The 117,334-nt window shown below is 39.2% G+C and overlaps 3 protein-coding genes, 1 non-coding gene and 1 pseudogene across 4 annotated transcripts; 2 read left to right on the top strand and 3 right to left on the bottom strand.

Annotated features, from left to right (window-relative positions):
* Window positions 1-26,997: 26,997 nt before the first annotated feature.
* Window positions 26,998-49,921, bottom strand: DNAAF10 (dynein axonemal assembly factor 10). The gene is made up of 8 exons (XM_016224223.2): window positions 49,664-49,921; window positions 40,952-41,052; window positions 38,828-38,958; window positions 36,483-36,584; window positions 33,409-33,524; window positions 32,687-32,821; window positions 30,154-30,251; window positions 26,998-27,953 (listed from the first exon to the last, which is right to left on the bottom strand). Exons 1-8 carry the CDS (start codon window positions 49,844-49,846, stop codon window positions 27,746-27,748), a joined length of 1,074 nt encoding a protein of 357 aa, XP_016079709.1. The 5' UTR covers window positions 49,847-49,921; the 3' UTR covers window positions 26,998-27,745.
* LOC148091650 (U6 spliceosomal RNA) lies at window positions 44,155-44,261 on the bottom strand. The gene has a single exon (XR_015715615.1). It is a non-coding gene; the product is annotated as a U6 spliceosomal RNA (small nuclear RNA).
* Window positions 49,922-50,358: 437 nt separating the features above from the next.
* On the top strand, window positions 50,359-58,255 carry PNO1 (partner of NOB1 homolog). The gene is made up of 7 exons (XM_016224238.2): window positions 50,359-50,565; window positions 50,803-50,952; window positions 53,296-53,379; window positions 53,573-53,633; window positions 53,857-53,974; window positions 57,129-57,199; window positions 57,861-58,255. Exons 1-7 carry the CDS (start codon window positions 50,359-50,361, stop codon window positions 57,926-57,928), a joined length of 759 nt encoding a protein of 252 aa, XP_016079724.1. The 3' UTR covers window positions 57,929-58,255.
* A 3,350-nt stretch (window positions 58,256-61,605) lies between these two features.
* Window positions 61,606-115,542, bottom strand: PPP3R1 (protein phosphatase 3 regulatory subunit B, alpha). The gene is made up of 6 exons (XM_087823604.1): window positions 115,492-115,542; window positions 86,404-86,443; window positions 71,418-71,594; window positions 70,330-70,389; window positions 69,164-69,348; window positions 61,606-63,746 (listed from the first exon to the last, which is right to left on the bottom strand). The coding sequence occupies exons 1-6, from the start codon at window positions 115,492-115,494 to the stop codon at window positions 63,699-63,701; spliced, it is 513 nt and encodes a 170-aa protein (XP_087679730.1). The 5' UTR covers window positions 115,495-115,542; the 3' UTR covers window positions 61,606-63,698.
* On the top strand, window positions 85,186-85,553 carry LOC148091651 (small ribosomal subunit protein uS10 pseudogene; annotated as a pseudogene).
* Window positions 115,543-117,334: the final 1,792 nt, after the last annotated feature.

Genomic DNA, 117,334 nt, shown 5'->3' on the forward strand with positions numbered 1-117,334 from the left:
AGGCTGGACGGAGCCAGAGGGAGCCGCGAGGGAGCCGGGCAGGCCTGGCCTGCGGGCAGCCCCAGGCCCAGCCAAGCGGGGGTCCCGCCACCTCGCCGGCGCCGGCTCACGGGCGGGCGAGCTCGCGTCCGCGGGAGGCCACGAGGCCCGACCTCGCTCCTCACAGCCGGCGGGAGGAGGAAGGGGAACCCCTGGACAAGAGAGGAGGACTTAGGCAGAGCAGGAGAGAGACGCAAACCCCAGCTTTTAATAATACCTCACTGGCCGTCCACTCCCGGCTCCCGGAACGCGGTCGGGCGGCGGTGACGTCAGCGCCGCGCCCGCTCGGCCTGGGCGCCAGCCGCGCGCTCTGATGACCTCACGCGGCTGGCCCCGCCCCCCGTTCCTTCCTCTGGGCTCTCAAGGGCCACGTTCTGGAGCGCTGCTGGCCTACGTCGTGGAGGGAGTTTGGGGCGAGGCGTTGGGCACCGTTTTCTAGATTTTTATTCAGCCAAAACCCCTAATTCAAGCTGAACGTATTTAACTAGGAGAAAAATGTTCGTTACGAAAGCTTTGTTCAGGTTTTTACTTTCACCCAAGCTCCTTCCAGGGCCCGGGTCCCTAGACGCTCCCCTTGTCGCCCTTAAACTGAGTCTCCAAAGAGCAGCTCCCCGGATTATCCGCGGTGAAGGACAAGTCCGTTGTTTTTCCAGGCCATCGCTAAGAGAGAGTTTCGTAACATACAGTAAAAACGAATTACGTGAACCCTCCAGTTTCCTTTCCAATCGGATCTGAACCCCGGTCTTGGTGGTCATTAAAAATAAATATATGAATTACTTGAAAGATGGGGGAAAGAAGCAAAACACAAGCCCAGATCTGTAATTATTAGCTTCAGAAAACATAAAATTGCATTTCAGTAAACACAATCGGAACAAAAGGAAAAAAAGTGATTCCAAATATTGCACATACTGTTCTTTGAAAGTGTAGTATCAGCTGTTAAGCATTCTTTTTACATTCCCAACTCTTTATTTCACAATTGTAATTTACCCCCTTTGCTCCACTTTACTCTCCCATTCTCTGTGGTCACCACACTTTTCCCCTATAATCCCTGACTTAAGCCTTCCTGGTTCATTCATGAGTATTGCTTAGGCCCCCTAATGAGCAATGGGGAAGGAAAAGTCATCCCGTGGAATCTAGAAAAACCAAACTCATAGATGCAGACAAAAGACTGGTGGTTGCGGGAGGTGGGTTAAGGGGGGGGGGGGGGGGGCTGAGGGGAGGCCAAAAAGGGTGTGGGTGCTCAAAAGGCACAAACTCCCAGTTATAAAATAAATAAGTCATGGGGATGTAATGCACAGCATGGTGACTATAGTTAAAAATTGTAGATTTGAAAGTTGCTGAGAGTAGATATCAAAAGCTCTCATCACAAGGGGAAAAAATGTAACTGTGAGAACTGATGGACATTAATTAAATTTTATTGTGGTACTCATTTTGTAATATATCATTATGTTGGTATGTTCTTAAGCCGATACTATGTTCTATGTGAATTATATCTCAATAAAACTAGAAGAAAAGAAGTTATCCAAAACTTCAGATCACAGGGAAAGAAAATGCCTTCCGAAAGCATTTCAGAACCACTGCGTTATGCTGCTTCACGGTTTCTGTTACTCCAGTTCACATCAAGAGGCTGAATTCACCTCAAAGTACTAATGAATACTCCAGCCCTTGGCTGCAGTGAAAGAGTGGGTATATAACGATATAGCTGTCCGTGGGAGTGGGAGATAAAGGCGCTGATCACATGACCAGTGCAGATTACTTCCTTCTCCTTGATTGTGTTATAGTACAAATGATGGTGGGAGATGCAACAGTAGCTCTTCAGAGCAAACTAGCTCTGTGACCCTAGGCAAGTTATTTAGCCTCTCTGATCCTCAGTTTTCTCACCTGGGAAATAGAGACAATAATAGGACCTATTTTGTAGGTACTGTGAGAACCAAATAAGTGCTTACCACAGTGACTGGAACAGAGTAAGCATTTAATAAACATTATTAGTAACAATAATGATTGCTATATAATATTATCACCAAAACAGGAGGAAATGAGACAATTCTGATGTTAATGAAAAAGAAAATCTGATGTTGAGTTTAGGGAGTCTCTTATATCTTAGTGTTCACACTATGTATAACAAAATTGGGCTTCCAATTAATATCAGAGTAAAATCTTAAGAATGTTTTTTCTGTCTTATGAATGATAGCATAAGAACATCACCATTTTATAGTCATCATAATTATCAACTTAGGTGAGATCCATAAATAAAAATAAGACATTTACACCACCTTAAACCATCTCATCACACATTATTTTTGAGCTAGGAAGGTAAAAACGGTAATCGTACAGTGGTACCTGTATGGTTGGTGAGGGCCCTCTTCTGATTGCAGACTGCAGACTTCTTGTATTCTCACTTGGGGAAGGCAGATGGGAGCTCTCTCAGACTTCTTCTATAAGGGCACTAATCTCATTATGAGGGCTCCACCCTCGTGATCTAATCACTTCCCAAAGCTCCTAACTCCATCACCTTCAAAGTTCCTAATTCCATCACCTTGAGATTTCAACTTATGAATTTTGGGGAGGGTGGAGGTCAAGCATTCAGACCATAACACTCGTCTTCACTTCGCTGTGCTTTGTTGTCCTAAATGATTTACATCAAAAAATGGAATAAAGACAGAATTTGAAAACCTCCCTAGAATTAGCCATTCGAAAAAATAATTGTGATAAAGCAATGCTTATTTAAGAAACTGATTCCTGGCATACTCCTTTCAAATCCTCTGAAATCTTGCCACATAATAATATCCTTTCAAAAATAAATCAATGTTTATAGGCATAATGAAAACAAATACATTTATTTATTACTCAGAATGAATCCTTCCTTTGAAGTGTGCTGTGATTTTAAAACTGCCAACTGCCATTCACAAGAATAGCCTGAGTTTTCTGGACTGATGCTCAAGGTGTAAAAAGAAGAGTCCTTGGTCCAAGATTCAGAGATCGGTCCTCATCAAAGGTGTAGTCGTATGTGATTCCGTTATGTGCTCTGACCCTAACCTGTAGAATCTGTAAAATTATAATTTTCAACATACTAATTATTTTCTAAATTCTATGACAGAAATTAGGTGCCATAATTTGCAGTTTAAGGCTTTGAGATTGGTCCTCTATGTATTCCTTAAAAGGCCAAAACTGGCTTAATCTTAACAAAATAATTCTCCACATTCAGAAACAAAGTAATGTGAAAGAAGGCTAGGGTATTGTATGGTTTTATTGGCTTGTTTTGCTGTGTTTTACAAAATAAGTAGTGGAAATTTCTCATTTTCATTAGCAACCATTCTGTGTTTCTTTAATTCCAAATGGGGGCAGAATATCTGTCTTTATGGCTTATGTCAATTGCATATTTGTTTCTTTCATATCAAATAATAAATGGTATCGTACTGCTTTATTAGTATTATTTTCACTACATTCCCCCAAGTGCCTGTTAGTCTTAGGAGCAAAAATCTTGACAAAGTCAAGTGGCACAGACTCTCTCCTTGGTACCCAACACATAGCTGGCCCAGGGGCCCAGCCCCGGGCTGACTCCTCTATTGTTTCCTTCTCACTCTCACTTTCCTCAGTGTCTTTGGCCCTTTCTGCAGCCATCTCATTACTGCAGCCATCTCACAGCAATTCAGAGCAGGTGGCATAAAAGTATAATGTGCAGATAAACACAGGAGGGAATTCGATCTGCGTACAGACCTGGCACCTCTTCTGTAAACTCTTCGCCTGGATTTCGTGTTCTTAAGGACAGTGACCTCTTTCTGCCTCTCTAATTTCTTTTTCAGTGCCTAATACATGATTATAATCCCCATCTAGTTGTTGATTGGTTAGTTTGATCATTAGATTCATCCCTTTAGCTATTATAAAAAGAAAAGGTAAAGAACTGTGTAAACTGGTTAGTATAAAAAAAGTCGACCCATGCACCAAGAGGTACTGGTTCGATTCTGAGTTTCGGGCTTGATCCTGGGTTTCAGGCTCGATCCCCAGGAGGGAGCATGCAGGAGGCAGCTGATCAATGTTTCTTTCTCATCAATGTTTCTATCTCTCTATTCCTTTCCCTCCCCTTCTCTCTAAAATCAATTAAACTTTTAAAAAAAAATAAAGAAAGAAACCTGGCATTGTTTTCCTCACCTTGACAAAAATAGAGTGGAAATGTTATACTAACAAAGTTGTCAGCTGGAAGAAGTACATCTATATTATGAAGAAAAAGAATATGTTTTGTGCAATAAGTACATCTAAATGTAATGTGCATAGAACTTCAGAAAAAAACATCTAGTCCTATAAGGTAGTGACATTTGGATAAATTTTTTATTCTATTTCCCAAATATTCTGTGAAAGTTTTATATTATGTTGAAATTAAGAAATACAAAGGAAGCCCTGGCCGGTGTGGCTCAGTTGGTTCAGCATCGTACTTTGCACCAAAAGGTCGCTGGTTCGATTCCTGATCAGGGCACATGCCTGGGCTGTGGGCTTTATCCCCAGTAAGGGGTGCGCAGGAGGCAGTTTCGCTCTCACGTCAATGTTTCTCTTTATCTCTCCCTGTCCCATCCTCTCTCTCTTAAAAAAAAAAAAAGAAAAAGAAAAAAGATTAATAAAAATATCTTGTTGAAAAAGGAAATACAAAGGAAGAAACAAGGCAGATGTAGTTTTGTCCATTAAAAATATTTTACCTCTTTTATTATTTTATTTTATTTTATTATTTTTTATTTTTTTTTTTAAATATATCTTTATTGATTCCAGAGAGAGGAAAGGAAAGGGAGAGAGAGATAGAAACATCAATGATGAGAGATTCATTGATCGAGCCCACAACCCGGGCATGTGCCCTAACTGGGAATCGAACCCTGATCGCCTGGATCCCAGGTCGATGCTCAACCGCTGAGCCACGCCCGGCCGGGCTAGATAATTTTAGAATAAATAAAGCATCCATTTAAAATAAATGCATGAAAAAAAATAAAGGTCAATGGGTGAAAGAGAAGTCAACCTTCAGAAACTTTTAACTATGAAAAGGGAAGTAAAGTTGTACCAATAAAAAAGTTTTACCATTGGTTTATTGGTAGGGCTCATGGCTATTACAGCTTCAGCGGCCTCAAAAATAGACTTGGTAAAGCCATACTATTTCAGATAAAGCAAGCTTTCTGAATAGGCAGTGTTTACTTTAAGCCCTTAAGGTAAATCAATCAATGAACGAACAGTATAATGGAACATTGAGTACATATGTTTGCCTTTTCTCTGTTTAAATGTTTGCCTCAAACTGAATCAATTCAATAATGCTAACACTGTAGAACTTGGCCTGGATCAAGATAGCGTAATAGGCAGGAAAGACAGTCAACGATTCCAAAGACTGTGGCTTAAAGAAGAGTGAACTAGTTGAGATGACTACCGTCATAAGGCCAAACCCTATATCTCTACATTAATTTGTAAACGGCTGTTATAGGTTGAATTGTGCCCCCCCAAAGGATGTTGAAGTCCTAACCCCCAGTGCTTGTGAATATGACCTTATTTGATAATAGGGTTTTTGCAGGTGATCAAGCGAAGATGAGATCATCAGGGTGGACCCTAATCCAATATGACCACTGTCCTTATAAAATGGGAAAAATTAGACACAGAAACAGACATACACAAGGGGAAGGCAGGAATCACAGTGATGCATCTCAAACCAAGGAACACTGAAGATTGCTAGAAACTCACCAGAGGGCAGGGGAGAAGATTCTCCCCACAGCCCCAGAAGGAACCAACCCTGCCAACATCTCGATCTTGGGCTTCTGGCCACCAGAAGAGTGAGACAGATTTCTGTTGTTTAAGCCACCCAGTTTGTGGTACTTTGTTAGGAAACTAATACAATAACATTGCTTTGTAGGCTACACAGGTGGCCTAAACAGGAAATTTAGGCTTAAAACCAGTGTATGCCTGCTCACACATAAAAATGTATCAAAAGCTGAGAACATATTATGAGGAACTAAGGGGAAAAGCATTATAGGTCACAAGATTTTTTTTTCCAAATTAACTTTATCGAAGTATAATTTAAATACAATAAAATGCATTCATTGTAATGGTACAATTCAATGAGTTCTGGCAAATGCTCACATTCCAATCAAGCTATAAAGCGTTTCTTGGAAAGTTCATTCATGTCCCTTTCCTGTCAATCTCCCCACTGGTGTCCTAGGCAACCATATTTAAGTTGCAGGTTCAGTCCCTGGTTGGGGCACATATGGGAGGCAACTGACCAATGTTTCTCTTTCACATTGATGTCTCTCCCTCTCTCTCTCTGTCTTCCTTCCCCTCTCTCTAAAGTCAATAAAAACATATCCTCAGGTGAGAAAAAAAATTTATACATGGATTTTTTACTGTGGGAGACACCACACTCCAAACACTACACACATACCCCCATATTGTTTAAGGGTCAATTGTAGTTTGAAGATTCTGTTTAAAATGTTGTGTGATATTCTCTTATCAGCAGTGATTAGCATGAACCACAGTAAGAAACACATTTTACTTTATGACCCATACTTGATGTATAACCAAGACCAAAGTTTGATAAAAGAATCCTCACTATTTGCAATGAACTCCAATTTATTCACTTGCTCCTTTATTTGTCTAGTCTATATTTATACGATTTTATAAAATGGTGGAGTAACATCTGTTTAGAGAAGAATATAGAAAAAAGAACAAACACCCCATTTGTCTCATTTGATCTTTCTGAAAATCTAACTAAAATTCTCCAGGGGTCATAGTTTCTTTTCTGCTACAGAACAGTAGGTAGCCCACAAACCTAATACTCACGTAGACAGTTTATTAGAGAGAAACCTTTAAGCATTTCCATCACCATTTTGTGAATAGGAAATCTTCAGCACGTATAATTTAGATTCTATGACCTGTCCTTGGTCAAAACACATCATCCTAAAGGGGCCACAGGATTCCTGCCCCAGGGCAACAATCTTTCCACTCAGTACTCTACACTGCCCTCTCCTGGTGCAATAAAGTGCAAATAAAGGCAGCTCAGAGTCACAAATCCTAGACAATTAAATGCATCCTTTGCTCAAGCAGTGACTGGGCGGACAGATGTACATGAACTTCAGTTCACCTCTGCATCAAGAAGAAAAAGGGAAATGAAAGGAAAATTAATAAGGGGGGAAAAAAGAAGAAAACATTTGGATATGTCTAGCTTTGGTAATTCAAATTAAATCAGAATTATTCTTCACCTACCCATCTACCAGCTGGCTCCTTAGCTCCTTTTTCTTTTCTTTCTTTTTTAAAGAAATAAACGCAAAATAGCTCATCAAAATAACAATAACTAAGTGGTTGGGAAGAGAGAGCCCAAGTTTGATGTTGCCCTGTTTCTAACAGAATGGAAAAAAAAAAATCCTAAACCCAGACCCTATAATTCAACCCAACTTGTCGCTACCCTCTGATTAAAGCATTTTTTAAAAATAACAGATAGAAAGCTGAGATCTGCATTGAGATAAAGATGGTTAGCATAGATCAAAAGGAATTGTCCATATGTCAGACTAAGTGACAGGATGTGGGGAAATGGTGGGTCCCATATCCAGTTACCTTAAGCACGAGCACATTTGCTGAATGCTCTAACAGGCTAGCTGCCCAGAGACGGAAACCAGGGAAATTCGTGGAGGGCGATCTATAGTGGCTAGAGTGTTTGCTCTGATATGGATCCAAGACCGCATTTCTCCTCATTAGTAATATTACCGTAATTTTTTATACCTGTCTATCTTGCCCAGCCCAGGATAGTAAATTACCTTGGAATCTTTCATCTGACATTTCTGAGAGGGTCAGCATTACGCTGTAAGTACTCTATATTCCACTTGCATAAAGCTAGTCATTAGACATAGACAGACAATTTCCCCAACCCTATGAGGAGAAAAAATATTTTAAATACCTCCCCAAAAAACTTCATTTAAGGCAAATGGGGCAAGTCATGTGGGTTAATGGCAATATCAGTGGAGCCCAGAAGAGAACGGTAAGTTATTTTTGAGATGAAATGGGACTAGTTTACTGGCTACGTGGAAAAGTCACACAGCGGTTCTTTATCTGGAAGTGTGAGTTACAGCAGAAGAGTGCTGTAAAGACCACAGTTAAAGCCGCATATTTCTTTGGGAAGCCATTCATATATTACCCTTCACAATGAAGATGATATTGGCTAATCAAGGCCAGCCTATAAATCAGAGAAGTTAAAAATCCATGTTAGGGAAATTCTATGCAGTTAACACGGGGGTTGCTTCCTTACTTAACACAGTCATAAAAATCTAAAATTCTAGAACTGGGAAAGATCTTCTCATTTGCCTTCACTAGATTTAATTACCCCCAGTTTAGTAATAATCAAATGAGATAACTTTTTAGCTAAAACCATTCCATACTTCATAATCCAACAGGCCAGGACTAGGGGGAGGGGACTGAGGCATTTGCCTCTGGCACAAAATTTAGAGGGGGAAAAGGTACCAAAACCTTAGTAATCCAGATAAATAATATTTTAACTTCCCCTACCCAGATCCCATCTCTGTCAGATGCTATCTTTATTTAAAATTTTGATGTATAGTTCATCAGGGATTTTTTGCACTGATTTTGATTTTTTTAAATATTATTTGTCTTGAATACTGAAGTTTTGGGCACCTTAAATTTTGCACCCTGAGGCAAGTGCTTCCCTCACCTCTCAGTAGTCCTGGACCTGTAAATCCATTTCAATATTTATATAACTTCAGATTCAGAAATTTCTTACTGAACTTCTAACCTGAGGTTTCTCAACCTTGGCACTATTGACATTTTGGATGCCAGATAGAATTTTTGTTGTGGGGGTTTGTCCTCTGTAAGATGTTTAGCAGCACCCCTCACCTCCACCCACGGGATGTCGGTAGCACTCCCCTCCATTCCCCCACCGTCATTGCCAAAGCACCCCTGGTTGAGAGCCACTGATCTAACTAAAATTTCTTATGCTGCAGACCACCCCATCCATTCCTTCTCACGGTGTCCTCAGCAGAGATAGAAAGCAGCTTTCATCATTTTCTAAGTAACAGCCTCATGAGATTCTTTGCTTTGTAGAGTGTGTGTTTACTCTATAATCTGATTAGAGTGATGCTAATCAGGTTAGCATGTCTAGACTTACCAAGGTCAAATCCCTGGCCTCTGTAAGGTTTATTCCTGTCTAATATCTGATATCTCAGTAGACCACTTGGCCATCTGAATCAGGAGCTTCTTCCAGAAGTTCAGATGCCTTGTAATTATAACCCTTTTGTCAAGCCGTAAACTTAATTCCCTCGTCTCATTAAGCCACAGAGATTAGTTACCCCCTTAACCACATTTCATTCTCTTCAAAGTGAATTTCATCTTGGAATTTATCAATAACTTTTATTTAAGCTATCGTATCTTTTTCCATCTCAAAAGCTAAGGCTCTAATGAGTCAGGTTATATTAAATAATTCAGCAATTCAACTTCCTCTGTGATCTTAGCTTTTTAAATACTACAGTTTTGGAAAGGCATTTTGCCTATAACAAGCAGGGAAGATTTAGTAAAGAAAAGTAACAGCCAAATTCGTTACAAAAATTTTAAAGCCCAGATTTAGACTTGAAAATCAAATTCTACTTGGAAGGTAAAAATCCATCTCTGGGTAGTAGTTTTGCAACATACTGCAAAGTCTCAGAGTGATCCATGCAAAGAGCATATAAATCATAAATAGGTAGTCAGGGAGATGAGCTAGAAAGTGTTCCCAGCGACACACAATCTTCCACCTTCACCCTCCACTCTATTGAACTTTTATAAAATCCTGAGTATACATATGTTTTCTCTTCTAGTAGAAATGATGTATGTGGGGGTCAACCTATAGTCAATATTATAGCAGTCAGGTTTGTTAGCTGCAAGCAACAGAAACTAACTCTGGTTGATTAAGCAGAAAAGCGTTTGTTGTTGACTTGTTGATAGTTCAACATGATTGGGACCAGACGAGGAAAGCTGGGCAGCAGGTGGAACCCAGCCCAAAACACACCACCTAACCCCTCTAGTGAGGAAACCACCACCGCGGCCCCTCCCACTGAACAGTGGATGTCGCAGTTTGCACAGCAGACACGGAACTTTGGGTGATGCTGTTCTTGTCGCCATCACCCTGGTGCCTCTGGATTCCCCACTGTCTCTGCCTCTTTATGTCACCAGCTCCCAAGTCAAAGTCACTAGCAGGTATATCTGTTTAGTCAAGCCTGAGTCATGTGCCGGCTCCCTAGCTGCAAGGGAGGCTGTGTCAGTGTCTGGACTTGCCAGCTTCTAAAGCGGGAGGCAGGCAACTAAGAAAATGACAGCTTTCCATCACAGGTATGATAAAGGGAGGTAATTAATTAATAATAACAGATGAAGTCTTGGGCTCTGGAGTCAGACTTTCTAAATTTGAATTTATGCTCTATCACTATGTAACCTTGGTCAAATTACTTAAATCCTTAATAGTTTCTATTTCCTCACCTCTAAAATAGAAGCAGTACCATTACCTGCCTTAGAGGCCCTTGTGAGCATTAAATAAAAATATCCTTGTAAAATTGCTTAGCACGTACATGGTACACAGTAAGTATCTCTATTAAGTGTATACACACATAAATATTTTTAAATGAGTATGTGTGTATGCCAGCATGCAACACTAATAGCAGAGATAGAGTTTCTCTACCCCCTTCTCTTCCCTCCTACCAAATACGGAAAGAGTACTTGCACATTTCAGACTGTTTATTTCACTTGAGGAAGAACAAGGCAACTCAGTTTAACTTTGGCCTCCCTGCTTAAAGCATTTGTGATCTAGCAGAGCAACAGCAATGAAGAAATAATTATAATTCTGCATATGCTAGAGTAGCATGAAAATGAAAGTTCAGAGAAGGATAGGATTAATTTTGCCTTGGGGAGTTAGAAATATGATAGAAGGAACTCGACAGAGAACATGAAGAATAGAAAATAGGAAATTTCCAGAGAGTAGCGTGAGAGGGACTTGCAGCGAGAACACCCTGCAGGTGTGCCTGGGAGCGGGGAAGAGTTTGAAGGACAAGGGCAAAGGGTTGATGGGAAGGTGGAAAAAGATGAACTGGGAAAGACAGACTGGAGCCAGATTGTCAAAACCTTTGGGCCACACCACAGTGGTATCCTTGCATCTGCCAACACACGTGCCAGTAAGACCACTAAGAACTGACCAATGGCCCTAGCAATGAGTCACACCATTGGCATCAATATCTGAGGTCGTTTATTTCTGGTAAGAGTTTTAATTCATGATGCAAAAGTTAATTCCAGGGTTTAAGGCTGGCTTTAGCAAAAGTGGAACAGGCACAGCTTGGCCCAGTTCTCCCTTTCACCGAGTCTCCCTTTCTCTCTTAGCCTCTGTCTCAGGTGCCAAGGACTCCTGGAAGCCTCGGCCTGCAAATCATCCCAACGCACCACTGCCGGAGGCTCTTGGCCTCGCTGGTGCTCCCAGCCTCGCATCCTGCCATGCTGCTTCCTCCCCCACTCACCGGAGCTCCAATTTCTGTTTAATTGGCAAGATTGAAAATGGGCCAACGAGATAAACCAGTCTCAAAGGCTGTCCTAGCCCGCGGCCCCTCTGAGTAACCCACTGACCTAGCAGTTGCAGTGGGCTCCCCAGAAACAGTATAAACAGCTCTCCCACCTCGACTGCTCTTAGCTCCCAGGCCTACGTCTTTCCCAGCCTCTGCACCCAGCCCCGGCCACAGCTAGAACACGTGCTCTCGGAAGGACAGAGCCTTTACAGGCCCAAAGCGAGAACGCTTGAAGCAGGATCGCTCCGAGAGCCTGAGATGGGAGGCTGCTTCCTCCGTACCTCTCAGGAAAGAGAGGCCACTTTGGGCTGGGGACTGAGTCTGCTCTTCCCTTCTGGTTATGAGAGTTGCGTCGAGTTCCCTGGGACCGTGAACTCAGGATTCTGAGCACACGGCTCCAGCAGCCACATGGCCAGAAATGAAGGGCTTTCGGCACACTGTTCAGAGCTAAGTGGATGTCTTTCAGGTTTGGCTTCAGCTGCCAGGAGCCCAGGGGCTGGGGCCGTGGGAGAACCCCAGGGATGCCAGGCAGTTGAGAAGAGACCCAGGGAGCCTGTACCTGGGAGCCTGGGGCCAGATCTGGGGCCCGGCCATCGGAGGAGCTGGGCTGGGGGGCTTCGTGCCGCAGGCAGCCCCGTCAGTAATCGCTCTGGGAAGACCCCCGAGGGGTGGATAGAAATGGGCGATTGCACCTGGACAGGTTCGCCCCTCCAGGGCACTGTGCTTTCCTCCCGTGCTTTTCTCTCCACAGCACGCAAATGCGTGGGGAGCCGGTGGCTGTGAAGACGGGCACAGTGAGCTTGCAGAGTCCTTCTCGAGCCCTCGAGTGTGAAGCGCTGCAAAGCTGCGTGTCCCCCGGGGAGAGAAAGGGAGGGAAGGAGCTCCGTGCACGGCTAAGGGGGGGCCGTGCAGAGAGGGGCCGGAGGGAGCCGCACACTCTCCAGCCCTCATCTCCTGCAATGCTGCCCCAGAGCCGCACCTCCACACCTGCAGGGCAGCCCTTCCAGGCTCCGTGTCAAATCGCGTTACCGCCGGCTTCTCGCCCGCGTGGTAGCTCTCAAGGGCCTGCGAAGCCCGCTCGCGCAGGAACGGTCACGGTCACGGTCATGGTCACGGTCACGGGGGACGCCCCCTGACTAAGCTCCCGCAGGGCTCTTTGTGCAGCGCCGGCCAGGGGAAGCCTGTTGTCCCTTCCAGAAGTAAATCAGGCAACTGCCAGGCCCCGGTCCCGAAGCCAGCCCGAGTCTCCCATCAGTCGGATCATCTACAAGACCATAACTTCATATTCCTCTCTCTGCTTCTGTCCAGTGAAACACATGGCAGGGAGGATGCCCTGCATTTTTTTCAACTAAAAACTAACAGGCCCCATCTGTGAGGGAGACCTTTTGGGTGCCCTCTCCTCCGTCACCCTCCTGGGGCACCCCTATCCCATCCCGGGAGTTCTGGACCCTGGCTGGCTGCTGGGGTGAGAACAGTGCCCGGGGCCTAGGGGAAAGCAGGGTCCCCGAGACCAGAACAGCTGTGGGGAGAGGGCCTCATCTGCCAGGGGAAGGGTGGGGACAACTCACTTTGTCTCCTCTGCCACCCTCCTGAGGCTCCCTGACTGGCCTGAGGCTTTAACAAGAAGGGGTCCCTGTGATCAGCTCTGAACAGCATCCTCAGGACCACGGTCACAAACACAAGCGTCACCTGGGGGGCCAGTCAGCCAACGTCAATGAGAGAAAGGGCCAGGTGTAAGGCAATACAGAGTTGGGGTCTAAGAAAAGAAAAGAGACCTGTAAAATAAAGATAGCTGTCTTTCTAAAAATAAAGACAGTGGTCTGAAAGAAAAACAAAATTTGTTCCTCTTGGCAAAGTAATATGCATTCTTGTATGAGACATGAGATCTATTGTTCCCTTTCTCCCTTGACTGTCAAGAGGCTCAAACCTGTAGTTTGTGCTTCCCTTGGATTTTGTTGACATAGCTGTCTTTCTCTCCTTCCCATCCTCTCCTCTCCCAACACACACACACACACTCACACACGCACAAACACTCACACACGCACAAACACTCACACACCACACACACACATCACACACACACACTCACACACACACATCACACTCACACACTCTTGCCTGATAGTCTGTAAAGACGTGACATAGGTAACATAACTGTAATACTGGTTAATATTTCAGAGTTCTTAATTTATTATTATTAAATATTATTATGTGCGCCCTGGCCAGTGTGGCTCAGTTGGTTGGAGTATTGTCCTGTGCACCAAAGGGTCTTGGGTTCTATTCCAGTTAGGGGCACACGCAAGGGTTGCAAGTTTGATCCCGGCTTGGGGCGTGAGCAAGAGGCAAACGATAGTTAGTTCTCTCTCACACTGATGTTTCTCTCTCTCCCTCTCCCTTCCTCTTTCTCTTAAAGAAATAAAAAATAAGAAATATATTACCATGTACAAGATCCTCTTTTTTACTTTCTTCTGTTTTACATCTTTTCACATAAAACTCTCTACAGAATGTCTAAACTCAATAGAAAGGACAGTTAGATGAATTCTAAATTCTAGCTTTATCAGTGAACTCCAAGGTACCCTAATTTTGAAAACATTTTTTTTATCCTTATTGTAAGGGCTTTAGTTTTGTTTTATTTATGGTCTTGTTTTTATTTTAATTCTTTCTTTTTTTTCCCTCACTATCATATCTTTCTGCAAGCCACGATTATGAATAGAGATAATATACTTTAGGAAGGTGCCATAGATCCAAAATTAATCTCTACCAAAGTTAATTCCTGCATAAATTAAGCTGAATGTGTGTTTCAACACTATAAATCATGTGCAATAGGTATAAATAAAACATGAACCCAGGTTTCCTCACTTATAACTTCATATCTGTGATATGTCATTGTAGAAAAGGCAAAGTTGTTTTTGTTTTTTTCTCCCTTTTTGGAGCTTTTGGGCTAGCTATCTCAAAGATTGTAGGGGGTATTGCAAAATCAAACAGATTTCCGCTCTATGGCTGAAACAACTAATAATCAGAAGACTACCCAAAAATTCCCCCTGTATACATGTGCAAAACTCACAACCCTCCTCTTGAGGCCCACAAACCAGGAGAAGAGTTGCCAGTGAAGATTTGAGAGTGGGGTGGGAGAGGAACCAACAGTCTGGGGGGGTGGTAAGGAAGCTTGTTCTCCTGCATGAGGCGCATGGCTTCGGGTCATTCTATGGTTAAAACTCGGTTCTTGGAGAAACCAATGAGGTGGGATGAAAAGAGGGTGACAAGACAGCCCAGGTGAGAACTAACCTGTAGGGGGCGCTGTGGTGCACTGCATTCCTTTTGGCCAGTGCACACACCCTTCCACTCTATGCATCTCTTCCATCTGGCTGTTCCTTAGTTATATCCTTTTATAATAAACCAGTAATCTACTAAGTAAATGGGTCTCCTGAGTTCCGTGAGCCACACTAGCAAATTAATTGAACCCAAGAATAGGGTCATGGGAACCTCTTATCTATAGGCCATCAATCCGAAGTACAGGTAATAACCTTGCGACTGGCATCTGAAGTGGGACAGTGGGGGGTGGGGGCAGTTTTGTAGGACTGAGCCCTTAATCTGAAGAACCTGAAGCTATCTCTGGATAGATAGTGTCAGAACTGAGATGAATTGTTAGGAGACTCAGCTGGTGTCCAGAGCATTGCTTGGTGGTGTGGGGGAAATCCCCTCCTCACATTGGAATTGGCTCCAAAACCCCTTTAGTACCTAACAGTACTTAAAAGTAAGTTTATCCTATAATTCCCGATTTTGCAGATATCCTATTGAACCACTGGGTTAAAAATGCAGGTGGCATGGCTTAGTGGTTGAGCGTCAACCTATGACCTGTCAGGGCACATGCAGGAGGCAGCTGATCAATGATTCTGCCTCATCATTGATGTTTCTCTCTCTCTCTCCCTCTCCCTCCCTCTCTTTGAAATCGATAAAAATGTATTTAAAAATAATAACAATAATTATCCTCTCATTAAACAAGTTAATAGGGGAATGCAAAGCTTAAAAAAAAAAAAAAAAAAGCAGACTCCTGAGCCCTACGCTAGACTTGCTGGGAGGGTAGAAATTTGCATCAGTAGCTGCCCATTGCCCCCAGGTGACTCTTGCCCCAGAGGAGCTGCCCAGGCTCCTGCGCAGTGTCAGCTGAGACACTCCCTGAGGCGGACAGCACTCCAGCACCGTTGATGGGCCTCACGGCAGAGTGGGTCAAGAGCAAGAATCTTGGCTCTCCCACTTCATAGCTGGGTGACCATGGGCAACCTACTTAGACCCTCAGCCTTTGTTTCCTCATCTGCAAAACAGGGTTAATGATTGCACCTAACTCGTAAGGTTGTAAGGATGTGTGATGGGTAATTCTACGTGTCAGCTTGACTGTGCCACAGGATGCCCAGGTAACTGGTAAAACATCACTTCTGGGAATGTCTGTGAGGGTGTTTCCAGAAAAGATTAGCATTTCCATAGGCAGAGGGAGTCACAAAGATGGCCCTCACCGACGCAGTTGGGCGTCATCCACGCTGCTGAGGGCCTGAATGGAACGAAGAGCTGGAAGAAGGGAAAACTTGATCTCGGCTTGAGCTGGGGCAACCATCTTCTCCTGTCCTCAGGTATCATTGCTCCTGGTTCTTGAGCCTTCAGGCTCTGTCTGGGACTTACACCATTGGCCCCTCTGGTTCTTAGGCCTTTGAGTTGGGACTGGAACTACATCACGGCCTTCCCTGGGCCTCCAGCTTGCTGACTGCAGACGGTGGGACTTCTCAGCCCCCATAACCACGTGAGCCAATCCCTTATCATTAACCTCCGCCTGTATATCTTATCTGTTCTGTTTTTTCTCTTTCCCTGACTAATACAGACTTTAACATATCTTTTTTTAAGGGGACACAAATCAACCGATTATATAATACAATGTCAGCAGCTGGGGAAGACAGGAGTCTGAGAAAGAGCTGGGAGCTGGCCTCTGTGGGCAGAAGAACCCCATGAGGCATCACGCCGTGGACTGCATTTGCTGGGAGCCAGGGATCTGGGGGAGCATGAAGGGAGCCTGATAAGAGCTCATCTTTCCATCTCTGTTTCCAGCCAAGGAAACCAACTGCAGTTCTGGGGAACGCAGGGGAAGCAGTCCAAAGCATGCTGTGGAACGCCTCGCTCCCGAGCCAGATGCCGGCAGCCTCCGCCGTCCTGGAGCTAAAAAAAAAAGAAAGTGGGGGAAGAGGGTGACTTTATATTTCTTTCTCTCCAGTCCCGAGGGCATGACAACAGACACTTTCAGCTTGAGGCTTCCGCTGCCAGCATTCTAGCAGGGTTTGTTAAAATGCCCTAACCAAACACAAATTCTTTATTCCTTGGGAGGCCTTCTCCTCGAGCCGTTCAGACGCCATCAGCATCCAAATCTTCCCAGAGGGATGATTCTTGATTACACTTACACATCACATATTCAGAGTTTCATAAAAGGCCAAAGACAGCCGTCCAAGCACATTTGGAAGCAACAGCCACACCTGCTGGGCCATAACACAAAGAAGATGCTGGCCCTTTATGTTTAGGATTCCCTTTATAGCATCCATGCATGTGCTTTGAAGTGCCCTGGACGCTGCTCGTGTTATATATGTGAGGTGTGAGTGGAGAGGGGAGGGCAAGGATTCAGGCGTAAAAGGTGAGATTTGCTGGGGAGGTGGAGGTGAGAATGAGAGGGCTACACCCTACATATGATAATCCAAGAACCTGGTTGCACACAGTGACCAGAGGGAGGGTAGATCCAGAAATAAAAGGAATGGTAATAAGTGCTCCTTGCATTTACTGAACGCTTACTTGATATATGTTAGTCTTCCTGTAGCTGTGGATCCAAGGCTTTCATCACAGTTGGAAAATTATTATCCATGATCATTTTCAATATTGTCTGTCCTCTGTTTTCTAATTCATCTCCCATATTGTTTAACTGATCGGTCAGTGTTTTCATCTCCCTGTCTCTGTTCAGTATTATGGATCATTTCTTTAGCTCTTTTCTGTCGTTTACCAATTCTCTTTTCAGCTGTTTCTAATCTGCAGTTTAACCCATCTTTTGTGTTATTAATATCAAGGTTATCATTTTTCATTTCTGAAGATGGATTCTGTTTCTCATTTCCAGGTCATCTTTTATGGTCTCTTCCATGTACATCTTTAAAATAAATATTTTTTTATCTTTAAATTTTCTTTTAAATGTTCAGCATCTGATCATTGCAACATATGAATTAGTTGCTGGGGCTATATTTGGTTTTTCGTTTCTGCTGATTCCTACTCTTTATTACAAATTGCCACAAAATGGGTGACTTGAAAAAACACAAACTTGTTCTCTTACTCTTCTGGAAGCCAGAAGTCCAAAAGCACTGGGTTAAAGCCACAGTCTTGGAAGAGCTGGTCCTTCTGGAGTCCACAGGGCAGAATTCACTTTCTTCCCTTCTCGAGTGCCTACAGGCTGCCCTCATTCCTTGGCTCATGGCCTCTTCCGTGCATGACTCCAATCTCTTGTTTCCATCACTGCATCTCCTACTTCTATAATCAAATCTCCGTTTCCTTCTCTCTTATAAGGATACTTGTGATTACATTTACTGTCCACCTGGCTAATCCAGGATAATTTCTCCATCTCAAGACCCTAATCACATCTGCAATGTCCCTGTTGCTGTATGGGGGCGCATTCTTCAGGGTACCTCACACTCAGTGTGTCAGAGACTGCTGGTTGCCAATACAGTATCCACTCTTCCATCCTTTCCTAGTAATGAAAATGCTAGCCAATTAAAACTGCTGGCCAGTAAAAACTCCCTAGTGTTTTCTGGGGTTTTATGACATCTAGGTGTGGCATTGGGATTAAAATTTTGCCAATGAATTATAAGTGGAGGGGCTGTGTGCAACTTCCAGAACATGTTTTTAAAGAGAAAAGGCAGCCCTAGCCGGTTTGGCTCAGTGGTTAGAGCATCTGCCCGTGGACTGAAGGATCCCAGGTTGGATTCTGGCCAAGGGCACGTACCTCAGTTACAGGCTCCATCTCTGGCTCCAGCCGGGGTGAGTGCGTGAGGCAACCAGCCGATGTGTCTCTCTCACATCTATGTTTCCCTCTCTCTCTCTCTTTCCCTTCCACTCTGAAAAAGCAATGGGAAAAAAATCCTCAGGTGAGGGTAAGATTAAAAAAAAGAAAAGAAAACCAAATAGCCTCTCACAGCATCCACAAAACTTCCTTACTTCAGTCTCAGGAATTTTCTAAAATAAGAGAAAGCCTATCTGATGAAAAAATGTAGCATCTCTAGGGAACAGAAAACCAGCAGAAATAATCATTCGAAACTGCTATTAAATCAATGTGCTTCCTGTTGGTTTGTCAATATGGACTTTTTCAATTGGACAATTTTATTACAGTGATAAATACCAACAGCACAATTTAGAGACTGCTGTTCCAAGTTATGGTCGGTTTGGCCTAACAATCCATACTCGCTATTGAATAAATGTGAATGCTGTGGCCTTCCAAAGATTAACAGGCCGTTATTGGCAGCTGAGCCTGTTCCTGTCCTGGTGAGAAGTGGCTTCCCTCACATTTCCCCACAGGACCCCTCCTGTCCATTGTAGTGGCCCATCACCTCCCTTGCCAGGGTCCTCACCTACTCCGTGTCAGGAACACCCACACTGCTGATGACGGGTGTCAGGTGTCAAGGACAGTGCCGAACAAAGTAGTTCTGACCCCCAACTAAATCCTGCTTTTCTTGGCAAATAAGGAGAGCAAATAAAATTCCTTTTTAATCTGCATGAGGTCCCGTAGAATTTGTCAAATGTCAATCAACTGTGGCAAAAATTCGGTCACCTCAGGGAAACCCAGGGGGTGTCTGTTGTGAGTAATGTGTCATTGATACCTGCGTTATTGAGACTAGTGCAGAACAGAGGGAAACGCTGGCTCTCCTACATTCTAGTAGGCAATTCTAGTAGAGTACCTTAGGCAGTTCACTTAAGGGTTCTGAGCCTTGCTTATCTCATCAGTATAATGGGGATGATTCTCTATTCTCTAGAGTTGGAATAATTACATAAGAAAAGTGTATGGTAATTCCTCGGGCACATAGCAGATATTCAGGGAAGTCAGTGGCTCTGAATCTATTGCATATGTTGACAGGACAAGCCCTGTGCCCCCAAGGAAGGTTGGGCCTAACGACCTGTATCTGTGGTCTTATCAGCCCCCACTCTCCTTCCATAACATCATTTTGTTATTGTTTTTCTTTCTCATCATGACGGAAGTCCCTGCTTTTTGGCCTGAGAATGACCGGGCCATCTTTGCTTCCCCTCTGAATTGCTGTCCCCTCGGAGGACACCCCTCCGAGCTTGCAAGTCTTCCACACTCGATGGCAAAGATGGATCACTGGCCTTGAAGCTCATGATGAGCTGCCAGAGGGCAGACAACTTGGTTTCGCTCCTTGATTTAAGGCCACCAAAGCATGAGCAGAAAGCGTCCGAACTGGCTCCACTTGTCCTCCCCTCACAGACCCTGTGGCCCATGCTGGTGGGCCCCTCAGAGGTCGGACGACAACTCAGGCGGGGTGACCAACTCCTCCCGGTGGACCTGGAGCTCTCCTGGTTTCCACATTAGAAGTCCAAGGCACGTGGACAGGTGGTCCCTCCAGGTGGGGCAGCCCGCATGGAGATTTGAAAGGCTTCTCTTGGGGCCCTTTGCCTGCCATGTGCCCAGCTTGTGTCTGCCTTCCTTCTTGACTCTAGGGATGGCTCTTCCCTGGGGACCAGCCCCAGCGTCACCTGAGTGCTCCTGCCTCGGGCCTCACCCGGTCTGGTAATAACAGCCCAGCCCGAGGGACCAGCCTCTAAGGTAGGGCCGCCTCCCCGGGGTGGCAGGCAGTTACACCGGAGCTACACTAATGAGCAGGTCCCCCTTTCTCCTTCTTCCCCAGGTTGGCCTGACAGAGCCGTGAGGAGAGGGAGGCCCCGGGCCCCAGAACTGCAGCCCTGTCTCCCTGCGGGTTACTCATGGGAGTCTCCGTGGGCTGAGGCCTGCAGCTGTAGCCGTGTTGACTCATCTGCAAGCTATTTATTATCCTTTGGTGATATACGCCCTGGTTGCCAACATCAGACAATTCCTCAGCACCCATGTGTGGCACCATGGGGGTGTGCCCCCCTCCGAGAGTTGTCATCTTTGTTTCTTTCCATGTCTTCCTCAGGGTTCTGCCCGCACCTACCCTGTGTCCCATATTCTCGCTCCAGACATCTTCTCTCTTATCTGAACAGGCTGGTTTCCTCTCAACCATAGCCCTGTAGGCTTGGGGGGAGCTGCCTCAGTTTCCAGAAAGTCTATGCATGCCTTATCCCACCGGATGGGTCCGTTTTGTAGGCTATAGGTGCCAACCTCGAGCTGGACCCAGGGCTCAGGAAGAGCAGGACTGGGACTGAGCCTCCTGAAAGCACCTGCTGCTTTGGCCCGCCTCCCTGCTGGCTTCTGACCAGATTCGGAAAATCCGTAGTGTGACCCAATGGCCCTTAGTGGGTGAGCAGACTGTGGTCACCAGGACTCTCCTGCTAAGATTTCTGGATCTGTTTTTTTTCAGGTTCTGTGATCTCCCCGGAGTTCAGGGACCCGTGGGTGTGTGGTGACAATTTCCCCGAGTCCCTTGTTGGAGCCCTGGCTCAGCCTGTGTGGGGGCCAGGCCAGCACTCAGAGGGTTCCAACCACACTCCAGACGCCCTCCCTCCGAGTGTGAATGTTATCTCTCACCAGATAAGGGACAAGCTCGGCCCAGATCAAACACTTGTTTATCTGCAGGGTGCTGAGAGCCAAACCTCTGCTTCTGTTCCTCCCTGGTTCTTTATTTGCTTACCCTTATCGCCTCTGACCTGTGGTGTTGTTTGCACACCTGATCTGTCTCTGGCTTGGTTAGACTGAGCGGTGCCCTGCTGGGGGGGCGGGGAGGTGGCCTCCTTGGGTGGTGCAGGGAGAAGAGCACTGGAGGAGGGGTTCAGGACATTCAGCATCGGAGTGAGTCCGTCTCACCCGAATCTGTCTCCAAGGGAGACTGGACTCCGTGAACTCCAAGGTCTCTCTCAGGGCTAACATTCTATTTGCTGCAAAAGGCCCAGTGTGAGCATTAATTCTTAAGGATAAGAGAAGCTGACTTAAAATGAGCAGAGAGCATGCATGTCTTCAGCCTCCTGGGTGAGGGAGAGCTGAGTCTCTGACCACACTGTTTATTCTGTGCTGCTTATTTTAGCCGTGTGGTCCACCCAGCCAGAGTGGGGTTAGACGGGAGGCCTCCTACTCACTGACTTGTTCGTGCAGAAACAGCTTGAAGAAGCAACGACCACATCCCATGCAAATTCGGAGCGAGGAACGTGGGGGGAAGTTCTAGAATGTTTGCTGGAAGTTAAGGGGCGATATAAAGAAGTCCTTCCTTTGAAAAAGGCTCCTTCGTATTACAATCCTAACCTATAGAATGAACTGGTGGTGGGAGGTGGAGGCATATTCTATTTTAGTTTACAAGCTAATTCCTCACTTTATAAAAAGCCGAATGTTTCCTCCTGGAAATCAGCTCTCACGGAGCACTAAAAATACAGTTGACTCTGTAATATCGGTAATCATACAACTTATCACACACAAAATGTTACTTTTCATGAACACTCCCATTGGGGGAAGACATTCCCCTAAGATAATGCCTCTCTTGAGGTCCAATTTGATGTGTGTTTCTACCGTAAACGGAGCAGGGAAGACTTTGTCCGCCGCATTTGGAAAGCAAAGTCCCTTTTCTTGTGATGAAAGGTCTGCAGTGCCCACACTTTCCCACAAGGCGTCAGTGCAGCGCAGAGCCGTCCACCTTAGGAGGCAGTGGCTCCTGCCCAGGGGCGACAATTCACTGGGAGTTGGAGGCAGATCTGACAGCGTCTCGGCATTGTTGAAAGCTCCAAGCATTTGCCAGAAACGAGGTGGCCGAAACAGGATGAACTCATTTTGTGTGATGGAGAATCCTTGGACGTTAACAGAAACAAATTGTCTTTCCTATATAAATGCAAAATGTATCCACCTAAATCACCAACGAAAGTGATTTTCGGTAGGCACCAAGAAACACTGAGTCGTAAACACTATCTTCCCTTCAAGTTTCTTTTGTGAGTTGATAGAAATGCATAAGGTAACGTGCTCCTTTCATTTCTACGGCTCGGGTCTTTGGTCTTTGGATGGAAATAGTGCTTAGGATTTGAAACAAATGATTAAGTAAAAATAAATTCCCCAAAAGAGACATTTAAGATAGAGCCATTTGAGTTTTTTAGGGGAAATTTCCCTTTTATATTTCTGTACTGGGCTGGGTTTCCACTGAATATAAGTGATCCAGCGGGCCCGGAAAACAAGTGATTCCACTGCCCCTTGCCGATGCCAGCTGGAGGAAAAGCCCAAAGTGCCTACTGGGTGCCAAGACCCAGGCTGCACCTAAAGAAGCATGAATTGGCCACTTCCTAGTGTTCACCTCATAGAACTTAGCCAGGGAGACCTGACGCTTGACTGCTCTGTCACATTGTGGCAGGATCCACTTGTGTCTCCCAATGTCCATCTTCCTGTCTTCCTCACTATCGGAACTCCGATGTGAGCCGAGGCTGTGACTGCACAGGAGAGTCTATTTCTCAGACTGACCGTGGAGTCACAGGAGCAGCCAGGGCTGATGGGGTGAAGGCAGAGGGGGTGTTTACAGTGGCAGGGGGTCCCTTTGCTTTTCCTGCTTTCCCGGCGGCTGAGATGCGGATGTGACGGTTGGAGTGGAGCTGCCACATTAGATGATGAGGTGACAGATACACGATGGCAGTAGAGAAAGAAAAGAGAGAGCCAGGCGTCTCATCCTCACAGGGCCCGCACAGCAGCCTGGACTGCTCGCCTTGGGTTTTTACAAGAGTGAAGTAAAAATGTTTTGGGGTTTTCGGTTAGCTGCAGCTGAAACTAGTCCTAATCAATAGATTCCTTGAGAAAACAGGCCAGAGGTAAGGTGGGATTTTTTTCGAATTATTCATTTTGTCGTCATTTCATAATTTTGATCACCAGTCAACACTTAACTGAATGTGTTTATATGATACTGCGGAGTGATCTGATTTTACACGGCTTAGGGACGGGGTTGGATCCTGACACCACAGCGAAGTTCAGTTGTTCGAGTCCTTCATGAAAACGGCTGCGGCCCCGCTGTATAAATGTAGCTGTTCGGTCACGGCCATAGCTGTTTCTCACACCTGTTTTTCCTGGGCCCGGAGGTTGTTTGTATCCAGAATTTCCCTTTATGACTGAGGAAGACAAAGTCGAAATCCTGTTCCTTCATTCAAGCTTCATGTTTGATGCAAAACATAGAAAACCACCCTAGCCGGTCTGGCTCAGTGGTTGGAGTGTCGGCCCAGGGACTGAAGCGTCCCGGGTTCGATTCCGGCCTAGGGCACGTACCTAGGTTGCAGCTTGGATCCCGGTCCTGGCCGGCTCACGAGAGGGAGGCAACCAATCCATGTGTCTCTCTCGCATCAATGTTTCTGTTTCTCTCTCCCTCCCGATCCTTCCACTGTTTCCGAAAAAACAATGGAAAAAATGTCCTCAGGTGAACAAAAAAACATACAAGACTGTGGACGACTGCATTAAAGGTCATGCGCTGAGGCCCACCTGCACCTGCTCACCGGGATGTTCTGATTCGGAACCACTTTCTGGCTCGAGGTCGAGGGCAGGCAGGTTCTTTTCCCTCTAGATCCCTGCAGACAGAGTCACAGGGTCCAGATGCAACGGAGCTGTGCTGCCACTGGTCCTCCCTAGCTCCGCAGGGAAAATGGAGGGGCGGGCCCACTGGCCCAACAATTCCCCACCCCTCCAGGAAGCACTGGGGGGCAGGTAGAGTGGGGTGGGGGACATTGTCCTGGCAGCCCCAAGTCTTCAGCGGGCTGGATGAGGGACAGGGCTCTGTCAGCAGGTCTCAACAGGTCTGAGCAGCACAGGCCCAGTGCCCCAGGCTCAGTAGGGGCCTGGCAGCCGAATGCCATCCAGAGCGATGAGGGGGCCACACAGCACAATGGGGGTGGCCAGACATTCAGGGATGGGGGCTTCCTGGCCAAAAATACCAACCAGTTCTTTACAGAAACACAGCTAAAAGTCAACTGCCCACTTATTTTCCAAACTAGCCATATTATACTCAAATTGCACAGGCCAGCTTTAGAGACAGCCTACCTGCTTCAACTACTTTAGGGGAGTCTGGTGACCAAAGCAAAGGTATTTCTCTACAAAGTAGCACTTGCCAGGAAGGGCCTAGGCCCCATGATGAGAATTATTCCAGGGATTCCCACCAAAACACTCTAATTTGCCACCACACCTAGCAAAGGGCCCTGCTAATGTAAACTAGCAATAAAAAATGTCCAGAATATAGAGCCTCACTGCTCTGAGATGTTTCAGGGTTCACTGAGGCCTGGAGGAATTATTTCTAAATGCTGCCAACCTGTGTCTAATTCTACCCTCACAGGAAGCCTTTGGAGCAATACAGCATCTCAGATAAGTTGACACGAAGAGATTGGCAAACCTAAGCATCGTGGTACCTGAGTCTCATCCTTCCTTGCATATGAATAAAGTGCCATTTTGGTTTTGCATGTTTTATATGGTCTAGTGCAGGTAAGTCCATCAGTTTTTGGAATATTGAAAAAACAAAACCAAGGATGTGGGGGTCCACAGTAAGGTAACGATGCCTGGCCCAGAGGGCTAGCTGGCCTCCATATGGCATTGCTCTTTAGACTCAGGATAGTAAGGTTGAGCTCCCCTGTCAACAGTGGCTCCTAGTAGAGTGTGATAAAACTTGTGAGGCTCTGAGAAGATGAGCACCATGATTGATCAGTAATGTCTGCAATAGATTAGGGGCAGGGAGGGGTCTGGGCTGTGAGGGGGACAGGGGCATCTGCATTCCAAGTCATGTATTTCATCAATTCTACCAAACATCCACCACCACCCCCGATTTTTATGTCTTTGAAATTGGGATGCTTCTTATAATCCTGCGCCAGATTGTATTTTCAAAAAATCAACACAGTAGTCCAAGCCTCACTTGTCTTCCAGAACCTAGCCAAGTCCCCATAAAGGAGTGGAATCTGTCCTGTCCCCTTTAACTGGGGTGTGGGGGAGTATGGTGACTGCTTCAATTAATGGAGTATGGCAAAAGGGATGCTAAGCGAGTTATGAAGCTAAGCCATTAATAACTGATATTGCTTCTCCTGGCCTTTTCTTTGGGATGCTCATCCTTGGAACCTAGTCACCATACTCTAAGGAAGCCCATGCCATGTGAAGAGTCCCTGTTTCCAGACCTGGCTGAGGTCCCAGATGACAGCCAGCATGACTTGCAGGCTGTGTGCCACCCTAGAAGTGGATCCCCCAGCCCAACTGATGCTGCGTGGAGCACAGATGAACCTTCCCTGCTGAGCCCTGCCCACATCGCAGATCCATGAGCACAGTAACGACTGCTACTGTTTCAAGACACCAACTTTTGCAGCAGTTTGTTACACAGCAACAGTTGTCATGGCCCAAATGTGTACACCAAAACTTGTAGAATAAGTGTCAGTTCACTGAAAGAAAACCCTGAAGACCACAGAGAAGCATGGTTTAAAGAAAGGCTGCATCATCAACTCAGAAAGTGACTTAGAAGGATCAGCTTCAGAATAGAAGAAATCTGAAGACCACCACACCAAACTTATTCTGTATATATCTTCCTTTGTAAGGACACACAAAAGTCCCAGCTGACAGCCAGCACTGACTTGCAGGCCGTGTGAGTGCCACCATTTCATGATGCATAATGAAAAAGCCTATATATTAATAAGTTTAACAGGACATTCAGAGAACATTAAAAACATGTTAAGTAATAAAGCATTGTGTCAGTTTCACTGGCAACATTTTCCTTTCTCAGTGGTATAAGATAATTTTACAATCAATGACATCTTAGATCTAGTGAAATACAAGTATTTATTGTTCTTGACTTTAACCTCTCTAATTATACCACTAAATACAAGTGTTGTAAGAGAATTTCAAAGATTTTTCATGTTTCCTTTGAAAATTAAAAACAAAAAGTCAGCAGGGATAGGCATTTTAAAAGTTCAATTTAATTTTTACTGACATAATTATGTCCATAGTATTATTCTATTCAAGATTTTGGGATTTTTTTTTTTAAAGTTAATTTTCTGAATTTAATGTTCCAAATAAGTGACTTCCCAAGAACCCTGAAATCACATGAATTTCACATTATTATGAATGTTTTAGGTGGCTCTCTCTTTTGAATGGAGTGGGGAGGGTAGGCTTAATGAAAGTGTGATACCATTAACAACTCTAAGCTTAGCCAAAGATACAGTGAACATTGAAGAAGTGATGGTGTTGGCTTTATTACTACTAAGTTCAAAGAATCAGATCTACCATTGATTTCAAAAACAAAAATTTATTCAGAAAATATATAAAAAAGTTTGACAAAAACTAAGGCTACAAACCCCCCCCACAAGCTTGAACATCTCAACATCACTTACCATAGTCAACAACCAAAAGTCTCACTAATTTAACTCATTTTTTTAGGTAAAGAAAAAAAACAAGAGGTCTCCATAAATCACAGTATTTCATTTTATGAGTTACACTGCTAAAAACAGTTACCCAAACCTAGTTTGACTGCACGCTTTGGTTATTTTATAAAGTAATATTTTGTACTGAAACTTAGTCACTGTGAAACCTCTCAAAGTGTATTTATGAAGGTTAATTCACAGTAGTTTCACAAAGGCAAACCACTCTAAATGAAATTAAGTGATCCCTACCGCAATAGTGTCAACATGGAAATGCAACTCAAGTGTTTATTATAAAACATGGAACTTTGGTGGGGATGCAGAACACATTTAAACATGTTGAAATACAGCCAAGTATCAACTTTCTCAGAAATGGAGGGAGAAGAGCTGGCTCTGGAGACCATGGTGCCCAGGGTGCAGCAGTGAACCAGCGACCAGCCAGGTGGCCAGAATGCCACCGGGCATTCCACACCCAGGGAGAGGCGAGCCTGGAGGTCCGCGTCTGGGCCTTTTTCATCAGTCAAATCAACTTTGTTCAGTGAGGGTCGCAGGGTCCAGAACATATTCTAAATTCCAGCGCAGTGTTCCGCTGGAAGGTTTCAAAGTCCAAAGTCTTCAGGTTAAATTTTTTGGAGTTTTGTAATAATCAGTACTCTTACCATCTGATCAAATGAACTACAGAGGCAGAGGCCCCTTTTATCTGGACTCCAATCCAAACTGGAAATGGGCTGGGTAGACAACGTGACATTCTGCAGAAGGCTGACGGAACCTGCAACTCCCATCTCTACTCCCTCGGAATCTCTCTTTGACCGCTGAACGGGGTATTCGCTGAGAGCAAGAGCAGAGAAGAGGTACAGTCAGTGAAAAGGCAAAAGCCGAAACTAACACTTGCAGAGCCCATCTAACCACGTCCAGAATGAGTGAGACGCCGGTCTCCACCCCCGGCTGCATTGCAGATCCCAGCCTGAGGGCCTTCTGCGTACCACTCTATGGGAAGGAGATTCTAGACCTAAACATCATGGCTTCAAAACAGAAAAAGCCATTCCGAAACGTGATTGTCTTTCAGCTGAAAACATAAATTTATAAAATAAGAAAAGTTGAAGGCGAGCAACTTATAAACACTATTTGGTCTAGATTCGAGAGAGGGGAAAAGAAACATCCCTCCTGGCACAGAGATGTGTTCCTGGTGAAATGCTGGGGTACCGCTCCTCCTTAGAAGGCCTTTTAAAGCCTGTTAGGTATCAACTATGATAGTACCTGTATTTTACAAATGCTAATAAATGCCAGCAGTTTCAGGATACAAAGCAACTGAGAAGCAGAGCAGAAACAGAAAACATGACAGGCTCATAACCTACTGTTCTTTCTTCCTCTCAGACCATACAATTCCTTCTGATTAAAAGGAATAAAACATTCAGATAAATAAATAGCAGATTCTTTTTCATATCTCTTGGCAAAGGCTGCAATAATTTAGTATTTAACAAATAACAAAGACTTTTAAAACTCTCCATACTGTCTATTAAAGTTTTGAGACTTTACGTGTTCCAAATATGCAAAAAAAATCAGCATGTTGGGGTTCATTCATTCAGAAAATAATTTCTGAATAACTAGATGAGTTTCCTTAGGAATTCTTGGTTATGTGCTCAAGAAATTTCTCCTTTGCTGGTGTTACCGTTACACTTGACAGCAAAGCTCCAAACCAACTTGAAGATTAGGCTAGTTATCTGTTATGGTAAGGGTTAACGTTTATTTTGAGGTAAACTACAAATTTCTAATTGCATACAGACCCAACTTCACTGATATTAACTGAATCCATGATAGTCAAAAATTCCAGCTGCAAATGTGTTTACACATCCCAGCGAAAACAATTCCATGTGTGGATTACAAAGAAAACTAGGACTCAGTACTTCAAGTAAGCAGCCTGAAGAGCTGGGTCCTCAGGTAGAACAGTGAGGTGCCGCTGCATGGCTCTTGGGGATCTGCGGGGTCTGTCCCAGAGTGCAGAGGGGCTGGAACAATCAGGGAAGAACAATGGACGAGGTGCTGGGAAAGGGAAATTACCAAATGGCCTATTCTCCCAGATCTCTCAAAACTTTCCCTCTGCTTTTTATGCACAGAAACTATATAGTTTTCATTTAAAGCATTCACTCCCAGTTTTTGGTCAGCTATATCCCTAAATGCTTTTCAGAACCCTTTCTAGCTTTTAAAAGGAGCTAATAAGTAGAAAAGTATTTTGTAATGTGAAAGTTCAAAAATATTAAAAATGGTGTTTTTCTTCTATTTATTTTTTTCAAATTTTATTTTTGAAATACTTCATTTATGGCTTATGTTTTTTTCTTTTTCTTTTTTCTTGGGTGATGTTTACAGAAAGAGATAACCAATAATGCAATTTTTATCAGGCCTTTTAAATGAGCAGCTAATCAAGTACCTGCCAACTTTGGCCCTTAGGATTAGGAGGGCAGTGTGGGGTAAGCTCTCCCGGTCACTCTCCCTGCCCGCAGAGGCAGAAAGCAAGCTCAAGACAAGGCTTTTCCCAGAGGTCAATCAAGGGCCTCAGCTCTGTTGTGCTTCTATCACAAGGATGTTACGTGAACTTGGGCAAGTGAATTATTAGGACATAAAACTAACAATTCCAACCCTCTCCCTACCTTCTAGAGGTAGTGTTCTAATGACCTGCTGAGAACATTTCACAAAAGCCTTTGGTAAAAGTTTTCCTATTAAAAAAAAAACACTAGCAAAACCCATGATTTCCAATCTATGAAAAGAATTGTTCCTGACTCACTATGATATACGAAAGACAAATAAACAACAAACATATTTAATGTGTCAAAAGGTTAATATTTACTAAGTGTAAAGTAAGTAGGCTTGTTTTAAAAATGCTTAGCAAATAATACTTGTTAATACCATAAAATCTAAAATCACAGCAAAATGAACCAAGTCAAAGAAGGAAAACAAGGCAAAAAAGGTCAACCTAGTCCCACTTTACGCCCACGAAAAAAACCAAAGGAGCCCGGGCCCGGCAGAGACTCACTACTTCCAGAGGTGGAGGCCGCCGGCGCCGCCCGCCGTCAGGAACAGCTCTCGGTTCTGGGGCAGGTGTCGGACCTGCCACACGGTAGATTTATGGGCCTAAACAGGGCGAGAGGCACACAACCAGCGTGTAAGTTTATGTGATAAACGCAGCCCTGGGAGAGAAAGCCTGAAAGAAAGAAATTTTACTTCTGTAGTTTCAACAACTGTGATAAAAGTAATTATTTTCTGGTCCTTCTCTTTATAATGGCTAGAGATTTACAGGAACCCTTGAGAGATCAGGAAAAACATCACTTTTCTTTATTGCTTTATGAAACAAGTTCTACTAGATTTTTTCTAAAAAAGATGCTATCAGTTGAAAAATCTAAGCTTATAGTACCATATAAAGTATGCAAATAGATTTTATACATTTATATCTGTAGCTCACTCTGAAGAGAATTAAAAACTCAAAATACAAAATCATATGCTTCTTCCTAAGGGAAAATATAGATTGAATTTTAAAAAAATAAGCTTTATTTTTTAGTGCAGTTTTAGGTTCACAGCAAAACTGAGTGGAGAGTACTGGGAGTTCCCATATACAGAATAAATTTTAACTTAAAGCTCCCAGAGCTTTACTTTAATCTACACCATGGGACTTGTCTGGTCTTCAAAATAAGGGCCATAAGGACTTACAGACAGTGTTTATGGTCATAATAAGCCAAGGCCTTATCAGTCATATTAAACTAAAAGATAAAAATGGCAACCAGATAAAGGTTAACAGCTTGTTAGCAGTTAACAGCCAGTAAATCTATCGTAGGAGTGCTCTATTCACTGTGGGGAGCAGAGAGGGGGGAAGGGAGAGGAAGGTGGAGACGAGGGGCGAGGACAGGAGGGATGAGACTTCTGCTTCGTAGAGGCAGTGCACTGCCTAATGTGATCTAAGCCACTTCGCATTTTAGTGAGTGATTAGTCTTGACATTTGATTTTAATAGTCTTTTAAGAGAATTACCAAGAGCAAATAAAAACACATCTCAGAATACACACTTTAAGTGTGTGAGTCCTCAAGTGATTAGGTTCAAGCTCTTAAAACTTATTTTAATTTGCTTTGTAGCTTAAACTTCTTGTTTTCTTCTGGAAGTCGATAAAAACCCAAAAGGCAAGAGGAGATATGACCTCTTAAAAGAAAAGTCATTTATTTTTCAGACATAGCAATTACTAGATTAACTAAATGTAAGAAAAAAATTTGAAGATAACACTAAAATGTACAGATAATAAGAAACAAGTTGCAGTTGTATATAAAACATTTAGTAAAGAGCTTTATGCTGATACTTAATATACTTTGAAACAACAAAGGCAAAACAATATTACAATGTAGTTCCCTTGTTAAGAGTTTAGTTCATCAGGCTGTGGTAGTAATTTCCACGCAATAATAATTATTGTAATAAGACAAAATAGGAAGTACTACTGAATCCATGGTGAGAAAAGAAGTGCATTTTTATTTCCTGAACAACTTACATATTTTAATCTTATGGAAACTACAAATCTGTAACTGGCCTTTGCTTTTATACTGGAGGAAGCTCAGAGGCACATTTCTAACCCATCTCTTGCAAATGACAGGATGTTTCAGCATGAATTTTATGCAATCCCCTTACTCCAGATATCATCTTATTTTTTTTAAACAAGTATTTTCCCTTTGCCCTGCTTTCTTCATCTACTTTTCTAATGTTGTAATACCACGTTTCCTTCTAAGCTACATCAAATACTATTCAGAATAAGGCAAAGTATGTATGTATGTAAGCATGAATAAATGAATAAATAAATTTTTGAGTGCCTACTATGTATCAATCACAGTGATTAACACTTTAATTTTACTTAATATAGCAAACTGGAATGTAAAATAAAATGTGATTAAATGACACTTTATATATATATATATATATATTTATATATTCAAAGTATACAATTAGTATTATATTAAGGTGTATATTGTTATACACCTAAAGTATGTAATTAGGTAGCCCAGCGGGTGTTGCTCAGTGGCTGAGTATCTACCCATGAGCCAAGAGGTCACGGTTCAATTCCAGATCAAGGCACATGCCCGGGATGTGGGCTCGATCCCCAGTAGGGGGCGTGCAGGAGGCAGCCGATCAATGACTCTCATCATTGATGTTTCTCTCTCTCTCTCAAATCAATAAAAACGTACATTTTTTTAAAAGTACATAATTAGGTATAAATACAAATATTTATTAGAAAACACAAGGCTAGATTTTGGTGAACAAATTCCTGTCATCAGCTAGTTTTCCTATGATTGCTCCTTAATTATAAATAGTATTCCTAGCCAACTGAGGCCTTTATTATAATCAAGAAGTCTAACACTGATAAACTTTGGGAAAGTACTCTGCACAGAAAACCTTGTCAAGATCTCACAAGAATATATTAAAAATAGCTCCCTTCCCATAAAGACCTGGGAGGCACCTTGGTGACTAAGTCTATTTATTAGTCTAAAAAAGCAAAGAACATTCCTCTTCATAGAAAGACATTCCCCGCAGACTCACCTTTTCTGAAACAGAAGCAAAGCCTTTGGTCGGATGCTGTGTTCTCATGTCAAAAACATGAAACTTGCCTTCCAGAGATGTAGCTACTAACTTATTCATACTTATATCTTTTCTGTCAAACTCCAAGCTACATACCTGAAAATAGAGACTATTTATTATTGATGTTCTAACGATTATTATTCAGGAGGTTCTTTCAAACGAAGTGAAACAACTTTGAAATTATTAGCTCATGTGAAAGCATTTAAACAATCATTTTGTGTTTTGAATCAATACATTAAAAACTTAAACCATAAAAAAATGTTTTCTTGGTTAATAAGATCAAACCATCTTGAGTTCACCAACTACTGTACACAGTCAGTCAAGGCACACAACTCAGGAACCAGAAGTCTGAAAGTACCTGGGGAGGCTGTTACTTTTTTCAGGCTCTCTACAGGCTCATTTTGATATCCCAATGCGAGACCCACAGATGTCCACAGTCAGGCGGCAGGGCTGGAGACTCACTGGGCACTGCGACACCACATCTGGGTGTGTGTTCATTTTATAAAAGAGGGCCCATGATTCTCACTAGATTCCCAAAGAGCCACACAGCCCCCGAAGGTTAAGAACCACTAGTAGAGGGGCTTTTCTGAGATGAGCTGTTGGAGTCACTTTCCCTTTATAATAGTTCAGAGGTGGAAGAAAACATGCTCAAAGAAATTGAAAAGGATCTTAAGGTACATTACCCCATTCTTAATGTTTGTCTCCCACCGCAACGACATGTTTCTGAGGTCAAAAAGTTTGATATCCCCGTTGTCATAGCCAGCACACACAACACGCTCCTCTTGATTATAAGCATTGCCTGCAAATCAAGGCACAACATTTCAGATCGTTATATATGCTAATCCAAAGGCTGCTAAAATAATTTTATGAAACTATGCACATAACTTGTACCGAATCAGGTTTTAAAAATCACGTTTGGTAGAATCTCATGTTACCAACCCTGACAGGCCATCAAGGTTATTAATTTGGTATCTTATGTAGTTTTTGTTTTGTTTTTTAAAGCTCATTCTGTACTGAAGGGATATGTGAAAATGTTTACTGCATTCTAAGTTGAAAGCAAATGTTCGCTCTACACTATATCTGCAGACTAAAAGACAACTACAGTCCAAACATAGTAGGGTTCGGTAGAATAAATACAGCTATGCTTCCACTGCTTTCTTTGGTAGTAAACTATATTTGAATGAAAACAGAAGCTACTTTAAAACTTATTTATTGCCTGGCTGGCGTGGCTCAGTAGTTGAGCATCGGCCTGTGACCCAGGAGATAGAGGTTCCAATCCTGGTCAGGGCACATGCAGGGTTGCGGGCTCGATCCCGAGCAGGGGGTGTGCAGGAGGCAGCCGATCAATGGCTCTCTCATCATTGATGTTTCTTTCTCTCTCCCCCTCTCCCTTCCTCTCTCTGAAATCAATAAATACATATTTTAAAATAATAATAAAAATAAATAAATAAAACTTATTTATTTTGCTAAAGTTTGCTCTGGGGTTACCTCATCTTTGTAAGGAAACCTGAAATAAGTTGTAGCACACTGTGACATATTTTTAGTTGTATGGTCACACCTGTAAACTTATAATCTGTAGTTAAATTCCTCCTGCTTGGTTCCAGGGATTTTTTTCTGGACTTCTCTTGCAGAGGAAACTGTGTGAAGTGAGAGGGGGGTCCATGTAACTGTGCTGGGCTATCTGGGCATCTTATCCCAAAGTCTTTGTTTTCTACCACCTCAACTCCTGCCTTCTCAGAAAACCCCGTCCTGCCTTTCTACCGTGGGCCCACCCAGGTGACACAACAGCCCTTACACGCAGGATGTCCAACACTGACCTCACCATGTTCCTTTATAAACCATCATCCCTCGTGAGACTTTTTCTTTCTTTCTTATTGTATTGTGTCTACCACCCAAAGTCAAGTCTCCTTCTGTCATTATCCCCCCTTTTACTCTCTTCTGCCTTTCCCACCCCTTTCCCTCTGGGAATCACCATACTGTTCTCGTGTCTACAAGTTTTGTTTTTTTCCTTAATCCCTTCACCTTTTTCACCCAGCCCCTCTATCCATGAGTCTGTTCCTATTTTGTTTGTTAGTTTATTTTGTTCGTTAGATTCCACATATGAGTGAAATCATATGGTACTTGTCTTTCCTTGACTGGCTTATTTTACTTAGACTAATGCTTTCCAGGTCCATCTACGCTGTTGCAAAAGGTAAGATTCTCTTCTATTTTTATGGCTGAGTAGTGTTCCATGGTGTAAATGTACCACAGCTTTTTAATTCACTCATCTACTGATGGGCACTTGGGCTGCTTCCAAATCTGGGCTATTGTGAATACTGCAATGAACATAGGGGTGCCTATATTCTTTATAGATATTTCTATTACTACAATATTTCCTTCTACATACTTTCTTCCAAGTATGAAGAAATTTCCTTCTTCCAAGTATGAAGAAAATTCTTGAAATTTCCTTCCAATTTCAGTGGTTCAAATTCTATATATTCTTGAGGTAAAAAATGCCCCCACTGCACCCTAGTCATCTCTCCCTTGGGATTCTTTCTGCATTTGTCCATGCCTCTTGTGACCTTTTACCACTCCTACCTTGTAACTATAATTAATGTAGATAGCATGTCCTCTTTACTAAACTATAAGCATCTTGGAGCTAGATAATGCATTGGTTTCACCTTTCTATGCCCAAAGCTTTGCACTTACTTGGCACTCATAAAAAATTGTCAAATCAATGGATTTTCTTTTTAAACTTAATGTCCTATATTTAAAATTGTACTTCTGTCCCTTAGATCAATGTTGAAAGGCTTTAATGAACACAAAGGTAATTACTTTTTAATTATTATATCAATTTTTGGATGATGATTCTAAATACTAAACCTGAAATTTCTCCCCAAGTGTATGTCTTAAGTTTATATATTATTGCTCATAATACACACACAAACAGTAATTCCCATACAATAACTTATTTTTAAAATGGATGTCTAAACCTTTTCTCTAAGTAATAGTCCAATTTTAAAATAACATAAAAAGCTGAACAGTTCACATATATTGTTAAATCCCACTTTTAATGTCTGTTATCCAGAAGATTATACTAAGAAAAAGAGGAAAGAAAATAGAGGTTTAAAACTAAATATGCCCTATATCTCTTACTAGCAAAAATTATTTTACTTTTGGTGCTCGGCAAGAGACACAAAGGTAAACATATTAGTCCTACAAAATCAACATTTGTTTTAAGTATATTAATAGAGGAAGACAGTTATTAAATTTACAAGAAATAATTTTGTAATGGTATAACTATTTTCTAGAAAATAAACATACTCTATGTAGAGTATAATGTAAGATTTGTTAGGTTACCATCTCCTCTTGAGGCTCTACTTAGCTCCATTATTGGCATTTGGTTGTAACTAGGTCAATATCTAGTAAACACAAGTACGTAGTAATGGCAAATTCTTTTTGAGCACTTAACCATCTAAGCACAATTCTAAGCACTTTACGTGTATTAAGTTACTGAATCCTCATAGCAACATTATTAAGTAAATTCTCTTATTACTTCCATTTTATAAATGAAGCAACCAAGAAACAGAGACCCTTAAGAACTCAGCCCCGGTCACACAGCCAATAAGTAGCACCAAGAGAATTCAAACCCGGGCCACAGAGGTTGACGTTAACCACCACGTCTATTTGCCTCAGTAAACTGTCAGAATAATCAACAAAACAGCCTATAGAGACTGAAGCGCTGTGCTTTTTACCACCTGATACTTCAGTAACTCACCAAACGCCACGGTCCAGCAGTCTCTCTTGTTTTCTCCTTGTACAGGTTCCATATTAGCGACAGGATCATCTTTCTGCCTTGGGTCCCACACCTTCACAGTTCCTGTCACAAACAAAAGTGAGTTGGCAAAATTCAGCAAATAATGGCATTTCTTTTCTGCATTCTTTTCCTGTGGCTTCCCATACACATGGCAATATTATAGACGTTATAACATCTGAAAAATAGTCACATTTTTCTGACTTCTAATTGGGTAAGTTGTGCTTAGTATCAATGTAACCCATATGATACTGTCTGACTTAAATTTCCAAATGGATATACAGAAAAACCAACAACTGTTCCTAAGTTATCAACAAGGTTGATTGACAAGGCAAACACAAATGTTATACAGTTCAAATCACGCTTTACTTTCTTTGCTTAAGCCTAAAACTAGTTATTAGTTATTTAGAATATCAGTGCCATTTTAATTATTTCCTTACCACCCAAATAATCACTGGCATTTATTCTTTATAGAAATGAATAAACTAATTTTACGTCTGTGATTTCTTACATGGGGTTTTAGAATATTATTTCATGTACAATTAAGTTTAATTTCCCTGTGGCAATAGAGAACAGGGAAATATTAAATAAAATTAACAAATAATTCTCCTCAATTTAATTTTAACTTTCTCATTTTAATGCAAATTACAGGACCACTAACTAAATGGTGTCACTGCCTATGAGAAATACAAATGCATGTTATAAAATGGCTGAAAGGAAAGTACCTGAGAGAGAACAGGAAAAGCATAAAAAAAAATCCTTAAAAGGGATAATAAATATAGAAAAAGGGGCACTATTCCACTAGATTTATCTCCAAGAATAAAATAAAATTGGTTATTAAAAAGGCTGTTATAAGGAGAAAAAAATTTCTGCAAATATGACAAGAGGTTTATATTACTCCACAGGGTTCATACAGATTGATAAAATTCATATGGAGTTTGCAATAGTTAAATGAGCGAAGAACATAAACAGGCACTTCACAAAGCAAAATTTACTAGTAAACAAATATAGAAAGAAGTTAACAAAAGTTGGAATGGAGTACACTTTTATCTATAAAATTAGGGAGAAAAGGAAAATCAGCACTGTGGCTAGACTGGAAAACTACCTCACCTATTGTAGCTGATAAGGTAAAAGATACTTTGCAAAGTTTGACAATAAATTTTAAAAAACATAAGATACATTTATTCCAAAAGAATTATATACATGATGATACTCATCTCTTCATTATTTTTAAGTCTCTCTCCCAAAACAATAAACAAAAAACTTATGGTAAACTGAATGCTTATTTTATTATTTATCTTTATTGATTTCAGAAAGAGGGAGAGGAAGAGGGAGAGATAGACACATCAATGATGGGTCATCACTGATCAGCTGCCTCCCACATGCCCCTTGCTGGGGATAGAGTCTGCAACCAGGAATCGAACTGCGATCTCCTGGATCCTAGGTCAACGCTCAACCGCTGAGCCACGCCCGGCCAGGCTAAATTAAATGCTTATTAACAGGGGCCTGGTGAGAACACTGTGACACGTCCATAGGATGGGATGTGACGCAGTCGTTAAAATAAACATGAAAACTATATGGAAACAGCAACATTTACATATTACAAAACATTAAATGGAAAAAGTAAGATACAAAATCACACACACACTGATAACTACACGTTGCTGCACATAAGACTGGAAAGGAAAACAAATCTAGTAGCTACGCTGGTATGGTAGGCTGCTATTTTTCCTTCTATATTCCATATTGTTTTTAGGACTGGAAAGAATATTTGATCTCAAAAACATAGCTGCCCTTGAGTAACTATTAGAAAATTCCACCAACTTTTCTTTAACACCTGTCCCTTTTCAGTCCCTGCAGAGCGGAAAAGCGAAGTTGGTGCCCTTGGAGCTTCCTACAGTGCTCAGCGGAAGGATCACAGAACTTCAGTGTTCAACCAGCTGTCAGCGTGACAATTTTCACAAGTACTAATCCTGCTTTTTAAAAAAAGAAAGTGAAATGCTGCCACCCACATTATATTGTCAGCTGCCTCAAAAGCCTATAAAGAAATTTTAAATCCTTCGAGGTTCATAGGAAACTATGGTTGTTAGTAGTTGAACTGGCTCAAAACTAAGAGTTAAGTGCTTTCCCTCTATCTCAAAATACTCAAGAATGAAACAATTTAGGGATATGCAATCAAACCTGCCTACTAAAAAAGTGCTAGATTTAGTGGGTCAAGGTTACGGATGATTTCCACATACAGAGGATATACTGTTGTATAAAGATTTATCTTTAAAAAAAATTAAAATACATAACATAGTTAGACTTACCATCTCGGCTGCCAGTCACAATTTCAGGTGCGCCTTCCCCAATTCCGAGTCCACCTACACCATCTATAGTATTTATAATTTCTTTATGGCCCTTTACAGAATAGACTGGGTTCTCTGGAGCTTCCAAATTCCTAAACAACAGAAGACAGCTTCTTTCTTACACCACATGTCCCAAACATTCAGTCCACTACTAAAATGTAAGAATGTATACCATATTTAGATTTTTGTTTAAAAATAAGGGTTTTGCTATGAATTTACACATATACTCCCATTTCTTCTCTCCACTTTAGCATCTTTTAAGCCTTCAATGAGAATGGTCATTATTCAACTTGGAATTCAAACCCCTGAGTCTACTTTACTTAAGATGATTTATGTAGGACCTCTGTACATGAATTACCAGGTCTGCTTATTAATAAGGGCAGATTCGCTGTCTCCTCCCCAGACATAATTAATAAGGACCTCTGGGATGGGGTCCCAAACCTGTGGACTCTTTGCTGACTGAAGTCTAATAATTACTGCTTTAAATACAGAGTAAATTCAAAGGATTTAGAATGTTTCCAAAGTAGGCCTTGGTAGTTTCATCTTGAGATCTTCTGAGGTTTATTTTATTATATGAGTAGTATGTACTCAGTACACATTTCTCCCTTTATAATGTATTATTTTTCACTGAATTCCACATTGATTTTCATCTAGTTATATATTTTTCAGTTTATCAACCCACTGGTCACAAATAATAGTCAAACTGGCTGAAGTCTGTCTGATTCTGGGGTTTTTTAAGAGACAGGAATGCAGGAAAGTACCTGCTACTGTGTGTGCCTGAGTCTGCGCGAGAGCTGGATGATGAACGGCCCAGGCGGGTTACGTTAACACATCCCTTTTCTCGCTCGCCACCCTTCTTTTGCTTTTCTACTGGAGCTCCTCTCCGTATTTCTCTTTAACAAGTCAGTTTTCAACAACTTACACTTTTTAAAAAAGGAATGTAGTTTTTCATGATGCAATCCCAACTTATTAATGGGCCAAGATTAGCAAATTTGAGATAGTTCAACCTAGTTTAGACATGATGTTTATCTTTGTAGCATTATTGTGAAAAAATCAAGAGACTAAATAGGATTGAGGTCCTACTTAAAAAACTATTTTACTATTTTTACAGATTTTTTAAAAACATTACTTTTTAAAACATAAAATTATAAGACTTATCAATGAAAATAAGTCAGTAATACCTGTTCTACTCTATTAGGAAGAAAGTCAACAGTTACATTTGTCTCATATTCTTGTGCTGAAATATATTTTTTTAAAAAGCAACACTCAGACTAGTCCCTCTCCCAATTTCTTTGAAAGTATACACCACAGCATGTAAGAACTAATGCACTGTAATAAACGCTAACTTAATTATTAAGCAGTTAAAGCAAAGGTAAGTTAAAATAGCTTCATTATGTTTTATATTAGGAGTCTAAGACAGATAAATAGGTCAAAGTAATTTAATTACAAAGTAGCAGATTCTAAGTGAGAAATCAAGAAAGGTCACATTAGAAAACATGAGGCAGGGAAGACACTTTCTCTTTACAACATTACTGTGTACTTCAGGTGATTAAGAGATATTCTTGAAAAGTAATTGCAGAGAAATTTGAATTCACTCAGCTCTAATTTAAATATAAGGAAATAACTCTAGGTAAAACATGAAAATTAAAAGCCTTTGGCACAATTGTAATTTTGCTAATTCAAAACAGGTTTATCTTGATTTGCTCAACAGATGTGTTCCTAAAAAGTTGTGCTTAGATGTTAGCTAACACATTAAAAAAAATTAAATGAATTAAAACAAGCAAAAACTCAGTATCATTCTGTAATGCCAAACGCATTGCTGAAATGCACACAATTACTATCTAATTTTTCCCCACCTTATACAAGTGCATTTTTATATATTGTATCCTTCAAGGTGGAGGGGAATAGCCCATTATTTACAAATACAAGGTATAAATGGTAGCACCAAACAGCATATGTAGAAATAAATATTGACATTATTTGAAATACCTAAAGAAAAATTAGAATTCTCTTTCACTGGAAGAGTAACAAGACTACTGAAGAAATTGCTTATCTCATGTCTTAATACTAATTTAATAATCTTACCATATATGAAGGTTTCCAGCAAAATCTCCAGTAGCTAAATATCTCTGCTGTAAAGATGTTGCACCAAATGTTCCACATTTAATGGGTTTGGCCTTTTCAATCTTGATAAAAGAGAGGGAGAGAGGATACATTATCTATGTAAGCAACTATTTATAACCCAAGATATTTACAGCTTTATTATGGGATTTAAGTAAGTCACATAATGTAAAAAGCTATTAAAAATGTTTTCTGATAAAAAATTGTCATGCTTTTTCTTTAGTCATTCTTCTGTAGTTTAAAACCTCATAACTGTCAAAAATAATGAGTTTTAATTTTGCCTTTCCTCTCATCTCGCTAATGAGACATTCAAATGCTGACAACTCTATCATCTCCATTGGTTTGCAAATATGAAAATTTCAGCATTTAATGTGATATTCTTCCTTAAGATCCTCTGCAGAAATGAGAACGTAATGAAGATACTGTTCTTTCCAGATGGCTACAGGAACAAAAATGCTTATGAGTCTCTCATAGTTTTCCCTGCAGAACCCTCTAAACTGAGAATGTTTATGTCCTGTTCTCTATCCATAGAAATTTGTATACCTGTGTGTACCAAAGGCACTGCTATTAGTGTGGATTAGCCAATCTTTTAGGGTTCCTTTCATTTAAAAGGCAACCGCTCCAAGTATTGTATATAATCATTAGTAAAATAACTATACGCCAATGCACTATTTAAGGCATGTGGCTTATGGAAGTCACCTGAAGACCATATCACAGAAAAGTTCCTTGGAAATGATCTAATACAATACCCCCCATCATAGATAAAGATAGCCAACCCTAGAGCTTTACAGATTTGCCCAACTCAAGCATTCAACATTCAGTGACCTACTATATGCAAGTCCATGAACTAGGCAGAGGACATAGAGATGAACAAGACTGGCCATGCCCTCGAGGAGTTTACAACCCAAATACAGGAGTGCCCCTATCCAGGGGGATATGTTCCAAACTCAGTGGACACCTGAAACAGAAGATAGTACTGAACCCTATATGCACTATGTTTTTCCCTATATATAACTATGATTAAGTCTAATTTATAAGTCAGGCACAGTAAGACATTAACAAGAACTAATAATAAAATAGAACAATTATAACAATGTACTGTAATAAAAGTTATGTGAATGGCTTTGGGCCATTACTAAGTAAAATAAGGGTTACTTAAACACAAACACTGCAATCCTGAGACCGTTGATCTGATAACCAAAGCGGCCACAAAGTGACTAACAGGCAGGGAGCGTATATACCGTGGATACCAGGGTGGGACAGAGTAAGATGGTCTGAGATTTCATCACACTACTCAGAGTCGTGTGTGATTTAAAACTTATGAATTGCTTATTTCTGGAATTTTCCATTTAATATTTTCAGACTGTGGGTAATGGAAACTGGAAAGGGAAACTGTGGATAAGGGGGGTGCTACTGTATCACTTCCTACCTGACTCCTCCTATATTTACACATGCATTATGACACTCCCACCGACTCCCACACCTCTGCGGGTCTTTGATGTTTCTGATTTCTCCAAAGTCCCCATTGACCTCAACTTCACCTGCTCAGGTCACTGACATCCCTCCAGGGGCCTGCTTTTCCTTCCGGCTCCGCCCCTGGAAACTCTGGACAATCTGGAATTAGATGAGGCCACTGCTTGATGCCTGTCCCACAATACACTCTAGCCTTATAATACCCATTTACTGTCAGCCTCAACAGGGCAAAACTATTCCTCTTATTTGGTCCCTACAATCTTTAATTTTTTTTATTCTTAATGTTTACATAATACATTTCCCTCTAAAAATTCCAACAAAATAAGACTAAAGGGAAAAAAGTGAGTCTCCCTTTGACCACAGAAGTAATGCCCACCCTTCTAAGCCTCTTTCTATACATTTACAAACACATATAAGGTTGTTTTAATATCAAAAGGCTCATCATATGTTGTCCTTTGACTTGATTTTTTTCACTTAACAATATATCCGTATGAACTTTTCCCCTACACCGAGTTCACCAGTTGCTAGGGCATCTCCCCTTGTAACCCTTCAGGTCCTGTGTCAAGCTTCATCCCTCCCATTAGGGCTGGCCTGTTTCATATAATTTAAAATATAATTTCCCTTGCACTTTCAATGTTTGGCCAGGCATTTCCATATAGGGTATACACAGCAACTTTCAAAGAAAAAGAAAATGAAATTCACTTCACACAAACTAAAACTAAAAATTTCTTCCATGATTCAAAAGAGATTGTTACGTGGTACAAAGCTTTGGAAACTCTCAGCTTGTTAAGGTTTCTCATGGTTTGGGACCTAGATAAATTGGCAGTTACTAAGTAGCCAGGTATAAAATAAAGCATTCACAGCCTCCTTGGAATTGTCCAGTAAACAAATCAGTCATCTACAATAACATGGTTGTAAAAGACCATATTGGTAAGAAGTGCAGAACCACAGAATGTTAATTTTTTTCTTTTTAATGCATAGGTGGACCAACATGACATGTTACTCACTATGGGTCCTCCCCACCTATTCCTTCCCTCAAATAAAAGTACCTAAAATAATATATTAATACTGATATAGCACCTAATCACAGTTAGGACACATTTCCCATGGTTGAACTAATTCAAAGTTCCAGCTTATACCAACTGAGAAACAGCCATCGACTCCCCCCGTCTGTTTCACAGTGGGCCTGGGTCTCCCCAGCTCTAAGTCATGGGTAATGGCGGCCCTCTCGGTAAGATGCAGGTGGGCCCTAATGGGCAAGAATGTGGTCCCAGGGACTCAGAGGATTAGGAGCCTTGGGCAGCTGCATCATAGACTGACAGAACTCTGGAAAACTCTTCTCAGAGAAGTACTGGGAAGACTGGTCACCCACTTCTTCTCTTCCCCCAGCTAAAAGCATTCTGCCTCTCGTAATTCCACTCCTCCCACCTGGAGCCTCTGGCGGGGTTTCTCTCCTTCTTCCAGGGCCATGGAAGAGGGAGCAGCTAACTCCTACCTGTCAGTGCCTACAGGGAGCACACAGTTCTTCTAGGATTTTATTGCTGGTAATAAAAACTTGGGAAGCACAAACTTAGCTCCTTATCTTATGCCTTTACCTAATGTTCCTTTGGGCCCTCTGGAATAGGGAATCTCAAACCATGCTCCTGGAACACACTGATCTTCTGGCACCAATGCAATTTTTCCCCTCTTTTTAAAAAAATATAGAATGCTTCATGAATTTGCACGTCATCCTTGCGCAGGGGCCATGCTAATCTTCTCTGTAATTTTCCAATTTTAGTATGTGTGCTGCCGAAGCAAGAACAGGTACCTACATAAAAATTTTTTTTAAAGCTGACTGTTTTTTTCTCAAATTTAACTTTTCTTCAATAATTTTTTTAGCTTGTTTGTTAGAAAATACTAGCAAATGAACGCCAACAAGAGACTCTGGAATTGAGGATAAGAAATTTCCTGTGATGTAAAGATCAGAATATATATATATTGTCAGATTTTCCTACTGGAAAAACCATTCCCTGTGCAGAGACAAAGCTGCCTATTCCAGTGCCTCACGGTATTCCAAAACCAGCAACACGATGTCCAGATGTTCTGCCACCTGAACATGTCGGAGGATTCCTACCTTAGAAGAAACGAGGCTTAGAACTATGTATGCCATGTATATCTATTTCATGATGGGCCATATACTAGTTTCACTTCATACCTGCATAGATTCTAAAAGTGGATATTATTGCAAATATAATGGAATAAAATAAAATGTATGTACATTTAGAGGTACAGACTCACAGGAGTGGCACCACAGCCTGTGGTGTACAAAGTGCAGGGAACCCTTTGAAATCTGGCCTTCGTCTCTCAGGCTTCTCCCCATCCCTCTACTACACTCTGGCCACACCTGTGGCTTTTTGTTCTTCAGACACACCAAAGTTATTTCTACCTCAGGACATTTGCATTCCTCTTCCCACTGCCTGGACTGCTCTTCCCTCACTCAGATCACATCTTCCTTCTCACAATTCAGATTTTAGTTTAAATGTCACCTCCTCTAAGAGGCCTTCCCTGCCCCTCCAATCGGAAGTGGAACTCCCAAATCACTATCAATCTTGCCCTGTTTAATCTTCTTTATGTCACTTACCAACTAAATTATTCAATGATCTATCTCCTCCCTTTCTAGAATGATTACCATGAGAATGGGGCCTTGTCCAATTTGTTCAGCTCCTAATAGGTGCTCAACATTTGTTGAATGAAAGTATAACTGGTCATCTATTAATCTCTGTTCTAGTGTTGGGAGGGAGAAACCACTGTAGACTGAATTCCCATTCCCATTTCTCCCACCATGTTTTCAAGTGACATACAGTTTCTGGTGTCATTTATATGCAATAATGAAAACAGTATCTGTATGCTGGACACCTATATATCAGATACTGTTCTAGATGTTTTCTAGACCAGACCACCCCTTCTCTTTCCAACACACACAACTGCACACTAAGCCCTGGGAAGACCCTTTCCAGAGAGGAAACAGGGTCAGAGGGCTAGACTTGCCCAAGGTCCCAGAACCAAACTAGGCTGACTCCAGGCCTACACATATAACAATTAAATATTTTATTATGTAGCCCCCATTCTGTAAACCTCAGAGTCACTAGAAATACCAAAGAAATGTTCCAATCCTGAAATGGATTGAGAGGTAAATGGTTCAGGCATGAATTAAACCTACTTTCAGATTTGTGTCCTTTGGTTTTTACCTTCATTCTTATCTTTACAAGACAGAAATATATATTTATGTTGTGCAAGAATCAAATTAAACTCAAAATATATAAACATCTTAACAAATAAACTCAGACATATAAACATCTTTTCTGCCCAAGGAGGACTGCACTTTGCTCAGAAAGGCTGAGCTATTCTGACAAATGGACTTATAAAAGCAGGGGTCTTTTCTCTTTCCTCAGTCATTCATGGAAATCATAATAGTAGCTAAGTTAAGAGAGGGTGCTGGAGTGAAGCTAATTTTTACAGTTCATAAAAAATGCCGTTAAATACTTCACCTTTACAAAAGAAAACACGAAAAGAATTCAGTGGTTACTTAAAATTCTTCTCACTTGAAAACCGTTATAAAATATATGTCTATTTTGTGAAATTTGTTCCATAATGATAATTAGTATATATGAACTTTTGCCATATGATAGTGAAAATGACCACCCATGATAGCTGCGTTTGACCCAGATGTCGGTTCTCTTTGCTACAATAAGTTACCATGGTTAAAGAAGCCCATGATGGATAATTCTAGTGAGAGCTATTTTTGTTCTGTCTGTGGGCAGGTCTAGTACAGCTTGTCAGTATTGCCTCCTCCACATCCTGGCACTACTTAATTAACATTAAAAGGTTTAGTCAACCAAATGCTAACAAGCAGTGAATTCAGTGCCACAGGGACTAAAAAAGCAGAACTATATTAGCTTATTACTAAATTTTAAAGTGTAAACATCTCCAACTATAATTCCATTTTTCAGGGCTACCCCTAGTCCTTCCTGCCAATTAGAAAAATGGTGCCTTTTACAGGCCGATGAAGTCTCACACGGGTAAGGCTTGATGAAAGAGATGCCAGACGCCCGAGGGTGACGCAGCAAACTGCGCAACTGTACCTGGCGGCCCCGCCTCATTCTCCATCTATCTCTAGTAACAGGATACGGAAGGCACCAACAAAGATTTTCTTCCTTCCTTTTCATCTTGGATGCACAGGCTTTGGAGTACATGACTTGAGGTGGTCCCACAATGATAGAATCAAGTATGTTTCCTAATGTTTTAATAAAATAATTCATCTAGCTCCATTGTGGTCAGTCCTGTACTCATTAGAACCACCTGGTGGAAGTTGAAAAAATACTGACGCCCAGACTTCACTATAGTGTAGATGCAAGAGTCTCAGTGCATCAGGACCTCTAGGGGTGGGACCAAGGCATGAGTATTTTAAGCCACACACACAAAACAGCAACAATACACATTCAGGTGACAATAATGTATGTTAAGAACTGAGATGCACTGAGCTTGAACTTAACTTTATTCTTTCCGAAGGCACCATCACAGCAAAATACCATGTTAAGTTCTTAAATGTTTTTGTATTTGTCTTATCCTCTCTTTATACAGCAGGCTCTTTAGGAGAAAAAAATCATTTTAGTACTTTGGTCTTTCTTCAGCGTAGTGCCTTGAAACAATAGTTTCTCAGCAGATAGTTGATGGTAGAAAAAAAGAAGACCCAAAAGATACAGGTAAAATATAAAAAGTAGTTACTCCTAGGGTTGAGATCATGGGTGATACTAATTTTCCTCTTTTCCTATTTATATTTCTAAAATATTCTATCATTAACACATTACTTTTGCTAAAAAGCAGATTTATTTCAAGAACTCCTTAGAATCCTCCAGAATCTCTAGAAGAGACAAAAAGCACTATTTCACTTTTTGGAACAAATATATTCCCAAAATATACACAAATCACAGTCTTATAAAAAAGAAATCACGCCCATCCGGGCAAGGCTCAGTGGTTGAGCATCAACCTAGGATCCAGGAGATGGAGGTTCGATTCTGGATCAGGGCACATGCAGGGGTTGTGGGCTCAATCCCCAGTAGGGGGAGTGCAGGAGGCAGCCGATCAATGATTCTCTCATCATTGATGTTTCTATCTCTCTCTCCCTCTCCCTTCCTCTCTCTCTGAAATCAATAAAGATATATTAAAAAAAAAAAAGTCACAAGTCTATAGATGCTCTCTGGTTGAGCTTTGATTGTTGTTTGTTCCTAATACTTCACCTTTAAACTTCTTTCTGCTATTCTAATGTTTCCCATTTGTTTAAACCCCTCACCCCAATCATATAATCAATAAATCAATAATTCAATTACCCATTACATTAAGTATATGATTGTCTAACCACTAAGCTGTACACCTGAAACCAATACAAAATAAAATTGCAAGAAAAATAATTAAATTACCCAAGTTATATCTTTTACATACATTTACTCATTCTTTTAACAAGTAATTTACTGAGACACTGCTCCTTATGTACCATATTAAAGAAAGACACTGTGCTAACCGGTGTGACTCAGTTGGTTGGGCAGCAGTCCTGTGCACTAGGTATGTGCCCTGCCTGGGAATGGAATCAGCAACCCGTAGGGGGCGGGCAGGAGGCAGCCAGTGGATGGCCCTCTTCCTCCCTCTCTAAAAATCAATAAAAAAAATCTTAAAAGAAAGAGAGAAGGGAAGGGAGGAAGGCAGGCAGCTTCTACAGATAAATGGGACAGGATGATATATTTCAGGCACATACAGTACCACAGGAATGCAATGTAAGAAAAGTTTCTTTGTGTGGGATCTGAACATAAATCAAATAATCTGAACTGGACCTTAGAACAGCAACAGATGACTGGGGGCTAAGTGGTGAACAACTTAAGGAGAGAGAGAAAAGAACAAGCCACGTTTACTGAGTAGAGTCCCTGACTAGAGAAGACAAACAAGAAAACTGGCACTTGTAGAAATTTAAAGCGGGATGGGGCCCAACTTACCTTCTAATCTAAGCTTTCCTATGGACACTATATTCATTCTTTACTTACCTGTTTAACCTCCAACTCCTCCAAGCAGATTCTCTCTATAGCTTTTGATCCCTGGAGTTGTCAACCTTCCCTGTAGTCTATCACACCCCTAAACACCTGAGTATGATCATTTCCCCCCCCAGGCAACCCAAATCAAGGCATTTTAAAAACTGTAAGCAGGTATAAAAATGTTAGCTAACAACATTACTCTTAAATCCTTTCACTAGTGATTTTTACAAAACTTGTAAACCTGACCATGCCACACACTGCTTAAAGCCCTTCAATGATGTCCTGTTTTTCTGGGGGGGGGGGGGGGGGGGGGGGAATACATTTTAAATGACTCATAGATTTTTGCAACTTTTGGTCCCTGCTTACCACTTCTGTTTCATACGAAGATCCTCTCTCTCCCACAGCTGAGTTTCCCCACAGGCCGTTTCCTCTGGAAACCTCTTCCTCCATTCCTAGGTTGGCCTAAATAGTTTCTGTTCATCCCAAATCTGTTTTCACTCTCACAGAACCCTGTCCTTGTATGCTTGAGAAATTCATCTTGGCTTGTATTTATGCATCGTTGGTTTGATTATTTAACTGATTCTCCCTCCCACCAGAGACCTCCCTGAGGTCGGGGACACTGTCATCCACACGCCTGGGAATACCAGGCGATAAACTAGTATGTGCTGGGTAAGTGTGTGTTGGGGGGGGGGGGGGAGGCGTCTCCTGCGATCACGCACGGCGGGCATACGGGCGCCGGCTTTGGCTCTGCTTGCCAGAAAAAGCATCTTACTAACAAGGGGCCTATTCACAGGCTCTCCGCAAACAAACTGCGCACTGCTCCACAGGGCCTCGAATTTTGACCCCAACTCGTAACTTCACTCCCAGACACCTGCGGGCCGCGAGGGCGCGGACGAACTAGCCCGCGGAGGGGAAGTCAAGTCTGGACCGAGAGCACTGTACGTGGGAAGGATTTCTCTAGGTGCGATCCCCTGCGCTGCGGCCGCGCAGCTCCGGCTGTGCTTTTAAGGGACACGGGGCGAAGGCACTGGACGAAAGGAATGCAGACACCCCCCCCCCCCCCGCAGGATCCGCACTCGCCTTGCCCCCCCCCCCCCCCGAACTCCCAGATCCTGGAACTGGGCAGTCGCGACCCGGCACCCACCTCCCGAAGCAGCTTTAGGTCCCCGTGCTGGATTTCGTACAGCTGAATGACGCCGGTGCCCCGTGCGAAGTTGCCCATGGTCACAAATTTGGCGCTGCAGGGCACCCACTTACAGTCAAACACCGTGTAGTTGAGGCCCTTCTGGATATGGGCAATGATCTGAGGCTTCTCGAAGGCCGACATGGCCTAGCCGCTCTCTCCTCCGCCAACCGGCACTTCTGGACGCTGACAAACCCCTAACCTGGAAACCAGACTCCAAACATTGACGACCGCTCGTCCCTCCCGCTTGCCGTACTCGCCTCCTCCCCCGGCTCCCTAGCAAGTTGGATTTAGTTGTCTCAGATAAAGCCAGATGCACTACTGAAATCACACAAGATTTTCCTTCGTCGGCGGCACAAACCTGTTTATCGCCTTTACCTACTGCCTTTAGTACATATGCAGATTACAGATCACAAAACTCTTTGGCTGTGAGAGGGGGCCAGAGGGCGACCATAAGAATACGGCATATTTTAGGACAGCCCCCTTTCCTCCCCGGAAGAATCCAGCTTCAGGTCCCCTAAGTGGGGAGTGCGTAGAAAGGGGGCGGAGCCCTGGGTCTGGTTGGCGAACGCCCGAGCCAGCGTGATGCGCCTGCGCAGTGGAGCAGCGCACGTGTTCCAGCCGGAAGCGTCTGCTGGGGCTGGAGATTCCTAGGGATGGCAACCGAAATGGAGGCGCAGAGCGCCGGGGCCGAGGACGGGTTCACCCAGGTCACCCGCAAGGGTGGCCGGCGGGCGAAGAAACGGCAGGCTGAGGCGCTGTCCGCGGCGGCGGAGGGCGGGGACGCGGGCCGCATGGACACGGAGGAGGCCCGGCCCGCGAAGAGGCCCGTGTTCCCGCCCCTCTCCAGGGACGGATTCCTGGTACTGGCGGGACCCCGGGAGAGGAGCCGGGGTAGGGGCCAGAGGGAGGTCAAGTCGGTGGTCTCTGGATGATGTTAAAGCTGCAGGAGCTCTTCTGGCGTGAAGTTCTTAGAGAAGTGACTCCGCTGGAGTTTGGTTCGTTCAGATACGGGAAGCTTTTTTGTGGATTAGTTGTCATTTTTACAACCCCACCCCCATTCCTTCAGACGTCTCCTCAATTATGTTCATTTATTGTAGGATGGGAAAGAAGAAACAAGGAAAATCCCGGTACCATCTAACAGATATACGCCATTAAAAGAGAACTGGATGAAGATATTTACTCCTATTGTAGAACATTTGGGACTTCAGATACGCTTTAACTTGAAATCGAGGAATGTAGAAATCAGGGTAAGGAGAATGTCAACCGTTTCCAAATATACTAGGGTTTCTCTTACAGGGATGAAAATTCGTGAATAGACTTTGCGCAGTGGGACTTATGTTGTCAAATGGTTTTCTTCCAGTTTTCTAATTTAGTGAATTTGAGCATCTCAAATGCCTTCAGGGCCTGCATTTAACACATATATAAGTTAAATTCGTAAGTTGAGCCTGAGATCATACCAAAATACCGGCTGTGTCTGTGCACATTATTTTTATCATGTTCTCTGTTGAACTGAGAAAAGGCCAAGTACAGAGGTTGTCGTAAACAGAAGTTTGTAAAAAATGAGCTGAAGTACTTGCTGCAGTGCAGGCACTGTATTTTAACAGTATTTTGTGAGGAAATGTATTATTTTAGGAATAAGTACAAATTTTATATACATATCTACATTATATACACATACACATGTATATGCGTGTGTGTGTATATGTGTATGGTGCTAGTGATGTTGAGCCTTTTTACAAATAGTCCAAATCACAGCTGTATCCCTTAGGTTCAGCGGTTCAGCTAAACAGGTTTATTGCATTTTTGTTTGTTTTTTTCATTCCATGGTGTCAGCCCAGTGGTAGACAGTCAAAATTAATTGACTTTGGGCTTCTTTTTCTGAGTGCCAATTTTGTATCAGAATCAAAGACCAAAATTAATTATGACCTTCATTTTTGAGGATTGTTATACTGTCATCAGGACTGGTATAGACTCATTGCCACTGAGGGACTAGAATAATGGATAAATTGAAATAATTGGTAAAGCTTAAAATAGAGAACTTGACAGTAGACTTCCTTGCCACTTTCATTCAGATTGTCATGGTTTCATGCCAAACTTTTTGTTTCCCTATAGGTTTCCCTTGCTTCATTGCTTTACATCATCCACCTCTCCATCCTTTATGCCAGAGCTGGATTAATTTTCCCACACCACACTGCTTTTATTATGATACCCTGGTATCTTCAGTGTCTGAAGGATTAAGAGTTAAATTTTTGACTGAACTTGCCTTTCAAGTAGGAGTCACAGTCCCAAGTTTGTTTCACCGTGTTTTTGAACATTTTTATGTCCATACATACGGGTGGCTTTCCTCTCTGACCCTGTCCTCCCTACATCCTTTGTCTTTCTATCTCAGTTTCATTCATCTCTCAAGTTCTTTCTCTTTTATGATCAGTCCATTTTTCAGTCATGCCTCAGTGCCTACATGTTTATTGTGCTTAGCTGTCATGTGTATTGCAACATCATCAGTTTGGGTTCCACTAACATTTGTTGATGCCTTTATATGTCAGACACATAGTGGTGCTGTAGCATGCACTACATCATTTTAGTCTTCGGGACAGCCCTGCGAGGTAGATGACATCTTATTTGAAATGGGGGGAAACTGTGGGTGAAACGAGTCATCTTGACCAGTCATCAAGCTGATAAGTGAACCTTGATGCTAGTAGGGATCTCTCAGGATCTTTTGCTCTGACCTCCTTATTTTACAGATGAGAAAACTTAAGACCTAGAGTATCTGTGGGACTTCCCTAAGGGCACATCTAGGATTGGGACTGGGATCTGGTTTTAAATGTCCCTCTATACAATCCTGTATGGTTTCATATTTGTCAAATACGTGGTATCCTCAATTAGATTGTGAGTCTGTGTGGGACAGTGGAAATAACAGTTTTGGAATCAGACCTGTGTTTGAATGTTACCTTTTCCACCTTCTAGTACTGTCATTGCCTCAAGCATAAGTCTTTATATCACTTAATATTCAGAGTTGTCATGAAGCTTAGAGCGATAGTAGGGAAAACACCTTTGTAGTGCATGTCATTTACAGCGGCAAGCATTGTATGACTAGCTGCTGTTACTGGGACTGTTGAACGAACTCTTTGAGGGCAGGATCCCTGCTTAGTAGTTAGTACTGGAGTTGTTGCTGTGGGAGACATCAGCTTATAAATGAAGTCAGGAGATTAGATCACAGCTTGCAGGGAAGACTTGAAAGAAAAGATAAGACATTGTCTTGGGCCTTGATGCATTGATGGGCTGGTCTGAGGACTGGTCTAAGGACGTTGAATTCCTTCAGCGTGTGTGCATTCCGGCTGCGCCAGATCAGTGATGGAGTATAGTCAGTCATTTGACAGTCTTGGTGGAACTGTCTATCTCTGGAGTTGGGAAAGTTTTGTTTTGCAAATTAAACACGGTACTTACCTCAGCAAAAACTGGGTCATGGAGAATACATTGGGAAACAGGGTGGTGGTGGAGGAAGTTACAATAAAGGGAAAGGTCATTCCTGGGATTCTGTTAGAATATTATCTTTTTCATCCACACCCGTAATCTGTGCCTTTTTAATACAGACTTGTAAAGAAACCAAGGATGTTAGTGCCCTGACAAAAGCAGCCGATTTTGTGAAAGCCTTTATTCTCGGGTTTCAGGTGGAGGTGAGTGATTTCATGACATCTAAAATGGGACCTTGAAAAATACTCAATATGAATGTTTCAGTGGATTGGGGCTTTTTTTTTTTTTTTTTTTTAATTGGGGTTTTCTAGTTCTACAATTTGTGAATTTTAGCTTGGCACCCATTTTCAGGGATTTAAATGGAAGGGCTTCACAGTATTTATTTTTATATTGTAGGACGCACTTGCCCTCATTAGGTTGGATGACCTCTTCTTAGAGTCTTTTGAAATTACAGATGGTGAGTGTATGGCAGTCTTTTATTATAAAATACTGTACTTTTGTATTGCTGACTTTGCATTGTGTGTGACTCTTGGCTTTCCTATAGCATCAGTGAGCAGTATTTAAAAAATGTATATTTTATATCTGTTAGTAGGGAAATTTCATTAATGATTAAACTTTATGTGGAAATGGGTGGTGCACTGAAATGGCTCGCCTCTTGAGGTCTTGCTTTTTTCATTCAGTGAAGCCCCTAAAGGGAGACCACCTGTCAAGGGCAATAGGACGGATTGCTGGCAAAGGAGGAAAAACCAAATTCACCATAGAGAATGTGACACGGACGCGGATAGTTCTAGCTGACGTGTAAGTATGTGATCTTGAGAAAATTATTGTTATAATTTATATTTGATCTTTTGCTTGTTTCAAAAGTTCATAAAGGTTGTATTTTATGCATAATGTTGCCACTAAATCTTTGTCAGCATATGGTTCTGAATGAATAAAGAGTTACCTACTTTGAAAGCAGATTAACTTAGGAAAATCTTAGAAATTATAGTTTTTTTGTCAATTAGCAATGAAGGAAATATTTAGAACCACTATTAAAAGAAATTACATGACAGGTGAAAATTTAAATAGTTTCTTGGGAATCTATTAAGTCGGTAGGGGAGAGCAAGGAGTGGGTGTTTTCAATGCCATTGTGAGGCTTACCTTTAAAATATATATATAAAGGCCTTTCATAAAAGGAAGGTGAGTAGTGTACATTGGGTGAAGACTAGAGAAGTTATATGTGAACACAAATAAGATGATACAGGCTTAAAGTAAGGGTGCAAGAAGTCAAGCTGGGATTACCCCTCCATGAGATTGAAGCTGCTCCGTTGCGAGGTCAGGATTACTGACAGATGGCTCAGAGGTTATATAATGCCACGAAGTTGGGAGAAGCAGCAGTTGACTGAGGAGGAGGGATCTGCCAGCTACTGAATCCAGAAATAATTTTATTTGAAATCATCTCATCCTTGCACTAAACTGAGAGGCTCGACTGTTTTTTATACTTCAAGAATAACTCTAATGCTACATTGGTGGCCCTCTTTACCTGAGGACAGTTGTATTATAATTTTGGTTTTTTATGAATTGAGTCTAGAGTTGGGAGTAGGGAGCCAGGGGAAACGTTTTTTTTGAACTAGAATTTTCAAAAATTTTGAAATGTATACATTTTAAAATATCATATATAGCCCTAAAAACTTAATTTAGAAATCTAAAAATATAACTGATTTTCTAATCAAATTATGGGTAGTACATCTTAAATTTATAAGTGTATTTATAAGTGTTAACTTAAAATGTACTAGTTGAACTAATTTTTAACAGCTTTACTGTGGTATGATTTATGTACAATAAAATCCACCTGTTTTAAGTATACAGTTTAGTGGGTTTGGGCAGAGGTTCTAGTCCTGTAATCCCACTTCACTCACTCAGTTCCACACCCCCCCCCCAAAAAAGTTCAGTGTGCACCTCTACAGCCCCACCCATTCCCAGGCACTCACCAATCTACTCTGTTGTCACTATGGTTTTGCGTTCTCTAGAAATTCACAGTATGTAGTCTTTGGTCTGTGACTTCTTTTAGTTAGCATGTTGTTTTGAGTCTCTCCATTTTGTTGGATGTATCAGTAATCCCTTTTTATTGCCAAGTACCACTGTATGGATATAGTTTATCCATTGACAGTTGATGGACATTGGGATTTTCAGTTGGATGCTGTTATGAATAATGCTCGAGTTACTTTTTTATATCTTGTGTGTGTGTGTGTGTGTGTGTGTGTGTGTGTTTACAAATTGAATTACACACTGCTCAAAATTAAATGTATTATCTTTAGTTTTTGCTATAAATAGGCTAATTGGAAATCCACAAGTTGAACAGTTCATACTATGATATAGCCATAAAGTGGACTGTTATGCACCTGTTATTTTTGATGAGTTGCTAATCTGGCAAAATACAATATAATGTGTAAGATATAAAACTAAAAAACAACTTGTTCCAGATGTATGCAGTATATCAGATGGGAAGTCATGTTGTCTGTATGTCCTGAGACCTACATTCCAGTCCAATTACTACCCCATTACTTTGGTTTAGTAGGAAAACTACTGACGCTTTACGTATTCTTGCTCTCTGTGTTCTTATCTTTCATGCTATATTCTAAAGAATTTTATTTTTGTCAGATAGACACCTACTTTAAAAAGCTCCAAATTTCTAATTTTTTTTTTCAGATTCACTGTAGACTTTCTACCATGAATAATGAGGATTTAGTTTTCTTTGACCACCCCCCCCACACACACACTCACAATCCAGTTTACTATTCTTCCATATCCTGTCCGTACATTGTGGTTTTTGTTAGACAGTGTTCAGTATTACCTGCTGCCAGACTCTTGGAGCCCAGTTATGAAAAACAGTTGGAGGTCCCAACATTCAGTGTGCAAATGCTTGCTTGACCAAATTGCCTGTTTTGTTTGGTTTTTCTAAAATATATTTTTATTGATTTTAGAGAGGGAGAGGGATAGATAGAAACATAGGTGAGAGATTTATCAATTGGCTAGCTCCTGCATGCCCCCCACTAGGGATGGAGCTGTCCTGACCTGGAATCGAACCGGGGAACCTCCCAGTTCATGGGTCGGTGCTAAACCACTTAGCCATGCTGGCCAGGCGACCATGCCCGTTTTTAACATGGTACTTCTTCAGTAAACAACTTCCTCTCCCTGCAATAATTTTGCCGGAGTTACAGAGGGGCAATTGCCTGTTTGCATGGAATGGGGGAGAAAACCAGGGGATCATCTTGAACAGACTTTAACTGATTCTCTTGTTTTTAGCTTCACTCTTACCCCAGTTTTAGAAATACCTGAGCTGACGGGGCGAGAGAGTTCCTCTTGGGGTTCCCACGGCTGGTTTTAGATGGCTTGCTGGCATTTTGGAAGATGGGTTGAAAAGGCCCACTGCTCCCTTGTTGATCTTTGTCATTCAGCAAGGAAAGGCCATTGAAAGGGTCCGGGCGATCCCCAGTGATCTTTAGAAAGCTGTGCAGTTGAAATCCAAAGATGTGAAGTACAGTATTCCTTGCATTCCTGGGTGCTCAGTAATCCCAGCTCTGCCCGTGTGCAGTCTCGGATGGGTTTCTCGTAAACCTTTTCCTCGTCTGTAAAATGGTAGCACCACCTACCCAGTGCCGCTCCTGTGAGCACTGAAGAACACGCGTATGAAGCCCTCACACTCACGGCAGTCACTGGGTGGCAGCTGTTATTTACCAGAAATCTTAACGTCTTAGTTTTTTTATTTTTAGTTTATGTCAGATATAATTTACATACTATAAAATTCTCCCTTTCAAAGTGGGTTCTTGGCGTATTTACAGAATTGTGCACCCATCATCCCGGCCTTTATGTAGGAATCTGTATGCATCATAATTTTTCAGTTTCTGGATTACAGGACTTAGTTTAAGGAAATGTTTTTTGTTGCTAACTTGTGTCACTTTTTTTCTTGCAGGAAAGTTCACATCCTTGGCTCTTTCCAAAACATCAAGATGGCAAGAACTGCCATTTGCAATCTCATCCTGGGTAATAATTTGTTGCTATTTTCTCTGGAAAGAAAAGAATAGGGAATCTAGAATAAACCAGATTTCCAAGTCAGCTAAGGGAAATGTTCAAGATAGCAAATAGAAACTCTTGGGGGCTGGTAAATGTGGACCAGAGAAGAAAATAGGGATCTTTTTGCTTGGAATCCTTGTCTGCTGGAGAAGAGAAAGGGTTGATTGGCTTATATTGCTTAAATCTTTGCTGCCTTCTGATGAGGTGCACAGAAAAGCCAGTCCAGAGCATCAGGCAACACCCATGTTTTAGGTTCCACAAAAAGGGAGCTGCTCATCAGCACCAGTCAATCCAGTTGTTCCCATCTCCCACCAGGCAGCAGAGTCAATAAATGACAAGTTACTGGAGTGTAGCAGTGTGCTCAGCAAACACTTGAGATTCTCCCTTGGTGCCCAGGTCTGACTGACTAGTTTCTTTTAGAAATATTTTGGCTCTTAAGGATTTAAAATGTTTTGTGTTTTTCTAAGAATATTTGGGCATGGTTTCCTTTTTAGGCCTTTTGTTGATTTCAGATAGACCCAATGGAAAATGTTCCTGTTCTTTTTAGAGTTTTGTAGACCATTTTAATGTTGCTTCTGTATGGGATTATATTTCTATAGATAAATAAGCTTTTTTTTCTCTCTCTCTACAGGAAATCCTCCATCGAAGGTTTATGGCAATATTCGAGCTGTGGCTAGCAGAGCAGCAGATAGATTCTGATTTCAAATCAGTTTTCTTCTTGCCTTTGGACTCTAGAGTAAAAGACCTTGTAGGTGGTCACGAGGAACCACGTGAAAAATTTTTCAGTCACTTTAAGCCGCAGTCTCTTCTTCAGTTCTCAGCAAAGAAGCATAAACAGAAAGGGAAAGTTTGACACTTTTCACTCAACAGCTTTGAGGATAATTTAAGTATCAAAATTCAGTACCATTATTAAACATCAATTATAATTTTTTTCATTTTAAATTACATGTAACAGATTTGCAGTTTCTAATTCTCTCATTTGGAGGGAAAATTCTTTTCTGTATGAATTTATAAGTTTTTTTACTTATAAATTTATAAACATTTCTTCTCTATGAGTTGTAATTAAAGCACTATCTCAGAAAACCTCTCTGAATCATGACCCTTAATACTGGTAGGGTGTGGCTATTTTAGAATCAGGTCGTAAGCAGCAGTTTGGCTACACTGTGTGAACCAAGAAGGCTAATCTTTGTACCTGTTTTGCCACTTGTAAAATTAAAATTAAAGACATATCACAACACAAGGTTGACATGAGGGAAGAATGTTATTTTTCATAAGTATATGTGTTGGGTTTATTTCTTCTAAGTAGTGAAATACGGTAAAAGAATGTTTTTACTCTTAAGAAAATATGTTCTTCAAATGTAAAATTGTTTTAACAGTAGTGTCTGCCTACTTAAATATTACCTAAGTTTATGCATTTTTTAAATGAAGGAACTCACTTCATTACATTTGCTTGTTTATATCTAGAACCCCTGACCAAAACTTTTCAACTTTAATGACAGGAGTATTTGAAAGTTCATGTAAGAACTAGAAAAAGTATTAAGCTTCTGTTTCCTTTTTATCAGTTACATGTGCTACCGTCCCAAACTAGTCTGTACATTGCATGGGATTGGATATACTTATATATTATGGTGGGAATCCAATGGGGAATTGCTGGGAAGATTTCCCACCCAAAATAATTTATCCTTTGGCAGCACAGCAGCACGAAGAGAGTATGTGTGTGATGGTATCAAATCTCTCTACTCATAAACTTGGGATGCTGAACTTCGACTTAGCACCTTGAGTTCTGGGCACCTCCCTGGTCAAGCATTTATCCCCTCACCAGGGGAGCAATACTAACTGGGGTTTGAAAGGGAGATAAAATGTTGGAGGAAACCCAACTAATTCTTAGAGAATGACGAAGGAATTAGAGAGAAATCTACATCACAATGACAGTTGATCTTAACAACCTGGATCAAATCACCACTAAATCTAACACCTCAAACCTTAGCCATAGGTATCCATTTCTATGGCATTTGTCATGTTATACTGTAATTAGTGTCTGCCTCTCACCCTGCTCAGTATGTAGCACAATTTCTGAAATATAACAATTTACTATTACTGGAAAATGGACCTCAGGAGTATTTTCTTAGGTATTCAGTGGCTAGTAATGGTCTTCCTAGTGATTCCAGATTTGGGCTCCCAACTCTCATGCTACATAGAATTAGGGTGGTAGAGAAGACAGTTCATGCTCGTTGAGCATCTGGAAAAGAGACCTAACTTTCCTGAGTTCAGCCATGTTAAGATTGGGCCAGCATAATTACTGAAAGTATACAGCGACAATGTACATAGCTGTCCTACAACCTGCAAAATGCTCATATTGTGCAAATGTTAATTTGGTCAAATCAAGTAAATCTCTAGGTTTGAGCGAGCAAGGACTTTGATCTGGTTAGCTGACTTACAATGCCTGGGGAAGTGAAAGGCAGAAGTGCCAAAGGACTTCAGCTTACACGTCAGCTAATGCAATAAGATATTCGAGCTCGTGGGAATTTTTGAAGACTAAGACACATGACACATGAGTTTGACCAATATTTAAGTCCCGGAAACAAGATTGAGATTTTTTTCACTGTCTTATGTACTCTTTTAAATTGTAAATACATAAAGTTTACCATTTTAACCATTTTTAAGTGCACATTGTTGTGCAATTACCACCATCTTCCATCTCCAGAACATGACCTTCCCCAACTGAAATTGTACCCATGAAACACTAATTCCCCATTTCCCCCTCCTCCTGACCCTTGGCAACCACCATCCTACTTTCTCTTAATTTGACAACTTCAGGAACTCAGAAGTAGAATGATACAGTGTTTCTTTTGTAACTGGCTTATTTAACATAATGTCACGTTTCCCCAATGTAGACAAGTCAAACTTTCTCTTTAAGGCTGAACATTATAGGTATACCATCTGTCAGGCGCATTGGGTTGCTTCTACCTTTTGGCTATTGTAAATAATGCTATGAACATGGGTATACAAACATCCTTTAAGAGTCCCTGCTTTAACTTCCAAGTGTATACCTAGAAGTGGAAATGCTGAATCATGGTAGTTTAATTTTTTGAGGAATGTTTACCGCTTTCCACAAAAACTGCGCCATCTGACATTTCCACCAGCAATGCAGTAAGGTTCCAATTTCTCCATATTTTGCCAATATTCTTTTCTCAGTGATAGCAATAGCAATGGGCACGAACCAGTATCTGGTGGTTTTGATTTGAATTTCCAGTGACTAGTGATGTTGGGCATTTTATCATGTGTCACTGGCCATTGTATCTTCTTTGGAGAAATGTCCAGTCCTTTGCTCATTTTAAAATCAGGTGTTTGCTGAGTTGTAAGAGTTCTTTATATGTGGATAGCAATCTCTTATGATTGACAAGTATTTCCCCCAGTTCTGTGGGTTGCTGTTTCACTCTGTTGAGTCATCTTTTTTACTCTTAAGAGCATTAGAACTAGGTAAAGAAAGGAAGACCTAGGGCTTAAATGCATCATCTATTGATTTAGGCTTAACTAACTCTATTCCTACGGTAGTCTAAGGGGGTGAAAGAATCCAGTGCATATCATCTCATACCTAGTACATAGCTGATATGGGTGTCCTGGGTATAAAACACCCCCAACAGCGTTAACTCATCTGGGCCAGGTATGTCACTTACCTATCACAACTATCTCAAGTGCTTATTATAGCGCTAGGCATGTTAGTAGGAATTCTACAAAGTTGAATGAAAGTCTCAAGAAAAGTACTAATTTTTATCTTTTGAAGCGTAACAAAGTACTGAATAAAATTTATTACACTACAGGCTGGGCAGAATTCTAGACAAATAAGGCTACCAGTGAACAAGGGACAGAAATCCCTGCTCTTACTGAGCTTTCATCCATTTTATTTCAATAACCTGAAAAGACAAATACATAAAATCTCTAAGTATACTCTGTCAGAAGATGTTAAATGCTTTGGAAGAAGAAAATAAAGTGGGATAGAGGAGACTCAGGTGTATTCATATATTTAAATACAGTGGCCAGAACAGTTGCTGTTGAGCAAGGCTGCACCTGCACGAAGACTTGGAGGCATTAGCTGTGGGACATCTGGTGGGGAGAGTGCAAAGCCTACAGCGGAAGTAAGCAAGGGCTCCAGACCACATGGAGGCTAAGGCGGCTGGAAGCAGAGGAAGGGTGAGGCAGAGCAGTAAAAGAATGAGAGGGCTTAGGAAGTGGTAATGACGTGCTTTTACCCAGTGATAAAGCAGGTTTATTTTTACCTATGGATTACATCAATTTATCAGTTTTTTAAAAATCCAAAACAGTGAAAAAATACTAGAATGGCTTTAGAAGCCCACCAAAGACCACTGTGGATACACTCAAGTTCCAAATATTTTATTTTCTTATTCATACAGTATGAAGTTTTCTAAAGATCCCACAACATGACGTTTCATGCAGAAGAAAAACTAAACATTCAACATAAACCACCCCTCCCCCCCACCCAAACACACTAAAAAAAAAAAAAAAAAAAAAAAGAAAAAAACCCTCATTCCCCAGTAAGGAAATAATGTTTGCACTATTTTTCTGTAACGCCAGCCAAGATATGCACAAGCAAGAGAAATAGAAAGCATTTGCTAAAATATTTGTAACAAATACTTATGTACAAAAAATTCACAAAAGACTAGTTCCCCCTTGAAGCAGAGCACATGGCAGTTGACACTGGAACAGATCAAACCACTGGCTGGGATTATAAACCACGTACTGATCCAGAGGAAGAAAGTTACATGTAGTGGAGATTTTCAGTTTGAACATTAACATTTCCAAAGTTTGGCAACATTATCTTTTAAAATTATGCAAATTATGTAAACAAGAGGTACATTTTAAACCGATCTACATGCAAAACTCCATGTCATGCAAGGACACCAAGCACCGAGATTTTTCTCTCACAGACAGAGCCCATGATGTGCAGCACTCAGTTGAAGGAACAGCGATGGCAGGCAGCTGTGCCCAATTTAGGATTCGTTCACCTTGATTCAACCTGCCCTTTCCCACTAAGGACTATAAAACCAGTTTTTATTGAAAAGCTATATAGGGAAAGACTACTGTCCTAGAAAGCTAAACAAAACGTTTTCTTCCAGCCAACAGTACCTTTGCAGAAAAGGGAAGGGACAGTAACAAGTGGTGGAATATGATGCACTACTTTTATATCACACAAATTTATTAAGTTATCCATTACAAACATGGGCAAATCAAGAAAGAACACCTTCATGCACTCTTTACACCTTACGGTAAAGAAATTTAAGAGGTATAAATTTGGATAAAATTTTTCTCTTCTGTGGCATACACATGAATAGGATTTCTCCCATTTAAGTCACAAATATATATGGGTGTTCCGATACATGCACATTAAATATCACCCATGTTTCAGATTAGCTGCAAGTCTTTTGAAACACAGAAGGGGAAGTTTATGGTTCAAACGTGGGTTTAATGACAAATTATTTACCCATGTACTAAAAACGAATGGATATCCTATGCAATTACACATTTATTTTAGGTACTCTTCATTAAGTAATGTCAAAGGTAAATTATGATTGCCTCACATAGCTTCTGGCCTTTATGTATGAATCACAACTGAAACTTACATGTACTCAGGGACATTTAATAAATGTGATGGCTCCCGGTTATGAAGAACAGAATGAAGCAGCCATAAGCTTTGTGCAGGTACTATATGAACACAAGAATGAGCTCTTGGCAGTAGCACTGAACTATACTTTCTCCTCACGCAGAGATGTAAAAAAAGCTGCTCAGCAATGAGACGTAGTCCCTGGAAATATATTCATAGGTATAAATAAAGTTACAAACTCCTTTGTTACAAAAATGTAATTAAGGTAAATAATAGGACGTTAACAAATGCTTTGTCAATCTCTCAAAGGAGAAAGCACAGGAAAAGGAAAGTAGCTGGCCTAACACCCGGTTCAAATTGTACAATCTTCTACCTATATATAAAACTGTGTGAAATAAAAGTAAAGATGTTTTATGTTCTGCTTGGCACTTTTGTACTCTATCATTTTGTTTCTGAATCAAGTATATTAAATTAAAGCCAACCTACTACACATATAGAAAGCTACATATATCTATATATAAATATTTACATATGTATATATAGATACTTTCTTGTTATAAAAGATGAAGAAAAATAAATTAAAAAGCCAACCCCTTCCCTTTCTTCACCACACTGATATGCTCTTTTCATGTTGCTGTCCTTCAGACTTTAAAGTGCTACACGGAGTTATTGAGAGATAAGAGTTCAATAACACTTAGTTGGCTTCATGAGGCTCATGTTGGAAAATGTGGCTTCACAGAGAAAAATACTTCCATTTAAATACACAGAGAGCATTGCTGGACGTCTTGAGCAGATCTTCAGAGATGGAGAAGAAAGCAAAAGTGTTGGGCGGTACTCTTTAAAAAAGAGTCACACATCTACCACCATCTTTTTGTGGATATCTAGGCCACCTACAACCTGCAACAGAACAAATCAAGCTTAGCCATGTTGTAGAAATTCCTTTTTACTAGTCTAAACACCTTAACAAAACTACAATTTAAAAACATATTATTTTAACCATTTTCAGAAGCTCTGTTTTTTTCTTTTTTTAAAGTTGCATTGCTTCTAGTTAGAATTTTCATGGCTTCTTTCTTCCAGGAGGGTGAGCAAATTTATTCCGTAAAGGGCCAGATAGTAAATATTTTAGGCTTTGTAGGCCACATACAATTACTCTTGCATTTTCTTTTTCCCCTTAAAAATGCAAAAAAACCCCATTCTTAGCTCAAAGATGTACACAGTGGGCCATGGGCAGGATTTGGCCCACTCTGTAGTTTGCTGACCCCTACACCTTAATAGTTTCAGAATAAATGATAACCACATGTTACCATAAAAGTTGTCATGAAAAACCAAATATGGGCTTCACTCTCAGTCTACTTTAGAAAAATTAAAAAATACCAAATGATTAAGATTTTCTGCACATTACTTTACCATGGAGTCAAATACACGTAGAGTTCTTACAGACATCTCAGTTAATATTAACATGGCAATCTAAAAGTAACTACCTGTATTATTATTTGGGGAATAAACTTCATTAAGTATAATAACTTATATAAAGAAAGTGCATGAGTCATAGTAAGTGTTCACAGCTTGATGAATTTCCCAGAGTAAACACCCAAGTAACCAGCGTCCAGACCATTATGAGGAGCCTTCTTTGGCCTCATCACGCACCAGCCATCTCCTTCCTCCTGCCCCACCGCACACAGAGGTAGACTCTCTCATGACTTTAACATCTACATTAGTTGGGTTTTTATACATTATTTTGAAAAGTATACTATTTATAAAAAGTATACTTTTTTACATTTTATAAATAAAATCTCTAATTTTTTATTTTATTAAATTCACTGCTTTATTAGGATTTAAGTTTATCCTGCCTGTATTTCTTCTCTGCAAAAATAAACACATGCACACTACATAGAGTAGACAAAAAAAAGAGACCACACACACCGAGACTAACACCGAATTAATAACATCGAGAAAAGGCTGTGCTCACCAACAAAGGCAGAGGAAGACATGGAAGGGAGAAAGCAGTTCAAGAGAGATCAGTGCCACCAAAGACAGCAATACCAAACACAAGGAAAACTGGTTCCCAGAAAACACAGAGCCCAGCATGCAGACCCGATGTGGTCGACAATAAAATTTTTAACAGGAGAAACAGTTTGTGAATCTACAGCTCAAAAATCTCAGTGTTTCAGGATCAAATCTCTTTCTTGTCTGGCTTATTTCACTCAACATTATGCTTGTGAAATGAATCCATATTGTCATTTATAGTTACATCTGTATTATTTTTTAATTCAAACAAGGCTTAAAAAAATTTTTTTCGCTTAAAATTTTTTTTGAAAAATAAACATTAAAAAGCCAATCAGTTCTACAACTTCTGCTATGAAAATAGCAGCTTGCTACTGTGCCCTCATTCTCTATTTCCTTTTACCAGGCAATTATTTTCAGTATTTACCTACAGATCTTCAAATAACATTCCTACATTGTCTTTTCTTGTATTCAAATTATAAGCATTATCCATTGACTTCCCAGCACAGAAGATTGAGCTCTTTCTCACACCCTCTCCCATCTATATCCTACTCCATATACTTTCCACCTCCAACCTTCCAGTGGTTGTATATTTTGATTAAACAGAAACTCAGCATTTTAATTATGACTATAGAAGTACATACTATATTTTTTCCCCCTGCACATTTGTCTTGCTACAGTTAAATACCTGGTCCTTTCCTTTGCTGGCTGTGCTGTGTATTTATTTATCATTAATTCCACCTCAAACTTTTGTTCTAAATACATTCACATATATTATGTAATTCTATCAATTTTACTGTCTTTGAATCACTCCCAGAGCTTTCCAACCTGCTCCGATCTAGGCCTGTGATCTCTGGATCTCCCTACACATCCTCCTGGAAATTTATTCTCTCTCATGTTAGACCCTATTTCCCAGATCCCACATTATCTTTTTTGATTTACAACTTTACTACCGTGGGAGCACATCCTCTAGTAGTTTCCCCAAAGAGAGAGGCCTTATATACTGGACAATGCCTTTATTCTTCCATTTAGTTTGAGTTTGTAGAGATTTCTAGTTTGGAAATAACTGTCCCCAAGAATTGTGAAGGCAATGCTGCAGTCTTCTAGTTTCTAATTTGCTACTGAGAAATTGGCACTATGATTCTTGAGTCTTTGTATAAAGTCCCCTCCCCAACCCCTGTACCCCAGCTCTTTGGAAATTTGTAGAACCAGTTCTCTGTTTCCACTGTTTTAAAATTGCATGACAATGTGCCCAGGTCCAGATTACTCTCATACACTAGGCTGGGTTTTTCGTACGTCCTTTTAGTCAGGAAACTCATTAATTTTGGTTCATTATCCTTGACTCACTTTTCATGATTTCCTTCCCTCCATTTTCTCCCTGGAAAACCAGCATTTATGTGTTAGATCTCCTACAGTGAATCTCTAAATTTAAATTTCCAAGAGCTCTTGTAAATATTATCCAGTTTTTGTTTCAAAGATTCAATATATTAATTCCTGAGGACATTCGTTTTAAAGACTGCACTGGGCTTGCAAACAAGTTTTCCCAAGCTTCATTTTTGGGCTTAACTTCATCTTCGTACTCCGTATTAGAAGTTTTCCTCGCCCAGCCAGGCGTGGCTCAGTGGTTGAGCATCGACCCAGGATCCAGGAGATCGGGGTTCGATTCCCGGTCAGGGCACATGCCCAGGTTGTGGGCTTGATCAATGACTCTCTCATCATTGATGTTTCTATCTCTCTCCCTCTCCTTTCCTCTCTCTGAAATCAATAAAGATTTAAAAAAAAAAAAAGTTTTCCTTAATGTCGGGTGATCCTTGGTGCTCTGCTTCTGTTGAAAGGGCACTGGAGCCTTCGCGTATACGTGGTGGGGTTGCTGACTGTGAGCTACACTTTGAGTGACTTGATGGGACCTTTGCTTTGGGAAGATCTGATTTCCCAAAGGCTTTTCCCATTCTCTTGGATGGAGGATATAAGTCGGGTTGCCAGGCAGTCTGGGCAGGAAGGAGGCTGGAGCTGTCAAAATGTGAACATGCTTCTCTTCCTTTAACTCCTCCACCCCCCACACACACCCTCCCTCCCCTCACCTGTGTCTCCTGTTTCCCTGACCAGAGACTCTATTTTAGCCTCTCCAATCTCCCATGAAAGGGCGCAAGAGTCTGAACAGAGTAGGGAAGCAGGCCTAATGTTCTAATTTCTTCTTAACAAACTTGAAGCAGTTTTCCTGCTTTAAGCCTCACCTTCATCCCTACTTTCAGTTACCTTTTGACACCAATTTCTGGGCTTTTCTCCCTTATAAACCAGGTTGCTTCTGTTTTCCAGGCTGACAGCTTAGAATTCATATTTTCTCCCATCTAAGTCAGTTTACTGACTTGTAAGTTGCAAATCTAATTGTTATTCCTCTCTGCTATCTATTCACTTTGTACTTGAGGGTTCATAACCTTTTCTTCTTAATCCATTTAATTTCATTGGAGTTTTGAAAGGAAGAAAAATGAATACATGTTAAGTCCACCAACTTCAATCTTGTCACTAATTATTTATTTGTGTATGTTAAGTATTCTGAAATTTTTAAAGTAGATACATAGTATATGTGATTTTAAAATAGCTTTTCCCAACTCTTTCACTGTTATTGCTTGAAAAATCAGAATAAAATGATTACTCAATGAAGCCAAAATTATGGGCTTGATCAATTTCAGAAAGGTTGGTTTAAAACATAAAATAGACATTCTTCTCCATTCCTGACCTATGTCCTTCAAAACTACATATAAAAGCAATTTATCGAAAAATACTAAAAAATGAACTCAAAGCTTAGCTTGTATCCTCCATGTAAATAGCATCATTTCTATAACTAAAGTCACATTTTAATTTCCTTCCACTACAGATGATTTATATGTACTCTTAGGTTACATTTTATATTTACTAAATGCAAGTAGTCTTCATTTATATACATGCTTTCCTTATCACTCCACCCAAGAGGTTTCCATTTTTGTTTTGTTCCCTCCAGGCTTGGGACTACTTCTTTTCTTTCCTTCTTTTGAAAACTGGCTACTCTCTATGATGCCACTACCAGACTGCTCTCATGTCCTACTCAGTCGGAGGCCAATCCACACGAGCCCTTCAGTGATCTTTGGCAATGGCGAAGGGATAACAAACACCTATAGCAGTCCCACCTGGCAACGGTTCAAAGTCTCAAGTCTCAAGCTTAACCCTCTTCCAAAAGGACCCAGCTTGTTCTTTAACTAGAGCACCACCCCACTTTTTGAAACAAAATGCAAAGACAGTATTCCCTTGAGATGAAGGAAGATACTGAAAGGATAGTGTAAAAACTTCGACTTAAAGCCAAAGTAGCTACTTCAGTCCTTACATAACATACAACCAAAGTAATTTATTTTTCCTTGTGTGGCCTAAACAAAATATGTAAAGAAAGAAATTAAAATCTTCCTGCAGACGCATCCAGTCTAACTTGAAACACTTGAAAACCTTTTCTTTGTTACGCCTTTGCTGCTCCTCTGGATTCTCTCTTAACTGGCATTGGGGACAGAAGAGAAGCTGAGTGGTTGTGATACTATTTAGAAGCAATGAATGGTGGGCAAATCCCTGGATCTACTGAAGAAAAACAGTAAACTTTTGCCCTATTCCCACCTAGACTTAGTTTTCTGGGGCTCCCCATAACTGTAGTCCCCACCTCTGCAGAGTCCTTGCTCCTGAACACAAGAATTACCCATCAATAGCTTGGAAAAGGAAGGGGCAGGAATCACCATGTAAATTGCCTACTTGGTGAGTTTAAGATGACAGGGATTCCATCTCTGTTGTCCTCATAAAACCGAGCTTCTGGAATCCTAGCAGAAACCCATGAACATATATTTCCCATAAAAGGATTTTGAAACATGTTTATTTTTAAATGAACCTTTAAAAATGCAAACTAGTTATAATTTGGGGGCTACCAACAGTTAGTAAAAGTTACTAGTACCTGTCTTATGGCACTTTATCAATCACTAAGAATACTGGGGTGAACAAACGTAGGTTTACAGTCATGAGTACACAAAACAATTTATTCTTGTATTATTATTATTGTATTATTTTCCATATAAACTGTAAACCTACTTTTGCCCATCCCTGTATTAATTCTTGAGAATAATCAGTAATTGTTATTCACTAACAATGACAACAAAAACAATTCAAAAAACTCTGAATGGGGACAGTAGGGCAAAATCAAATACATCACTTTCTCGGGCAAAATACCTATAAGGAATTCTCTATTAAGTGGTGTTTAAAATGTGTTCAAAACTAGTAAGAATCAGATCTTTGGTACTTACAGCACAGAATTCTTCAAAGGATATTCTCCCATCTCCATCCTTATCTGCATTTATTATGGTTTTGTCTACAATTTGCTGTAATTGTGTATCTTTCAGATTGTTCCCCACCATCATCTTCAGCACCTGGAAGAGTTCCCCATTGGAAATATAGCCATCTTTATCCATGTCATAGATTCGGAAAGCAACTAAAAAAAAAGAGTAAGGGGGAAAAAAAAATCAATGGCAAGTATAAGGAAATCACAAGTGAATACTTTCAATGAGAAAGAAAACAGTTAAGTTGCCGAACACCTAGAATTGCAACTGGAGGACAGCTACTTTCTACACACAGATGGTGCCCTTCAGTGTAGCTTAACATAATGGTTTAGAGGATGGGCAATGGAGTCAAAGGGGCCAATAAGTATAGTGTAGGGTAACTTAACCTTGCTAACTAAGCATTTAGTTTCTGTGCATATAAAAATTGAGGCTAATAACAGTTCCTACTTCCCAGGTTCTTCAGAGTACTGCATGAAGTAACACAAGTAAATTGCTTAGAACAGTGCCTGATACACAGTAAAAGCTTAACAAAAGACAGTACTTGCTGTTACTATTCTTCTCATTTATATCAAGAGTTCGTCTGCAACGGATGTCTGCATATATCCCTGCCTCAGAGAAATGTTATTGAATAAACCATCTCCCTAGTTGAGAGCTGGGTAATTTAAAAAGGTATCAGGTGTTCACTATAATGAGGCTGCCTACATAAACCAAAATAGTGGACTCCTTGCTAAATATTTCTAAAACAGTATGTTTCAACTAAGTTAACCTATGCTAAATATATCTAACACAGTATGTTTCAATTAAGTTAACCTAATCACACCATTTCTTTCCACTTTCATTAAAAAAAAAAAAAAAAAATCTCTTATCCAAGATATGTAGTTTAAATGGTTGTTTTCAATAGGAAGAAATTCTGTTTTACTTCTATCCAATTAAAAAGCAATGACACATTGTTAAAAATTACTAGTTGTAAATGTCCTAAAGGATTTTCTCCAGAATATAAAATTTTTATTATATCTATTAAGGATATGAGAATAAAAGGTATCTTTTAGAATATTTTAAAAGAAGGTTATAATGCAGTATGGGGTAGTTTAGTGATATACAAGAGAATAAACTCAGTGAAGAAAAATACTTACACCTCAACTTCTGCTCCTTATCGCCTTTGACACTGAACTGAGAGACTCCCTCAATGAATTCTGAGTAATAGAAAATGTTTACAAATCAGAAGTTTCAACTTTTTATATACAAAAACAATACATACTCAATACATATGCAAAAAAACTTACATACGCACAAAAGAATATATTCTTGCTGCAAAAGAATATACTACTTAGCAATGTTTAAGATGGAAAATGCCAAATTTGAAACTTAATAAGGTTCTACATTTTTAAGAAATCTGAACCTGAAGTTTCTCTAAGTACCACAGAGCATAACACTAAAAAACATATTCACAAGCTATTTAACTCTTTCTTCTTTGAACATGACTATTAAAAGGGGGGACACTTTAAAAAAGGATTATACTTGGTTTTCCCAGAACAAAAATAATTTTGGATTTCTGGTTCCAAAATTCAGAGTTATTTAAAGTGTTGGAAGTTTTGTGAAAATGGTCATTTTTCTTCATTGCCTGCTACACATTAAATCATAATCACTTTAGATCCCTGCACTTATACAGTTCAGTTCCTGAAACTAAAATATCAAAATCTATTGATGATTCCCCAGTGAAATGTTTATTTACTTTAAAGTACAGAATCAAGTATAAAATTATGCATTATGTTAATATCAGCAAAAGCACTGCCGAGTGTCTTTGTGAAATCTAGATTAACTAAATTAATCCTTTTTATGATAATGCCCATATCCTTATTACTAGTTTATTTTCTACTGCTGACTTAGTATAAGTCTCATTCTGAAAAAAAGGTTTAAAAAAATGCAGCTTCTAATGTGATAAGTTTCCCTCAAGTGAGACTAATCTTCTAAAAGCAAAATACCAAATCTCAATTTTTAGATCACCTTATAAGAAAAATTTGAATTATGAACCAAAACGTAAAAGATCTTAGTTCATTAAGGTTCATGTTCATATACCACAGATTTTGAGATTTTAACATACTCTATTATTATAAGGTTACCAGTAATATAAAGGCATTTAAGAAAAACTGAAAATTTTCAAACATTTTTGTACACAGAGCTGTAAGACTGTAACTTGTGATGTTAAAAACTACTTTCTCACCTTTAAAGTCTACTTCTCCGTTCCCATCTGTGTCGAATATATCTATTACTCGCTGTACTAAAGGATTCTGTTGTAACTCCGGCAGAGACATGAACTCTTCCACACTCAAAGAACCAGAATTGTCCAAATCAAGCTTCTTAAATCTCTTTCCTAGCCTTTTAATTTCATCAGCATCGACTAAAAGTAAACAAAAGAGTAACATGATTTACAAAATGATTTTATGATAATTATAGGGGAAAAACATCCAGCAGTTAACCATAGTTTAATTTCCAATTTAATTAAAAGAGTTACATATACTGTTGACTAGTTCCTTATAACAGAAAGTATATCATAAATATTTTTACCCTTTTGCTTGTCTGCACCAGCCATAACACACAGCCAGCTATATGCTGAGTACACCAAGATAATAAACAGGATTGGCAATGCTAAGCTGATCATGAAAGTCAGGTGGTTCCTACTACTGGGCAGATTTACTTTATTTCTAATAGTTCATGGTTCAAAACTCAAAGCCTCCCTTCCACCCCACCCTAATAGATATCCAACTCCCCTTCTTGGAGGCAATGTTGCCAGTTTCTTGAATATTCTTCTAGAGATTGTCTTTATAAATATGAGCAAATAAAACACTTTTTTCCCCCTTAATAAACAAAAACTAAAAACAAAAACAAAAAACAACTTAAAAACGTATGCATTACTTTAGAATTACTCTATCAAAATTCACTATCAGGTCTCTTATATGCATTCTTGAGAAAGTTTTCTTCACTTTCTTCTAAATTACATTATTCTCATTCCTTTAGAAAAATCAAACTAATTCATATAAAGTAATTCTGATTATGACTTAATAGAAATAATACAAACATGTAAGAAATTAACCCTTTGCAGTCGTATTAAATTTGGACATGGGTGTCGTACTGGTCGGAATTAAGAGCTTTCAGAGAAATTATGAACTGATACATGCATGAATACAGTTAAGATTTGTATGGTTCCTTGCTGTGGTGGCTGAGAGCAGACATACGACCGGAACGGTAAAAAAGCTTTGGTGGCTGAGAGTAGACAAACGACCGCAAAGGGTTAAACCTGATCACCAACTTTTAAAAAGAAAATTAACAAGTCAAATGTTATACTGCCCATGAGTATTATGGTGATGTATTACTAAGTATTAGGCAGGAGGGTGATTATAAACAACAGAAATTTATTTCTCATAGTTCTGGAGGATGGAGGTTGAGATCAGGGTGGTAACATGATCAGGTGAAGGCCCACTTTTCAGTCACATATTATGTATTATGTATACATGTATTTTGGTTCACAACATTAGGGACCAAGATTGCAAACTGTTTTGAAAGTTCAAATATATATATGGCATTCTCATTATAAGAACTTAAAAGGTAAAGTATGTATTTTTTTAAAAAATATATCTTTATTAATCTCAGAGAGAGGAAAGGAGAGGGGGAGAGAGAGAGAAACATCAATGATGAGAGAGTCATTGATCGGCTGCCTCCTGTACACTCCGACTGGGGATGGAGCCCGCAACCCGGGCACGTGCCCTGACTGGGACTCGAACCTCAATCGTGTGGATCCTAGGTAGACGCTCAACCGCTGAGGCATGCCCGGCCAGGTTAAAGTATGTATTTTTAAAATCTAAAAATATTATTTTAAAGTGGAATAAGAACTGTAAGAACTATAATTATATACACTACTAAGGTATACACTGTACAACGATAAGATGCTGCTCCAACATGAATTAGTTCATGCAGTTGGTGAAGAGGAGGAGTGATGTCAGCAGAGCACAGAAATATCATTGGTTCATAAGAATTTTGTTCTGGTATGTTATAAATAGACCAGGGACAAGTTCTCTCAAATTAAAGATAAAGTCTTAATAAAATATGAAAACCTTAAGAAAAAAAGTAAAAACAACAAATATCTCTCTTTAGAGAAAATTACACCATGTTCAGTGGCTTAAAACCCCCTGAGGGTTTTCAACATTGCTATCTGGTGGAAACTAAGGGTGCAAATCAACAAGCTGCAAAGGCAATTTATCTTGTCTACCACCTCTCCCCACCCCCAAAAAGCAATTAACAAAGGTGACTATACCCTGGTTCATTATTTAATTTTTATAAAATTAGTTTCTGCTGAAGCACATGCCCTCAAGAACCTGTATCTCAAAACAGGAAGCACAAGTTCCAACTTAAGGCTAGTAAGTAAATGGCAATGGTGCTTGACACAAATGCCAGAGGTAGTGTGTGTGAGTATTTTCGAAATCAAATTGGTTTCTGTTAGCACTGTTACAAAGCTGCATAAGGAGTGGTCTCCCTAGAAATATTTTTCCCAGATATGACTTTGCAGCATGTGAGGTTATTCAGGAATGCACATACTGTATTACAGCAGAAATGCCTTTGCATTCATTGTTTTAATGATTCATCTAAACCCTGCTTCAAACAGCAAAACACACATATAAATAATCCAATCAAAACTTCCCAAGCACGTCAACTTCATAGAGCATTTTATCCCTCTATTAAAGAATATTCTTTTTTTAATGGAACAAAGAAGAGCAGAACTGTTCAAATAAACTTTATTTTCCAATTTTCCACAATGAGATTAGATACCCTTACCTTTAGAGGGAACTTAATAAATTAAGTCCCACAAGTGCTTCTGACTTACTTATTTAGACTTATTTATTTACATGTCTCCCCCACCTCAGGGCAGATCAATGGTGTTCTGTACATTGCATATAACAGGTGCTCAATAAATGTTTTAAATAAGTATTAATTCTACATGTTTCAGATTTTAAGCTTACTGATCAAAATACCATCAGCATTTGAAGTAAAACCACTTATCTAACCAGACACCAATCAGTAAGACTTTCAGAACGGTTTCTCAAAGTTCATACATGTTGCTGAAAGCTACTTCTCTGTGCTTGCCTTAATTTTACATATATACCAAGAATTAGTTACCTATTTTCTTTTAGCAATCTTTAGTATATCTTAGTTTACAACCACAGGCCACAAAAGGTGATGAGGAAATTGAACATAATGAACGACTAACACAGACTACAAGTGGAAAAACCAAAGACGACAGTGTCTCCACAAACAGTATGTGGACAAATCAGGGCCATTTCATTTAACAATAGCTGATATAATAATAGAGCATATCATTAATGGAAAAGAGGAAAGGCAGAAATAAAGTGCCATAATATTTATGGAAACTATCTGTGAAGTTCCATTTACTGAGGTGGAGGCATGAATAACAGTTTGGAAAGTTACATTATAAAATAAATACACTTGGCTCAATCCATCCTTTTTACACTGTCAACGGCAATCTTTCCGAAAGTTATATTCAGCCAAATTGCTAGCTCTTGTGCTTAAAATTTTCTAGTGGCTTCCTAATACAAACAGGATAAAAAGTCTTAATCCCTTGATGATATTTAGCCTCATTTAAATTTCCATCTTTCTCTCCCCCCATTACCTTTACTTTAGCTACAATGCTCTTGGCACAATTATTCGACAGCATAAACTTTATGCCTCCATCTCCTTATAAATCCTCTGCTGGAATGTCCTTCCCTAAACTCTCCATTTATGAAACCCCTAACAATTTTTCTGATTTGAAAAGGGGAGGGGAAGAGTTATTAACAGTATATCCTGTAATTATGAGTATCATTAACTCACTCTCTGGCAAAAAGCCCTTTAAAAACATTTACAATCTATTTACTTTCCTCTGCTTTAATTATCTTATGAAATATTATAAACTAGTTGATACCTGTTCTGGTAGCTTAAACTTTGAACTTTCCTCAAAGGCAAAGCAATGGGCCATTGATGATCCTTTAACTTTCAGTAACCCGCTTTTTAAAAAGCCCCTGAAGTATGACTTGGAGGGAACAAGCTCCATCTAATCACCTATTCACATACCCCATGCAGCCAAAACTCATCCTGAGCTTCTTTATAAGTCAGTGTTGTTTGAAAGAAGGCAGTACCTATTCTCCAACCACTCATTTATTTCCTCCTTTCTGTCCCTTCCTTCCTGCTTGGATTACAGTGAGTAAGACACACTAGATTACTCAGTACTTATTATCTAGTTGGGGCTAGCTGAGCAATGAAGGAATCTGTACCTAAACAATTAAAATATTCTTAAATGGCTAGCTTAGAAGGCAGTGCCACGAATATATTTTAAAGCCAAGATCTAAGAAAGCTAGCTTTCAAAAACAAATGGTAAAAATACCTCTTTTAGGATGGAACAGAGTGACTTATTTGGCTGTTATTGTCACCAGATAAGCAGTTAATCAGCACTCCCACTCACCAGCACTACAGACTAGATGTGTTAAAGAACTAAACATATCCTAAAGTACGAAACAGGTCTCAAGCCTTGAAATACCAGCATTTACCAATCTCCTACAAAGTAGACACAGATCTCCAAAACAGATCAAACCTTTCTTAGCAGCACTGTTAAATGTTTCAGATCTTCACTTAGTACAAGTTAAATATTAAAGAACAAATTTCAACTTTTGGCATCAAATTTCATCAAAGATTTTTTCCTACTGCTTGGGATCATACACCCTTTTAAAACAGATGGATAAGGGGGGGGAACCTCACCCTCTTGACTCATCTTGTGACTCAGATATTCTTTTTCTTATGTTTTGCCAACTTGAAACACATGTAGCCTACTTTTTGTAAGGATACCTTTGGGAGAACTATCTTTTCTAATAGTTGAAAACACCGATTTTTCAATTTGAATTATATTATACAAAGTAGTAAAAGAATCAATCTCATCAAATCAAATATATACAGGGTGGGGCAAAGGTAGGTATACAGTTGCTTCTATGGAAAATAATGCAAAAATTAATAATAATGCAAGAATAAACTGTTTCATGTACTTACAACTATGACTCTACTTTTGCCCCCCCATATGTGTACATATATAGTCTAAAATTTAAGCAAGAGATCAAAAACTTAGATCTTTTAGTCTGAATTCATGAAATATAAAGTTATGAATAAGAAATTGATGAATTGCTTCCATAGAAAACACCAAATTAAATTGCTGAGACCTTACCCACTCTGAGCATACTTAGATATAAATGTGGAATCTAGATGGCTACTCATTTTGACAAGGAATTCAAGAATCTTAGTAAGAATTTACTTTTAGAGAACTCATGTTGCTACAGTAAATTTTAATAAATATTTTCAACTGTAACATATTAATACTAGAGCAATATAATACTAATAGAGATAGAAGGTTGCATATTCATTCTTCACCCTCTCAGATGAAGAAACATAACCATCTGTTTATTATGTATTTTTCTCATTTAGGAAAAAGGAATTTAAGAGACTCCAAAATAGCAGAGATCTAGCCTCTAGCTGTGATTCCATCACCCTTACAGTTAAAAGTAAAAACAACTTGTAAGCTCTTTTAAGGTGATTTTGAGGTTTCTCAGAATCAAATGGAAAATAAATAAGCAGAATAGTAAAAAAATAAACTTTCCTCAAATTTTAGCCAATCCCAGTAATTGTGTAGTAATAAACAACAACAAGACTATTGCTCCTTCAGGATATTCTTTTAAAGCCACTTCATAAATAATTTATTACCTATTAGTCTATTAATGATTTAGCAACAAAAACACAATACAGCAAGTGTTTTCATATCCTTCTAGCAATAATAATAGTTTGAAAAAAAACAACTAAATGTAATAGGGGATCCTGTTTAGAATACTGGAAAAAAATAAAACTTTTAAACGTTACCAGTTTTTTCCACTAAAATATGCAGTTGAATAGTACTGAAGTTATGTTCTTGATTTTGATAACTGTACAATGATTCTGTAAGATGTTAACATTAGAAAAGTTGTATGAAGGATATTTGAGAACTCAATTATTTTTGCAACTTTTCTGTAATTTCTCCATAGTTCCCTCCAATTTATGACAGCTCTTAATTCTTCCCTTGTCTTTCATGACCTTGAAACTTCTGAACGAGAATTGTGTAAAATGTCCCGCAGATTTAGCTTGCTGATGTTTTCTCATGATTAGAATGAATTTGGGTATTTGGGCCAGAATACCATGGAAATGATGTGTCTTTCTCACTGCATCGTATTAAGGGGTTTATGATGTCAATGTCTTTTTACTAGTGATGCTGATTTTTTTGATCACTTGGCCAAGATGGTATTTGGTAGATTTCTCTCTACTATGAAATCTACTATCTTGTTTGTATTAAAAAAAATACTGAGTGAAAGGGATACTTTGAAACTATCCAAGTATCCTACTTCTCCTAAAATGTTGGCCTAATTTTAGCACCTACTGGTGGCTCTTGTCTACAAGATTCTATTACTATGGATTTTGCCTAATAATGACTTCTTTTCCCCTCATTAATTGTAATGCTCTTTTATTAAAAAAAAAAACACAAAAAAAACCCTGTCCCTTTCCCCCATTTCTGAACTCAATTATTCGTATCAGCATGACTATTTATTTTATTCTATGGGTTAAAAGCCAATATTATTATTTGTTAGTCAAACTGTTTCAGCTTTGGTCTTTAGGTTGGCCTCTATGTGACCTTTCGACAATTCCCATTTTGAGCACTTCCTCCATTTCTGGCACCCTAAAATGCTCCAGCCTCATTCTGACTATTCATGATATCTCTAAAAAGAGATTCCCCAATCTCTTTAGTATGGCAGGATATTTAGAACTATGCTACAGAATAAACTATTAGGAAAGATTGCTCATTTCAAAATCTGTATCTTAGAGGCATTTTGGAAAGAACCGTTAGACGTGACAAAATTACCTATGCAGAAACATGCATTGAGTAACTCTTGTAATGACTACCACAAGCTCAAAGCTTTACAGTGTTAAGAAAAGCTATTGGGTAGTTTTTCAACATAAGGATTAACTTAAAAGTTTTAAAGTCTTTTGTAAAATTTACCTTACAAAGAGAAAGGCTGTATTTACATGTTACCCCAAATAAGAAACAAAAACCACCAGGGGGCGCAGTAGAGAGGACACAAACCTTCATAATAAGTTCCAAAAAAACCCATGTAATTTTATATCGACCTTGTGTATAGCCTAGCAGTTTAATATTTATATTCTACACAGAATAGTTTGGGAACAGAACAAATCAAATAAAGCACCCTACCTGTGAGAAAATTTTAAAAGTATATTATGAAATATGGACACAGGCACATCAATCAAATATATATGATATATATATTATACATATATATGATTTGATACCCTCTACTTCTGTTCCACTGATTTGTCTATCTTATATCAATATCACGGTCTTGTGTTGTATAGTAAATCTTTAAATCAGGGAGCAATGTCTTCATACTTTGTTGTTTTTCAAAATTGTTCTGGCTCTTCTAAGAACTGTGCATTTCCACATGGAAATAACAAATAGCTTGGTAATGTTTACAAAAAGCCTGCTGAGAATATGACTGGGATTGTCTTGAATCTATAGGTCAATCTGAGTAGAACTGATACCTTAACAGTATCACATCTTCCAATCTATGAATGTGGTGGCTCTTTCCATTTATTTTAGGTCTTCTTAAATTTCTCAGTGATGTTCTATAGTTCAGTGTATAGATCTTACATATGTTTGGTTAAATTTATACCTAAATATTTCATGTCTTTTTTCTATTATAAATGGTATTTCTGTCAATTTCACATTTCAATTTTTCATTGCAATTATATAGAAATTCCACTGATTTTTGCATAGACCTTGTATTCTACAATCTTGCTGAATTCACTTATTCTTTCTAGTAATTAAGGATTTGCTATATCCAAAACCATGTCATCTGAAAATAAATATTACTATTGCCTTTCCAACAGAAATGTATTTTGTTTCATTTTCTGGACTTAAAACTACACTTTCCTCCCAATCTTAGGTGGAAAGCATTTAGTCTTTCATTGTTAAGTGTGATGTTAGGTTTCAGGAAGATCCCTTCTACTCTTTTATTACTGATTTTTTAGAGAAGGGGGGTGGGAGGGGGAGAAAGACAGAGAGGGGAAGGGAGGGAGGGAAAGGAGGAAGGAAGGAACATTGATTTGTTGTTCCATTTATTTATGCATTCATTGGTTGCCTCCTATATGTGCCGTGACCGGAAATCAAACCCCCAACCTCAGCAGATCAGGACAATGTTCTAACCAACTGAGCTATCACCCAAGGCCCCTTTTATTCTTAATTTGCTAAGAGTATTTATTATGAATGAGTACTAAATTTTGTCACACACTTTGCTACATCTACTGAGATCTTGTTTTTATCTTTTATTCTGTCAATATAGTGAACTACATTAATTGATTTTTTTCAGTTAAAACCATACTCCTAGATCAGAGGTCCAGCATGTTTAGTCCCCGAGGAAGGCTGATTGGGGGACAGCTTCCCCTTGGTCACACTCATGCCAAGACCACCTAGGATGTAAGCATCGAAGTGCCGACTGAATTTCTCTTTATAGTTTCGGGGGAAGGGTTTGCATGGATATTGTTACCTGAGAATGTATGTTTCTGAAATATGCATGTGATTTCTCTACACTTCCCAGAAGAAGAAAACACACACACACACACACACACACACACACACACACACACCCCACCCACCCACCCATACTCCTGTGATAAACTTCACATGGTCATGTTTCATTGTCCTTTTTACATATTGCCAGATTTGACTTACAAATATTTAAGGATTTTTGCACATTTGTTCATGGTGAATATTGGTCTAAAATTTTCTACAATGTCTTTGGTATTGCTCTGGTATAATGCTAGCTTCTACTTTCTGAAGGAGTCTGGATTACAATTGGTATATTTTTTCATTAAATATTTGCTACAATTTACCAATAAAGCCATTTGGCCCCAGAGTTTTCTTTGTGGAAACATTTTAAAATAAGAACTCAGTTTCATTAATACATATAATGCTATTTTATGTTTAATATTAAAATTTTCTATTTTTGTGTTGGTTTTAGATATTTGCTTTTCAAGGAATTTGCCCATTTAATCCAAGATGCAGAATTTATTGGCATAAAATTGTTCATAATATTCCCTTGTTATCATTTTGACATCTTTAGGAAAAATTCAAGATGATGAAACAGACCCAGAAAGTTAAGTTGATCAATGCAATAAAGCTTAATGGCAAAGCTGGGTGACAGGATTTCTTCCTGAAGTACCTTCTGACCTAATTTCTTTTGCTATGTTAGTTCCATCTGAAAAATGAGCACAGAAGCTGAAACTGAGAGATACTATATATACCTTGCTGCTCCTCAACCAGCATTTTTGGACTAAGTGTGGAGAAAAGGAAACAAGAATATTCCCATTCCAGGTAGATAAAAATCACACCATATATTTCTAAGATGTTCTCCAACTTGTATATTATTGGTTTCCCTGCTGAAGGTGTTTGTAATTGTTTTTCTCCTTTTGGTTTACCCACTTTGTGGTTCAAACCAAAATAGGCAATTAGTTATTGAAAAAGTATACATTTATTAAGATCATACACATCTTCAAGTCTTCTCAATGTTAATAACAACCCTGGATTAAAAGTCATATTCTTATTTTTTTTTAAACTAAGTATATTGTATCGGTCAGTCATACACCCTATTCAAAAGACACTGCTCTCAAAGATTTCCATTGCTTGTAAGTCAAATCCAACCCCTACCTATTACATAAAATTCTCCAGGTTTTCCTTTTATTTGATCTTATCTTATTCTATGTTATGTTGCATTTAAACACGTTAATTGCACTTTTCTTTTAGTTTTGTAGCACCCCCTACCCTTCCCCAACAATTCAGAATTATGCTGATTTTATCAACAGTAAAAAAGTAGTTGAATCTGATTTTCCACTCATACTTTCAACTGTGCCCCAATCTAGTTCTCTGCTTAAATTATCTAAAGTAGTATCTTGCACAGTCACTTTTCCAAGTTATCATGCCAAGTTACAAGAAAGGTCTCAACTCTGAGCAAATCACCCCAACAGAGTATACATTTCCACTATAGTCCAGACAAGTTAGCAAACAGACAGAAACAAAGTCACAATGGCCTACAATAATTTAACTCAATAAAAAGTGAACACTGAATTGGGGTGGTGGTCAGGGAATACCTCTATGTCTTAGACAAGTCCAGTTTGCCTAAAATAATTCATGTGTAGACAAAAATAATATTAATCTTATAAGATTTATTGTAAGAGAGGCTGTATAGGACTGGGATTAAAAATATGACTCTGGAGCATGACTGCCTGAAATCAAACCATGGCTTTGTTACTTTCCCTGCTGCTGCTGTGTGACCTTAGGCAAGTTACTGAGATCTCTCTGCCCCTGTTTTCTCTTCTATATAATGGGTAAAGTAATAATACCTTTCTTATGAGGCTAGCATGAAGATTAAAAAAGGTTGATGTATGTGAAATGCTTAGAATAGTGCCTGGCAAATGCGTTATTATTTATGAAAATAAGTGTGGTGATTGGTAACAGTATACTGAGTTTTCCTAAAGGTGCAGCCTTTAAAATTATCCAACTACTTGTCTATCCAGCACAGCTGGTCTAGCTGTGAGTTCTTATTAGCTTATTCAGTCAAGATACTCAGCATCTGCCTTATGCCAGGCATTGCACTTATGCTTCCACTATCAATGCCTCAATTCCTTTATTAGTGAAAATTAGCTCAACCAGACTCTCATTATTATTAAAGCTTACTGTGTTACATGCCGTACGAAACTATAATTAAATAACTGTCTCCTTGATATTACTCTTAGTTACTTCCCTTTCCATTTTTACATTCATAAAAAAATATTAAAAGAAAAATTTCAAACACAAAAACTGACAGACTAGTATAATGAATCCCATATATCTATCATTAACACATGAGAAGTCTTATTTCACTTATACATCCACTTCAATTACTTGAAAGCAAATTCCAGACATCATTTTGTTTTAACTGATATTTACTATCTATCTCTAAAAAAAAAAAAATCACAGTAACATTATACCTAAAATTAATTATTAATAATTACTTGACATTTAAATAATCAGTGCTCAAATTTCCCCAAATGTCACAAATGTTTTTACAGGTTTTTTTTAATCCATCAGATTTGGCAATTAAACAATGTGTCAATAAAATGAAGGTGACCTTAATAACAGTTTCAGTAGAGTAGTAAGGAATGAAAGCCAGATTGCAGAAGGTCACAAAATTAGCAGAAATAAGGAAATGGAGATAATTTGTATATGTTCTTCTGAGAAGCTCAAATATGAGAAAGAATGGAGAAAAACTGGGAGGTGAAGAGTCAGGATCATGGAGGGGTTAATAATGTTTATAAATTGGAGATGAAGCAGCTGGAAAACAGAGAGAATCTAACAAAATACAGTCCTGGAGATGAGATCAAAAGCACAAGCAAAGAGCTGACCTAGAGTAAGGGAGGTGTAACCCAAACTCTGACACTGAAGAGAAGAAGGTAGTTAAGCATAAGCATGGGACCGGGAGTGTGTGGCAGGAAGGGGTGGAAGGTAGAGGGTTGGAGATAAGGGGGTAATGAGGTTAACACTTAAAATGTTCTCAGTTTTCTTAAGAATTAGGAGAAATCACTGAGTAAAAGTAGGGTATTGGAAACGACTACATAGGGCGTCTGGATAGAATGCTGAAAATCTATTGCAATTTAAGGAGAATGAAAGGGACAAATGACTAGACAGGTGAAAGAATTAATCAGTATTGAAATCTCATATAGCTTTCAAAAACAATTTCAAAAGTCAGTCCTTCCGTGAAGCTTCTCTTAATTTCCTTAACAAAGGATAATTTTCCCTCAGTGAGAATTTTGTTTTTATTTTTCATAATGGTTTAGTTCACTGTAATAATATATGCAGTTCTCTTTTTCCCAGTAGCTAGACCATAAGCATTTTGTGGGTGTTTATCTGTGTCATGGGGCCAAAGACAGTACTGTACCTTTTAAAAAGTAGCACAATTAAATACTAAAGGAGTAAAGCAGACATAACTACTTGAAGAGCTGGGAGGAACACTGAAAGCTGGGACAATTATATAAGTCCTCACTGGGAACACAGAACTGAGCTGGGTCTTACAAGGGGTGAGAAGGCACGTCAGGATTTAACTCAAACAAGGAAGTATAAACACTGAAGTGCCTCCAGGATTGGTTTTAACATTCTTATATATAATGGTAGCTGTTTAGAAATTAACACTAAGCTCTTCCCATAACGAAGAGGTTTGTAGATAAGGAAAAATATTACAATGTGTGGGTGGGAGGAAAAAGGGGTGGTTTTAACGTGAACAAGTTCATTTTGGGGAAATTAACTTAAATCATGTATAAAATATATAAAAGTACACTCTATTCTAGTGAACCAAGTAGGGAACAAAAAAAAGAGCTATACACTGGATAACAGAGTAAGTCAGGTAGATTCACTGCTGGTTGAACATTCACTGACAAGTACAAACCTTTCCTGACAAGGTTCGACAGTTTCACCAACGCTCAGATGAGGTCATAAGAAAGAAGACCAAGTTCTGAGGATAAAACTGAAAGAAAGAGCTTTAACAGTGTATGACATTTATTTCAAATACCACACTTAAAAAAAAAAACTTGGCTTTTGCCATCTGAACGTGCAGCAGGCCATCCATCTTGCCTTTTGCACTAATATATTTTTTCTTTGCAACCAGTAAAGGAAGAGAAAAGAACCTGAGAAATACTTAGGATCTCTGTTCCTTGACCAAGAAACAAAAACTGATTTCCTAGTACCTCATTCCTATCAGGGTGGTACCCAAATCTCACCTCCATTTGCAAACTGAAGCCTAGCTAATTAGACTTCCAAACCACCTTCTTAGCCACTAGCAACTGGAAGAATAACTGTCACATGCTCAAAATGAACAGCAAGTGGCAAGTTACAATTTTTAGCAAACCCTTTCGATTCTAAAGAAACTATAATACTGATACATTAACTCTGCCAGAGACAAGAATTCTAGATTTAGATAACACCCAGAGCACTAGCCTGTAATAACTCTACCTTGACCATATTTCAGATAGGCTAGGCAGTGACAGAAGTGATAGTTCTCAAATCCAGAAGACTACAGTCTATTACAGGGTTCCAGCAAACTTGTTCTGTAGGAGGCCAGAGAATAAATATTTTAGGCTTAATGAACCATACAGACTCTGTTGCAACTACTTAACTCTGCCACTGTAGCATAAAAACAGCCATATATAAACAAGTAGGTATGACTGTGTTCCAATAAAACTTTATTAACAAAACTGTGGATAGGCAGTAGTTTACCAACCAACGCCTGGTATACAGAGTCATAATTTGGTTTGGTTTTGGTCAATTCTAACAATATAATGTATGCAACATTTTATCTTCATGTTAATATAGAAATATACACTGGCATATGATCATAATTATGTAAGAAATTCATAAAGGAAAGCCTGAGAAGAAACAGTAAAATAAAACGTGCATAGTAGTTCAGATGGCAGAACTATGGGTAACTGAGTATCACCATTTTAAAAAACGATAAAAATTACAAAATGGAAGATAAAATGGATTAATAAAAACAACTAGTTTCAGCTTATGGTAGCTGCTACAAGGAAATAAACAGGGTACTACTACCCACGACAGATTCTGAGGACAGGCAAGATAGAAAACATCTCCAAAGAGGTGACATTTATGCTGAGAGTTAAAAGACAATGAAGTCAGTTAAGAACTTGATACAACTCTTTGAGGAAGACAAGGTCGCAGTTGCAGCAGAGCTCCATTCCACCCCCTCCTACTCCTGATTCACCGCTGTGTGCTCTCACAGAAGGAGTAAGTCCATCAAGAATCCAAGCTGCAGTCATGGATGGCTTTAAAGATACCCAAAGGACACCCAATGGAACCAGAGGTGGTGATTCACCAAATTAGAATTACTCTAACCAGCTGCAATGGAGTCTTTGGAGAAGATGTGTGCTGGCTTGATCACAGGCACAAAGGAAAAGCATCTCAAAGTGAAAAGATCAGTTTGGATGCTTACCAACACTCTAAGAATCATAGTAAGAAAAACTCCCTGTAAGAAGGGTTCTAAGACTTGGGATCCATTTCAGGTGAGGGTCCACAACTGACTCATTGACTTGCGCAGTCCCTCTGAGATTGTTAGAGGTTGTCAAACAGAATACTTCCAACAGTATTAAGCCAGGAGTTGAGGTTGAAGTCGCCACTGCAGATGCTTAAATCAACCTTTTAAATAATCAATTGTTTAAAAAAAAAAAAAAAAACAACTTGATATAAGACCATTCTACCTAGAGCTCAGAAGCAAACAAAGGTGTTGGCAAGAATGGAAGAAACTGACAAGTATTTTGGAAAAAGAAAGTAAACTAATGAAACACATCAAACAACAAGGAAAGTGGTCTTAATGAGAAAAAACGGAAGAGGAACCTCACTACAAGGTAAGGGGTCTCCCAACAAGGCAGGACCAGCTCCATCAAACAGGGATGGAAAGGGCAAGGAAGGTTCAGAATGATTTGGGAGTTCTGTGACCTCCTAATGACCTCTAAATCTACCAAATGTCCCCATTCCACTTCTCAGGATCTCCTCTCCTATCAATGCCCTTCCACACAGAAAACCTTTTGGTCCTCTGACAGATCCTTGAATCAAAAATATCTAAGATTGTCATGTTCTGTTTTTACATTCTCCAATATAGTCAGAAATAACCAGCCCACCCACACTTCTCAAAATCCTCATTCTCCCCAGAAAGATTTTCTGCAATAGTTAGTTGGCCTACCAAAGTTTTGCCTTCAGTAAGTACTTTATTTTATGTAAACACAAGATAAATAAGTTAACTGTTGGGTTAAACCACTGAAATTTGAGGTTTGATTTGTAACTATAGCATACTTGCAGATACTAATAATAAAAAAAGTCTGTAAAAAATATTTCTCTATTCTGATTAGTTAAAACTATGAATTCACTACCCATTTTAAATAATCATGGGCTAACATTGTTATATAGACACAAGTGTATGATATATATACACATATAAAGATATGTAAATATAAGTTCTTAATAACAAGAATATTTGACTTACAGTGTGAGCACATTTCCAAAGGATAACTTGCCTCATTTCCCTGAAGAAGAAAAAAAAGTTGTTAGTTACAAAATTAGTACAAATTTTTAAAAGGTAAACTTAAGTATGGATGTATATTGTCAAGATCTTACACTATGAGAAAAACATTATATTATTTAAAAGCAGAGTTTAAGGGGCTGGATTTTGAGTCAATCACTAATGGAAATGATTCAACCAATCAACCCCTAAGTAATAAAGCCTCCATAAAAACCCAAAAGGGCAGGGTTCTGAGAGTTTCCAGGTTGGTGAACACATGAAGATGCAGGGAGAGGAGTGTCTAGAGAGGACATGGAAGTTCCTCACCCCCTCATTTGTACCTTGCTCTATATGTTTCTTCCATCTGGTTGTTCCTGAGTTAGCTCCTTTAAAATAAATCAGTGATCTAGTAAGTAAAATGTTTCTCTGAGCTGTGTTAGTTAATCTAGTAAATTAATCAAACCCAAGAAGAGGTCCTTGAAACCTCTAATCTATAACCAGTTGAACAACTAGAACCCCAGGTAACAACCCAGACTTGCAACTGACATCTGAAGAGGAGAAAGGGGGGCAGTATTACAGGACTGATCCCTTAACTTGTGGAATCTGGTGCTATCTCCAGCAGAGTGTCAGGACTGAGTTAAATTGCAGGACATTTAATTGGTGTGTCAGAATTGTGTGTGTGGGGGGGGAAAACCACCACCACACACACACACACACACACACCCCTCTCTCTCTCTCTCTCTCTCACACACACACACCCCTCTCTCTCTCTCTCTCTCTCACACACACACACACACACACTCCTCCCCCCCCCCCACACAGTGTAATTGGGTCCCAGAAGTCTTTTATACATATGCTTAAAAGGCTTCAAATAAATGAAAGCAGAGAACTGAAAGGAAAATACATAATCATATTAGGAGATGTTAACATTTCTCTCACAGTAACACAGAAAAAAGTACACCAAAAAAAAAATCAGTAAAGTTACAGAAGATCTGAACACACTATCAATCAACATGTCTTAAAACAGCGGAATATTCTTTTCCAGTTCACATGGAACACTGGCAAAGACAGACATTATTCTGAGCTTTAAAAAAACTCTCAATAAACTTAAAAGGTCTGAAATATACAGAATATATTCCCTTATTACAATGGAATTAAAGCAGAAAGATATTTGGAAATATTCAAGTATTTGGAAATAAAATTTTAACAACTCCTAAGTCATAGAGGAAATGATAAGAAATCAGAAAATATTTTGAACAGAGTGAAAACAGAACCTATCAGAATTTACAGGATGCAGGTTAAGCAGCGTTTTGAACAAAATGCTATTTTATAAAAGAAAGTCCAAAACACAATGATCTGTTCCCACCTTAAAAAGCTAAAAAAAAAAAAAAAAAAAGAATTAAACCCAAAGCAGGGAAAGAGGGGAAAAAGAAGAAATTAACAAAGTAGAAGGTAGACAAATAGAAAGATAAATCAATAAAACCAAAAATGTAAAAGAAAAATAAAGGGATATTCTAAACAATATATGAAAATCAATTTTATAACTTAGATATATAGATGAGATTCTACTAAAACTGTGTCAAGAAAAAAAGAGAAAAGCTGAACACCTCTATAGCTGTTAAATAAACTGAATTTGAGTTAAAAAAAAACAACAAACTTCCCAAAGAAAACTACACCCAGATGTTTTCACTGGTCAATTCTACCATATATTTGAATTTCAAAAACATACCAACAATACATAAATCCCTTCAGAAAGTAAAAGAGAAGGAAATAATTCTTAATTCACTTTATGAACATCATTACCCTGATAATCAAAATCAGATGACACTACCAAAACCCCCCCAAAATTGTATGTTAGTATTTCTTCATGACCATAGCTGTAAAAAATCCTTAAAAATATATGAGCAAATTAAATCCAGAAAAAAATATTAAAAGAAAACATCACGACCAACTCAGAAGTATTCTAGCAATGCAAGGTTGGCTTAATATTCAAAATTAATGTGATTCACTACACTAACAAGCTAAAAGAAAAACACCATGTGGCCATTTTAACAGATACAATAAAAGCATCTGACAAATTCCAACACTCACTCATGATAAAATAAGAACTCAGCAAACTAAGGATCTTCCTCAATCTACAAGGCTATCTACAAAAAGCCTACAGCTAACATACTTAATATGGTGAAAGACTAAATGTTTTCTACCTAAGAGCAGAAATAAGATAGAGAGATATACACCAGTACAGTAAGGCAATATGCAAGAAATTCTGGGAGCAACTGAAAAATGAAATTAAGAAAAACACTTCCACTCAGAAAATCATCAAAAACACAAAATACTTAGTGATAAAGTTAATAAAATACATGCAATGATTATACAATAAAGGCTATGGAACATGGCTGAGGGAGATTAAAGATGACCTTAAAAAAACATAGATCTATATCATGTTCATAGATCAGAAGACTAGTTGTTAAGATGACAACTCTTCCTATATTGATCTATTGATAAAAAAAAAATCCCAATCAAAATCCCAGTAAAATATTTTATGTAAGTCAATAAGTCAATTCTAAAATCGTATATGGAAATGCAAAGGATCTAAGCAGCCAACAATTTGAAAATCAACAATGTTGAAGAAGTTAACACTATCTGACTTAAAGAATTATCCACACACAGTCATATACCCGTGTATACACACAGTCAAGTGATTTTTGTCAAAAGTGTCCAACTAATTCAATGGGGGGAAATCTTTGCAACAAATGATGCTAAAATAAATGGATATCAATTTTTAAAAAAAGACAGAAGACCTGAATAGACATTTAACAACAATAGCTATATACATAGCAAGTAAGCACATGAGAAGACGTTTTACATCATTATACATCAGAGAAATCCATATTAAAACTATCATGATACCACTGTATATGCAAGGGTATATATGGCTAAAAGTTGCCGACATATAAAGTGTTGCTGAAAATGTATAACAATAAATGGTTATGTGCTAGACAGAATTCTAAGATGGCTTCTGAAATTCCCAGCCCCTGGTATATATCTTCTTCCAGTTATTCAAACAATAATCCAGGTACAGCTGCAAAGGAAATTTGTATATGTACTTAAGGTTCCAAATCGGTAAGATTATTCAAGTGAGTCTGCTGTAATCCTGAGAGTCTTTTAAAAACAGAAAAGCATAAAAAGAATTCAACAGAAGTTAGATGGAGTGGGCCATGTGCCACTGAATGCAGGCAGTCTATAGGAGCTTCTGAGAGTAGCCTCCGGTTCACAGTCAGCAAGGAAACAGAGACCCAATCCTACAAGAGCAAGAAACTAAATTCTGCCAACAACCTAAAAAGAGCATGAAAATAGACCTTTACCCAAAACTTCCAGACGAGAACTCAGTCTGACATCTGGATTTCAGCCTTGTAATACTGTGAAGAAAACCTGTGATGAACTTGGACCTACAGAACTATGAAATAATCGGTGCTCTTTTAAGCTACTATGTTTGATAATTTGTTACAGAGTAACAGGAAACTAACACCCAGACATATAGCATATATGGCAAAAAATAAAAATGTTGACATACCAAGTATGGGTGAAAATGTGGAGTGCACCTGAAATTTTTATACATTGCTGGTGAGAACTGAGAATGGAAAGAAGTTTGGTGGATTCTTAAGTTTAACATAACACCCAGCAATGAAAACATGTTCACACATGTATACACATATGTTCATAGAAGCTTTATTGTTAATAGTCCAAACAAGAAACAATCTAAATATCCATCAACCGTTAAATGGATAAACAAACTGTGATGTATCCAGACATGGAGTACTGTACATTAACGAATAGAAAAGACTATTGATACACACAACAACATAAATAAATCTCAAAAGCAATATGCTAAGTGAAAAAAGCCAGACACAAAGGTTACATACTGTATGATTGCAATTATAAATGCTAGAAGAGGCAAGCTATAGTTACTGAAATTTCAGGGGTTGTATGTGGGGGGGGGGTTCAATGCAAAGGGGTACTGGGTAACATTTCAGGGTAAAAGAAACGATCTATATCTTAATTGTGGTGGTGCTTGCAAAACTATATACAGATATCAAGACACATTAACTGTACACTTAAATTTTATTATATGTAAGCTGTATCTCAATAAAGCTGATGTTTTAAGACTCAACAAGGAGTCTCAAGTATAGTGGAATTGCTTCATAATACTTAGATTAAGTCTTTAGTTAAGAAAGATCAAAATATCACTTTCTTTAAAATAATAATATAGTTCCCTGCCATACTATTATTCACAATTCAAAAACTATACAGATTTTTATTTTTGTAAGATACCTACACATTTCAAGGTGGCAAATTATACATTTTTCAGATTAATCTTGCAGTACCATGAGAAACCAGAAACTGCTTAGTAATAGTAATCTTTACCACTATGATTCTTTCACCCTTTACTTAGTCCCTTCTCAGATTTTAAACATCACAAAGTCAGCAACTGTCCTATCCCTTGCCAGACTTGACACTGTCCTAAATTTATTCAAGGAAGAATTTTATAGGTGTATGTAAAAATTTAGGTAACTTTAAGGAACTTGGTTTAAGTGGCATTTTAAGCACCAATGTGTTAAAGAATGTGGTTAGATTAGCAGGACATATTAGCAGACTCAAGAAATTTTTAAATGTCCAGTTATTAAAGAACTTTAGATTCTCACTTTCCTTGATGCTCACTTTTCATAATGAGCATCTATTAAGCATTTGGTTCTACATACACTTTAAATAAGCAGTACTCTAAGAGTGAAGTAATATTTATAGTTCACAAGGAAAGCCTACAACCAAATAAGACAATGCAGTCACCTCTTAAAGCCTACTCAATAAAGATAAACATCTAAATATTCTGACAGCATGCCCTCAGAAAATATTCTGAACTTTACAGTATGCACCTATAAAATTTATTTTTATTCTCTTACATCTTGACACTCTAAAATCAAAGTAACTCTAAACAAAATGAATTTTAAGAGATTCCAAAATATTTTCACTTCTTTGCCAGAAAATTTCTTCAGAAAATACTTACCTATTCCTCCTGATTTAATGTGTACCAAAATTGATAATCATAATAAAGTACATTTTAAAAACAGTGAATAATGACTTGAAGAAAAAGTTAAAATCTATCCAAATGTCTTTATGTGCTGAAAGATAAAGCTTGCCAACTTCCCAGTTAATTATTATAATGAAATCAATCAAAATCACTTTTTTCTAGGGTAAAAATCAATGACCATCTTAATAACTGTTCTAGAACAGATATTCCTCATTCTTAGAAACAAAGGTATGAAACTGTGGATAGGTGAATTTGGGGGAAAGGAAGTGAAAAGATCAAAGGACAAAAGAGCTAGAAACGGCTGTTATCAATAGAATTCCACGGACAAGTCTGTCTCTATCAAGCTGTGAGTCCAAAATACCCACCCCTCTAGGCAACTTCTCCATGGGAGGAAATAAGAAAAGTTAAAGTAGATGAGTATAAGGGGTTCTTATAGCTGTATTAAGTTTTTTGACTACTAATGAAGATGCTAGACATATTTAAATATGGAAGGAAAAGTGAGACGGAGGGAGTAAGGGAGAGAGGACGCAGAAACTCCTTGAAGAATCCTGTTGGTCCAAGGGACCAAAGTTTCCCAAATAGACTATGCTTAATTTTTTATTTTCTTTTGAAGGCCAGTGCAACAGTCAGTGCAGAAGAGGAAAAAGCAATAAATCTCAGAAGCACAAGTTGTTGGCAATATAAATGACCGACAACTATTTATGACCTTAGTTAGAGCAACAAATAGAGCAAAAGGGATTTTTGTGGACACTAAAAATCAGTTACAACGCTCATCGCACGGGAGGAATATTAAGATAGTACACCACTGTTAAACAGTGACCAGTTTTCCAACGAAAGTAAAAAAAACAAACTTGTACTTTCCAAATTATTTTCGGAGGAAAAAATCCCTGAAAACTTCTAGCCTGATAAATGCTGCCAAAATTACACCCTTGGCGTGAACTCATCTAGCCAATATTTGAAAATACATAATGTTAACTATTTTAAAGATCCTACTGCATAATGGGACCTGAAATAATCATACCTATTATTCAATTTTAGTTTAAAACTTACCTATTAAATAACACCTAACCAATCCAGTTTTTCTCTACTACTCGATATTAACTATGATTTTTGTATGTTTATCTTGTATCCTGCAGTCTTACTGAACTCATTAATTCTAGGGTGTGGGATTTTTGTTTTATTTCGTACATTTCTCAGGATTTTCTATGTAGGCAATCATGTCATCTGCAAATAGGGACAATTTTTCTTCTTTTCCAATCTGTATACCTTTTGTATTCTCTTCTTGCCTTACTGAACTGCCTAGAACTTTCAGCACTATGTTGAAAGAGTAATGAGAGGCTATTATCTTTGCCTTGTTAACTGCAGTCTTTGCCATTAAGTATATGCTAACTGTAGGTTTTTATAGATGTTCCTTATCCAATTGAGTTAGTTCCTTCTGTATATCTATATCTTCTAGTTTTAAAAAAAATCATGAATGGGTATTGAATTTTATCAAATTCTTTTTCTCCATCAACTAATGTGATATTTTTCTTCTTTAGCATGTTAATATGGCAGATTATTTATACTGAGTTTCCAAATAGTGAACCAGCCCTGCATTCCTGCAACGAACCATACTTGTTCATGGTATCTTAACATACTGGTTACTTCTATCTGCTTATATTTTGTTAAGAATTTACCATCTATAATGATATGGGGATGAATCTACAGTTTCTTTTTTGTACTTTTTTTTGCTATCAAGGCAATGGGGGCTATATTCAAATTACCTATTTCATACTAGGTGAGATGTGGTAGTTTGTATTTTTTCAAGGAACTGGTCCATTACATCCAAGTCGTAAATTTGTATACTTATTTTTAGTGTTCCCTTATTACTGTGTTCATGTCTGCAAGGTCTATGATGACGTCCTCCATTTCACTCCTTCCTGATACTGGTAATTTGTTTCCTTTATTCCTTGCCATACTGCTAGAGCTGTCTGTCAATTCACTGATCTTTTTAAAGAACTGGCTCTTTTTTTCATTGATTTTTCTCTATTGTTTTTCTGTTTTCAATGTCACTGATTTCTGCTTTCATCTTTATTTCCTTCCTCCTCCTTGCTTTGGGTAAATTTTGCTTTTTTTGTTTGTCTTTATTGACTTGAGAGAGAGGGAGGAGAGGGGAAGAGAAACATTAACAGTTCCACTTCTTTATGCATTCATTGGTTGATTCTTGTATGTGCCCTGACCAGGGATTGAACCCACAACCTTGGCATATTGGGATGATGCTCTGACCACCTGAGCTACCTAGCCAGAGCTGCCCCCCTCCTTTTTTTTTTAAGGTTCTTGAGGTAGGAGCTTAGATAATCAGATTTTTTTTTTTCTAAAGTGCATTTAGTGCTATAAATTTCCCTCAGCATGGCTTTAGCCATGTCCCACAAACTTCAATTGGTTGCATTCTCATTTTCATTCAGTTCAAAGTATTTTTATTATCCTTGAGACTTCCTCTTTGAACCACGGATTATTTAGTTGTGCTGTTTAGTTTTCAGGTGTTCAGAGATTTTCCGTTATCTTTCTGTTGCTAACTTCAAGTTTGATTTCGCTGTGGTCAGGGAACACATTTAGAATGATTTCAATTCTTTTCTATTTGTTGAGGTTTGTTTTTATGGCCCAGTATATAGCTTACTGGTATAGTTCTGTAGGCACTTGAAAAGGTGTACACAGAGTTATCTGATGGAGTGTCCTGTGTCAATGATATACTAATGGTCAGTCGCTGTTGAGTGCTTCTATATTCTCGCTAATTTTCTGTTTGTTCTATCATTTGTTGAGAAACAAGTGTTGAAGTCTCCAACTATAATTTTGGACTTGTCTTTTTTCTCCATTCAGTTTTATATGTTTTTGCATCATATACTGTACTTTGCAGCTTTATTGTTTGATGCAAGCACATTTAAGATTGCTATGTCTTCTTGACTGATTTATCCTGATTTGTATAATGGCCATTCACTGTTTTCGGTAATTTTCTTTGCCCTGAGGTCTACTTTATCTGATATCAATACAGTCATTCCTGCTTTCTTAGGATTAATGTTTGCATGATACACCTTCTTCCTTCCTTTTACTTTAAATATGCCTATATCATTATGTTTGAAGTTTCTTGTAGACATCACAGAGGTGGGTCATGTTTTTAATCTACTCGGCCAATATCTGTATTTTAATTGGTATATTTAGATCATTTTTATTTAATGCTATGAGTATGTTAGGGCTAATGTGTCATTTAAATTTTTTTTTTTTCCTTGTTGGTCTCTGTTTTCTTTACCCTATTTTCCTGTGGGATACTTGACTATTTCTGGAATTCTATTTTGATTTATCTAGTTTTTAGTATATCTCCTTATATCATTTTCTTAGTGGTTGCTCTGTGTATTACATTATATATACCTAACTTTTCAGACTACTGTCATCATTACTTTACCCTCCCCCTCTTATAGCTGTCTTAAATATTTCCTGTACATACCTTTAGAACCACATCAGTGTTATAATTTTTGCTTAACTATCAAACATGATTTAGAAAACTCAAAAGAAGAAAGTATATTGTTCTTATTCAAACTTTTATACTCTGAACTGTTCTCTCCTCCCTCCTGATGTTGCAAGATTCCTTCTTTTTTCTGTTCTTTTTTCAAAACTTCCTTTAGCAATTTTTTAGGGTAAGTCTGGTAGAGACATAGTCCCTTAATTCTTTCATCTGAGAATGTCTTGATTTCCCTTACATTCCAAAAGGATGTTTTCTCTGGACATAGGGTTTTGGGCTGATGGTTCTTTTTTTTCAGCACTTGAGAAATGTCATTTGAACTGTTTCTCCCATCTACATAAAGTACCATTTCTATTGTGCTGATTTCAACATTCGTCTTTAGTTTTTAGAAGTCTAACTTTGAGGTATGTTAGTATAAATTTCTATGGGTTTATCTTGTTTAATGTTCACTTAGCTTCTTGAATCTGCAGGTTCTATCTTTTGCCAAATTTGGGAAATTTTTAGCCACTCTTTCCTTAAGTGCTTTTTCAACCTTGCCCTCTTTTTCTCTCTCCTGGGAATCCAATGACACAGTGTTAAATCTTTTTTATAGTCCCACAGTTCTCTGAGGATCTGTGGATAATTTTTTTCAATCTATTTTCTTTCTGTTGTTCAGACTGGGCATTTCCTTTTGTTCCGGCTGCCAGTTTACTGATTCTTTCCTCTGTCTTCTCTCTTCTGCCCACTCACTGAGTCACTACATGTTGTTATATTTTTCAGTTCTTTATATTTGTCCTTCTTTATATCTCTATTTATTTGCTGAAGTTTTCTATTTTTCTCATGTTTCATGTGTATCAGTTGTTTTCCTTCAAGTGACAGGCTCACTGCTCATTTATGAAACTATGTCTGCGAAATATTCAAGTGTGAATAATCAGATTTTGCCAGTTGTTCTTTAGTAGTTTTGGTGGTCTACGAAAAACGCAACTAGTTCAGCTTGCAAATCACATAAATACTTGTTTTTTCTCAAAACCATCACCTTAACTTCAGTATACAGAAGTGGTGCTTTGTAAATAAATCATTTCATCATACGGAACATTAAGATATATGTACACAGTGATTAGATTTAATAAAATACTTTTTACTGCCTTACCAAGGATATTCTTACATGAAGCTGGTGTTTTTTAAAACTGCAACTGCATGGCAGTGAAGAATACGATGACTACTGGTACAGCATGTTGCCAACCATTGGTATTACCAACCACTGGTTTTGCACAGTTCGTGTGAATGTAAACAGTGAATAAAACAAATAATGTTTTAGTGTTACTGTGAAAATTGCTGATCCAATCTAAAGATCAGATTTAAACTTTGCCAACAGGTAATATCAACATTTAAAGAATTTGACGAGAATTCACCAATGAAAAAAAACACTCCAATACAGCAACAGAACCAATATACACTATGGATCTACTCTACTAGTGCTAATATTCTATTATGGTTCCATAATACTCTATATTACCCTATAATACATAAATACGTTCCAACAGCATTCTTTATAGCAAAAAAGAAAAAATCCTAGACTATGTATTGTATTCAATTGTCATGTCTCTCTTTAGCATACTTTAAATTGAAATAATTCCTCAGTCTGTTTATGTCTTTCATGACTTTGACATTTAAAAAGTACTGCCCAGTTATTTGTAGACTGTCTCTCAATAGATTTGCCTGATACTTCCTCATGATTAGATTCAATTATACCCTCCAGATATCAGGTGGCAGGTAATGTTGATTTTTACATTACTAGTAGCATTAACTTTAACCAAATGAACATGACAATAATAAGGGATAGCACTTCTGTAACTAGGTTTCAAAACACTGAATTCTATCTTGCCAAGAGTAGCTTTCTATAGCTTTCTCAGCTTACATGCTTTAATGAAGCTAACATAGCAAGAAATTGAGGGTGGCCTGCAGCCAAGAGACCACAGGAAACTGAATGCCGCCATCAATCAATGAATGAGGAAGTGGGTCTTCCCCCAATCACCCAATCAAACCTTCATGATACCCAGACCCAGGCTGAAACCTTGATTTCCGTTTTCTGATAAACCATGAAGCAGAGAACCCAACTAAGCCCTGTCACAAGAACTGTGAAATAATGTGTGTTATTCTAAGCCACTACCACTTTGGGGTAATTTGTTCTGGAGCAACAGGTTAACTCATACAATTGCCATATGGTAGTTTTCTAATTCTGTCATTCCTTCAACATGTATTATTTGGCTTTCTCCTGTAGGAAAAGGCTTCCTTTCTCCTCCATTTCTGTATTATTTCAGTGTGGATTCATAGATTTTATTTTAATGGCTTATAATCTTTTATCATTATCAAATTTGATGCTTATATTGTCCCATATTTGGCCAGAGGGAATTCTTCCCCTTCAGTCTGGTTCCTGTGTCCTTTTACCATGTCCTCATCATTCTCTGGGCTCTCATTATGTTCTGGCACAAAATGTTCCAAGCAGACATTGTACTTTCTCTGCTCCAGTCCTGAGATCAGCTATTTCTCCAAGGAGCCATAGGTCCTTTTAATTGTGAATGGCTAATGGTATCACCTGATGAAGAAAAGTTCTTAATTTTAATGTAGCATCTTAATTTTAATGTAGCATTTAATTTTAATTTATCATCTCTTATTTTAAATTATGATTAATTTTAAGCGCACCTGATTTTTACTGCCGTCTAAATATTTTTACTATGTGAATTTGTATCTTTACATTGCTTATTAATATTCTGAAGCATTTTTCTGCATGTCAAAAGGGTGAGAGCCTGCTATTTATACCCTTTTACAGAACTATTAGTGAGAAGGAGAAGGGGGAATGCCCATCTAAGTGCACTGCAATATGCTAAGGCATAATCAAGTAATAAACAGTGCATTTTCTCCGGTTCCTCAAACATACAATTTTAAAACTGTAGGCATCTGTGGACATACAGGTAGACATATCAGCAAGTTCAGAACCTGCACTCAAGGGAAAGATCATACTAAAGATACGATTTTGGAAATGGTCGACATACAGATGGGTAGCCTTCACTACTCAAGGAAGAGTCAGTTCATAAAAAATAGAAAATGAAATAAAAAATAGTAGAAAATACAAGAGAAATTCACCATAAACAAAGTGAATGATTAAATACAGGAAGAGAATCAGTAGAATATGGTGATAGTCTAGTAGTTTAATATTCTATTACGGCTTTATCATGATCTATATTTTTCTATAATGTTTTCTTATACTATAAAAAAACATATTACTTTGGTTCTATTATGGTTCATATTCTAATATGGTTTTAGAAATCATTTAAGGAAAAAGTTCAAGCAGGAAGGAATTCAGTCACAAAGGGGACAAAATAATTACTCTCTTTTAATTAAGTCATATTATTAAAAGGTATAACTTTAATCTGATCAATAACAACTCTAGGTTATGTAGATTGCTATACTAAGAGTAACTTAACAACACTAGCCCTACAAAACTATCTTTAATATGACCTTAAGGGATGAAATTTTTAGATGATCAGCCAATTCACTATTAACATACAGTTGTAAGGACTTCCTTATTTAATGAACACACAAAGATGTGCCACATTATTCTGGGTCTGTCAGAGAAAAATATTTTCTGAGTAGTCACCCAACTACTGTAGCTATAACAATATTCTATCTTAACTAGGCTTAAGATTCAATCTTAACAAGGAACAATAAAACAAGGATGTATATAAGTTAAAAGCAAAGAGTTGTTTCCAGATATGGAATCAGTTTCCCATTATGATTACCTTACTACACTGCAAGCTCCAATGACAGCAAAGCATTTTTTTAAACTACAATTATTCTTCACTACATAACACACAGAAATACTTAAAAATATTTTGAATTATCAATGAAATATGCTTTTGTAAATCGTTATTCCTTTTTGTTATTTCTTTGGAAAAATGTTTGAGTCCCAAACAACTGGTATATGAACTTTATACGTAGTTCATTTGCCAATTAACCATTTTCTTTATGCCAACCCACAATTTTCCCAGGAATGAGGCTGTAACATTTAAGAAAACTCTTAAAAGAGAATTTGTCCAAAAAGGTTAAAGATGATATCTTACAAACACGCTTAATACAATTTAAGCAATTAATAAAGCGAAGGATTTAATAAGATTTCATTCCCAAAGGTACAAAATATTTCAAGAAGCAACAGATATACGACAAAAACTTTATTAAAAGTAAAATTTAGCTTTTAAAATATATATGTATACATAAAACACCTGCTGGCTCTTTTCATCTGGTTTTATTCTAACAATAAAATTACTTTTCTTCAAATTAATTCAATTCTTTATATAAAGTCCTCAAATCCTTCAGACATTTCAGATGTACTAATTTAAATTTCAGTAGCTACTTTACTTTAGTTCAAACTAAGTATGCAATACAATAAATGTTGTTACTTTGTCAAGCTCTAATGGATTTTTTTAAAAGGTAAAAACTGATATAGGAAGTAATCTTTAAAAGTTAGCTTTGTGAATACAAATATGAACAGAACAAAGGAAAACTTACTGAATACAAGAAAATAAAAAAACATCCTGCGCTGGAGACTCTTTACATACATGATCTCATTTACCCTCTAAACAATCTTCTGCATAAACGGGTGCTATGTTTAATTAAGCAGCTTGCACAAGGCTGCACAGCTGGTAGTGGCAAAGACCAAATTTGAATTCGCGCTAATATAATTCCCATGGTATTCTTACCAATAATATATCATATAGCCACACCCTTTCTATATTATACAAGAAAAGCAATAAGGTACAGTAACCATTTTCTTTTCATCTCAGAACAATCAAATTCAAGTGGCTCATCACTGCCAACTCACACTGGCATAACAATTTAAAATGTGTTGTTCATATATTTAACACAGTAGTCACAATCACAAAAGCATGACAGCAAGAGGATGTGAGACAAGTGGAGACAGCTAAGAGTAGTAGTAAAGGGATGGAAAATGTAAAATATTATTACATGAAAATTACTCAACAACTTCCTATAGAGAGCAATGATAACCTGGTACTATATTTTAATTTAAAAACACATATACTCCCAAAACAAAACAGAAAATTCTACCAACATAGCATTTTAAATCATTATAATTGAGAAAATAATCTCAAAAGAGAGAAAATAAAGTCCTAGCACCAGTGGGACAGTTCTGGATGATGGTAAGAAACCATCTTGACTATCGCCACAGAAATAGTGGAAGTAGAGAGAAAGTATGGGTTAGTAAAACAGAGAAGGTCAAGGAACCCTATAACAAGGATGTACATAATGACTTAAAGTGACGGTGGAACCTAGTGGGAAAATGTGACACAGGAACCTAAATTCTGAATGAAAAACCAGAGTATCCAGAAAGATGTTAGATAACAGCGAGAAGAAATACAGAAAGGTACAGAGAGATAGAAGGGAATGACTGTATAAGAGCTAATAAGTGATAATCTATTGGGGGAGGGGGGCCAGCAAACTATGGCCCCAGGTCAATTCGGGCCTAGTACTTCTTGGTTTTTCCTAAGTATATATATTTTTTAATTGAGATATAACTGACATATAATATTAGTTTCCAGTGTACAGCATGATTCAGTATTTGTATATATTGCAAAATGATCACCACAATAATTACAATTAACATGTTACCATAGTTACAAATTTTTTTTGTGATGAAAACTTTTAAGACTTACTCTCTTAGCAACTTTTAGATATGCAATATAGTATCATTAACTATAGTCATCATGCTGTGAGTTACATCCCGAGTTGTGCAGCCATTACCACAATCAGACTTAGAGCATTTTCATCATCCCAAAAAGAAAGCCGCATCCACTGGCAGTCATTGCCCACTTCCCTTCCTCACTCCAATCCTAGACAACCAGTAATCTTTCTGTCTCTATATTTGCCTATTCTGGACATTACATATAAATGGAATCATCCAGTGTGTGCTCCTCTGTAACTGGCTTCTTTTACCTAGCAGAGTATCTTCAAGGTTCATCTCTGTAGCGGTAAGAATCAATACTTTTACTGCCAAATAATATTTCCTTGTATGGATATAGCACATTTTACTTATCCATTCATCAGCTGATAGACTGTTTCTTTTTTCTTTTTTTGGCTATTAAGAATAATGCTATTATGAATATTCACATACAAGTTTTTTTATTTCATTTCTTGTGGGTATACACTGCTTAGGAATGGAATTACTAAGACATATGGTAACTCTATGTTTAACATTTTGAGAACTGTTTTTTAACACAACTACAACATTTACAGTCCCCCCCAGTAATGTTATGAGGGCTCTGATTTCTCTACATACTCACCAACACTTACCTGGCCTTTTTTATTATAGCCATGCCAGTGGGTGTAAAGTGGTATCTCATGTGGCTTTGATTTGTTGAGCATCTTTTCAGTTTATCTTCTCTGGAGAAATGTCTACTTAGACCCTTTACCCATTTTTTAGTTGGGTGTGTCGTTGTTACTGAGTCATAAGAATTCTTTATATATTCTGGATAGAAGTCTTTATCAGATCTATGATTTACAAAAATTTTCTCCCATCCTGTGGGTTTTTTCCTTCTCTTGGTATCCTTTGAAGCACTTAAAGTTGTTAATTTTGGTGATGTTTAATTTATCTTTTATCTTTTGTTGTTTGTGCTTTTAGAAACAATTTGCCACCTGTGTTTGTAAATTAAGTTTTATTGGAACACAGCCATGCTTATTTAATTATGTACTGTCTATAGCTGCTTCAAGCTACAATGCCAGAGGTGAGAATTTGCAAAAGACTGTACGGCCCAAAAAGCCTAAAATATTTATTATCTGGCCCTTTACAGAAAAAGTTTCCCAACTCCTGGTTGAACATAATGCCAACAACTCCCACCCACTCCTAACTTAAAATGAGCAGCCAGCCTTCCTTCACTTGAAGGGGCTACCAGGTAGATGATATCCTTCGGAAGGAAGCAGAATTTTGGTTATGGTAAACTAGGTACAGAAATTACTTTTGTGAAAAGGCTGACGATACATAGGTAATAGCTATGTACTGGTGAGGAAAGGGGTGCAGTATAACCAGAAGCCAAATATAATTTTCACTGCCTACAATCCCATCAGAGCACCAAATAAAATATTGTTCAGAATATGAAATAAAATGTTGAAGAGGTTATTTTTACTACTATAAGGCCTAACCTCTGGTAAGCTAGAGCCAGTTTTTAAGAACTGCCTTGGAGGAAGGTGGTCAAAAGGTATAAACTTCCAGCTATAAGATAAAATAAGTACTAGGGATGTAATGTACACATGACCATAGTTAACACTGCTGTATGATATATAGGAAAGAGAATAAACCTTAAAGAGTTCTCATCACAGGAAAACCTTTTTCTTTTCTCTTTTCTTTTCTTTTCTTTCCTTTTCTCCTTTTTTCTCTTTTTATTGTAGCTATATGAAATGACATATTTTAACAGAACCTATTGTGGTAATCAAACCATCATGCTGTATGACATGCTAATGTATGTCAATTATTTCTCAATAAAACTGAAAAAAAGAAGGAAAAAAAACCCCAAAAAACAACTTAACTGCCAGAGTAAGGAACTTGATCTTTTTCTGATATGCCAGAACACATGAAGACTACAATGGGACCTAAGGAAAAAACCTGCTATGAGCTCCACCAGTGTGGCTCAGTTGGTTGATCGTTGTCCCATGCACTAGGAGGTCCCTGGTTCGATTCCCATGCAGGACACATGCCCGGGTTTCAGGCTGGATCCCCAGTGGGGGGCGTGCAGAAGGCAGCCAATTCATGTTTCTCCCTCTCCCCTTCCTCTGTCTGAAATCAATAAAAATAAATATTTTCAAAAACCTGCTATTAGACTTTTAAGAAAATTCTTCCTCTCTAATAAAAAGAGAAACTTGAAAAAGTGATCCCTGCTCTCCTTCAGACAGATGTTGGTATATAAAATTGAAATTGTGGCAACTCTCCTGATATGCCCAGCTTTAAAGTAAACCGAAACCTACATCCTTGATGAAAATGATGGACAGCTGAACCAACTCTGGCCCTGGGCTTCTTAATTTGTGAAATAACGTATTCCTTATTTTTGGATGACTTTTGGATGGATATTCTGTTACTTGTATACCAAAACAATCTGATATATTTTCTACTTCATAAGCTGCACAAAAATTAGAATGAAGTATATGAAACCTAGATCTCGCATGAATAATGCATACTAGTGTATTTTTTAGTAGTTTTATTTTCAAAAATTTAAACAGCATTTTGCACTTTATCAAACATCTTAGGTAATTTACCTTACCCAATACCCACAAGAACTCTAAATCAGGCAGCCTTATGGCCATTTTACAGATGCAGAATACTCTAATATAGATCTCCCAACTTTACATTCCATACTTGTTCCATCAAAACATATTATATCTCATAGTATCAAAAAAATTCACTGAAAGTAACATAATCAACAACAAAATGATTATGGTATTCTTTCAGCACTTAAATAACTTTGACATTACACAACTCTATCCTAATGAGTAAAATAACTAGAAAAAATAATAAAATGCCCAAATAGTGGCTACATGTTAAGTTCAAACTGGGCAAGCAGAGTGACCAGAAGACATCGAACACTTTATAATAGCTCTACTACACACTCATGCCTATGGCTGCTTTCACGTAATAAATCCGTCTCATATTTGGTCATCATCTTTTCCTTATGCCTTCTATTTTTCCCAGTATTACTATCTTTTCCAAAAACTCTGCATTCATACCATGTGCTTGAAGTATGGCAGCTTCAGTTTTGTCATTTTTTCCTCCAGCAATGACGATAAATGTAACTTAACTCAGTTTCACCTCTGTTGAGCTTCCCAAGCCAGTAGGACAAAAGCCTACTCACCCACCTAGCATTTACATTTAAATTCCATGAGAGACTACAATGAACCAAGAGACCTGACTTGGATATAGCATAAGGATGGCCAGAAATAAGGATGAGAACATGAGTGCCATGAAAGGAGTTTATATTTTTAATTCTAGAAGATGTAGCACTGACTTTTAAATAAGGTAGTGACACTTGGTTTCCTCTTCAGAAGAAAAACTCTGGTGGCAATACCAAGGACAGAATGAGGATGGAAGAAACTGGGGGCAAAAAGAGCAAGGTATTAAGTAGGTTAAGAGAAATAAATGGAACGACAACAATGCCAGTGGCAATGGAGATGAAGAAGCTGATTCAAGAGGCATTTGGCACAGAAATGAAAGGACATGTTTTGCTATAACATGATACTTATGTTCCTGAAAAAACTTCTTGTTCTTAACACTACACATTAAAAATAACATGGCTTAAGGAAAAGAGTTGGAAGCAGATATTCAAAACCTATGCAACTCTGTAACCAGAGTACTAACAAAATCAACACAAATCCTAATAAACATATTAACATAAAGATATACTAAGTATTGAACTTTTTAAAGGTACAGATGAAAGTAATAGAAAAAAGTATACAGTGTATTTCAAGCTAAGTTTTGAAAACAAAGGAAAAATGCACAAACATCTGGGGGAATTGTGAAATAAATTCTTCCAACACTTGACTCAGTTCTTCCAAAACTGAGTCAAGAGAAAGAATGTGGGCTATATGGATAGTATACAGTACTGCATTCTTCACTGCACTGCTTTCAACTGTGCTAGTGTTATTTTGGACTCAACTGCCACGACTTCACAGCATGGAGCACTAATATGCTGGGAACATTATAAATACATTTTCTTCTTTATCAATAGTATGTGAGCCAGACTGGAATGCCTAAGAAGTTCCTTAAGTAAATGACTGAGCCTCCCACCTCGACACCAGACAAGCCCGGTCTCTATGTTTTACTCTTTTATCTAAAGTACAGACTGCAACTGATAACTGCTGAAGACTCAGGTAGTAGTAAAAGGGAGAAAAAGGAACACCAGGTTTCCAGAGAGAAGTGAATGGATAGATAGGGTTTCCATTAAGAAAAACTAGGAAATGATGAAGCATGAGGAAGAAGGCAATAATTAATGTAGTTTTAGTTACGCTGAGTTTGGTTTCTTACAGATACCCTTATTTAGATAAATATCCACTCTCAGGGAGCTCACATTAAACAATGGGAAGACAGAAAGCAACCAAACATCCACAGAACTAATTAATCATGTGCTACAAAGAAAACATAAAAAGGCACATAGGAACACAGCCTAACATGGTGTAGGGGTGGGAGGCTCAGTCGTCACTTATTTGAGGGACTTTTGAGGCACTCCAACACAGCCTGTGCAAAAGGCTCTAGTGGTAGAATAAACAGAAAAACATAGTGGCTAGAGTATAGAGAGAAAGCAGGAACATGTAGAAGAAGCTGAAGTAAACAACAGGTAGAACTTATGGAGTCTACAGGCTATGTTAAGTATTTTAGTTTCATAATATATGGAATTTTAGGTGCAAAAGCAATAGTCATATTTAAAACGGCCTAGAAGCCAAAAGAGGAGAAAATTTCAAGAGTTCCCATCAATGTCCAACATTTCAAAGAAGAACAATAAAGAACCAAATGTATTTAATGATTACCTACTAGATTTCCAGACACCAATGTCACCACAATCTGAGATGATGTTATCCCCATTTACAATGTACTAAATAATGCCTAGGAAGTTTATGGTACTTATTCACAGTCATATAGCTAATAAATGGCAGAATCAGAATCTAAATTAAAATCTTTCCAACTCCGAATCTCATGCTGGTTTATAAGATTACTGCCAATATAAGAAGTTTCAGTAAAATGCAGATGCATACAACAATGGCAATATTCTATATCTACCTTAAGGCAGTAACCACTAGCCATAAGTTGCTACTGAGCATTTGTAATGTAGCTGTTGTGACTGAAGAACTGAACTTATATTCTTATTTGATTTTAATTCATTTTAATTCCATTTAATTAAACTTAAATAGCCATAAGTAGCTACTGAATACTGAATTGGACATCATAGATCTAGACTGCAGTAGACTGTAAAACAAGAAAAAGAGCAACAGAGATAAAAGTCAAGAAGTACGATGGTAAAGGTAAAGAGACAGTGACAACCAGACAGGAAGGCAGAAGAGAAGCTTACTTGTACATAAATTCACTAGAAGGCAGAGGTGAAGTTTACCTATACATAAATTCACTATTTACTTGATAAAGATTATTATAGTTAATAATCACAAAATTATATTTGTTAGGAAAATATAAAATCACAGATTTCACTTATTACCTATTAGTACTTGTTTTTCCTGACATTCTAATTTTTATTAATGAGTACCTTACAAGTAAATAATACTCAAGGATGCCGGCTTATTTCATGCCTATAAAAGGACACTGCTTGTGGCAGCATACTCAAGAGGATATAAAAGAAAATCATCCCCACAACTAGGCAGATTAAAAATAAATAAAAAGGGGAAAGTATTATGCTAAGTGAAATAAGCCAATCAGAGAAAGACTAATACCATATGATTTCACTTATATGCAAAATCTAATGAATTAGTAAAATAAACTAACAAAATAGAAACAGACTTATACATACAGAAAACAGGCTGCCAGCTGTCAGAGAGGAGGGGGGGGTTGAAGGGCTGGGTGGAAAAGGTGAGGGGATTAAACAAAGAAAAAAAAAAACTTCATAGGCAGGCCAAAAAAAATTTTTTTAAATAAATAAGTAAAAATGCTAATGTGCCCTGGTCAGTGTAGCTCAGTTGGTTAGGTGTCACCCTGTGCCCTGAAAGGCTGCAGGTTCGATTCTCAGTCAGGTCACATGCCTGAGTTGGGGGCTCAGTCCCCAGCAGGAGGTGTGCGGAAGGCAGCCTATCCATGCCTCTCACATCAGTGTTTCTCTCTCCCCCCTTCTCCTTTCCTCTCTCTAAAAATCAATTTAAAAAAATGCTAATAGCTCTTATAAGACTAATGGTAAAGGTACGATCCTTCTGTAGGTTGCTATGCTTCATTTTCTTGTGGCCAGTTGTTAAAATGCATGCCTAAAACTAACATACAAATGAAAATAGTCTGTATTGGTTACAAAAGACAAAAGAGACCTAGCTATAGCACAAATGAACTTAATAATGCTACCAGAAAAACAAGTCAAAGTAGTATTTCACTTACAGAAATGTTTTTTGGTATAGCAATAGGGCTATTAACATGGCCCTCCTTATGATAGTCTTGAGAAAGGGATGTAACTAACAAAACAAAACAAAAATGCAGAAGGAACCTATTAAAACCTATAACTTGCTGAATTATCAGTGCTAAATTTTAAAGGATTTTGTATAGAAATATTCAAATGTTTTAAATATTTTTCTAGAACAAGACTATAAAAACCAAAAACAAACCAGTAAACATATATTAGTCACATTTCATTTCAAAATTTTATTCCTGTGCCAGATCTCTACATTAGTTTTAATTATACTGTCAAACTCATGACCACAAAGAGGAAGTCCCAGAAGAAAACTCAGAAAGGGAGAGTAGTTTAGTTGTAGGGCTGTTGATGAAAAGGTTTATTTGGAAGTGTAAAAGTGAGGTAGAATTTTTAATTTGGCAAGCTTGAAATAAAACAGATGCTTTATCCACTACACTTGAGATTATTTTCTTTTTAATTTAAGGAATTGTTATCCATGTAGTTAATGCTTAATAAGATGGTAAGTGGAAGAAGCACAATGTTCTAGTAAAATATTACTGTCCGTAAGAGTAATTTCATAAGAATACTATCACAGCTCAGACACTTTTTAAAGTACCAAAATCAATCATTATGAAATTGTTACCTGATTAGAAAAAGTATGCTGAACTGTTTTTGACTCAATGTTTACATCTGAAATACAATTAAAAACCTTGAAGTAAACTGATTGTAATGAGTAAACTAGAGCATGGTGGTATTAAAATCTCCAAGTCTGATCTTTGTAATCTTTTTAATAAAAACTAAATTATAGAAAAGTTAATAAATCCATACACTAGCATAGATTTTTTTTAAATGGAAGAAAAAAACTCCCTCTTGGAAAGAACATACAAGAAACACAACAGTGGTCAATACAAGAGGAAAGGGTGATTAGGAAAGATTTACTTTCCATTTTATACCTTTCAGTGTGGTTTAATTTTTAAACAAATGAATTAATAGTATCTAAAGAATTTAAACATTTTTTTAAACAATATCAATCTACAATTATATGTTCCCTTACCTAAAACATGAACTCAGAAAATGGTTCCTTTTAGACCCATGTAACTTGATCAGAAGTTACTAAAACAAAGACTGAGAGAGCAGTAAGCTCTTTTCTTGCTAAAACTCCTGTTTCCCAGATTCATTTCTGAGGTCACTGACCCACTGTTGTCCTCTCCTGGGTCCACCTACTCTTTAGTAATATTTACTTAATACCCTGTTAACTGCCTACCAAATCCCCCCAAACTGATATTATAATCCTTTTCCATACTCCTCACCCTCAATCTCACCCCATTTGCCTCAGCCTCAATCTCAACTTCAGCAGATAATCTTGCCTCAAACTATCTCAAGTTACTGAGACGATTTAGGCCACCTGGTATGAACTCCATTAAAATGTATCTGTTGCCCTGGCCTCCTCTCCTCACCCTGATTCCTCCCCCCTTTTTTGATGTCCCTCCTTTCCTTTTATCCCTCTTCTTTCTACCACTTCTAGGGCTCAGTCCATTAACCACCCTCTTTACAGCTCCAGCTCCCTCTCCTGGCTTCTCTTCTAATGCTAAAGAATACCGACATCTATCCTAAAAAGAACTTACCTCACTGTAAACCATTCTCTTCATGAATGTCTCAAAAAAAATAACTGACACTCACTGCCACCACTGTCTCATCTGCACTTGCTCCTTTGTTCCACTTACTCATTCACATAGTCCTCCTTCAAACACTACTTAACGTCTATTATATACCAAGTATTTGGAATATAACAATGAGAAGACAAAGACAAGGCCTCTGCATTCTCAGTTTACATCCCCTTAAAATCTTTTTCATTACCCAGAACGTAACTGAGTTAGTCTTAAAGATGATGACCTCTATAATAGCCTTCAGGGATTTTTTCTTCCCTTCCCTCTCACGTTAACAGATGAGAGAAATCTCTCCTCTTGTCTAAGGACAGTCATATGCCTTCCTACCTCCTTGCTCAAACTATCAATAATTCCGTCTTAAACCCTTTGAATCTTCAACTGCACCTTATTTCCTGGCTTGGTGCCTAAATTCTGTAGCTTTCATCTTCCCTCCTAGTAGTCAAAGCTTCAAAGAACAGTTTATACTCAGTGTTTGGCCCCCACCCATTCCTCAATGCACTGCATCCTGGCTTTCCTTGCTGCCAGTACAAAATGCTGTGGGTTTTTTGTACTGTTCCCAAAGTGGCCTGATCCCTCCTACAGACACTTTAAGTTCTCCTCTTTCCTAATCTCTGCAATATCTAGACACTGCTGATTCCTTCAGATCTGACATCGCTCTGCTAATTTCCCAACCATCCCCCTAGCTACTTACTCTGATAACATCACAGGTTCCTCCTCTACCTGACTCTTTAATGCAATGTTCTTCAAGGTTTGCACTCTTCTCATTTTATATTCTTTCTTCTCTATAGGATTTCATCCAGTTTCATGGTTTCAACTACTACCTAGTACAAATACAAAAACAATGCTCAAATCCCTAATGCAAACCCAGATTTCTCATCTGAGGTCCAGATATAGCCAATTACCTGTTGGCCATATCTACCCAGATGACCCATGATTACTTTAAATTCAACATGTCCAAACAAAACAGAAATCATCATCAACCTCCCAAATTTCAATGTCCTGTATCTTCTTGGCAGACAATGTGTATTTCTAACAATACCCATTGATGCTGATGCTAATTCAGGATCAATGTTTTGAGAATCACTGCTCAAACATGTTGCCTCTTCCTACATCCAGGCTATCAAGTTCCTTCTGCTATCTCCTGGGCCATTGTATCTATGCAGCAGGCCCTTTAATATTTCACAGCACCCTCTCCTACTGAACTTAAAAATGTTTAGCATTCTAAACATTAATTACCAAAAGGTAAGAAAAAACTAAATATGAAACCAGTCATCCTAGCAAACTGGAAGTTTTTCACGGAGGGGCTAGCATTTCCCATGTATCCCTAGAACTGGAAGTAGATGCTCAATAAATATTTCCTGAATGCATGGCACTATCATCTATCCAGTCACCCAAGACAGAAGCTACAACAGGATTCACCCCTATTTTCCCCCATAATCCAACAGTCACCAAGTCCTATCTTCTTCCTAATGTGTCTGTCTCATACCTCTACTCCATATGCACTGTTACTACATTCTTTCAAGTCCTTATTTCTCACATGAATTACCCTCATTTCTTAATTGGTCCCCATGTCCAGATTCATCTACTTTATTTTATTATCCACATAGCCATCAAATTGATCTCTCTAAAAAAGTACAGTAGTCTCCCCTCATCCACATTTCACTTTCTAAGGTTTCAGTTACCTGTGGTGAACCAAAGTCCAAAAATATTAAATGTAAAATTCCAGAAATAAACAGTTCCTAAGTTTTAAGTTGGGTGCCATTCTAAGTAGCATGATGAAATCTCACACCACCTCTCAGTCCCACTCCATCTGGCCTAGGATGTGAATCATCCCTTTGCCAAGAGTATCCACACTATATACATTACTCGCCCATTATCCACTTAGTAGCTATCTTGGTTGTGTGTATGAGAGATCACATTCATATAACTTTTATTACTGTATATTGTTATAATTGTTCTATTTTACTATTAGTTATTGTTATTAATCTCTTATTGTGCCTAATTTATAAATTAAACTTTATCATAGGTATGTATGTATAGGAAAAAACATAGTATATGAATATAGGGTTCAATACTATCTGTGACTTCAGGAATCCACTGGGAGTCTTGGAAAGCACGCCCCTTGGAATAGGGGGGAAAACTACTACAAGTGTGACAAAGTCATTCTCCTGCTTAAAAATAACAGCTTCCCACTGGCTTTAGGGAAAAAATATAAACTCCTTCATAGGACATGACTTTATCTTACCACCTCTTTCTCCTACCCTAAACCCCTAACTCTCCAGCCATGTTGAACAGGCTTGAATATCTCATGCCTGCACGGCTTTAATCATAAAGCTCTCATCTAGAGCAACTTTCCCACTGGCTAAATTACTCATCGTTTTAAAACTCAGCTCAGACACCATCTCTTCCAGAGAAGCTTTATTTGAGTCATCTCCCTGCCCCAACCCCACCCCAGTTTACATTAAATCTCTCCCCTGACATGTGTTTCTTACAGCACCCATGTTTAGTTTTTTTACCCTACTTGATTAAGTTCCTGGGAAATTGTGTCTTATGTTTGCATAGTCAGGGCAAATGTAAGAGACACTCAACTAAAATTTAAATACTTTCCTTGATATTCTATAAAAAGTGGCTCTCAAAATTTAGCATGTACCAGAATTACCTGGAAGATGTATAAAAATCTAGACCACTTGGCACCGTTCCAAGTTTTGGATTCAGATGGTCTGGTGCAGAGCCTAACAAGTTCCCAGATGATGCTGGTGCTGTTGGTCCAGGCAGCAGAATTTGAGGATCAGTACTCCAAATATGTTGCCTGTTCCTATCTCCGGGATTTTAAGTCTTTTCCTAGCTGCCTCCAACTCTGCCTACTGCAATCCTAATATTTTTTTCAGACCCAGCTCAATTGTCACCTCCTTCATAAAACTTTCCCTAACCCCAGATGATACTGATCTTGCTCCTTCCTCAATTTCTTTCTACTGGGCTTTGTGTATATTATTCATTCATATGATCACTCATGCTAACTTTTTTTCACACTGACTGGCATCTGTCTTAATGTTCTCTACTTAAATGAAGGTAGGAAACCTGCCTTAATCATTTTACTATCCTCCACAACCGAGCACAATAACCAGTGAACAACAGACAAAATCTGCAAGCATTTGTTATGACTGAATCCCTGTTGCTTGCCCAGATTCTGGGCCCAAAGTATTCCTTACACTGCTTGCCTTACTACCTATGACAGATGTCTGATCCTCCCACAGTGGTCTGTCCCTCTTGTTGGTGGCAATTTCTTTACCTTCTTTACCTTTTAATTTTTTCATCCATTATGGGACATAAGTGGAGAATTTTTCTCCTCATGACTGACATGAATTGTAATTCTGCTGGCCATAAGATACGTTGCTTGACTTTTTAAAAAAGTAGCCTTTCTTTGTCTGAAAATCTGAACTAGATAGAATATGTTGTGTACAACTCTAGGTGCAGTTAGTATAAACAGCAGTAAATGTGTTTTAAATTCTATTTATAGATCATGGAGATAATTTTAATAAAAAGTTTAAAAACACACAAAGTAAAAAGATTATTTATAAAATTTATAGTTGCCCTAAGTAACAAAATTTGAAATAGCTAACTACTTATGCATGATGTTCATATATGCATCCAAAACAAAATTCACATAACCCATTCCAATAACAGATACAAAAAGCTTGGTTATATTTCTAAATTATACTAAACACATAGTAAAAACTATTTCTGATATGTGAAAATTAACCAGGTTTCTAAAAATGACCCTACAAAATTTACTCCTTCAAAAATTACTCAGACTGTTTTCAATCACAGCGACCTACACACTTCTACTTGATTATTTTATTTTTTCCGTTTCTTTACATGTAACATTGAAGTACTCTGAAATTATGAATGCCTACCTAGAAGTAATTGTGAAGATATGTTTATTTCAGTAACATCTACTTATTTATCAAGGGCAACTGACCATTAATTATTTGGGGAAAATTCCTAGGAGCTCAGTACTCACTGTTTTGTATTCATATACGTAATTACCATTCCACCTGGATGTTCAGCAGTTTAAAATTCAAATAGAGTCCTGGCCCAGTGCCTCGTTAGTTGGAGCATCATCCCACACATCAAAGGAAAAAAAACTGCGAGTTTGATTCCCAGTCAGGGTGCATACGAGAGGCAACAGATCGATGTTTCTCTCCCTCCCCCTCTCTTTTTCTAAACCAATAAAAATCAATAAAAAAAATATCCTCAGGTGAGAATTAAGAAAATAATAAAAAAATAAAACTCAAATAGAGGTGAAGGGAGTTCTGAAAGACCTAATTCTCAGAGGGGAAAAAAGTACACTAGTTTTAAGGTAGCAACTAAAATTAATATCTGTCAGAAAAGATTCTTGACAGTTTCAATCCAATCTAATAAGCCTTTTACTTTCCCCTTACTTGAATTAATCAGTAATAATCATATATTAATTCATGAATTAAAATCTGTTGACAAAAATGGAAATGTAAATATGCTCACGATTACCTAGTAAGAGCTATAATAAAGACTTTCCAAAGAGAGGGAGAATTTTCAGAAATGAGTGATCAGTTAACTAGAAAAATGAACCAGATCACTCCAAAGCCCAATTCATTGGAGTTAATCTACATCCCATATGGCAGAGCTGAGCTACAGATACTCTGAAACCAGGGCTATATTCAGCAGACCAAATAATCCTAAAGTTGGGAAGCCACTGTCACAAAAAACAATGTAGGTTCTGAGATATTATTGAGAGGATGGTTGAAAAAAGAGCCCAGTAATGAGAAAATAAATACTGAAAAGAAAACGTGAAAGGAGAGAAATGATGACCCGGAAGAAAACAATATTGTGTGGAAAAGTCTTAAAATACTTTTAAAATATAAGAAAACACTTAATACCAGGAAGATAAATTTAAGAGCTAAAAGAGGATTTCCCAAATTCAGTCCGTTGTTCAAAAAAAAAGGGGGCAGGTGGGGGTGCTGGGGGAATATACGATAAGAAAGAAAAACTACTTGCCAACTAGATCACTCTGCTATATTATATACAAACAGATCATTGTTTCTCAAATTTTACTGTTTATAAATACAGGTAACAAACATTCACTGCAGTGCACAAAGATCTTCAAGATCCTGACCTTCGAGTAAAATACATGTATAAGGAAGTTGTATATGAATGACTCTGAACTAAGCTGTTTTTTCTAACAGTCTGGAAAAGTCTAAATTTTTTGTGACTCCGCGAGCCAAAGTCATCTCTGAGATACCTCCCAAGTTGGCAGGGGAAAACTTACACATATCAAAATCACTAAATCTGCTCCGAATTTGGATTTTAAGTACACTAGGTAAGTGAACTTAATCGCTTGACCAGTACTTTAAGTAAAAGTTGACTTATTTGAATATTCTAATTTCACTTTCTTCCCGCACAATCACACCAAATCGAGTTTAACAATCGAGCGCAATCAACAGAATTTTCTTCACTAACCCATCCCTCTCTTTTTAAATACTACCTAAATGCTACATCCAAGGTGAAATACAATGAAAGGATGCAAGAGATTACCCAACATCATTCTAAAAATCTCCTGCAAGTTGTTTAAAGACTTTTTAGAAAAAGCACGAACCACCAAATCACATACTCGAATCTCTGATACCCTGGAAAAGCACCGCGAACCTTTGCTACCCTGTACACAATTCTTGATTACAAAAGGAAACGACACCGGCCACCACGGAGCGAGAGAGCCCGTAACGGGCTAAAAGGGCGTCGTTGATTTCTTGGCTGCAGCGAGAGGCGGGAGACACACCCCTAGCGTCGGTTTGAAACACTACAGCAGCGAATTCTACCTAGGGATTACTGCGAGGGTAAGGAAAGACACATTTAAATCGCCATGATTCAAAAACAACCACCACGAGAGAGGGAGAGACACTCAGGAGGTAACAAAGAAAACGAAAAGACCCTTGGCAGGAAGCAAGCGCAAAAAAACAGGCATCCCCATTTATCAAAGACCGAGTTAGGGTGCGTTTTCACGAATATACACCTCGGCCCTTTCCGGTTCGCCAGCGCAGAGAAAAGCAGCAGCGAGAGAAACCCCGTAAGGCTGCGCCCAGCAGCCAAATAAACACCAACGGGAGAAGGGGGAAGTGAGCGGCAGGATTCCTGCCAAGGCTCACCGCTCGAAAATGGAGTGTGAGTGGGAGACAGAGCAGCCCTGGGGAGAAAGTGGGTCTTATATAAAGAGCCATTTGTCACATTTTATTTCCATAGGATTTCGGAATATCCCCGAACTTGAGAGTGTCTGGGGGTGAAAGGGGGCTCCGCAGGGACGAGGGTCCGAAAAAAAGTAATGCGGGGCGAGGAGGGGACAGCTCCAGGCCGAGGGCCCCGAGCGCCGTGGGGGTCGAGGCAGAGGCGGAATCCCGGCGGCCGCCAGGGAGGGGGCGCCGCAGAGGCCCGGAGGCGGGCGCGGGGGCCCCGCCGTCCTGTCAGGCAACCGTCCGACGCCCCCGCGGCCGCCTCGGCCCCCGGGCCGCTGAGGGCTCTCGAACCCCGTCGCGCCACCGGGCCGGGTCTCTCGAATTTTCCAGCGGGGGAAGCCGACCCGGGTCGTCGGGGCTCGCCCCCGCCCCCGCCCCTGCCCCTGGACGCGGCGAGCGGGGGAGGGCTGGTGCATTGGGGAAGCAAAGGTCTCACCATTTTGCTCGGCGGTCGGCGGCTCGCTCGGACGGAGGAGAGTGTGGGCGCTCAGACGGGCTCCCGCAGGAAGCGGCGGCGGCGGCGGCGGCCCAGCTGCGCTCGGCTGGGGCGGCTGCGGCCCTCGGGACGCCCGCGGGGGAGGGGGTGCGGGCTGGGGGAGGGGAGGCGGCGCCGCGGGGCCCGCGCCGGCTGGATGACTGGGCACGCGGGAGCGGGCGGGGGAGAAGAAAAATTAAGGTCGAGATTCAGAGACCCGGAGAGCGGGAGCGGAGACGGCGAGAAGGGGGAGAGGCAAAGAGGAGTGGGAGAGGGAGGAGCGGGGCCGGGCGGCTCACGGGCTGCAGCTTCGCGCTCAAGCTCACGCCGGAGCCGTGACGGACTCACTGCAGTGGCTCGCGCTGACCCGCAACCTCAAGGCACGAAAAAGGGGGAGGGCGGGAGAGGGAGGGGAAAGCAGCGCGCAGCGGGGCGGAGGGCGGGGGCGCGCGGAGCCGGCGGCGGGGGTGGGGCTTCCGCGAGCGCCGCACATCCGGGAACCCGCGCGCGCTCGGCGGCGGCCGCCGCGGCGTGGAGGAGAGCCCTGGTTGGGGAGCGCTCAGCGCGCCGACACGTTCGCCCCTCCGCCGGCCGCCCCCTGCGTGCGGGGCGGGGGAGGGCAGGGGCGGGGTCGCGGACGTCGGTGACGTTGCGTGGCGAAGCCCTTCCTGTCATGTGGCTGGAGGCGGGGGCGGGGGGAAGGCAGGGCGGGGAGGAGAAAGAGGAAATGCGAGGGTTCCCTGGGAGGGAGGAAGCGCGAGGGGTGCGCTACCCCTGGGCGGAGGGGGGGCTTGGGCTCCGGAGTGGGAGTCTCGGGGGGGGGGGCAGATGAGGGGCCTCAACGTGTCAGCACCGCCCAGCTAGCGCACCACAGAGGAAAATGCAAGCCCTTGGGCTAGAGGGATCCGTTTGCTCCTCAAGACGGGTATCTTTCCATCAGTGTACCGACTTGGACCCACTCCTGGGCGCGTCCCTCCGCTGTCACCCCGCGGCGGCAGTCGCAGGCCCGCGCTGCGGTGGGAGGTGGTTGGCACCGTCCGGAGCTGGCCTGGGAAGGCGGGGAGGAGAGCCAGGGCCGGCCGCCGCCTGGGGCGTGGGAGCCGCGGGCCGCGAGGGCGGGGCCGCCTCCGCTCCCGGCGCCCGCCGCGCTCAGCGCTTTCCTCTCCGTCCGGGCCGCCTCTTGCAGAAGGCAGCGGCGTTTGTTTTTCAGAAACGCCCACTTGTTCCTTTAGAAAGGCGGTAGCCGCTGGGGTGGCAATGACCCTTCCCAGAGAATTCAGACTACAGTGGGGGACGGAGTCCCGAAAAGCAGGAGGAGGGGAGAAAGTTAGGCTCGGGGAGGACGGAGGAGCTGGCGGGAGGAGTGTGGTGAGGCTCCGAAGAAAACATTTCGCGTCAATTTTACCCAGTTAATCCTTTTCACGTCTTGATAGTCTCGCGTGTAAGTGTGGAAGAGAGGGAAAGAATGTTTCCTGAGTGGTCAGAAACGCCTTATTAACAAATCCTTCGAGTAGTTTTATTAAAAGCCATAAGTGTCTTTAAAGCAGTCTGGTAAAGCGCCTTACATGAGAGTTTTACTTTATCTGTGCTAATTCTCCTTCCTTTTGATAAGCACTCATTTTTTCTAATAGAGGCTCGGTGATGTGCCCCTAGCCTCCCCCCTCCCCTGCCGCCTTTTTCCTTTTTGAAGAACTATTTTGTTTCCCTGTTAGGATGAATAAGAAAAAGTAACTCAGACTGTATCACATCGTGAATGTATCCAGGAAAGGCCAAGAAATGACACTGTTTCTTCCACCGTAAGTTT

This window comes from Miniopterus natalensis, chromosome 13, assembly GCF_054644295.1.
Source record: "Miniopterus natalensis isolate mMinNat1 chromosome 13, mMinNat1.hap1, whole genome shotgun sequence".
NCBI classification, from domain to species: domain Eukaryota; kingdom Metazoa; phylum Chordata; class Mammalia; order Chiroptera; family Miniopteridae; genus Miniopterus; species Miniopterus natalensis.

Coding starts and splice junctions, on each gene's coding strand:
- DNAAF10 (XM_016224223.2), bottom strand. CDS start 49,846: ATGTCGGCCTTCGAGAAGCCTCAGATCATTGCCCATATCCAGAAGGGC. Junction 41,053..49,663: donor ACCTAAAGCTGCTTCGGGAG/GTGGGTGCCGGG, acceptor TCTTTTATCAAG/ATTGAAAAGGCCAAACCCAT. Junction 33,525..36,482: donor CTGCTGGACCGTGGCGTTTG/GTGAGTTACTGA, acceptor CTTGATTTGCAG/GCAATGCTTATAATCAAGAG.
- PNO1 (XM_016224238.2), top strand. CDS start 50,359: ATGGCAACCGAAATGGAGGCGCAGAGCGCCGGGGCCGAGGACGGGTTC. Junction 53,380..53,572: donor TTCTCGGGTTTCAGGTGGAG/GTGAGTGATTTC, acceptor TTTATATTGTAG/GACGCACTTGCCCTCATTAG. Junction 53,634..53,856: donor GTCTTTTGAAATTACAGATG/GTGAGTGTATGG, acceptor TTTTTCATTCAG/TGAAGCCCCTAAAGGGAGAC.
- PPP3R1 (XM_087823604.1), bottom strand. Junction 71,595..86,403: donor TTTGGAAATGTGCTCACACT/GTAAGTCAAATA, acceptor GTTTACTTTTAG/TCGATGCTGATGAAATTAAA. Junction 70,390..71,417: donor CGGAGAAGTAGACTTTAAAG/GTGAGAAAGTAG, acceptor TCTATTACTCAG/AATTCATTGAGGGAGTCTCT.